The sequence below is a fragment of the Camelus ferus genome, chromosome 8 (genome assembly GCF_009834535.1).
Source record: "Camelus ferus isolate YT-003-E chromosome 8, BCGSAC_Cfer_1.0, whole genome shotgun sequence".
In the NCBI taxonomy this organism is placed as follows: domain Eukaryota; kingdom Metazoa; phylum Chordata; class Mammalia; order Artiodactyla; family Camelidae; genus Camelus; species Camelus ferus.
The window spans coordinates 21,441,764-21,573,548 of NC_045703.1; the positions used below are offsets into that span (position 1 = coordinate 21,441,764).

General features: G+C 39.4%; 2 protein-coding genes and 1 non-coding gene across 3 annotated transcripts; all 3 read left to right on the top strand.

Annotated features, from left to right (window-relative positions):
* The first annotated feature begins 10,399 nt into the window (after positions 1-10,399).
* Positions 10,400-14,608, top strand: RIPPLY2 (ripply transcriptional repressor 2). Its single transcript, XM_032484538.1, has 4 exons — positions 10,400-10,588; positions 10,769-10,847; positions 11,178-11,242; positions 14,361-14,608. Exons 1-4 carry the CDS (start codon positions 10,479-10,481, stop codon positions 14,506-14,508), a joined length of 402 nt encoding a protein of 133 aa, XP_032340429.1. The 5' UTR covers positions 10,400-10,478; the 3' UTR covers positions 14,509-14,608.
* A 2,207-nt stretch (positions 14,609-16,815) lies between these two features.
* On the top strand, positions 16,816-83,940 carry LOC102510801 (cytochrome b5 reductase 4). The gene is given in 17 exon segments (XM_006175494.2): positions 16,816-17,049; positions 21,167-21,320; positions 37,924-38,024; positions 42,437-42,518; positions 47,237-47,266; positions 48,444-48,504; positions 49,916-49,973; positions 51,505-51,598; positions 53,435-53,467; positions 55,993-56,115; positions 66,084-66,224; positions 67,754-67,906; positions 70,636-70,786; positions 71,078-71,164; positions 79,448-79,487; positions 79,489-79,613; positions 83,354-83,940. Coding segments are annotated over 17 exon segments (1,563 nt in total). The 5' UTR covers positions 16,816-16,974; the 3' UTR covers positions 83,409-83,940.
* Positions 33,059-33,186, top strand: LOC116665588. Its single transcript, XR_004322244.1, has one exon. It is a non-coding gene; the product is annotated as a small nucleolar RNA SNORA11 (small nucleolar RNA).
* Positions 83,941-131,785: the final 47,845 nt, after the last annotated feature.

Below are 131,785 nucleotides of genomic sequence, written 5' to 3' on the forward strand. Positions count from 1 at the left end.
ACTAGTGGTGAACATTTGGTGAGAAACAGGATATGTATATAGTCTCAAAGCATAGTCCCATAACTACTTATTAATTACAAAGAGGAAACAACTTCACAATGGAGGAACCTTAAGCAAGTGATTAAATTTAAAATCACAATAATGCGACAAAGCCACATCATGTACCCCCTGTTAGGATGCCTTGCTAGAGATAAAACATCATTGCTGAGTTATTCCTCCCAAATTTATATAATCTGAATAAATAATGAGGGAATATCAAACACACTTAATTCGCGGAGCATTCTGCAAAATAATTGGCCAGTGCTCTTGAAAAAATGCTAAGATTATGACAGACAAAGAAAGGCTGAGGGACTGTCACCAATGAAAGGGGACTAAGGAGACGTGCAAACTGAATTCAGTGCATGATCCTGGATTGGATCCGGGGCCAGGAAAATACGAACAGGAATAAAAGGTCTTATAGGGATAATTGGTGACATCTGAATACTGGCTGGAAGTCGATAACTGTCATTGTGTCAATGTAGAATTTCCTGATTTGGTTAACTGTACAATGGTTTTTAAAGAATTGTCCTTGATTTGAGCATTTGCACACTAAAGCATTTAGTGATAAAGGGGCAAGATGTCTGCAACTTACTAACAAATTATTGGGAAAAATATACACATACAACCATAAAACAAGTGAGGCAAAATGTTTAACAATTAGTGAACTTGGGTAAAGGGAATATAGGAATCCTTGTAATCTTTTTGTAAGTTTGAAATAATACAATACTAAAAGTTATAAAAAATAAATACACTATGACCAAAAGATTGCCTCCTGGACATAATCTTGTCTAGGTATCATTCAATGATTAAGGGTAATCCCAGTAGACCAATTTATCCTGACATTCACCTTTCCAAACCTAGAGAAAACTCGCTTTCAAACCATATCCAATGCTATGATCAAATGCATGACAGCTCCAGACTTCCAGAGCCCAGTGAATCTGTAAGCAGGAAGGAGGGAATCAGCAAATATATGAATTAGTCTTCTGATAAATTTCTTGCAGGCAGTTTTATGTAGCAATTGCTATAGAACAGTGTTGCAGAATCTGGTAGTTGCCACCTCAATGTTCATTCTTCCCTGGCAATAATCCCCCTGATTTTTAGGTAGGGATAGGGTTGCTCACCATAAAGGCTTTATTTTCCAGTTTTCCTTACAGCAAAGTGTGGTTATGTGGCTAAATTCTGACCAATGAGAATAAAAAGAAAAGTTATATGGCAACTTCCAAGACACTTCTTTAAAAGAATCAGTCATAGGCTCTTTTACCTTTCTTCTTTCTCTATTCTATCATAATATTACCTGGAGTATAGATGTGATGCCTGGATCTCTAGCAGCTATCTTGGGCAATGAAGGCAAAGCCTATACCCTGGGGATAGTGGAACAAAGAGACAAAAGGAAACTGTGTGGGTCTCTGATTAAAAAGAATTGTCATACTAACTTTGAATGTCTACCTGGTAAACTATTTTACATGAGAGAAAAATAAACTTCAACTTTAAGTCACTGATAATTTGATATTCTACTATTCGTCATAAAACAGTATTTTTTTAAAATAAAATAAGCAGCTAAGGTCTGACTTAGACTCATAGTTTCTATGAAGTTTTCAGATGGTCCGCTCCATGAGGGTGGATCCCATCAATGTATGTCTAGAGCCTAGCAGAGTCTTCACATTGTTTCAGTAGATGAATATTTTTAGAATGAATGAAGATCCTTAAAAAAAAAACAAAACTCCAAAATGTTGCCTTTGGCATTAGAAATTCATCCCAATTTTATATTGTTTTGATAATTATAATTTTCTTCAAAGATCACATTAAATGTATTTCTCTCCCTATAAACCTTTAGTCAAAAGCAATACAATCCTTATCTAGTCTTCCAACTTGTTAGAATTGTAGAAAGGATTTTATGATTATACTGTATGCTTCCATGGTGTTCTTTTTTTTTTTAATTTTAAAATTTTATTGATTTATTTGGGGGGGTAATTAGGTTTACTTATTTATATATTTATTTTTAGAGGAGATACTGGGGATTGAACCCAGGACCTTGTGCATGCTAAGCATGTGCTCTACCACTGAACTATACTCTCTCCCTTCATGATGTTCTTCATTAATGGGTCAAAAAGTAAAGTGAATTAGGTACCACAGTGCTATGCCACAGGAACAAACAACTCCAAAATCTCACTAGTTTAAAATCACAAAGAGTTACTTCTGGTCAGTGGGAGGCCCTGCTCCATATCTTCCTTGTTCAGACTGATGGACTCTCCTCCATCCAGACATGGGGGAAAGAAACATGACAAATCACCCATTGGTTCTTAAGGCTTTCATTTAGAAACAAGGCATATTGCTTCCATTCATACATCACAAGGCCACACTTGACTTCAAGTGACAGGCAGGAAGTGCACTCTGCCATGTACCCACTCAGGGTGGGCATCCCAGAATCACCGGAGAACACTAGTGAGTACCAGATAAAGCGTTTCACAATTAATTCTGTGCTTATGGCTTCTCATCTCAGTCTTCCCCTGAATTTGCTTTCAATAATTTTAAAAGCTAAGATAGATTTGGTTGATTAATAGAATGAGCCATTTATCATGATTATGGAGAGTGAAATTTTCCTAAAGAGACAGAGGATTGACTCTGACGCTTCTAATCTGCCAGTGTTTGCTTGTGACTTCCTGATTATGGAAAATGAAAAAACGAGTCATAGTGTGACCATGTTAATCTCAGATCAGTGGCTCATGAAGCGTGCAGGACTTCTGGGGAATTCAGTTAGCTGGTTCATAAAATGCTTTCTTTACCAAACATATTTGTTTAAGACCAGATTTTTTCATGTACTTCAACCAAGACAACATACAGTAACAGATTGAATGTAGAGCAGATGTGAGAATCCAGTCATTTTCAACAAAGTCAGACATTAAAGAGATTTGCAGAAGAAATTAGTTCTGGAAAATATAGTTATTTTTATATAAAAACATATTTTATATTAATATGCAATGGATAATTGTTATCCATTAATCTATTAAGGAATTATCCATTCCTTAATAATCCATTATCCATTAAGGAACTAATAATTGTATATGTATAGTTTAAAATGTTCTCAGTTTTAATTTTTTACACAGTAAATGTTGTTAGATATAATCTACATAAAGTAAAGGTCTTTGGGGCATTCAGTAATTTTTGTTTTAACTTCTCATTTTGAAATAATTATCCTCAATAATTTTTAAGAGTTTAAAGGAGTCCTGAGACTAAAAGGCTTAAGAACCACTGCCTTAGACAATATGCTGCTTGGTAATGTCAATTTGATCTTTCAGAAGAGAGAACTAGTAAACATTTTCTCTACAATGAAGATTTTAAGGATCAGTGAGATAAGGGAAACAGTTTGCGTTTACCTACACAAGGAGCACTGTGTTGTGAATACTCATCCTGCTGCTGGGAAGAGTGGTTTGACTATTTACATTGAAATACCAAGTCAACTGTATATTTGGATTACAATAGAGTATGTTCAGTTAATCTACTGAATGTTTCCTGAGACTAGAACTAGTCACTGAATGAAGATAAACACAGATGCAAATAACTAAAACTCACTTAAAAAGAGGCTAACATTATAAATAAGAAAATTCATATTCTCATATGAGAAGTCTAGTTGTTGGATATTTCCACAGATGATTATTTGACAACCTCAACAGTGTCAAAACTTTCCCAGGATCTTTACATCCTTCCAACCTGCTGGTTTTGGGATCTTGGCTCATATAAGCTCTTATGAGCCCCAAATCCTGATATCAAAAGTAAACAGAAGATCAAGAACATGGACGCATGGTGTATTTCCCCCCATCATTTTCTTTTAGGAAGCAAGAAAGACTTTTCCTGTAAGCACCGTGCCACTATAACATTGACTCCTTTTCAAGTATCTTTGGTCAGAATTGAATCATGTAACTGCTGAAACCAGTCACTGGCTAGTGGAGTTGAGGTTACCAATTGGCTTAGACCAATCATGATTCTCTGTGATTGAGGAAGGACCTAGCTCTTCCAAAGCATTTAATTTCTTCATATCTACACAACATTGGGGTTCTTTTTAGCAAGAATGAGGGTGGGGTTAGGGAATAGCTATGGGATAGGCAAGCAGTAGATTCCTGCACAATCTGTGTCTCATTGTGAAATGTCCCATTGTGGTAACTTAGACTATTATGGTAATTGATGAAATTCAGAGAAGTTTTATAAAGATCCTATTTGCCTATTTTCCCTCTTTTAATTAATCAATAGTCATTGAGAACCTAATTGAATGCCTAGCAGCATTAAAGAAAAAGTCTCAGTTTCATACATTTTTATCGATTGTTCAGTTCTTAGCTTGTAGTCTTCTACAATTCATTCAAAATAAAAAAAAGTCAATTCTACTCAGTTTAATACTGCCACATTTTTGTTTCGTTACTTAAATTATCACACACGTCGCTGCTGGCAAGTATTATCACGCCTTTTAAACTCAACACTTTCAGTTAAAATTTGACTCTCCATTACAATTGGGAGCATGTATATTTTAAAAGAATTAAATTTCATTCTATAGTCCAAGTAATTCTCTAAGTAATTAATAAAAGTCAGAAATACATACAGAAAAATACTATTTAATGTGTCTTTCTTTTTCTGTGATAACCCACACACCAGCTGTCTGGTCTCTCACTAACAGTAGAGCCAACCGGAGCAGATATGCATTTTCTGCTATGACTTTGTATGGTCTGGCTATAGCAGGAATGACTTATAGATCATTTAGGAATTAGTCCACTGTCATTTTTCTTTCAAGGTTCAACTTAAATGTCATCTTTCCGAGGTGTTCCCTGGCCACCTTGGTTAAAAGAAGCCTCCTCCAATAACGTTTTATAAATCACACTTCTAGTCCTGTCTGTTGCACTCTGGCAAACCTATAATTATCTTGTTCATGCATTTGTTTATTTTCTGTTTCCCAACTAGAATATAAGCACCACGAGAGCTGCAAAACCTGTTGGTTTTATTTTACACTTTATGCTCAAAACTTAATACAATGCCTGGCACATAGTGGTCAATAGATATTTATTGAATCATTTTTTGAATCATCTCTTTATTTTGTGTTATATTCTGAAAGCAAAATTTAAAACTAAACTTGGTGTTTGTCATATTTTGGACCACTGATACTTACTAATATATGATATTAAAATTGCATACTTAATGGGCATTTAATATAAGGTGTCAGATGTGGTAAAATATAGTTTTATAATAGGACAGATAAATCTATTTGTATGTCAAATGGATACCTTTTTATATACTGTATTTTTATTTTGTATAATTTATTAGGTATGAGAAATTAACCTATTTGAGGCTAACACAGAAGTTTGGAAATGTCAAGAAGTGAAGACATCCAAGAACTCATAAGACTTAATTTATTGAAATCTAGACTTTGGCAAATATTTTGTATCCTCAAAATATTTTGAATACTCCTTTTGTATACTTTGAATGGGAACCATCTCTCACGAACTTGCATTGTGGTTTTAATAATAGACGTCCAACTGTAACTATAATATAAAACATGGAATATTTTAGGCCATTAAATATTATACTTCTTTGTTACTGAAGGAGGATGATGAAATCTGGCTGTTTTCAACGGAGATATTCCCATGTATGAGTGTGATTAGCACAGACTTGCTAAATCTCTCTCTGAGCCATCTGTGAGCACCTTCTTGGTTTAAAACAACACACGCTAGCTCTGCTCAGTTCTTAGTTTTTACCACAACTGCTATCTTTATCTTAAACCTGGGAAGATTCTCAAATGCCTGATGTTTGGAAACACCACCTTTCACTGAGAATCTGATCCTCAAATTGAAACAAGTTGATTTCTATTAAGTCAACTATCTCAAATGAGATTTTACTGGCAGAAAATGTTGACCATAGAAGTGCCAATCTGACTGTAAGGGTCAAAAAAAGGAGTATTGCAGCTTACATTTCAATTTAGAACACATTCACGTGTTTAATTTTCTAATAATGCAAAATAAAATTCCTAGTCAGTTGAGGACACTTGCTTGATCTTTGGTTCAGTCTCAAGTTAGAGTGATGCAAATGCTCCTTTTATAATGGCCTCAGTGTGAGGTCCTGGGTTCTGGCAAATCAGCAGCAGTGGAGTCTTTGCTGACAAAGGCCTGACAGACAGTTTGTCACTGCACTCAATGCTTTGGAAGCCGAGGTCCTTACTGCAGACCCAAGACGATTTTTTCTGAAGAACTTGCTCTGATTGCCGTGGACCAGGGCATCCACATGGAGCCTCAGGGAGACTGTCCAGAGACCAGCGTAAATACAATGTCTGCTTTAAATGAATTCTCAAGTTATCACAGACATTACAGCAATCACTTTTTCTACCAAAGATGCATATTTTTAAAAACCAGCAAATCAGAAACATCTAAACTAGGCTTGATTCTGACTGTGGTGTTTAGTTCTTAAAGCCTGGGCTGAGTCTGGTTAGGAATCTGTCCTTTCATGTCATACTTAAAGTTTTTGAATTGAGCTATACTTTTTGTACACCATAACATTCACCCATTTTAACTGCAATTTAATGATATTTAGTAAATTGCAGGAGTTGTGCAACTATCACTACAATCCAGTTTTAGAACGTTAACATCCCTTCAAATAGATCCCTCATGCATAATACATTTAGGGTTTTGTCTTGCATTTTTCACTTTTCTGTGTGAGAACACAATTACATCATCGAAATAAACCACCGAAAATGTTAATAAGTTTGATTCTGGTGGCATTCAGACAAATAAATAATTTTCCCAGAAAGGAGCACATTTTGTATAGATAATCTTTTTAAAAGGAGTCTAGCTAAGTAGGCAGATATTACAGTTTAAAAAAAATAATATTCATAAAATCATGGCTAAAAGGAGCCATGTAGGAACCGAGACTGGCCCTGCTTTGGTACAAGTGAAAGCAGCCTCATTCAGGAGGCCCATGGTGACCACAGCAGCTGTGAGTCACTGACTCCCCCTCACTCCTTCACACTGCTGTTTCTCACCTCAGTCTCCAAGTGGAGAAGATGTCATACCCGAGTTGAGGTCATCCCATCCATGGAAAAGAGCAGGGAAACATCGGGTCACATTCAAAATGGGAACCTAGTTCAAGCTCTAATATTTCTTTTCATTGCTTATCATTTTCTGGATAAGACAGAAGCATCTTTCCATTGTTTTTCTGTGGTCTTGATTTTTTCCCTTTTTTCTTCTCAGGAACCCTCACCTAGCACTCTTTCTCCAAGACATCTTTCATCTTATAGTCATTCAAAAATCCAAAGATTGAAAAAAAAAAAGCATGTTGGGTACACATGCACCACGTGTAAGGTGAATTTGTAATATTTTCTTTTAGTAAAATGTAAAAGCTGGTGGCTCAAATGTCTGTTGGAATGGAAGCTCCAGGAAGGTAGGGAGTTTTGTCCGTTTTGTTCACTGACACATCCCATGCACCCCGAACAGTGCCTGGTACATAGCAGGTGTTCAATAAATACTTGCTGTATGAATTAAGGTTTTTTATTTTTCTAATCGTACTTTTAATCCTCATTGATGAGTTACGGAAAGCATGTTGATATATTATATAAAGCCCACATGTTAGAAATGGATCATTTCTTAGAAACATGCAACCTACCAAAGTTGAATTATGAAAAAATAGAAAATCTGAGCGGACCAATCACCAGTAATGTGGGTGACTCAGTAATCAAAAACCTCCCAAGTGAACAGCCATAGAAATGAAGCAGATTCTGACCTTTGTAACAATGTGAATGGGCGTTGAGGGCGTTAGGCTAAGTGAAATAAGTCAGACAAAGATTAAGTACCATATAATCTCACTTACATGTGGTACCTGAAAAAAAATCAACCCCCCAAAAAACAAACTCATAGGTATAGAAAACAGACTGGCTGTTGTCAGAGGTGGAGGGGTCCGTGGGTGGATGGGATGAAGGTGGTTGAAAGGTACAGCCTTCAAGTTAGAAAATAAGGAATTCCTAGGAATGTAATGCACAGCCTGATAATACAGTTAATACTATTCCAGAGGAAAGAGTCTTCACAGGCTTCTGTCCTTCAGTGAAGATGATGTGCAGTGATCTCCCACCAAGCAAAAAGAAACATATAACTTGAGTGAGAAACAAAGCTCTATTATTTTACACTTGTGAGAGTTTGGAGTTATTTGTTATTGCCATCTAGCCTAGCCCAACCTGACTGATTCAAGATCCCAAACCAAATTGATTGTTTTTTTCCCTTGAGCACTATTAACAGAATAAAAGAACATAAAAGCATCTCACCTGCTCTTCCTCCCACGTCCCATTTTCTGCGTCTTTCTTTGAGCCATCACCATCTATCCACTTCAGCAGGCTACAAACTTGGAAGCACATCTAGACTTCACTTTCATGTCTACCCACATTTTAGGATTCAGGTTGTCCTGGAGGTTCTATTTCTAAGTATCCTTCAAATACATTCTTTCACTTCCATCCTTAGTACATAGCTTCTCATTATCTGTTCCCTGAACTACTGCAAGGAGTTTGTAAATGACTTCCTTGTTTCCAGGATCGGACTTCCCTAAATCTGTCTTCCCTGTATGTGGCTGCCAGAGTGACTGTTATAAAATGAAAACTTTGATCACTCCACTTTCCTGCTTAAAATCTCTCACCAGTGCTTCCAGAACAAAGCTGAAATGTTTTAACATGGTATATTTGACTCTCAATAGTCCTAGCCCTTTCTGTCTCTTCAGCCACATCTCTGCTTCAGCAGTACCCCAGCCCCGGAAGCACTATTCCTTCTACTCCCGCTCCTGCACCACACACACACACAGACTACACTATTTCTCAACTGATCCTTCTGGAAATCCCAATTTAGGTTTCTTTTACTTTAAGAAGGCTTTCTGGGTTGTCCCAAAAAGATTTATCAATTCTCTCTCTTGTACTACTTCTCTGCTTAAAATGTGCTTTTGTTATTGAATGTGGCAATTAAAAAAAAAAAAAAACCTTCTTTATGTGGCTATTGTGATGGCCATAGATCACAATGACAGTAATCCTCTTGAGAATAGGGAGATATCTTATTCACAATTATATCTGGAAAGCACCCCAGTTAGCACAATACAGACATCTTAACGATGTTTACAAAACTGAAATGATAAGCCATTTCATCAGATAGCTTAGTATTTGTTAAGGGCTTCTATTTTTTATATAGCTTAAAATTTGGTGAGAGCTTACTATGCGTCAGGCACTGTAGCAAGCATTCCTTAAGTTTTGTTTTATTTAGCCTAACCATAATTCTAGGGCCCTGAGACGTGCATTAGATACCTATCCTTACTGACTTCATTAACTGAAACAAACCATATCTCACTTCCTGATCATTATAGGCCCTGGGGTATTAATTAGAAGGATTACTTTCTTACACAGTAACTGAAAGAATAACAGAGACACTATTGCTTACTTTCGGGGTTTTTATCCATAACTTTCAAGAGGAAGTTAAGCTCTATTATTCAAAACATTTTGAGTAAAAATTATGACCTCTATATATCATCTTTCCTTTGAAGCATAACATTTTTTTTAAACCAAGTTTAATGGACCTTCTTGGTAAGTAAGGGGTAACTTAAATAAGAGAAAAAGGCACAGAGAGGCTGACTAACTTGTCCCACATCATAACTTTCCAAGATTTCATTATTATTCTACACACACCCAACACCCACGAAAGACGTTTCTAATTATCATTGAGTGACAGAATGCCAACAGTCACAGAATTGTACAAATGAAACTCAAGACTTATCTTCGGAGGACACTGATAAGGAGCTGGGGAAAATCACAAAGATTCAGGAAGAGAGAGCAGAGATATATGCCCAAATCTTACGACTCCAGTCTCTGGCCCTCTAGGTTGGAATACTCAGTCTTTCACAATCCAGCTCTTGGGAATCTTTTATCTTCAAAAGTAGCAGCAGATTAGGAACCTAATCTGTCAATATATTAAAGAAACAAAAACCCCAAGACCTGATCTTCCTTTTGTAAGGAGTCCAGAATCAGTTGCATTTGCCGAAGGCCAGAAGTGATGAGACTGGGCCAGTCAAGCAATTAGCTGCCACTTGGTCTTTTTTTGCAGAAATACACAAAACGTGTAGAACCGCTTAATTTTAACCCCTCCCAGCCTCTTCACTTAGAATTTGTCTGCTCGGGCGAACGCTGTCCCCCACTCCCCATTCCCCGCAGCCAAGTGTCGAAGAGCGATTAACACTCTCTCGGCAAACCGCTTCCCGGGCCATTTGGGCATTGCACGCGTTCGCCCCGGGGTTCAGGCCGCGGCGCCTTCACGCGCTCCCTTTTTGTTTACGCGGCCGGCAGGGGAGAGATGGGCGGAGAGGGCGCGAGTGTGTAAAGATGCAGCGGGCCGCGGGGGCTATATAAGGCTCGGGCTCGGGCCTGGTGGGTGCCAGGGGCCAGCCTGCCCATGGAGATCCCGGAGAGCACGGAGAGCCGAGCCGGCCAGTGCGCACGACGCCGCCGCCAACCGCCCGCAGCCCCGGACCGCCCGACGCGGCGCGGGGGCGCGGACTCCGGGTACCGCGCCTCGGCCCCGCCCTGCGCCTCCCCCACCCCATCCCTCCTGTCCGCGCCTCCCCAGCTCCTCCCCTCGGCTCTCCGCCCCCTACACCCTCCCGGCCCTCGCTCGGCTGCGGTCGGTTCTTACGGGTCTGGGCTCACGTCTCTTCTGCGCGCTTTGTGCTCCCCACCTCGCAGATCCGCAGGCTTCTGGAGACCGTGGGTGGACGACCGGGGCGAGAAGGCGGAGGAGGCGCCGCAGCAGGCCGCGCAGGCGGTGAGTGAGCCACGCGAGGCGGGCCGCGCCTGCCAGCCGCGCAGTTGATCCACCAGGGCTGTGTACTCCTGGCCCCAGGGAGCACTCGCGCCTGGCCTGCCCCTCGCTTAAGATCGCGCCTGCTGGTGGCAGTACCGGTGGCCCTGTCGGTGCTGATGCGGCGAGTGCGTCCTCCGGAGCAACTGGGATGCACAGATTGGGCCCGGAGCAAGGCTCCTGAGAGCCCCGGGGTCACATTCCCTGCAGGCGCGAGAAACGCTTGGTCGTCTGGGTTTCCAGCTTTTAGAAGAAGGTGAGTAATAACTGCGATTCATCTCCTTACACCCCCAGATTCCCGATGGCCCCGGAATAACGGACGCCTTAGGAAAGCTTTCCCGATACAAACACCCCGTCAGGTGAGTGAAGGCCTCACTAGGGGTCTCCTGCGCCTGCAGCCCCAGGGAAGAGCCTGGGGCATCACATAGCCCAGCTCAAACTCTGGCCCTGAAGTTTTTCTCTCTGGGAAAATCTATCTACAATGTTTATCTTCCTAGTCCCAGAGGTCCTTTACTCATCGAACTGATAAAATGTAGGAGCCCATGTTCTCACCTAAAAGAATTGTTAATCAGTGCACACTCAGTAAACACTTAAAGAAATATTATAAAGTGGGAAAGTGGGTGGTATTGACAAAAGTAGGACGGTGACATCTTGTGCGTGCAAAGCAATTTTTCTTACTGCCAAAGAGTTCATGTGAAACTGACTTCACACCAGGCGGAGTATGTATATTCTTATTCTCTTGCAAACCAGAAGAAAAAATGGTGTTCACAATTGCGGATTACAGCAAATCGAACAAATCGAGCTTGAGATGTAAGAGAAAATGGAAATGTGATGAAAATCCTAAAGATTATTAAGGATCATAAAAGGGATCAAAAGTTATCTGACCTAACAAGGAGGAGCTGGTTTACTGTTCCTTGCTACAGAAAGTCAGCCTTTCTGCAAGATTCTTTGTAGCTTTTAATCAAGTGAAAGGTTAATTCTGCAGTTGCCTGCTTCAGCCAGCTGTTAAATGAAGAGCTATATAACGTTTGTAGAACATGTATTTGTTTATAAGAGCACATAGTAGTCAATACATGTTGATTAATTTCCTGCCCTGTGCTAGCACTGGTGAAGGACTCAAGTTAAAAATAACCACAGCCCCTTGGAAGCGTTGCAATTGTTTAGTTTGGTCAGTTTTATGCCTAACTGCCAGAGGGAGTAGGGAAGAGGCAGGGAAGTATGTATCATAGGTGTGGTTACCTGACTGAGTCTTGAAGTTAGCCAGATGGATGGTAGGTGGGGGAAGTGGTGGGGCAAAAAAAAAAAAAAAAAAAAAAAAAAGAAAAGCACAGAAAAGAGAATAGCATGGTTCCTTCTGGGACCATCAAGGAATTAGAATTTGGGTGTGTGAAGCTGTGGTCATTCCAGCAGGGGAGCCAGATGCCAGATCTTCTATACCTTGTACAGATGTTGTACAAGAATTTTGTTCTGATCATGTATGTGGCATTGGGAATGCATGAACTTTACTCTGTAAGTGGTACTGGGGGTTACTCAAGGGATTTTAACCAGAAGAATAGCTTGATCAGAACTATGTTTCAGAACAATCACTAAAGAAATGGTATGAAGGCTTAGAACACCAAAAGTGAAACTGGAAGTTATTGCAATTCAGACAAGAAATGATAAAGAGCCATTCTAAGGCACTGGAAATGGGGATGGGACTGGGTGAATTTGGGAAATACTTAGGTGATAGAATAGATTAGGCTTATAATGTATTGGATACAGTAGTTAAAGAGGAGGTAGAAAGACAGAATGTCTCCCAAGTTGGTGGCTGATGACCAGGTGAACGCTGTACCAACAGAATGGAAATTAGTGCTTAAAACAGATCTGGGGAACAAGATAATGAATCCGATTTCCCTTTATCATGTTTATTGTGCCTGTGGAGCCTTCAAATAGGTATATCCAATAGAGAGCTGCATATATAGGCCAGTTAAGTTCTTTGGCAAATAAACAATTGGAGAAATCATGGCAGTGGGTCAGGTCATCTGGAGGAGTGACAGATGAGAGCTGCTCAGTCTTGATAAAACACTGGGGGAAGGCCAACATCTAACCTGCATACAAAGAGAGATTCACAAGGATGGCTGGGAAGAATTACTCAGAATAGGGGGAAATTCAGGGAAGTATGAAGCCCCTGGAAGAAAAATGGTCAGTGAGAGATTCCAGAGAGAGAGAGTGTGCTATTTAGAGAGTGTGACAATTAAACTACATTTTTTGGGTTTGGTAGTTTCAGTTACACATTAGAAAATCAGTTGTTTCCTATATAAGCAATTCCTTTCTTTTCTGAACTACTGTAGCAATATCTTTATATTTCTCTCAAGTTTATTTTTATTAGGTTCTGTCTTGAGTAATATTGTGTGTTTCTGATTCTTTTTACTCCATTGTTAACTTCTTGAGGGTTGGGACCATGATTTGTTCATCTTTGAATTATGAATTATGTTTGGGACAAGAGGTCCCTAAAATGTTTATTAAATGACGAATTACTGATGGTTGTTTATTTAGGCACCAAATTTGTAAATTAAAAACAGACTATTTGGCTAGCAACATTTATAAACTACACTGCCTTTTAAAATGAAGTATACTGAACATAATGTAACCTTTTCTTTGTTAGAATCAATCTATTATATGGGTGCATGGGACTGTTTATTGTACACTAAAATGACTGCACTGTAATTGGTGATTCAGCCTTGTCCTTCTTTTATTTTCCTTGGATGAAAAATAATAGAAGACCAGATGGCAAGATTAATAGTTGTCAGAAATTTGAAATTTTGAGGTAATCACATTTACATGCAACTTAATTTGTATAAAACCAGTATCATTCACAATATCTCAATATGTTGTTCCCAAATTTAGTTGGGTAGGGAAAGGGGAGAGAGATGGGATCAAAGTTGGGGTCAGAGGTAAGCTTTTTAAAATGTTGCTTTTTTAAATTTTCTAAACTTGCTTTGGCTACATCTGTAACTAAGAGCTAAGTCTGATTTTCAAGCAAGATACTAGGTAATTTCTGCCTTGGTGTAAGGTGCAGAATATCTTGTCATCTTTATAAAGTTGGCTATTATCACAGTTTTTAATGTCCTGATAGGATTTATTTTTTTCCCCAAAGGAATTTGGAAATTGGAAGACAAACCTTCTTCTATATTTTGTGAGAATAAATGTACCCATAATGCCTGACATAAGCTAAATGTTGATCTTATGCACTTCAAGGATTCGGTGTGAATTTGACCCAATTTACAGCTTGGATAAAGGTTTAAAATAATCAACCAGTTATTGATATTTTGTCAAGTAGACTCCACGAAAGCTCTGTTAGTAGCATTTAAAACTCTCTATCTAAATGCATAAACCAGTTGTTAAATATATGGAGCTCTTGAAATTTGAACATTTCATGAGCATAAGGATTCTGAATGCGAAAAAAATAAAGCATATTATGTTGTCTGCTTCTTTCAGACTGTTTTGGCCAAAATCAAAGTGTTGTGATTACTTATATCAAGAAGCAGAAGCTCTTCTGAAAAATTTTCCAATTCAAGCCACAATTTCAATTTATGAAGATTCTGATAGTGAAGAAGAAATTGAGGAGCTGATCTGTGAAAATTAGTCTATTTTGATGACATTCAAAGCTTGTAGGTACAAATTAGATTAGTGTACAAATGTATCATAATTCTTATAAACTAATTTATTTGTATATAAATTATTAATAAAATGAAATATTTACTATGGGAGTTTGGCCTTTTTTATCCCTACACTATAATTCAGTGTTGGAATTTAAAGATAGGTTCCACTTACAAATGTCTTGACTGTACTGTAAACATTTGGGGCTTACAAAAGATAATTTGGATCTCTTCATCAAATTACAAATTTATCTTTAGTTATAATTTTGAAAATGTTTATATATGACTTGTCAAAGAATGACATTATTTAATTTTCAAGACTGAATCTTGTAACAGCTGGTATTCCCTACTGATCCCCATTGGATGTTGTAGTTACAAATAACTAATAATATATAATATCTATATAATATATATAATATCTAATATTATCTTATTAGCTAATGAGGAAAAGCACCTTATGTTACCAATCACACATTATTATTATGTATTAGCTAGCAGATGGTGAAAAATGTAAATCATTTTCTATAATTGAGATTGGGAATCAATGTTAGGGCTATTAAGTTTTACAGATTTTAATGAATGGTGAGTCAAGTAATTCTGACATTAACACTCTTCTGCTGTCCTTAAATCCAGAAGTAAAATAGCAGAGGTTTTCAGTCCTTATAGCACTACATTGAGGGATTCCCCATAATTAAAACAAAACATCTAAGTGGATGTGGCTTACATGGAGTCTAAAAAGGGGGATCCCAAAGGCCAGAATTTGATAGTATTTTTACATTTCTGTCCATGGGGGAGCTAAGAAATTTGCAGATAGGAAACATTCTCCAGCAGCATTACCTTCTGTTGCTCTTGTTTCTTGCTCCTGATACTCTCATGTAAAAATTTTCTCATGGGAAGTGAAATAAGACATTCTTTGTGATTACATTTTTTCAAAACATAGAGAAGAATACATCATTTAATGAAAGAGAAAGCAGGAGCACTTTGCATGGTAAAGGTAATATTGTAAGCTATGATCATGAAATTCTTTTAGCTCAGATATAATCTTTTCAATCTCAAGCAATTGAAATACACATTTCCACTGCAAATGATATGAGCAGAGGTGAATGTCAGAGATGGTTGTCTAGCTAAGAAATGCCCCTTACTTGAATGACTACATACATTTGCACACTTTTCCTTCTAATTGTGAAGATACTACAAACATTGATTTACCGCCACGTTAAGGACAAGACAATTGAAATAGCGCAAGTTCAAACCATGTTTCAGAGTCAGGATAAGTTAGTCATGGCAGGAGGATGGAGAAAGTTACTTAGAACTATATTTCTTCTGAAGACTTTCTCCTTTCACTGGATTCTTCTCAAGGCTGTGCGTGTTCCCCAAGAGATACGCAGAAAACCCACCAGGTCACCAATCTGGACTCTGAGCATTAGGGACTTGTGTTACCTGCACAGTATTTGTGCTGCTGTCATTAGTATGTTGGAGTAGTATGAAGAACCACAGCCACATTTATTGAGTGCCTACTATTAGCCAGGCACTCTACTAGGTAAATTACATATGACATCTCATTTAATCCTTACTAAAACCTAAACCCATTATGCGGATGGAAAATGAGGCTTTGGGATACTAAAGTAACTTGCATAAGGCTGCTCATTTATTAAGTGCGGGGATAGCATCCAAATTAAACCTATATGATTTGTAAACCTGGCTAGCTGTTCAACACTACATTTAGGGGTTGGCTGTATCAGTACACAATTCCCTCTATCTTTCAGGAAAAAGAGGAAGTTAGATGAGGAGGAAGAACTTGTGAGTGAGTGAATGGAGCAGAAGGAGACTTTACTAACCTTTTTGATTCATTCGTTAGTCATTAGCGAGAGCTCTTAAAGGTGAAGTTTTCTCCTTACCTCGCAGGAGTGGCTGTTTGCATTCGGCATCTTAATTCTTAAAGATTCTCTTTCCTATAAAGCCTGGTGCTTTAGAGGAGAGAGTTTCAGAGAAATCAAAATGCCTTAATAGTGTTAGTTTATTCCATATTTCAAGTAGTGTGATGGTAGTGCTTTAACAACGGACAGACACTTGTGTTCTGGGTTAACAGGCGTCTGTAAGAATTTATTCTCCGATTCAGTCAGCACCAAGGCTAAGGAACAGCTTCATTCTTTAATCTTTCCACGGAATAGCTGTCACCTCCCTGCGGTGCTGAAATTCAGGGTGCAGGACTAACGGAGCATGCGTACTTCGCCCCGGTTCCACTCCTGCCGGCTCTACGTTGGCTCCGCCCCCAGCGGCTCGACGTGCTGCGTCATGACGCGCCTCACCCTGGGCGACCCCGGAAGTGGGTCGGGGGCTTGGCCTCTGCCCGCCCTCGGAGCCGGAGCGGGAGGTGTTACAGGAGGAGGAGCCGAGCAGAACTAACCGGTCCCGCGGCGGACCCCGGGCAGGGCCCGGGTCAGGGGTTCAGGATGCTGAACGTCCCTTCCCAGTCTTTCCCGGGCCTCAGCTCGCAGCAGCGCGTCGCCTCCGGGGGGCGTAGCAAGGTAAGCGGGTGACACTATTGGTCTCACGCAGCAGCTCTCTCCTGCTGCCGGCTTTTCGTGCTCCGGCACAGTCCGTTGTTCTCTTCTTCCGTCCCCTCTCCCACCTGCTGTCCCCTTCTCTAGCCTTCGTTCCCTCCTGCCCTTGCTGGCGATCCCTTTCAGATCCCAGGCAGTGTCCAGTCCTCGAACTCTTCTAACCTCCCTCCCTCTTACCTACTGGCCCCTTCTCTTTCCCATCCCTTGATCCTGTTCTGTCAGTTCCCTTCTTCCAAGTCTTTCCTTGCTAATTAAATTAAGATGTATGTTAGGGCCGGGCACTGTGCTTCCCAAATTGTAGGCACTCATTGTTGGCTTCCTTCCCTCAACGTAATCTCTGTTCTTTCGTTCACTTGACGAAGGAGTTCTGAGCGATGTGGGTTCCCTAGAAAAAGGGAAAGGTTGGGCTGTAGCGACAGTGAGCAGTAATCATCCCGCCAAGGGTGGGGACTCCGGGAGCTAGGGAAGTTTGGAGAAGCGAGAACAAATGTCTGCAAACCTGCGGTTAGGTTTACGGACACTTCTCCAAATCACACTCCCTTTCTCTCTTCCTCTGGTACCTCGTTGTTTTATCACTGCCTTTTCTACTGGTATCACTTGCTGACTTTGAAGCTGTTATAAATACTCTTCAAGTTTTTGTTGAACATAGTTACTGTTACCAACAGGTGAAGCACAAATGTGTTTTATATTTACAGAATTTAATAAAATTGGCTCCTGTGTTTATTGCAGCATGAATGTTGCTTGCGCCTGTTTGTTAGTTCCTCATTCAATAACCACATCTTTATGTTTTGTTTTCAAGACTTCCACCTACTTGGGCCACCCTTTTTCATTTCTGGACTCTTGAGTCTTAGCATTATTAGCATCATTTGGGACTTTCACCAACTTTCTTTATTTTCTCCACATGGACCTGGAGTTTGACCCTAGATCAGAATTATAGATTCAGGGATCTGTAGCTTTTGTTAACTTTTCAGAAGTCTATAACCCCAACTGTGATGATAATATAGCTGAGATTTATTCATTGCTTACTGACAGCCTGAGTGCTTTACATGTATTAATTTGTTTAATCTTTCCCATGATCCTATGAAGTGGGTGCTTTTGTTACCTCCATTTCACAGAAAAGGAAACTGGTTGAGAAATGCTGCACTGGATGCTATAGACTTCATGTGATATGACTCTATGACATTTCATTTGTTGCTCTGTATATTATTCGGCCATCTAATTGTGTGTCCTCTCCTCTTTGGCATTTGACCTGTTTCTCTCGTTAAATTAAGTGCTGGCTGAAATAGTATAGCCTTTCCACAGAAAGAATTTCTGAATAAGAATATGAGAGTTGCTGCCTTTCTCCATTAAAACTACCAACCATGTCCTCAGTATCATTTAAAGGAGTAAACTTAGAGGCAAAGACAAAAGGTCCACAGGTAGTGATGGCAAAGGTGAGTCTTTGAGTCCAAAAAGAGAACAAAATAAGATCATTTTGCAAATCAAGAGAAAATTTAGACTTTTTCCCGCTTGTTACCAAACCAAACTCAGATTCATTTGCCTGACTCACAGTAAAGCCAACCTACTGACAGTGGGTAGTGGGGAAGGAAGGTACCGTGTTTATTGCTGGGCACCAGGCAAGGTGAACAGGCAGTTAATGCTCAAAAGACCTGAACTCCTGATGTTTTTCAGGCAACTCCTGATGTTTTTAAAGGCAACATTAGGGGTGAGGGTCACAGGATGAGTGATCAGCTTATGGACATTCTTCTGATTGGTGGTGAGGTAACATGAGGATATTTTAGAAATCTCAATTATCAGCCTTCTGGTTCCAACCAGTCTGGGGTCTATATGTGCTTGTGGTTTTAGCGGTTTCTATCCCATGAGAGCTCTCATTTCTGTAGAACCCAAGGATATGTATCAAGTTGTTATCTATATCCCTTCAGGAGGGACTAGGAGTCCCACTGCCTTTTCCCACTTCTTTAATCATTAACTGTTTGAATCTGCTCTTTGAAACTTGGGGAAGGCCTAGGAGACTAAAACTTTTTCTACAAACAAGGAACAGGGAGGGTCCTGTGGGGTCCTGCTTATTGCAGAATAAGCTAATCTTAAGCATGTTAGAACTTGTCTTAGGATTGTATGAAATGGTAGAGGGTGAGAAAATAGAACTTAGTTGGGGGAGGTTGTATATCATAATTGTTGGAAGAGTAGACTTTTGAGTTGGCAAAGACCCATTCTTTTTCCACTTCCACCATTTAACCTCTTTGAGTCTCTGTTACTTCGGGAGTAAATGGGAATTATAGTACCCATTTTATAGGATTGAATGAGGTATTTCTCTCAGCACAATCTTGGCATATCGTAAGCACTTACTCAGTGTTATTAGCCCTTACGCTTTTATTCAGACCTCATAGATTGTTGTGTAAAAGAGCCCTTAGCACAGTGCCTGGTGCAGAGTGTGCATTCAAGACTTCATAGCTATTATTATTTCTATGAATGCTAGTAAATATTTATTGAGAATCTACCATATGCTAGAGATGTGGTCTCTGTTGGGGAGGGGGAAGTTTCCACTTTTATTCATCCCTCTTGAATTCTTGTGGCTAGTATAATAATAAAATTGACAAGACTGATTAGCAGGAGAAAAAGAAAATTAATTCGCGTACACAGAGGTCTCATGGAAATGGGACCTAAGAAGTGGCCGAAGCAGGCAGCTTTTATACTTTTTAGACAAACAATAAATTTGAGAGGAATTGATGGGACAAAGAAATGTAGGCTTGGGTCTTTAATTAGTAAGGAAATCAAGCAAAGTTTGGGTTTGGGTAGTAAATGAGGAAAGAAAGTAACAAGGTTTGTTTATACAGGCTTCTTGGCCCTGAATTTCCTATCTCTGGTGAAAAGGATGTCTTTCTGCTTCCTAGTACAGGGAGGAGACCGTCCAATGGAAGATTATTTCCTGCTTTCAGGGAGACAGGATGGTCAGAGTGTTGCTCTTGCATGGCCTGCCCTGGACCCCAACATCTGTTTTCAAGGAGTTTAGTCCAGTAGGCTTGATAGACTAGTAAAGAGGCAGTTGTAAATGCTGTGAGTACTGTAACAGCCTGTTAAGACCACAAGGAGGCTTCTGGAGGAAGTAATGTCTGTGGAGGTGGGGGACGGGGGAATCTTTGCAGACAGAGGGACAGGATTTTCATAGCAATCAAGGAATCCGTTTCCATTTACCTAAGGCATATGATGGGAAGGGGCAAAAGTTAAAACATGGAGCTAGTGAAGTAAACTCTGACCAGATTATGAAGGGCCTGGTAAACCACTCTAGGGAATTTAGAGACATTATTATAAGGAATATGGGGAACCACTGAAGGAGGGAGGACCCTTGGTTAGATTTGCATTTCCAAAAGATTACTTTTAACTACGCTGCAGTTACGGAATGGTGAAAGTAAAGTGATTTTGGTTTGGGATGGGAGAGATCATGTATGTTCTCACACTTTATTTCATTTATGAAGACCAAGAGACCTAGAGACTTTTATTGATGGTAAGAATGGGATATGTGGATTGGTAAGAAGGAATGTGAAATTGGAAGGGCACTCAGACCTATTAACTTGGTTATTTTGGAGGCAATTGAATGTCCTTCCTTCCTTCCTTCCTTCTCTCTCTTTCTCCCCTTCTCTCTGTTCTCTCTGTCTGTCTTCTTTTTCTTCTTCGTCCCTTTCTTTCTTTGTTTCTTTCTCTTTTCTGCTTTTTCTTCTTTCTTTCTTTCATTTTCTTTCTTTTTGTCTTTCTTTCTTTCTTTCTTTCTTTCTTTCTTTCTTCTTCTTCCCTCTTCTCTCTCTCTCTTTCTTACTTTATTGAGGTATTGTTGATTTACAGCATTGTGTGTGACAGAATTTCTAAGTCCTGCCTCATAGCCCAGGTATTTTATATAGTGTTCCATTTATAATTCTAATGCAACCTCCTAAAGCTGTAAGATTTTATAATTATTGGATTTGAGTTTTCTTATCTTTTTGAGTGGGAATCAGAGTAATGAAGTGGCCTGAAGACCATCAGCAGGAGGGGGAGGGAAAGCAGCTTGTTCGAAGAAGCCACATTGAGTTCTTCCCTTTTCCTTTTTGAGGTCCCTCTGAAGCAGGGCAGAAGTCTCATGGATTGGATTCGACTGACCAAAAGTGGAAAAGACCTAACGGGATTAAAAGGCAGATTAATTGAAGTAACTGAAGAAGAACTTAAAAAACACAATAAAAAAGATGATTGTTGGATATGCATAAGAGGTGGGTAGCATTTATTATGTACTGTAGAACATTTTGTCTGGGCTTTCCAGCTGTAATGCTGTATAACCCCTTGGCCCTGTTACTTGGTGATATGATTTGCAATTAGATAACAAAAATATGCCTTCCAATGAGTAATAAATTCTCTTAATTCTGAATTTGGACAGTATTTCTTCCCTAAGTCACTGTTCACATAGTATCCCCCTAGTGTTTCCCCTTTTGAAAGAAAACAAGTGTTTGCCAGGCTTATTAATACCAAAGTAATAAAATTATTCGATAACACATAGTTTATATGGAATAATGTTCCACCTTTGTGCTGTGTAACAGGATTCAGTAGGGAAAAGTATCTCTGAGAATCTAAAGTCAGAAAGGCCACATTAAAGCCAAATCTTTAGTTCTCGCTTGCAGCAATTTTTATTTCTTAACTCATGTTTCTTAGCAATATTAGTTACCTGATTTTTCTAGTCCACAGCAAATTAGAAGCCCCAAACTAGAAATGGATAGACTGGAAAAAGTGAGCAGAGAAATAGGGAGAAATAGGATGGTGGTTGGGGAAAGTAGATCTCCTGGTGTCCTACAACCTGGCATCTGGGAGGGGAGCAAAAACTATAAGGCACTTGCAGCTGTACCCTGGGCCTCCATAGCGATGTCCTTGAGTCACCCAGACAGGGTTCAGTACCTCCACTGTCCTCTGTTTAAAAAAGAAAGGAAGTGTGTCATCTATGGCTATTATCACAATTGTAACTTTATTATTATATCATTTTGGTTTGTTGTCAGATATCCTGATGACACTGTGACCTGTATGAGGGCAGGGAGGGACCATGTCAGTCACCTCAGTGCCCGACACGTAGAGGTCATCGATAAGTGTTTGTTGAATGAATGCAGCACCTACCATTTTGATGAAACTTGGTTCCTCGAGGAGGTGTGTGGTTGGCACAGCAGACCCAGCGATATGGTGAATGGAAAGAGACCAGTATCACTGTTAGTTTGCCAGGGATGCCCAGACAAAGTACCACAAACAGGGCGGCTTAAACAACTGAAATTTATTCTCTCACAGTTCTGGAGGCCAAAGTTTGAGATTAGGGCGCCTTCTGTGGGCTTGAAGAAGAATCTGTTCCATGCCTCGCGCCTCTCTTCTGGTGGTTTGCTGGCAACCTTTGAAGTTGCTTGGCTTGTAGAAGCATCAGCTTGATCTCTGACTTCACCTTCATATGGCATTTTTCCTGTGTGCTTGTCTGTGTCCAAATTGGCTGTTTTTATAAGGGACACCATTCGTATTGGATTAAGGGCCTGCCCTACTTGAACGACCTCATCTAATTACATCCGCATTGACCCTGTATCCACATAAGGTCATGTTCTGAAGTATTGGTGGTTACAACTTCAAAGTATGAAGTTTGGGGGGACACAATTCAATCTATAACAGATACAATCAGAGTGTGAATTTCTTTTTTCAGTGGCAGAGGGTATGGAATCTTCCAGCAGGTGATGATATAGCTTGTTCCAAGACAGAAGAATAGCTGTTCAACTTTTCGAAATTTCTCAGGGAAATACAGCTGTGGATAGTATCAGTAACTTGGAATAAGGATTCTGCCAGGTGCAAAAAGCTCCTTTTGCCATTTTACAGGGTTTTTAATAGCCCCCTTGCCTTCTCTTCATGCTGCATACCTGTCTACCAGGTGCAAGTAACTGGTACAAAATGACCTTCCCACTCTGCCCAGGGGTTTCCTGCTGGACTGGGTGAAGTGGAGGACAGTTTCCCCAGGATGTCTCTCAGCTGGTCCATGTGACAGGCGTGTCTGCGCTGTTTCTGCAGTAGGAAGCCACTTTTCCAGAAAACTCTTTCATGTGAACCCTTCACATCCTAGTGCTATTAGATAAATGAGACATTGCTGTAATACAGTCATACTTTATTTTTCATTTGATGTATTGATGGAGATAAGGGGCTGATTTGCTCTGTTTGAAAAGTAATACACATTGTTCCCAGTTCCATACCTCCCATAAAGATTTGTATCGATGGCCCTCTTCCGGTAAGATTGCTGATTTAAGGATAAATTGTTTTAAAGTTTCTGTTGGAGAATATGTTCTACCCTATTAATAATAAGGCTTTTCCCCTCATTGCAAAGTAAGATGTGTCCCTTTTTTCTCCTTTTGAAAGAGTTTGGTTTTTAATTTTAATAAAGAAACACTTGATTTAGGTTCTGCCCTTAGACCCTCCACTCTGGCAGGAGAGGGTGAATGACTCTTAGACAAGCCTGGCTGTCTACAGGGGACGTAAAGAAAGTGATGTCGTATTTCAGGGTGGGAGACGTGGGTTAGGAAAATCAGAGACACTTCTGTGATAGAGATAAGCTTTGAAGTGGTGGGCAGGACTTCAACAGGCCGTGAGGAGGAAGTGCATGCAAGGGAAGGGACATGCCTCACCAAGGGTCAAGACAGAAAAGTTGGAGATGTTCTGGAGTTTAGGTTACTTGCTGCAGGATTATAAGAAAGAAGGCATGTTCAGGCAGATGGCAGAGGACTTTGAAAGCCAAGCCAAGAAATGTGTTCTTAGTTTTGATGGCAGTGTGAACAATTGGAGGTGTTCGAATGTGGGGACAGGTGATCGGAGAAGGCTTTGGAAAGGTCAGTCTGCGGTGGGTGTACTGGATTGAGATGGGTCTAGAAAAGCTTTTAGCTCTTACGGAAGTGCAGGAGTTAATAGGTGAACCAGGATGTTGACAAAGGCAACAAAGTAGGATGAACGTGAGACAGATTACTGGTAATTTCTAACACAATCCTATGTAAAAGTAGAAGAAAGCACAGGCTACGTGTAATTGTCTTTTTCTTAGCTGTTCTAATTTAAAATACTAATGATATCTTCTTAAAGGGACTGTATGCCAAATTTAGCTTCAAAGGTCGGCGCTAATTAATGTTTGGACCCAAGTTTTAATCAAAGCTGTACCACAAGGAAGTATGGTATCATAGTATAATTTTTTTCTCTTTCTTTAAAATATTGAATTCTTCACTTTCTAACAAATGCCCTGTTTTTAAATTAGTTCAGATTTTGGCTTGATTGAGCCAAGAGTGACACAGTCTCTTTATAAAATACTCATTTTGGTATGGGTTTTTATAGCTAATATTTTGAGGTTTGTTTTTGTTTTTGTTTTTGGTTTTGTTTTTGTTTTTGTTTTTTTTGAGTACAAAGCAGCAGTTCTGTCTGTCTCATGTTAAGCTATGCTGAGTCTGGTCACGTTCCTAAAAATGGTGGTGTAGAAGGAGCACTACCGGCTGGCAGCCGCCTGTAAAACATGGGCACTGGCCTGGAATGATCTCTAAGGCAGGTATATAGAGTTTCTAATTTGTGCACTTAATTCTCACCTTTCTCCGTAAAGTATGTAATTACTGTAACGCAATAGGAGTTGGTTGGAATGTTAAGGGAATTGATGGGAGAGAGATTGCTTTTTCAAAAATTTAGTTGAATGTATCATTAATTCATGCAGTTGTAGTCTTCTCCTTTATTGCTGTTTCTCTACCCTCACCCCCTGCAATAATGAAAGGTGATTTACAAATATGTGAAGCTTTGAACATGACATTTAGGTGTTTGAGTAAACATCTAAATCACTCATCTGTGAGAGCTCTGTTGAGCCTAGATCAGACTTTGTTTTTTCTGTAGTGTGTTTTACAGTAGTGTATAATCAACGTGGGTAGTGATGTATTAAGTCATGAAATCATCTTTTGGCAGCATTTTAATCTTAGGGTGCAGGGAAGTGTGGCCTGATACTCAATAACAGTCCATTTGAGTAAATGGTATTTCTAAAAAGTTGATTACAGTCAATATACTGGCCGTTCTGCTGTTAAAAATTTAGTGAATTAAGTTCCCCAAATGGGATTTAACGGATTTCATTTATAGCTTAGAAATGAGCATACTTTGATTTCTCCTAAAGCTGATTGTCATATGCTAGTAAATTGAAGAGGCCTGCTTAAGACCATTGTAAAAGTGACTTTTCATGGGTTTGTATTTTTAATGTTTCATAACTAAAAAATCTTGGCAAATTGATTCCAAGAAATGGTATTTTTCCCATTACAGTTTTCTAGATTTCTAGGTTCATTTAGAGTACACCTTTAAAAAAATTATTCATAGTGTAATTTTTTGTAAGTATACCGATCCTCATTATTCTGTTCTAAATCTGCAAATTTGCCTACTCACTAAAATTAACTTGTAACCCCCAAGTCAGTGCTCATAGTGCTTTCACAGTTGTTAGTGCTGTTCGCTGTGAATTCACTGTTCATGAATCTGCAATGTGTATTGAATAAGACGTCTTTAAACAGAAACACACATTAAACAGGTCATGTTTTGGTTGGTTGACAGAAATGCCACCAGAGGCTGGCTGGAACCTCGCCTTGTGTTTCTCCTTAGAAGCAGTGGATCAATGTTGGCTAATTCAGTGTTCGAAGTCAATTTATGGGACTCAACTGCCCAGAGTAACAAGAATTGACTGTACTTCTCCAGGCTTTTATTTATACTGCAGTAATAATAAAGTAAAGTAAGTTTTACGCTTTTTAGGTTAGAGTCAGACCCACTAAGAATAGAGCTGACTTTTCCAACAGTAAGTTCCTTTCTCCAGGCTTCCTTAGCTCCCTGCTTCAATTGTGTTTTGAGAAACCGCAACTGAGAAACTTTCTATCTGAAAATTTTCTTCTAGGAGCAGGTCTTCAGGTTTGGAACTAATGTTTTAATATGTAACACAAGATGTCATCCAGTAATATAAAGTGCCATCTAAACATTAATGTGTCATTACAGTTAGCTCAGCTGTTCTGTGGATTGTCTGCTTTGTAGACTGTTCTCCGTCTTGACAGTTTGCAGATTTATGAACAACTCTTTTCTCCTATCTCTTGCTTGTTTAGAAAATACAAACCAACATTTTTTACAGATCTTTTCCCCTTTGTTCATCCATTTCTAATCCACCCCATAGGTTCTCAGGTTGCCCAGTGTACATCATTAATGCATGTAATCTAGTCTTTGTTGATTTTATTAGTTCTGTCCTACTGACATCCCAGACGTTTTGCTTTCTTTTACTTTTATCTGTCATTATCTCCTTAATTGTCATTCAGTCTCTTTCTTTTTGACTCTTCCTCTCTCTGTACCTCCCATCCATTCACTAAAAATCCAATAGAGGGAAAAAAAAACTGGTGTTCCTGGGACCTCATCTAACCCTCAAGTGTTTTGTTTGATTGACACAGTGGTTTACAGACTTCAACCAACATTTAGAAAATTTCTTTGTAAGGAAGTTTTTGATTACAAATTCAGTTTTAAAAAAATTTATAGGGCTATTCATGTTTTCTCTCTTTCTTGTGTCAGAAATGACACATTCACTGAAAAACAAAACATAACCTAAGTTAATTTCATCTCTGTTATTGACCATAAAGTTGTTCACCATATTCCCTTATTGTCTCTTTAATGTCTTCATTAAAGTGATATACTTCATAAAGTGATATACCTTCTTTTATTCTTGATATTGATAATTTTTGGTTTCTTTTTTTTTTTGCTTGATCAATCTTACTAGAGGTTTATCAATTTTATTAACTTTTGGTTTTGATTTTCTCTGTTTGCTTGTCTCTTTTCTATTTCATTGATTTCTACTCTTGTTGTTACTGGTGGGGGCTTGACTGAATTTCTTTCCTTTCAGCATTGGCATCAGTATCTTTATGGACATAATTTGCAATAACTCTCATTGTAGGCTTAGTTAATGTCTGAATTACCTGGTGACAGCAAACTCAGTGTTGGGATTTTTATCCCAAGTTATGTTTTAGCTATTGCCATTTTCTTTTTGCCAGAGGTTTTTGCTCACTTGAACTTATAATCCAGTCACATAAGTCTCAGTTTTTTAATTAAAATCATGTGTATAGCTCAATATTCTTTATAAGAAGTGTCTTTCTATTTTTAAATCTCTTAGCAGGTTGGTGATCTGTCAGATCTGTGCTATGTGCTAAGTGTTTAATTTTCACAACAAACCTGAGGTCGGTATTCTGCTTCATGAATGAGGGCACTGAAGCTTAGAGAATCCTCACTTTCCAAATTAGGAAACTGAAATTGAGAAAGTATAATTACTAGGGACTCATGGATGTAAGTGACAGAAATTTCAGCCTAGCCTGATTTAAGCAGAAAGCAAAGATCAACTGAAAAGTAACAGATAGAGCTGACTTGAGGTGAGGAGTGGTACAGGGGCTCAGGTAGTGTCCCCAGGATCTGCCTTCACACTGTCTTTTAGTTTCCCTTCTGGGATTGCTCCATTGTAGGACTCACTCTTCATAGCAGCAAGATGACCTTGTCAACTCTAACCCCAGTTATTTTCAGGTTCTATTCCTTTTACTTGGTCGCTAAAATAAAAGTCTTGGAATTGGCTCTGATTGGCACAGTTTTAATCATATTCTCATTGCTGGAACAGTAGTTCTATTTAGGGGAAAATGTATACTTAATCACTTAAACCTATGCCGCAGTTTCATCCCGTAGCCTAGAGAGGGACCAGACTGAAAAATCGGGAAAGATGTGCCTCCTTGATGAAAAAGTGATGCTGTTGCTGGAAGAGGAGTGGATCCTGGGTAGGGAAAATGCCTACTGCAGAGAGGAGACCATCTTGCTAAAGCCATAGCTGATGAGAATGGAGCCACTGTTCTAACCTAGGCAACTTGATTCTAAGCTATTATGCTGGGGTTTTTTTTAAGTGAAAGTAGATTTATTCAGGGAGATACATACTCCATAGACAGAGTGCTGCTGTCTCAGGAGGCAAGGGGGTGGCCCCGATATGTGTGGGGGGTTAGTTTTTATCGGCTGGGTAACTGCATATGCTAACAAGAGGGAGGCTTATTCCAGCTATTTGGGGAAGGAGTGGGGATTTCCAGGAATTTGGCCCAGCTTACTTTTTTGCCTTTTATGGTCAGCCTGGGAACTGTCATGGCACCTGTGGGTGTGTCATTTAGCAAGCTGATGTATTCCAGTGAGTGTATAATGAGGCTCAAGGTCTACTGGAAGTCAAATCTTTAGCCATCTTGGGCCAAGTTGGTTCTAACCAGTTTATATCATATCCTCAAGAGCTGTGGCATTCTTGTAATGCTTGTACCCTGCCCCCTTCCCTCCTGTCTCACTCCCTTCAGAGATTTTATTCCCACAATCTTATGGGAGACAGAAGTGCAACAGTCCATCTTCTGCAGCTGCTTCAGGGCTGAGTAGGGGTATTGACCCTGCCTGTCAGGGAGTAAAAACCTCTGGATACCTGATCTAGGGTAAGCTGTTATGCTTAAACTGCACTATAATGCCTCCTGTTTTACCATATCCAACTCCTGGCTTGGCATTTGTGTGTAACTCACTTTGAATACCATATGCAACTTCATTAAGAAATTACGATGAAGTGCCTGTTAACTTGTAGCTCTTCTCTTGTGATAATTAACATGGCTAATTAACAATCATATAGGATATCCTTCTGAGACAGTTTTTATTTTTAGTAACTTAATGAGACATAGCTTTTGCTTTTTTTGTGACTTTGTGTGTAATTGTCATTCATAGAAAACAGAGACTCTATGTTTTTTCTTTTTCTCTGTATTGGTTCACTCATGTAATCAATATTTCTCGGAGTCTACTATGTGTCATTCACTGTACCAGGTTCTGGAGAGTAATATGGAAGTTTAAAACAGAGCTGGCCCCTGCTTTTATGGAATTTACAATCTGGTGGGGAACACAAAGTGTTAATCAAATCTGACAAGCATTGTGAAGGAGAGGTCTGCTGTGCTAAGAGTGAAGATTCCAGAAGATTGAGCAGAGATGGAATCTAAATGGCCCTTAACCAGGCACAGAGGAAGGGGAACTGTTTTACAGGTTCTGGAAAAAGCATGTGTGGAGGCTGGATGGGGTGATTTTATGAGAGAGAGACAGACCAAGTGCACATACGTTATGTGTTCACTGTGAATATAAGGAACTTAAAGTTAGTGATATCTGTATAACTTCTTCTCTCTCTCTTATATTGGAAAGACATAGTCCTTTCATAGGCATCATTCTTTGTAAGGCACACTTTTTTCTAAGACTTGACCCTTCGTGTGCTCTTATCAATCCTCCCCAGCCGCCTCTGTGATCTCGGGTAGTCGCTTATCTTACATAACATCCTCAGTTCTTTCCTTCCTTTCTTCCAACAGTTTCTTCCTTTCACTCTCTTCATCTTATCCTGACCTCTTGGACTTTGCTTCTTCCTCTGGGCTTTCTTCCTCAGCATTTGATGTTAGACCATCTATAACATTTTGGAGATACTTTTTATATTTCTGTCTTTCTCCATATGCTATAAATCTTGCAATGGGTTCTACTTCTTAAGTTCATCATTACATCTTAATCGATCTTTGCACTGGCTTGTTTTGGAAAATAGGAAATAACCCAAAGCGTAAGGACATGTTTAGCCTCCCTCCCCTACCCCCAGGTTACTAATTGCAAGGCAGTGAGTGCTGGTAGCTGTCATTGGTAGACCTAAGGCACAGGCGGACGGAGGGAAATGATCCCATAGAATAAGAAAGAGGTGGGGAAAGGTAGGAAGACTGATCTTTTAGAGATAGAATGCCTTGTTTAATATTGATATAAGTTGTAAATCTAGTTTAAGAATAGTAAATGTGGCTGTTGCTAATGATGTTTGATCATTATTCTTTCCAGGGGAAGTTTGTGGATTTTTTTTTCAGAATACTCAGAGTATAACTGACTACTCAGACTGTTGGTTAATTTTTAATGCTTTTACCGGTCAATTTCCTTTTAGTTAAATGTCACGGCTGTTTTTCCTGATACTAATAATGTCACATAAGTTGACCTTGATAATTATGGCCAGTTGACCTTCTGAAATGCTTAGAAGCCCTTTATCACATTCCGTTTAAATCTTCCTGGGCAAACTGAGGCATTCAGACCAGATGCTTTTAGTTCTTTTGTAAATTGTAGTGACCACTATTGAAGTTGTTTGGAGCAATCTGAAGCTCTGAGTTGTCTTCAGAACAGTTTTTTTCCTGGTTCTAATTTCACTGAAGTAGTGTTGGTTTCATTTCTACTCCCTTTTTTTTTTTTAAGCTCTTAAAAACTGTGCATCAGACCTTGACAATTTAATAAATGCTTAAGACATTAATTTAATTTTTAGTGGCTTTCTCCAAATGTTTGTCCCTTCATGGTGAGAGTGATGGACCAGAAAGCTAAATGGAAGTTTCATGTGTAGAGGCAGAACTTTTTTTAATGAACTGACTGGGGGCAGTGCCAGGGCACCCTAACCTACTAATGTAAGTCTTTTCTTTTGGGCTAGAATCCTCCAGTCACCTGCAAATAGGTGTTCTGCTGTGGTAGGTGGTAGGAGGTAGATCTTAATATTTTGACATGTAGACTTTTACTTCTCATTTTTAATTCAAGCTCCTCCTCCACTGTGTGCTGTTTCCCTGAGTGTAGTGTCTCTCTGGTTCACTATCTCTACAAAGAAAACCTACACTTCCTGTGGGTTGGGAAGGGGCTTGTTACGTGGTTGTGGGGGGTGGGGAGAGGATTTAAGGGCCATACAGCTTATATTGAATTTGACCCTCCTGCACCCTAACTTTCAGAACTACCTGGAATCTCTGACTACTGTACCTTTTGGGGGATCTGATGCACATATTAGCTTTTTTTTTTTCAAATAGGTTCCCCTCCAGTTTACACCTAGGCCTTATTTCACATTTCTTCATTCTGCTAAGTATATTACTGCTTATTATTTGGCTTTCAATCTTCCAAAACTTTATTGCTGTCATCTCCTCTTCTGACTTCTGTGTCTCTGTGGTTTTAGCTTACAGTCGTTAGAAAGTTTTCATAAATGTGGGAGACAAATGAATGCTTTTAATCCCAAAGTCCTAAGATACTCTATTATCAGACACCTTGCAAGCCTGCATTCTAATTACTATTCTTAAGTGCCATGGCCACATTTACTTTAAATCATTATAAAATCCATTTATCTTTTATTGACTTACTTTCTGTTTGTCTCCATTGACATTAGCAAGGTAATTGCCTAGTTTTCTAAAATAATATGCAGAGTTCTGCTTTGGTTATAGCTGATCTGGTTATAGCTCTTATTAAACTAACGCTCTGGCAGATATCAACTGTAAACTCAGGACAACGTATTTGAGAAAAAAAAAAACTATCTAAAAACTTAGTGAGCAACCAAAAGCAGACAGAAACTAGAGAGTAAAGGTTATCTATTTTTAGAAGGAATTGTCACTTCATGAATTGCCATTTCTTTACGGCATTTAACTTGAGGTCATGCCCAAGTTGGTACTGTGAAGGGTGGCTAAAATTCAGGTTGAGACTCCCAGTCTTACTGGCTAGGAGAACTAGATGACAAATTTTAGGGCATTTGTACTAACTGGAAAATGAGGAAGAAAATCTAGAAAAAGAGATATCCAGAGAGGGATATAAACTGTTTAAATCTTGTATACGGACAGACTCTAGGCAGCCTGTTGAACAGATGTTTTAGTTTTCACTCCTCTGAAAGGAAAACAGAGTTTGGAGTGTGAGTCCCGTCATGTTAATTGCCTATTAAAATAGTCAGTACTCTTTAGAGGAATGTAATAGAATCCAGAGTTTCTAAAACATTATTTACAATGGCCAGGATATAATCCAGAGTTTCTAGACATGCTCAAGAGAAAAGGCAGTTATTAAAGACTGACCCTGAGATGATCCAGATGTTGAATTTAGTTCATAAGGATTTTAAAGCATCTATTATAGCAATATTCAAGGAAGTAAAGGAATATAGGTATGTAATGAATGAACAAATACAAAATCTCAGGAAATCACATTGTGTTCGTAATGAACAGGAGACTATAAAACACGGGAATGTGGAACTGAGAAATACAATATTTGGGGAGTTCGAGATTGCAGATACTGACTGGTATATGTAAAATAGATAAACAAGTTTATACTGTATAGCACAGGGAAGTATATTCAATATCTTGTAGTAGCTTATGGTGAAAAAGAAGATGAAAATGAATATATGTATAACCATGTATGACAAGCATTGTGCTGTACACCAAAAATTGACACAACATTGTAAACTGACTATAGTTCAATGAAAAAATACAAATAAATAAATAAATAAAAAGAAAGAAAGAAAGAAAGAAAACATTTTACCAAATGGGCTTAATAGCAGATTGGACCTAACAAAAGGAAGCTTAGGGAACTTACAGATAGATTAATAGAAATTATCCAATCTGAAGAACAAAGAGGAAAATTACTGGAATTAAAATGAATGGAGATTCAGGGACCTATAAGGTAAAATTAAAATGTCTAGTGTATGTTTATTTGGAATTTGAGAAGGAGAGAAATGGGAAAATGGAACAGAAAAATACCTGAAGAAATACTGGCCAAAAAATTTTCCAAATTTGGTGAAAGACATAAAATTGTCAATTAAAAAAAATAGCCAGAAGAAAAACACCTGGACACAATAAAAATGTTGAAGAGAAGAAAATCATACCACCAACACTGAATTCTGTATCCTTAAAGACACCTTAAAGATGCAGATGAAATAAAGGCCTTTTTGGATTAACAAAAACTTAAGAATTTTGTATCAGCACGAGTTCACTATAAGGAGTTCTAAAGGAAATTCATCAGGTTAAAGGGTAGTGATACCAGATGCAAGCTCAGGTCTTCAGGAAATAGTAAATATGTAAGGAAAGACATAGGATTACTTTTCTTCCTCCTTTAAAAAATATGTGACTTTTAAAAGCTAAAACTGGGGGTGTGCTCAGCAGGGGGCCTAAAGAGAGAGCTCCTCTGTTCACAACACACCCGACAGGAATCTGGGCTCACTGTGACAAGGGGCCCCAAAGTGGGGGCCTTCCTATGAACACATATGCTACACGTGTCCCCTTGCACCTCCACATGGCTGCTGGGCAGGACCAGTGGGACAGGGATCACTATTGGAAGAAAAGCCACAGTATTTAGTGGGGGAATTTGCCACCTAGAGCCTGTCTGGTCCATGCATGGGCGGGCCAAGAGTGGTCTTACAGACATGAAGGCTTTGAACCTCTTTTCAAGGGAAAAGAGAGATTCCATATGCCATTCTGAGGACAGAAGGTTTTTAGAGCAGTGAATATACTTTGTATGACATTAGAACAATGGCTATCCATGTCATTTTACTTTTGTCCAAACTAAGGTGGACTGTGGATTTTGACTATGATGTGTCAATGTATGTTCATCCTTAGTTAAAAAAAAGAAAAAGTACCACTCTAGTAAATAAAAATAATGACTACACATATGTGTGGAAAGGGGTATATGGGAAATTTCTGTACCTTCCTGTCAATTTTGTTGTAAACCTAAAACTGCTTTAAAAAAAAAAAGTCTTAAAAACAAGGAAACTCAGGGTAGGCATTTTGGGCAAAACTGGTTTCAGTTATATACATATATGTGTGTGTGTGCTGGCTTGTGATGTAAAATGTATTTTTTAGATCAAAAAAGTTTGTAAGCCACTGTAGTTAAGTTACACTGGCAAATAAAAGCAAAAATTAACCTCAAAAAAATTAAAAAATAAAAGCTAAAACGTAACATTGTATTGTGGGGTTACATAAAGTATCAGGAATGGAGAGCAGTAAATAGTTCTTACGTGTGTGAGGTACAACATTAACACAAGTAATGTTGGTTAAACCTAAGGATATATATTATACACCTTAGAATAATCACTTAAAATATAATGCAAAGAGCTACATTAAAAATACAATAGATAAAGTAAAATGAAATTAAAAAAAAATTTGGTTAACCCAAAAGAAGTCAGGGAAAGAGGAACAGAGACACAAATAGAAAACTTGGAGGGCATAACAAAAAAAGAAAACTTGGGGCTGGGAAGGGAGCCTAATAAGATGGTTGCTCAAAATTCAGTCACATCAATAATTAATTCAAGTATAAATGAACCAGTTATTCTAATTGAAAGGAATTTTCTTTGTGTGTTTCTGTGTCAAGGCGCAACTACATGATATCTATGAAAGATACACTTTTAACTATAAAGACACAGGTTGAAAGTAAATGTGTAGAAAAAAGTATACTATCTAAACAGTAAATATAGTAAAGTTAGACTATATTAATATTAGGTAAGATCTATTACCAGACAAAGAATCTTTAGACTAGAGATTTTGTAATGTTGAGGACAGTTCTTTAGGAAGACTGTTTATGCCTGATAACAAAGCTTCAAAATACATGAAGCAAACATTAATAGAATTGAAAGCTAGAATTCAAATCAATAACCATTGTTGCATACTTTATCATCCCCTCTTAGCAGTTAGAAGAACTAAACATTAGAGATAATAAAAATAATATGCAGTTCCTTTACTGAACACAAGATGGCAAAGTAGTCACAGTACTTGCAAAAATGGATCCATGCATTTGAATACAGTGAACTATGCCATGATTTTACTAGGTGAACACACCTTTTTCCTTCACTTATTTTAGAACCAACAAAATGAACAGTGATGATTAGTGAAACAAATAGGAATACCGCAGTGTAGTAGCATAATACATTGCACATACATGGTACATATTAAATAAATTTTTGTTGAATGAATATAATGTTGGGCTTTGGAGTTACATTTGTGTTTGAATTTTAAAACAAATTATTTTAAAATCTAATTAAAAAAAGCACTTTTAGTTATAGCAGTAGTTCTCAAACTTTTTGGTTTTAAGATCCCTTACTCTTAAAAATTATTGAAGACCCCAAAGAACCTTTGTTTATGGTGGTTATGGCTAATAATGTTTACCCTTTAGAAATTAAAATTGAGAAATGGAAATAATTTTTAAAATTAATTTAAAAGTAAAAGTAAATTCACTCTGTGTTATCATAAACAATGATATTTTCATGGAAAATGAAATTTTAACAAAATATGAGAAAGTGACGTTGTTTTACATTTTGGCAAATATCTTTAATATGTGGCTTAATAGATGACAACTATATTCTCATATCACCTTCTGCATTTAATCTTATACACTTGTGGAAAAAAATGAGATTTTTAAAAAGGCAGACAGCATCTTAGTTTTATTATGAAAAGTTTTGGCCTTGGACAACCAAAAGAGTCTTGAGCTCTGCAGGAGCCCCTGGACCACACTGTGAAACTCTCTGACTTTCAAAATAGAACAAAGGGAAAGTGAAAACTTAATAGTGAATGTGTGGCCTGAACCATGAGGATGCAGTTCACTCCTTATTGGTGGGCTCTTAGGTTTCACATACATGGTTACCTAACCTGAAAAATTGTGGCAGCCTCATCTGGGAGATAGATTAATAGATATGAAATAGGTATTTGAATCTTACATTGTCTGTCTCATATAGGACTGGGAGTTGAGCATAGTTTAGTGCATGCCGCAGTCCAGTTCTGAGTTCAGTTATCTGAGACACAAGGTGTGATTCAGTTTCTATAGGTGGGAAAAGGTGTTTCCTCTCTGAAGGGGGTTGGAGTAGTGAGTTAAGAAAGAGTTCTCTGGAATTGGAGCCTTCACACATTGCTGCAGAGAATAGAAAACAGTCTGACAGTTCCTTAGAAGGTTAAACATAAAGGTACCATATGACTCTGCAAATTCACTCCAAGGCATATACTTAAAAGAAATAAAAATATTTGTCCACACAAAAACATGTACACAGATGTTCATAGCAGCATTATTTGTAATAGCCAAAAAGTGAAAACCACCTAAATGTCCCTGAACTGATGAATGGATAAACAAAATGCAGCCTCTCCATACATAGAATATTATTCAGTCATAAAGAGGAATGATACATGCAACAACATGGATGAAACTGAAAATACTATACTAAGTGAGAGAAGGCAAATACAAAAGACCATGTATTGTATGAGTCCATTTATGTGAAATGCCCAAAATATGTAAGTCTAAAGAGACGGAAAGTACCTTGCTGGTTGCCTAGGGCTGGGGAGGGTGGGAGGAATGGTACTTGGAGAATGTTTCTGCATGTGGTTAAATTGTAGTATCTGTTATGTGGCCAGTGGCCCCTATATTGGAACTCATAATTCTTCACGATATCAATTATCAAAGCCTCAAAGGGAGTCTCTCCCCTTTAAAGAACTAATGAATGAGTCTCTCTTGTTTGTTTGTTTGTTTCATTTGAATACTTTTTAAGACCAGATAATGAGACCATGGTGACTAGTGTCTCTTTTGGCCTTGGCTGCTAGGAAGATCAGGACTGTACTTAGTTGCTCAATCACAGTAACTAGCTAGGTTAGGTAACTGGTATATTTTCTTTTCTTTTACATGTTTTATTGTGGGTTTTTAAAATTTTTACGTGTAAACTTACACAAACTTAAATATTTTATTTTAAGATGCCTGTAGTCCTTATCAGTAAGCAGCTGGGGTTTAAATTACAGCAGATATAAAAAGTATATGTGAAAAACTAGAGGCAGCATTTGCCAAGAAGGAAAAGAGCTCTTTGTGTGTAAAACGGCAACATCAGTTTCCAGGTTATACCTGAAATGATGTTGACTGTTGAGCTGAGCTTTAAACAAGCAGTGAGCTCCTAGAGGCTGCTACTGTTCGGGCAGATGCTGGATGATGGTCTGTCTGCAGATCCTGTAGACGTGAATCCTGTACTGGATGAGAGAGCAGACTGAAAATTGCCTTTAGTGTCCTCCCAGTCTGAAGACTCTTCATTCTGTGATTAAATTGGCAGTATGAGCTTCTGACAATACAAAGCACTAAGTGGTCATTTTAAAGCGCATAACTTTTGTTCTAAGAACTTATTTGAGAGCTCAGAGTTCCAGACATACAACACAAAAGAGATAATTTAGGGTAAACTTACTAGAACAGGTACCACCGTACATTGCCTAAAGAACTCAGCGTAGCTGTTGATTTGACTTGTGTACTTTCAGTTGCACTGCAGTTCTCTTGGTATGAATTAGCTATAAAATGTACCCCTGAATGTTGCTAGGGCATTTAAAAAATGATGTACATCAACATTAGAGTGTGTGTGTGTGTGTGTGTGTGTGTGTATTGCAGTTCTCTGTAAGTCTTTTGCATATCTGCACATCTTGCAAGCAGAGTCACTGACTGTCTTTGCTCCAGGCAGTCTTTTCAGGGATGTTTGCATAGTGAACAACCTTAGATGGTAGAGCTAGTGTCTCCCTCTAGAGCAAAGGACAGGCTTCCTTACTGTTCGATACAATAAAGATAATGTCTCCTGCCAGAACAAAGGGCAGGTATATTTACTGCCTATTATAAAGGATCCGAGTTTCCTAAGTTCAAGATGCCTTTTCCATCACACAGCACATTGAGCGTGCGGGTATTATCAGGACCTCTTCACATGGCTCTGTGGGAACTGGGATTCAGGGAACTCGTGCAGAGGCTGCTGTTTTAGTTACTGCTGTTGATGTAAGAAGCTATCCTTTGGGTCTAATCTAGGAGTCCCATGTTTTCTGTCAGGACCCATGAAACTGGCAGGCTAACTTGTTAGCTTGTAAGTATGGTAAAATCTCAGACCTTTTATATTCTTAAAACTTTAAATAATTGTTTGTTAAATGGAATGTTTTTGGATAGATTTATTGAAACATATTTCTAATTTGTACAGTTTTTAAGAAGTTCATTTAGGGTATTATTTCTCCTTATTTGATGTAGGGTTTGTTTATAATGTCAGCCCGTATATGGAGTATCATCCTGGTGGCGAAGATGAACTTATGAGAGCAGCAGGATCCGATGGCACTGACCTTTTTGATCAGGTAAGTTGCTGAAAGTAATCATTCTGTCACAGTGGGAGAGTACCCTTAGGTTTAGTAGTGTGATGGTGGTAGAAGGAAAAAAAAATAGTTAACATAAATTTCAGGTATGTTGGCTTGAATCTTGAAGTGTGGGTAGATGCTCATAAGTAACAACTGTTTATTTAATTTTCCTTTGAATTACTTTACTAACATTTTAGAGATGGTTTAAAATCTGTATCTGGGAGTCTATTCTTAGTGCTTGCTGCCTCTGCTGGACCGTTTACTCAGTTTTGATCAGTTTTGATAATGGTGATGACTGCCTTAAGGGAGGTAGTGACGGTTAGAGGGAACAACAGGTCACTTAGCTTCTTGGCTCTTAGTCTTTTCTCTTTTGGGGATTGTTGCATAATCAGCCTGTCTTGCTTATACTGAATCCGCGTGTTATGTAGAAAGATCATGAACAAACAGAAAACGAATTTTTTCCTAGAGTGATAGCAGAGGTTCTGTATGTATGTGTCAAAAGATACCTAAATTAGTTACTTTCCCCCTTATATTTATTAAAAACAATTATTAGCTCTTATACTATTTTAAAGTTATGTAGAATACGTTAATTACTATCAATTGGCTGAACTATTATTTTGAAACAACTATCTTGAGATGAATAGAAATTTGCCTCTGTCTCACATATGCTTTATCTTCTATCTTTGTTTTAGTGATGGTTAACCATGTTCTAGTACTGGATTTTTACCATTTAAGATACCTGAATCAGGTTAGGTTACTTTTGAGTTGTCTTCTGAATAATGAAGTTTGATTTCTGTTCCTTTTATCTTCTCATCCATTTTATGATTTATTTTTTGACCAGCTACCAGAAATATAATTTGTTTTTTATTTAAATGTACTTACATGCATCTGCTTAAATAGCAGAATCCCATTTGCTATTAATGTTCTTCCTGAGTTGGAGAAAAGTCATTTTTGCCCATTGGTGATGATTGGGTTCTCCTTGGGGGTTCTTATTGCTGATTTGAAGTAAACTCCAATTATCATTTGGGGTTTGTTATTGGCTAGCAATGTGAGCCAAATAGAAAAGTTTGGGAACATTTGCCAGAAAACTTGTCTGCTATACTTTTTTGTCTGTGCTGTAACCTTGTGATGCTGCATGTACTCTTCAAGTACATTCTACGAGAAGAGTTTCCAGTAACATCTAGTCCTATTTATATATCTCAGTGTTGTGTGGTTATATGGACCTTATTTAGGAAAGCTTGTTTTGGGGAAGTCACAAGAACTGCTATTTTTGTTATGATCTTTAGCAGTCTCAGCAGTACTTTTGTCTGCTAAAAAAAAACCACACAACCGAAAAGATGAGAATTATGTTTTATTTGGGACATTCCTGAGGCCTATAGCTAGAAACAACCTCTCAGATATCTTTGAGGAACCGTTCCAAAGAGAAAAGGGAGAAGCCAGGATATACAGGAATTTTTTGCTGGAAAACAAAACAAAACAAAATGTGAATATCAAAAAAAGGTAACTACTGATCACAAAAAACACATCTCATGTTAATGATTTTAGTGCTTTCCTGTGTATGGGAAGATGCAAGAGTCTGGGCCTATTGAAATGACTTCTTTGATATGCACGTAGCCTATCTAGGACCAGTATTCTGTTTTTCCTTAGGGCACCCCAGAGGGAATGGCCCCAATGGCTTTATGGCTGCGACATCCTTTGTTTACTGAAATGGCAGGCTGCATTCTTTGTCCACGCTTTAGTTACCAGATTGCTACATTCCCCTTGGCTTTAATAAGACCAGTGATGTTTATTAATGACTTTTACTCACTGCAGAAGTGAACAACTTTATAGTCTAGAAACTGTGGTAAAGCTTCTTTTATTTTTAAATATTTGAGAATCAATTCGTGTCTAGTGTTTGATGTACAAAGAATATTAAGTAATCTCTTGATTGTCAGATTTCTGTCTCTAGTTTTGATCTCACTTTGACTTCTTATTTTGCATTTCCAAATGCCTAGTGGGCAATTTGATAACTTGTTGGCACTTGACCTCAGTGTGCCCTCAAATATCAACTCATCCTCTTCTTCCCTTCTTGTCCCCTAGTCTGTTTCCTGTTTTGGGGGACTTGAAAGCACTTGAATAATCTTTGCCTTCTCTCATTCTGTTACCAAATTGGTCGTCCAAACGCACACCAGGATCCTAGCCTGGGCCCAGACCCCTTTCTTGGCTGGGGAGGTTCTTTTTCTGCTCAGATTTGCTCAGCCAGCAGAAACCCATGCTGAGAGCATAGCACAAACTTTATTCAATGGCCAGAGAATGGGGAAGTGGGAACTTAGTTTGCAAATTAAATTCTCAACTTAACTTCGACTAAGACACCATATATATATAGGAAGGTCAAGAAAAAAAGGAGGGAATTGAGTAAAGAGAGGAAGGAATATTCATGACTTATCCAAGAACAGGGGTGTGATTTGGACCCGGAACTGAGGCAACACTCCTTTTCAGTCCTTTTCTGGTTGTCATGGCAGTTGTCAACTGTTGTGTCGCTGGTGGGTGTGTCATTTAGCATGCTAATATATTAGAATGAGCTTATAATGAAGCTCAAGGTCCACTGGAGGTAAGGTCTTACACTAGTCCAACTAACTAGGACTAGTTAGTTGTAACCAGCTCTTGTTTTTCTCTTTGTTGCTTCCTCCTTTTGTAATTGGGCCTGAAACTCAGATAAGGGCAATTAGTTTCCACATGAGGGAGGGGCAGTGGTATGATTCTGGGGCAGCAGCCTTGGTAACAGATGTGCTTCAATATCCAATGACTGGTGAAATTCCATGGTGCTATCTTTAAACATTGCTCCCTTTTCTCTCCTCCCACTACCTTAAGTCATCATCACCCTCTCTAACCCTAATATTTTAATACCATCCTGATATCTTTACCTTCAGTACCAATTTAGATAACATGGCAGCTAGAGTAGTATTCTTAAAGACCATTGTCTTAGTACCTTGCTCTACCATTGAGTGTAATAAATTTAAAGTCATTACCCAGCATTTGAGGGCCTCAAAATACTGTATCATGGTAACTATTCTCAATATGCAACCTGCTTTGAGTGAATTTTTATTCTGTTATTATATAGATTTGAGTAAATCACTAGTTCCATGATTGACAAACTCCATACCTTTGCCTCCTTGAATATCTTTCTCCTTCATCCGTCTGTTAGAATGCTCCCCAACCCCATAGCCCCAGAGATGTGCTTGACACATTACTGGATACTCCATAAATATTTGATAAATAAAATTTCAATTTATATTAATTAGTGAGTGCCCATTTATAATTACATATATATATTTTACACATTTGCTATTTTGGTATATATTTATTTACTCAGGAATATACATAAAGATGCTGGTATCAGTATTTTTTTGACTTGATTATTTTAGTGATTATATAGTATTTTATTGAGTAATATATTATGATTTTCCTCCACTGGTCTTTCATAATTGGACATTTAGTTGCTCCCAATATTTTGCTAATATAAATATTGCTATGATGAATATTCTGGTGCCTGCATCTTTGTGTCTATATAAATACTTTCTCAAGTAAGTGAACTGCTAGGTGAAAGAGCTGCATGTTGTGAGGCTTTAATGTATATTGAGAAGGTGCCCTCCAGCAAGGCTGTTTAAATTTAATTCCCACCGCTAAGTCTGGCAACAAATCCTGTCAGTTGTTTTCCTTGAAGTGACAGTCTCACTTTGTTCATTTTGAAGAAAATTTCTATCGCATACTCGAGTCTGAATAACTAGTTTATTGGTCATTCTTTTTCTTTTGCATATAAATAGCCTTTCAAGAAAAAAAGCACAATGTAATATGCAAATCAAACAGTAGCCTAAGTGTTTTTCCTTCGGGCAACCATCTTTGAATCAGAAGTATTTTTGAGAACTTCCCATTTTGTCACACAGCATATAAAAAAGACCTGTAACCAAGGGTTGAGATTTAAGGAAATTAATTGGTTTTTCTACTTCAAGAAGGATATTCTTAAATGAAATCAACTTCCCCCACCCCTGTGGGTCTGTGGTAGTGAAGAATATAATGACTGAAACCTCTGCTTTGGCACTACTTTGTACTAAAATGCAAGCAATTTTACCCAACGTTGCGTTTTCAACATCAGTGCAAATGTCAACACAGTGAAAAAGGCAAGTGATGTCACAGTATTATTATGAAACTAAGGGTGTCAGGAACCTCAGAGGTGTGTAGACAGCACTTTGAGGACATTGTTTTGAACAATCCCTATGTATGCTGCTGTTTGTCACTCCCTTGTTGGCAAATTGAATCTGTTTCTTAGTTTTTCAGAGCAGTGTCATAATGTCTAGTTTTGATCAGAAGAAAATTAGAGCATCTCATGGAGTGAAGAGTCATGTTGCTTTTCTGTCTTTTTTATTCCACACCAGGTTCATCGTTGGGTCAACTATGAATCCATGCTGAAAGGATGCCTGGTTGGCAGGATGGCAGTTAAACCCGCTCTTCCTAAAGGTAAGTGGTGCCAGGGCGAAACTGGCACTGATGTGTGACATGCATGTACTGTCTCTTTTTTTTTTTGAGGTATAGTTGATTTACAATGTTGTGTTAGTTTCTGGTGTACAGCATAGTGATTCAGTTATACGTGTACATATCTATATTCTTTTTCCTTATCCTTTAACACGTGTACTGTCTTTTACGTGGATTTTGGCAAAAAAAGCTTAAATAAATCCCTAAACTGTTCTCATTTTTACTGGCCTCCTGGTCTAGCCACTGTAAAGGTTTTACTTTGGTTCTTCAGAATGGAACAATGACTTTTCTCTTGAAACATGTCAAAATTTTAAGATACGTTCATAGTGGGAAGAATAAGCATGATGGAAGTGAAGGAATTTTATTTACTCTATTTACTTTTCACTAGTCTTTTATTCTATTGTTATACAGATTAGCTGGATCACTTGGTTCCAGTTAACTTTTAGACTAGTTTTTTAGAATTTAATTTTTTGAACATCTAGTACACTCATGAGACTCAAAAAATCAAAATATTTGCAGATACTAACTGATATATATATAGAATAAACAACAACTTCATGCTGTACAGCACAGGGAGCTGTATTTGATATCTTGTAGTAACTTACAGTGTAAAAGAATATGAAAACGAATATGTGTGTCTTCATGTATGACTGAAGCATTATGCTGTACCCCAGAAATTGACACAACATTGTAAACTGACTGTACTTCAATAAAAATACATATATATACCAAAAAAATGAGAAAATATAAAAAAATTATACAGTGAAATTTTCTCTCCCAGCTTTGTCTCCCTTTTGCCTTGAACCTTTCCGCTCCTTTCCCTTTTACCATAGAAAACCAAGTTCTGGTTTTTAAACTATATTTTAAAAAAACCATTTCTTCTTACCTTCCAAACTGCCGCTCTACACCTAGCATGGTGTTGGAGATCATCTCTTTCCTCCTGAGCTTTTTTCAGAAGACCACCTTTTGAAAAATTTATGGGCTTGCAGTAGGAGTAGCAGGGGTACTTTGCTTAATCCTTTACTATGGATGGGATGAAGTTGTTTCTTTTGAGCAACTCCTGATTTTGACATCCAAATTAGAAATAAGTTGGCCTGTGTGACCTGAGTCTTCTACTGTTTATTTTTAGTGAGATTTGTAATTCAAGGTCTTATTGCCAGACACATTTTTATTGTGTCCAGGTGTTTTACTTCTGGCTATTTTCAATATTTTCTCTTTATCTTCGGCTTTTAGCTATTTGAATATGATGTGCCCCATGTGATTTTCTGTGTATTGATCATACTCCAATTTGCTAAGCTTTTTGATTGACAACTTTATGTCTTTCACCAAATTTGGAAAAATTTTTGACCAGTATTTCTTCAGATATTTTTCTGTTCCATTCTCCCGTTTCTTTCCTTCTGAAATTCCAAATAAACATACTCTAGACATTTTAATTTTATCTCATAGGTCCATGTTCCAGACCAAAAACACACTAAAATTTTTTTAATAAGTCACATTTTTAAAATAGTCATATTTTCTAATGGCATGGCACAGTGTTAGAAATATTCCTTCTTAATTTCACATTGCTTTATCATGGTTTCTAATACTTCATTTTTTGTTTTCTTGCCCACTGTCTTGAGCAATTACTACCTATAAGGTGCTTAGAACCATAGATCAGCAGAATAAAGGTAGAAGGGGGTTAATTCTGCTGGTAAGCTACTTCAAGTACAAGGAGTAATTCTGGGCCTTAAAGTTTAAGAGCTATATAAAATTTGAAGATGATTCAGAAGACAATTAGAAAGATGAATGAAGAAAAGTAAAAGATAAAGTTAGTTTAGAAATACAGAAATTATTAAATTTTACAGGGTTTAGGAAATGAGTATATGGCTTTTGATACAAAAACAGGAATTAGGCCTCAATTGTGTTATAAGGAGTTCTCTTTAGAGATGTGGAAGAATTTCTACAGAAAAAATGATTATTAAACATATTGTAGAGAACCAGGGAGTCTTCTGGCAAGACTAAGCAGTGGTGGGAACATAGAATGGTACACACTGGAGTTTGTGACTGAGACCCCTGGTCACAAGACTGAGCTCCTGACTGATGATTATGTGACATCCGCCTTTTGGAGTCAAAAAGGAAGACAGGGTATGTAGCTGTGGATAAACATAAGACATTTAAATATAAATGTGCAGTGTTTGTCTTCCTAGAATGCTTTTTTCCAGGGCCTTCTGACAAATGCATACATATTTTCAAAATGTAGCTAAAACATTACTTCCTCAATGGAGTCCTTTCAATGCCTTCCAAGTAGTGATGCCCCCCTTCCCACCCCCATGCTTCCTTTACCACCATTCATATATCTCTTTTAAAGCATTTAGTATATCATATTAAAAAGGACATATTGACATTTTCAGTTTAGTTTATTTCATTTTTTTGAGTAAGTAATACATTCACATGATTCAAGAATGACAAGTGCCATGGTCATACCTTTGTCTCCCATCTGCTCTTTTTCCCTCCTGTGTACACCCAAAGGTAACCATGTGATTGTGTATCCTTCCATATTATCTTTGTGTGTGTATAGACAAACTGAATATAAAGTCAGATTTCCTGTTTATCCAAATGGTTTCATATTATGTCAATATCCCTATTAAGATGGTAACAGAAATTTATTAAAAGAATGAGTATATTAGTAAAGCAGGTTTTTTGGTTTGTTTTGTTTTTTAACTTTCCTTATCCCAGGGGATCCTTCTGTGGTTCCATTCACCAGAGGTAAGCTAGAATGGAGTCAATTAAAAATTCTAACCCAGCCCTCTTACCTCAGAAGAATAGAGTGCTGATAGTTCACAGCTCCAGCCTTCTAAATGACTCTGACCTCTTCAGAAAGCACAGGCTCTTATCAGAGTAATGCTGTCTGACCAATGTTATGAGAAGATGTGAATTTTCTTGGCCGTGGAGCCAACCAAATGATGGAGTTAGTTATCAAGACATTTCTTGTTAGAGCAGGAAGGGTCTCATGTGACTCAGATGTAAATATGCTTAAAAGTAAAAAAAAAAAAAAAAAGGCTTTTTTCTTTCTATGGCTCAGTTTTTGAAGAGTTGCACAAGTAGACTAGTAGCATTTTAATGATATTTTAGATCTAAGTAGGTGTTCTCTTCCTATTGGTACTTCTTATATTAAAAAAGACTCAGGAAAAAAATGAATAATTTAGCAAGATCCAGAAAGTTCTGACAGGATTCAAACAGACAGGAGGTAATCGTATGAGATGACATACTTTCTCCCTAGGAATAAATTACCTGGGGTAAGTTTTCAAAATCTGTGCTGCTCTTAGATAAAAACAAATTGTTTTCCATGATAAAGAGATTCATCAAACTGCCAACTGTGCTTGTACAGTGAAAATAGATTTAATTTACTTATGTTACTGTGAATTCGCTGTTTGTTCTAAGATAAAACAAATAATCACAACTACAGTAGCAAAGACAGATGAAACCGGATGAAAGTAAGTGAACAAGTGGGGACATCGGTGATCCCTTGCAAACTGTAATGATGAGATTTTTATCTGGCAGTGAGAAACAAAGCTGATTTTGAGGTCTAATTTAAATGATTTTTAGGGCTTGTGTTTTTTCAGAAAGTATTAACCCTCACAATGACATACCAAGAAAAATAGTGCTAAATTTCACGGAAGAAGTTTGATCTTGGCTTTGCTGCTGAAGAGGTGTGGATTTCATTCAAGTCCTGACCTCTGATTTTCAGTCTTAAATGAGGGGATTGGATGATAATTTGGTGTCTGTTGTTAAGATTCCTTTCAGCTATGAAATTATTTTGGTCAAATGGGGAAAATAAACAAAAAGGATGGTCATCTGTTCTCCTTAATCATGGTTATTTTATGACATGTGAGTGAAGTGGAAGTAATTATAGGATATCTGGTTAATTGAAAATCAGAACATGAAAAATTTGGAAGCTTTAAGTACTTTGGTTTCTTTTTCTATTAAAACAAGGTGTTACCTTAACAAGTGATGTCTATAAATTTGCTACTTGGATATTTTGTGTTAGTTTGGCTTTTTTTTTTTTAAGCTCTGACAACTTGTTGAGGGTTTTATTTTGACATACAGTACAGCACTTTTGTGATCGAGACATAATATAGGTTTTTGAGCTGGCTGCCATCCTGAAAGAAAATACCTGTTAAATTTTTTCTGGCTTTTAACACTGATAAATGAATTGATATACAAGTGGAAGTCTTTACATATTTTCAGCATTTTGGCCATTTAAATTTAAAGTAACAATAATCATGTTAAGTGCTGACCTAGATGAAAGAGAAAGATAATCAGGCAACTTTCTTTGGGTTAACATATATGATTCATTTATAAAGTGTAATATAATAAATTTTGGATAGTTTTGACTCATTTAGAATATGATGACCTGGACAAAGCTTGGGTTTTTATGTGTTTACTAAAGAAATTAACCAAGATATTAGAAAAATAAGTTCAAAGAAGGAGGAAAAAGCCCAGTGAAGTGGGAGCCTGCAGAAATGGCCTGGCAGTCTTCAGAGATGAAATTAATTATTTGAGAAATAGGCCATCTGTTTATTAGCCTTATTTATCTTGTCAGGCCTTGGAAGAAAGCCCTTCAAGAGGAGGGCAGTTACCTTTAAATCAATAATGTTAACCACTGTTCTCTCTGATGTTACAGTTTTCTTATCTGACTTCTTTTTTTCTAAATCACTGTACAGACTATCGTGAGGAAAAGAAAATCTTGAATGGTAAGTCATACATTTATAATACAAAATGAATCTCGTTCACATGATTATATATGTTGCCTCATGGAATTATCTGGGGTATTTAGATAGTTTTTATATGAAGGATGTCTTTACTTGCCTAAATTTAGAGCATTGGACAGAACTTTATAGATCCCCTACCCTGTGCTGTTGGAGAAACAGAAACATAATTGATGCAGTTATTTTCCAAAGTCTTTGAGCAGAAGTACTCTTTTTTTTTTTTCCTTCCCCAAACTAAATCTTACAGATCCAAAGAATACACTCTTATGGTGGAAGGAAAATACTTAATGCTTACAGAATCTCTGGAGATCTTCTACGTCTCAGAGTTTTCTAAAACAATTCACAAACCAGAGCATTAGTGGCCTTTGAAAATGCGACGTTGAAGGACACACACAAAAATGTCTAAAATGAAAAAAGACAGAATACCCCGTGTCAGTGAAGTAGTGGAGCAACAGGCCCCCCATACACTCCTGGTAAAAAGTGTAAATTGGTACAACCACTTTGGAAAACTGGTTAGCAGTATTTACCAAAGCAAAACATACACGTCCCATGCAGACGTGTGTTCTTTAAGAATGCGTGTGTACATGCACAAGAATATTTATTACGGCGCTATGCATAATAGCCAAAAACTGCCCAAAGTCCGTCACCAGGAGAATGAATAGATTCCAGTATGCGACATGTTCATACAGTGTAATAATAACTCAGTAATAAAAAGGGACCACTGCTAATGCATGCAACAGCATGGATAAAATCTCAGAAAGCTCCAGCCTTGATTTGTTGTTTACTAGAATCATGCTTATTTGACATTAACTGTTATGTCTATAAAGCCGGACCAAAAACGCCAGACCAAAAGAGTACATATTTTATGATTCTATTTTTATAAAGGTCAAATACAGACCTCATTATAATGTTAAAAACCTAATCATAATGTTAAAAGTCAGAATAGTGGTTACCTTTGGGGTAGGGGTGGTGATTGGAAGGGGTACTGGGAGGGTGCTGGCCCCAAGGGTATGTTTTACTTATGGAAAATCATTGAGCAATACATTTATAATTTGTGACCTCTTATCATATATCTATAAAAAGTTTACTGAAAAGATGGAAAAAGAGAGAAAAATGCTGCTTAGATAAACTGTAGCTGTTTTGGTTGTTTTTCTTTGCGAAGGCATGCTTCCCAAGAGCCAAGTGACAGATACACTTGCCAAAGAAGGTCCTAGTTCTCCGAGGTATGCATTCTTGTTTTACTTTTTTAAAGTTTAATCAGTTCTACACCAAAATATACACATTAAAAAAAATAAAAGATGGCTCCAAGTTTGATGTATTGCTTTTTATATTAATCATGCTTCTTTAACACAAGAACTGTAGTGCCTCATTTATCAAGCATTGCTGGAGAATGAACTGTTCTGTAAAGGTGAATTTTTAACAGGACTAAAGTTTAATCCATTTTAAACACCACAACTTTGAAAATAAATTATTCAAAAATATTTTTCTGATTGTAAAATACACATTCATGGTAGAAAACTTGGAAAGTAGAGAGAAATACAAAAGAAAGTGATAAAAATCAGTTGTAATCCCATCAACCCTAGACACATACTCTTAATACCTGATTCATGTAATACCTATTTCCATATTATTCTATTTTGATAGTATTGGTGTTGCAATATATCCTATGATCAATTTCCTGTGTTATGAAATATCCTGCAAAAGCATTTTGTCTGCATTCCATCATGTGATCATACCATAGTGTATTCAGCTATTCTGTTTTTTGTATATTCAGCTATTCTGTTTTTTGTATATCTAGTTTGTTTGATCAGTTTTTAATGGAAATCCTTCAGAATGTCTTGCGCACTTGTCTTAGTAAGTTAAACAATCAATCCGTGTATATTTCTGTTAGTGGTATCCCAGATGCCCATAGGCTACGTGTGTTAATGTGTAGTTCTTTCTCTTGTCACCTTTCCCCTAATCACGACTCTGTAACAAGCAGCACCCTGCTGCACTTTTTATATCTGTTACATTATTTCATATCCAATTTTAAGTTAAAGGCCTCAGGATACCTCCTCCTAGGATTCACACTGGGTACTTGTATGCAGGTAATAAATTGAAAAACAGTTACCAGTTTGATCACTAGCTATTACAAACCAGAAGACCTAGTTATTCCCTAAGTTTTTACCGTTGCCCATTAAACATCCTTGGTGAATTAATTTCTTGAGTAATATATTTGTGATGGGGAAGAGTGAAGGTGATGAGCATGTAGATTTTGTCATACTCCTTCAGAAAACATGTTGTGTTGTGTTATTGCTCTGGAAAAAGAAATTTTAGATATGTAACCTTTATAAGGTGTCTTGTCAAGAATATCGTTTGTTTCTCTACAAGTTGGAATACATGAAAGTATACGTATTTTAAACTTAGAAATAATTGCCAGTTTTAATGGTAACACCACTGATTATTTAGGAAAAATGTTAACCTAGAGAAGTAAATTTCTTGCTGTAGATTTTAAGCTATATATTTTAAATCATATATTTATTTTGTCATATTTTGTATTTTTAATTGTATACATTTAAAAATTTTATTTAATGATTTAATATGTGTTAATGCACAAATTATTCATTCTTTTTTTTTTTTTTTACTTTTTTACAGCTATGACTGGTTCCAGACAGACTCTTTAGTCACCATTGTCATATATACTAAACAGAAGGTAAACATGTCTTTAAAATCAGAAGGAAAACAGAAGTAAATAATAAATTTAGCTACATGCAGGTACTTTTCTAAGCACTCTCCTTGTATTAACTTACTTACAGCAACTCTTTGAGGTCCATCCTTTCATTATCCCTGTTTTACAGATGAGGAAACAGAGATTAATTTACTCAGAGTTACACAGTAAGGAATAGGTCTAGTAATTTGAACCCAGGCAGGCTGGCTCCATAGGATATGCTCTTAACAACCATGCTATAGCATCTTAGGAAGAAAATAGACTAGGAAGTATTTTATATGCTTTTCTGTAATTTTTTTTTAAAGCATGGATAACAGAAGTGAGAGTCCCAGTTTAACTTCACCATAAGAACTAATTTCCTGCACATAAATAGGGATTTGTGACAAGAAAGACTGTACTACTGTGGCTTAGTGTGCTTAAACCACTAATGGGATTCAGATGCCCTCTGGAAACTACAATTAAGGAGTTAATTCATTCGCTAAGTATTTATTAAACACCTGCTTCATTTTCAACACTTCCATAGAATTCAAAGATCTAATTATGGGCCACATTCATAGAAACTTAGCTCTCACCAGGCTTACAGTCCAGCTGCAAAGTCAGATAAATATGCAGGCAACTTACACCTCCAGACAACATCCTCCAGCAAACTGGCAAGGTTCCCACACCTGAGGACCCATGTAGATTTAGAGGCAAGTTCTGGCCGCTAGGAATTTCTGAGCATTCATGCTACTTCTGTGGGAGCAGAACCATACCTGAGCCAGCGAGTTCCCCCTATTCTTGCAGCAGGATTTGATTGTTCTCCCGGGGCAACCAGCCTCTGCCTGAAAGAGCCAAGGGGGCCAGAGGCACTGCTGGTCCCGCCTTCTGCTCCTCCTTGTTATTGTCTCCTCAGTAGGAGAGGGTGGGGTCTACTCCCATTGGTGGTATCAGGAGGCACAGAGGATGGATGACTAAAGAGAGGGGGAGGATTTCTACATGGAATAATGTGTTCAGTGTATGGTCTAAATGATAGGTACCAAATAGCTGGCCCCAAAGCTATGTAGAAATTCTGTGAAAATTTGTTAGTGAATTTATTTTTTTTGACAAGCTGAGCTTAAGAGGCTGTGTTATTTGCCCTGTGCCATATAAAAGTGGAAAGATTAAAATGAACACAAACAGCTTGGCTTCTTGTCTGATTCTAATTGTTTTTCCACATTATTAATGTGAGAAATACTTATTGAGCACCTACTAGGTGCCAAGCAATTCTGAAGACAGTTCTTTATGCTTAGAGCTTAGAGACACGTGGGTAAGGTAGACATGAAGCACAGACAAGTGTGTAGTTAAAATTGTGATGTATGTTTTAAAGGAGGAGAACTGGGTTGTATGAGAAAGGGAAAAACAGGAGTGCTGTGTGTGCACATTGTCAGGTCTGTAAAGCAGTGCCGTGTGAGTTTGCACTGATCATCTTAGAAATACAGTGATAGAAGTTTGAAAAAGGTTTACTTTTTGATCTTTCTCTTCTCGATTTCTGTTTAAGGATATCAGTTTAGACTCAGTAATAGTTGACCTTCGGGATGATTCCTTGAGAGCAGAAACATTTATCAAGGACTATTCCTATCTGATACATACTGGTAAGTACCTTATTCTGTATTAATGGGAGCACCTTTTGTTTCCCTTGAAGTATAGTAGTAACTGGTGTAGTCTTGGTAACTATGATATTTTATCTGGTATTGTCACTTTAATTTGTTATTCTTGTTCAGTTTTTTCTGTTATTTCTTTATACTAATGAAAGTGCTTGCAAATGGCAATACATCCTCCCCTTTTGCAAGTTTAAGCAACTGGATGCGATCAAAATCAGTATTGATATGAAATAATTTGTTGGCTCAGCTTTCTAAGACTCTGTTACCTAACACCTAACAAACCAGCCTCCGGAGGCCTGCCTGTCACACGCTCCCACGGAGCAGCCGTCACCAGACACCGCTACGTTGGCCTGTTTCTCACAGCTCTGCCATAGGATGTCAGAGGCTACGCCAAAGCCCCCTGGGCTGTGAGGCTGCACTGTGCCCCTCCGCTGCTGGCCCTTCCTGGCCACAGATCACCCATGCAGTTCACTTCTGCTGTTTAGAGAGATTACAGATCCTTCAAGAGAAAGAAACACTAAAATCTGGAATCAAAGGTAGCAGATTCTTAATCCAGTTCTCACCCGTAATGACTAAGATTTCATCCTTTCTTCTTTTTAAGAAGGTAATGTTATTCTACTAGAAGGCAGAAATGTAATAAAATAAAAACAAGAAGAAAATGGTGATTTAAGCATTCATTCTCATGTAAAGAACATTTCATTTACTTTTGAAAAACAGCGACTGAAGCTCTCCGGACCTCAGCTGACTCGCGATTCTGCTCACGGCTTTACTACATTAATGAAGAGCCTTTAGTCCTGAATTTGATTGGAGTTGATAAATGTTTTTCCTTCACTTTTTTCCCCCATTCATTAGATTAAGTCAACCTCAAATCTTAAACCTTTCTTCCAGAAATATGTCCTTTCCTGTTTTTTGCTAGCGTAAGATCTTATATTGCCTCTTAGGGAGAGTTTTAACCGAAAACTCAGATGTCTAGAAAAGTATACATTATTCATTAGCTCTGTCATGACTTTTCTTTAATGAAGACCTCTGTGCCAGCATTTATTATGTCTCAGATACTTCATGGCTAGTTTTATTCACACCATAGCTAACTGTATCTAGCACACGTATAAAAGCCCAAAATTCCACAGTCAAAAATGTGAAACTCTTCTTACTAACAGTAGATCAGTAGGGCTAAAATAATGCAAAACTGTAAGTTCCAGATAACCATATTAACACCGTGAAACTTAGAGCAGATGTATGTAAAAATACTTCTTGCATCTCCGTCTTCTGGAATGTAAGTTCCATGAGGGCAGGAATGTTTCTCTTTTACTAACTGCAGTACCTGTAGCACCCGAGAAAGTGCACGACACACGTAGACTCTCAGCGATTTTTTTCAATAGCTGAATGAACATTCAACTTAGCAGACAGTAAGAAAGGAAAAACTGGGCTGGACTCAGGCCTGGCCTGTGTTCACACGCACACCTGCACACATGTGCTTCATGTGCTGCCTCTCTCCCTGCCCTGCTCCTGTCTTGGTTTGTAGGCTTGTCAGTCTGGGGCCATGCTTAGACCAGTATGGGCCCCCACTTGTGAGCAACTGAGTAGTTACTCTTTGAGTAATAGAGAAATGGAAAAATTGAAGAAATATATAATAATTAGTTATGAAATAATTTGTCTCAAAATATTGTATGCGACATTTTGGCTGTGTTCAGTTTCTGTCTTTTGGTCTCTCAGGGTATGTTAGATTTGAAATAGGGTGTAAAAGAACCATTTAAATGATCTTATATGGTGTTGGTAGACCATATGAATTGAATGAAGTTGGATTTTAACTGAATTTTTTTTCTCCAGGCCTAAGCCATGAGATTCAGGAAGATTTTTCTGGTAAGCTACCAAGAAATAATGTATGTACCTACATACATACACACACACACATACATACATACACACATGGGAAGAGAGAGAAAGGGTTTGAAAAAAACAGCATTTTATCTTATTTTTCTTCTATGTATTTTCCTGTTGCAGAACAAAGATATAATGTTTTCTATATAAACAAATACATTAATTTTTTTAATTGAAATACCGTCAGTTACAATGTATCAATTTCTGATGTACAGCACAATGTCCCAGTCATGCATATACATACATATCAAATACATTCATTTTTAAATACACTCTTCTCCCTCTGGTTTCAGTTCCCCACACCCCTTTTTTCTTTCCCCTGTTCATGTCTTGTGCTTTCCTTTTCCTCTCCTTAGAAAAACGTCCTGTCTCCATTCTTCTTTCCTGCCCTCCTCCTGACGTGCAGCTTGTAGAAATATACTGACCATAGTTTTCTTAGATGTCTGTATTTAAATGTTTAATATTGACAGTGCACATTAACTTATGGATATTGCTGTGTGTGAGTGCACAGTGCAGATTTTACACAGCTGTTTAACAACAGAAGCCTCATTAGAAAATGGTGGCTTCTTGTGTTTTTGTTTTTTGTTTTTCTTTAGCTTTATTGAAGTATAATTGACAAAATTATAATTAAAGATTTAAAATGTACAATGTGATGATTTGATAAAGGTATATACATTGTGAAGATTCCCACAATCAAATTAATTAACACATCCATCACTTCACAGATTTACCTTTGTGTTTGTATGTGTGTGTGTGAAAACACAAGTTCTGTTGTCTTAACAAATTTCAGTTATACAAGACAGTGTAATCAGCTGTAGTCACCATGTTATACTTTAGATCCTTAGACATTTTTCACCTTGTAGCTGAAAGTTTGTACCCTTTTGTCAACTTCTCCCTATTTCCCCCACCCCCCCAACTCCTGTCACTATTTTGCTACTCTCTGTTTCTTTTTTTTCTTTTTCAGTTTTATTAGGTAAAATTATTACAGTTCGACTGCACATACACATTATATTGCATGTAAATACATATATACAGTATACTGCACTTTTTTTAGTTTACATATATGTACTGATTATTGTTTCCAAGAACAGATTAGAACTTTATCTTTTCAAACTTACATACTTATCAAAGGAATAAAACCAACTACAAAATAAGAATCAACATTATGCAGTAATCCAGTCATAACGGGCAGTCAAATGTGCTTTCACATATTCAAGAAGTCAGTCGTCTTAGTTATAAGTAGTAAGTAGTTCACTTGTGTCCTTATTATTGTTATTTTTTAGATTCCTCATATAAATGATGTCATATGGCATTTTGCTTTCTCCTTCCTACCCACTTCACTCAGAATGACAATCTTCAGGTCTATCCATATCGCTGCATGCTACTCTCTGTTTCTATGAGTTTGACTTTTTAAAAAAATTCCACATACAAGTGATACCATGCAGTATATGTATTCTCTGTCTTACTTACTTTTACTTAGTATAATGCCTTCTAGATGCATCATATGTTGCAAATGGCAGGATTTCCTACTTTTTAAAGGCTAAATAATATTCCATTTAAAACAAGTTTCTTGTTTTAAAGTACTGTCATAGTACCTTACACTGGTTCTGTGCCTTCACTTTTCTGTATAACACAGTAAGTTCTATAAATTGTATAAATTAAACTCGTTAAGGTCAAGAACTTTTTAATGTTTGTTAAGTTTCAAATCAGTGTTCATTGAATTGAATTCATTTGACTAATCTGTCTTTCAGAGTTGTTTAATTGCCACTAAATTATATGTTTATAGTGAAGAACAGATTGTTTCTAAAGACAAAAAGAAATATACTTTAGATCTTTAAAAGCACATTCAATTCATAAAATTTAATCAGAATATTAAAGTTTATTTTATAGAATATTCAAGTTTATTTTATTATGAATTATTATTATTTTGTTATTATAATAAACTATTTTATATTCTAAACTATTTTGATCATTCAAAATAAAAAGATAATCCAAGAGATTTTTAATTATCAAAAATTGACATGAGCTTTATAGGGACTTATTCTCCTTGAGCTGTTTCTGTTTATGAGGCTCAGTGTTGGTTTAGTGAATTCACTGATAAGAACCCCCCAGATCCCAAAAAATGTTAAAAGGGTATAAATTAAATTTGCTTTTGTTGGATCCATTCATGGCTAATTTGTATATTTAAGTTTTTTTAAGCTATGTGTTAATTAGTTGCCATGACTATTTGAGCTTGTATGAAAATGCATTATGTATCAGTTTGGCTCTTGATAAATTAATTTGAAAGAAGTTAGTCTGAATCTAAAATAAATTAAACTGGATTTAACATCATATAAGGCATAAACAATTTTCATGAACATGTACACAAAATTTTATTTATCTCACTAATAATCAGTGTCATTAGTATCAGATTGGGACATTTGGGTTGTTTGAGAAAGGTTGGTTTAAAAATAAAATCTTATATTTAAAGTATCAGTGACTGCAAATTGAATTTATCTTCTTTTCAGTGCGGGTTGTTGAGAATGTGGGAAAAATAGAGATTGTCGTAAAGAAAAAAGAAAATGCTTCTTGGAAATGCCTTGGTCATCCCCTGGAGGATCATAACTCATTTATTCCAAAGAAAGATACAGGTATGCTGTGCTGTTATTTTAAGTCCTGGTTCATGAAAATGTCATGTTAGTGGCTCAGTTATACCAGAGTTTGGAAGGCCACTTCGAATGAGCCAAAGGTCCTTGTATCTCCTTCTAAGGAGTTGAAAAGGGACACTGTATCTGTTACCCTCTTTTTGTTTTTTTTAATAGAGGTTAAATTTCTGACTCTACTATCTAATGATTGGCATAAGAAAGTCATTAGGTAATGATCCCTACGTGGAACAACCCACTGTGCTTAGACTGGTCAGCCATTCACCCCTTCACATTCTTTTTTATAAAAGCTGCAAAAACAAGTTAAGTATATTCCTTGTTTGCATGTCTAATTTTTTTCTGTTAAAGAAGGCACATTTATTGTCTCTCTGCTTATCTAAGCCAGTTTCTGAGTTTACTCCTGAAGGATGATACCATTCATTTCCTTTTTCCCTTTATTTTTTAAAGCTTTCTATGTAAGCATAGCATATTTATAGGAAAATATGTATATTACAAGTGTTCTACTTGATGAATTTTCAAAGAGTGAACATACGCTATATTTGCTCTTTGGGAGTTGGTAGGATTTGCTTCTTGTTCCAAATATTTTGAAATTTGACAGTTCGATATGCCTTAATGGGGGTCTGTTTTCATTTTTTGTGCTGGATGTTCATCCTTTTTGCTAATCTTCCCATTATGGAAACTTAAGATCCTTGGGTCTGAGCAATATTAATTTTTCTTCCCTTCATGGTCTGTTTTTACCTTCTAGAAATATTCTTATTTTAAGCCTTCTTGACAACTTCTCTTTTTTTCTCTCTTTATTTTCAATTTTGTCCTTTTGGTCTACTTTTTGGGAGATTTCTAGATTTCTTTAGCTGTGTCTTCCAGCTCTGCTGTTGAGTTTCTCATTTCTACTCTCATATTTTTAACTTTAAAAAACTCTTTTGATTTTTATCCCTTTGTTTTAGCATCCTGTTATTACTAGCTTCCTTTATCTTTTTAAGTATAACTGATAGTATTTTAGAGTTTTTATCTCCCTGTATAACCTGTATTTCTGCAGTTTGTTTCTTTGTTTTGGTCTGCCTTTCGTATTAGATGCTTTCTTTGTTTTTTGTTTGTTTGTTTTTTATTGAAGTATAGTTGATTTACAATGTTGTGTTAATTTCTGGTGTACAGCATAGTGATTCATTTATACATAAATATATGTGTATTCCTTTTCATATTTTTTCATTATAGGCCATTACGAAGTATTGAATATAGTTCCCTGTTCTATACAGTAGAACCTTGTTGTTTATCTATTTTATGTATAGTATCTATGAATCCCAAGCTCCCAATTTAACCCTTCTCACCCCCTGCCCCCTCCCTGGTAACCATAAGTTTGTTTTCTGTGTCTGTCAGCCTGTCTCTGTTTTGTAAATAAGTTCATCTATGTCTTTTTTTTTTTTTTTGAGATTCAACATATAAGTGATATAATAATATGATATTTTCCTTTTTCTTTGTGGATTATTTCATGTAGTATGATGATCTCCAGGTCCATCCACATTGCTGCAAATGGCATTATTTTTTATGGCTAAGTAGTATTTTATTGTGTGTGTGTGTGTGTGTGTGTGTGTGTATACCACTACATATCTTGGCCATTGTAAATAGTGCTGATATGAACATTGGGACAAACCCACTGCCAACATTATACTCAACAGTGAAAAGTTGAAAGCCTTCTCACTAAAATCTGGAACAAGACAAGGAGGCCCACTCTCACCACTTCAGTTCAACAGAGTATTGAAAGTCCCAGCCATAGCGATCAGACAAAAGAAATAAAAGGGATCCAAATTAGAGGAGAAGAGGTAAAATTGTCACTATATGCAGATGACATGATACTATATATAAAAAACCCTAAGGGCTCCACACAAAAACTACTTGCATGGATAAACAAATTTGGCAATGTAGCAGGATACAAGATTAACATACAAAAATCTGTTGCATTTCTTTACACTAACAATGAAATATCAGAAAAAGAAAATTTTAAAAATCCCTTTTAATATTGCATCCAAAAAAAACTACTTAGGAATAAACCTGACTAAAGGAGATAAAAGACTTATATGCAGAGAGCTATAAAACATTGATTAAGGAAATTAAAGATGATGTAAAGAAATAAAAAGATATGCTATGCTCTTGGATTGGAAGAATTAATATTGTAAAAATAGCCATACCACCCAAAGCAATCTGCAGATTTAACGTGATACCTATCAAATTACCCAGGACATTTTTCACAGAATTAGACCAAATAACCTTAAAATTTATATGGAATCACAAAAGACCCAGAACTGCCAAAGCAATACTGAAGAAAAAGAATGAAGCTAGAGGAATAACCCTCCCAGACTTCAGACAATACTACAGAGCTGTAGTAATCAAAACAGCATGGTATTGGCACAAAAACAGACATGGATCAACAGAAGAGAATAGAGAGCCCAGAAATAAACCCACAGACTTACAGTCAATTAATCTTTGACAAGGAAGGCAAGAATATACAATGGAGTAAAGACAGTCTCTTCAGCAAGTGGTGTTGGGAAAACTGAACAGGTGCATGTAAATCAATGAAATTAGAACACTCCTCACCATACACAAAAATAAACTCAAAGTGACTTAAAGACTTAAACATAAGACAAGACATCATGAACCTCCTAGAAGAGAACATAGGCAAAACACTTCTGATACAAATCGTAGCAGTGTTCTCCTAGGACAATCTACTGAGGCAACAGAAGTGGTTTTATCTTTCCCTGCATCCTGATTCCAGAGATACTTGGTCCTGCCAATTTCTGAGCCTTAAAGGGATCTTGTGTTACATGGGTTGATTCTTGGCTTTTTGTACGACAGCTAGCTGAGGATTCAACTTTACTGAGTCAGTTACCAGTCATTTCTTTGCCTTGTCAGCTCCCGAAGTTTTGTTGCTTTTTTATTATTTCTGTTTTTTTTTTTTTTTCCTATCCTTAAAGGCTGTCCCTTAAGAAACAGCCAAACACACACACAAAAAAACTTTGCTGTTATTTTAGGGAGACATGAGAAAGAACTAACTGCATCTTTTCAGTTTGCCATCTTTAAATATTTAAAATTGTAAAAAATATATTTGGGGATAATATTTTAATTTTCAGAAAAGTATCAGGCAGCCTTGTTTTGAGTACACATTATATGCAGAATGTTATTTTAGGTACTGTGGTACGAAACATAAAAGGCATCAGATATTATTTTCCCAGGTGGAAGAAGGAACATGCACAAACATGAGGTTGAGGGATACTTTTATCAAGAAACAGGCCAATGAGAGCAAGTTACAATAGTGCAAACTTGAAAGTATTTTAAGGTAACTCTGAACAGGTGCAGATGACCTTGAATGACTTTCATGTGTACGGAGAGGTGAATTTCAAGCAAGATTTTGAAAGTGGCTTTCAAAAAACAAACAAACAAACAAACAAAAACTATAAAGGGCTTTCCAGGTAGCAGTTCAAATCATTACTGGGTACTTACTGTGCCAGACCTTTTGCAGGTGGTAGAGAAGGAAAAATATAAGCCATGTGTGGGAATGTTGAAATAGATGCATTTTCCCAGAGCAGGAAGTCTCAGTTGTGTGGTATAAGGTAGGGAGGGAGAACCCAGAGGAATAATAGTGTGACTTAGCAGATCAGAAGAGAATTAGTGAAAGACAATGAAAATGAAAACAGATATCATTAAAGTGAAATCTGTTGCCCTGAAATTATCTGACTGTCTTATGATTGAAAAATCTTAGCAAACCAGATAAAATCCAAGGCCAAGATATAAAGGATACTGAGAACCAAGCTGACCTCCATTTGGAAATAGTTAGAATGAACATCGCCCAAGTATCCTTCCCTATAATTTCCCCGAGGATTTCCATGAACTCTTTTACCCCTGCCATAGATTTTGGTGTGAGTTATGAACCACCATAGTTCGCTTTAGCTTTCTTGTCTGAAATTGGGGCCATGCTTGTATTTTTCAGTGAATTAGATTTTCCACTTTGGAAAATGACTCAGAGTTTGGGGGATTTTTTAAATTTATTTGACGTAAGCATAGATAATTTCTTTGTTCTTTCTCTTCCTTAAATGATGACAAAAGTATAGATTGTTTTATGCACTAGCAAAGCTGGATACTTACATCATTGGAGTGTTACGATTAACCTGCTGTCAGTAACTTCAAGTGTTCAGTCTGTCATGTGGTTCCTAGGTTTTCAATATGTATTACTAAAATTATCAGTTTTTACTGTATTAACATACTGGCTTTCTCTTACTGAAATTTGTTTGCTAAAAAATTTAAGTTTGAAAATAAGCATATAAGTTGAAGACTTTTAATGCAATGCCTTCTCATGCCAAATCTAGAATTTTCTTACATGAAAGAGTCACATACAGCAAAGAACATAATCAGAGAAGAGAAACTACTTCATTTTTACCTTTAATCCAAATGGTAAATTAAATTGTATGGATTTGAACTGTATGAATGAGAGTACCATTTGTAAGCTGGGTGCTTCCAATTATTTTCTTCTTCCCAAAGATGAAGATTATGAGTGATTAGTTGTGTGTGTGTGTGTGTGTGTGTGTGTTTGTGTGTGTCAGAGAGATGGCTGAGGAACTTATTTGTCTATTAAGGATCAGAAACTAATAGATAACTGGGTAGCTATTTCTGTACCCAACCTAAAATTTTATTTTAATTGTGATTGCCCTTATTATGGGGACTTAGATCGTCAGACAAAGGTACTTTTAAAGACTTGTCAACAACAGTTCAGTAATATTGGGATACAAAATTATAAATAAGATTTTTTTAATGTCATAATTTTGATACGTCAGCAGCCATTTATAAACCTTCAGGTTAAATATATATTGAATCTATAACTATCTTTTTAATTCCAGTTGAACTGTATGAAATCACTGATACTTATTTTTAACCTAGGAAAATGACACTTTCGCATGATTTGACCTGTACTTTCATCAGTGCTTCTTAACTGCTGACACCACACACACACACACAGAAGTACTGTCTGTACTTGTAAAAGTGCTTGTCAACACTATGTGAACAGTCATTTAATTGAGGTTTTCTGCGGGGCCTGTGATTCTGCAGGCACGCTGTCTGCTGTCACAGTGAACAATGGCTCATCTTGCAGGCATAGAAAGAACCACCCTCACCTCTCCCCAGCCCTTAGTTGCTTGTGCATCCCTGTTTCTTTGCTGCCAAAAGCAAGCATTCAGAATTACTGGAAAAGAAAAAAATATTGTGGATAGCAAATAGAAACTTCACTGTGCTTTGTTCTCTTAAATTGCCTCCTCAGCCCAGCAGGTGTAAAGTTGTCACTTGCACAGTCACTGTAAGATGCTTTGGCATTTTGCTGTCTTAGTCTCATTTCTAGCAGAATGGCCTGAATAGGAAGAAACACAGAATAAATGGGGCAGGCTGTAATTGAGTCAGAAATTATTTACTGTATTAAAAAATAGAACAGAAGAAGTTCAGAAACTTAGAATTCAGATGATTCAGGCACTTTAGTGTATAATGTTGGCTGAATTATTAGTTATGGAACTGAGGAAAAGTGATAAGCACAGAAATATTCTAATTCAGTGACAGTCCTGCTAACTAGTGTGGGCCCTGTTGTCTAAAGGCCCCATTGAATCTAGTCTTGGAGAAAGAGCTGTCTTTCGCCTAGTTTAACACTAGTGTCTACAAAAATCCTCATTTTGAAAGGATGATTCAACTCATTCAGTCTCGGTGAGGTAATAAAGTATCTTAACACACTTTAGGTACATTTCTGACAGTAAATAGTTGAAACTGAAAGGAAACTATGCTTTATTGTCAATTTAATGATCCTGCTTCATGATGTTTTACCCAGTATATGGAAAGCTGTGTGCCCATATACCTTTACCATCCTAGTGTTTGAAGACATACTATGAACGTATTCTTACTTGTACATGCAAGAGTGGTTTGGGTGAGGATGACAGAACTCTACTGCAGGAGGTTAAGTGGAAGCCTTATCAAAGTTAGTGAAAAGGCTGAATAATTTTTTAAAAATAACAGAATAAATGCGGATTAAATAATACTTTTGAAAGTATATAATAACTAGAACTCTGCTGTTTCTTCTGCATAGGAAGATATTCTACTGAATTTGAGTCATTTTATTGGTAGTCAAAATGTTAGACAGTTGTATGGTACTTGAAAATAGTTTGTTCTCAAGTGCTCTGAACATCATCCCTGCAGTCAAGTTCATTGCTCATTAAGGTCACTGTCTTGGCAGAAACAGCAAAGCTAATCAGGCTGACCCCTGCTGTATGAACTGTGACAGATTCTGTAAGGAAAATCCCAAATTTTTCTTCCCTATATCAGGAAAAACTTGATTCTTTCCTATCATCCTGTCCCGTGTGTCTCTTACTATTCACACAGGATGCTTCACTTCTGACACTTCTGGTCCCAAATATGAGGTTTTTCTCCACTGCAGGCAAGTCTCTGCAACACCAGCTGGGCGTCTTACAGTTTAACTCAATTTTGATGCTATCTGCCTGGAGATACCATCAGATCCCACAGGTTAAGGGCTCAGTCCCACACAGTCCCTCCCCTCGCCCCCCCCAGCGCGCGCACGCGCGCGCACACACACACACACACACACACACACACACACACACACACACACACACACACAGACACACACACACACACACACACACACACACACACACACACATATTTTAGATGCCAGTGGCAAGCCCAGGTTACCACCTGTCCTTCTGACCAACCAGCTGTAGATTGGAGGTTTCAAAGACCCCTTCCCTGTGTTCAATTAATTTGTTAGAGTAGCTCATAGAACTCAGGGAAACACATGATTTGTGTTTACCAGTGTATTAAAGGATCTGATAAAGGATACAGGTGATTATCCAGATGGAAGATATAGAGGGCGAGGTCAGGTCTGGGAAGGTCCCAAACATAGGAACTTCTGTCCCTGGGGTATGTCACCCTCTTGGTGTTGATGTGTTTGCCCACCTGGAAAGTCTTCAAACTCCCTGCTATGGGGATTTTATGGAGGCTTCCTCATGTGGGCATGATCAGTTACTAACTTCACTGCCAGCCCTTCTCTCCTCTCTGGAGGATGGGGTGTGAGGCCAAAAATTCCAAGCTTCTAATCATAGCTTGGTCTTTCTGGTGACAGGCTGTCATCCAGGAGCCCACTCAGAGCCACCTCATGAAAACAAAAGATGCTCCTAGTGCTCTTATTAGGAATTTTCAAGGGTTTTAGGAGTCCTGTGTTAGAAATGAGGGTCAAAGGCAGATAGAGTAGTCTCCCTTATCTGAGGTTTCACTTACCCTAGGTCAATCATGGTCCAAAAATATTAAATGGAAAACTCCAGAAATAAACAATTCATAAGTTTTAACTACGCACTCTTCTGAGGAATGCGATGCAGTCTTGACGGTGTCCCACTGGGGACAAGAGTCATCCCTTTGTCCAGCATATCCCACTCATTAGTCACTTAGTAGCCATCTGAACTATCAGGTCAACCGTAAATGTTACCACTTGAGCTTGTGTTCAGGTAACACTTATTTTACTTAATAACGGCTCTGAAGCACAAGGATAGTGATGGTGGCAATACTGTTATGCCAAAGAAGAGCCATAAAGTGCTTCCCTAGAGTGAAAAGGTGAAAGTTCTTGACCTAATAAGGAAAGAAAAAAAAATCTAATGATGTGGTTGCTAAGATCTACCATAAGCTTGAACCTTCTCTATCTGTGAAATTGTGAAGAAGGAAAAAGGAATTGATGCTAGTTTTGCTGTTGAACCTCAACCTGCAAAAGTTACGGTCACAGTTCACAATAAATACTTGGTTAAGATGAAAATTATTAAATTAAATTTGTGCAGTGAGACATTTTGAGAGAGACCACATCCACATAACTTTTATTACATTATATTGTTATAATTGTTCTATTTCATTGTTAGTTATTGTTAAACTCTTACTGTGCCAAATTTATAAATTAAATCTTCATCATATGTATGTATGTATAGGAAAAAACAGTTTCAGGCATCCACAGGGGTCTTGGAATGTATTCCCCACAGATAAGGGGGAACTGCTGTATAAGAACAGGAGATGCTTCTGGAGTTCTTATCACTTGGGAAATTATAAGAGTTTTAGGAGCTCTGTAGCAGGAATGGTGGGCAGAGACCGGTATATATTTTTTCTGTTATTTCAGGCCCACCCCTTGGTCTCTGGCCATGGACGATTTACACCAAAATGATACACAGCTCAGAAGAAACTGACATGTTCCTAGAATCTCATTCAGTCATTAATGACTCTCCGGTCCATCATCGCATCATATGAAAAATGTCTCCCCGGGCAAAGCCCATCAGGTGTGCAGGCTTCCTTTTTGATCTTGACAGGTTCCAGAAGCAGGAGTGGTCCCAGCTATGTATGTCTTCACCCTTTCAGGCATCTGATGAACTTGAGCTAAGAGACAATATCATTCCTTGCTCTGACCCTCTTTCAAGGTGTTCATGTAATCTTGAATTTCCCTCATTACATAGCCCAGATTCTAAATGGAATGTCTATTGAATTGAATGGCTGTAGGTTGTGGTGTTTATTGAATGGCTGTAAGTTGTGGGTTTTTCTGATTGGACATATCTAGGTATGAATAGCAATACATTTTTAAGTCCTGTAGATGTTAGTATGTTTTTGGTTATTTGTTTTCCATTTGAGCGTTTTAAGTGTGTAGTCCCACTAGTTGGTTGCCCTCCCACTAATTGGTTCAGGAAGATCTTAGAGGAAGAAGTGAGTAAAGGTAGATTGCAAATTGAGAGGTAAGTAAATGCTACAGGTTTCCCCGCTATCCAAAAGTGGAGTGTTCCTATGAAACCTTTCATAAGCAGAAATGACAAAAAGTGAGGAAGCATTTACCCCAGGACGTATCTAGCTAACGGGTGCACAAAGTAAATCAAGATAAAGCACAGGTGCTCACAGACATAGTTCAGAGCTATGGCGGCTTGATGCTGAGATGCTGGGTGTAGTTCCCAGGGAGGGAGCTTGGCGGTGCCCCTCTCTCTGCTCAGGGTACCACTGCCTCTGTAACAGCTCTCTGCAAAACCAATGCTGAACGCTGTTTGTGCTTTTCATCTTTTTTCATAAAAGCCAAAATTCTCTTTCCTGAGCTTGGGATATTAATTTCAGATATTTCCAGTGTTTATAGAAATACTTGATTCCTTTTGCTTATTTGTATTTCAGTGCCACAAACCTGACATCTTCAGTTTTTCACTTAAATTAATTCCAGATAATTGGAACTTACATCCTCAAACATAAGCTTATGTTTTGTTTTAATCATTTTTTGACAGTTAAAATGTTCTATAATTCATATACATGTGAATTTTGTTTGTGTATATATAGTACACATATACAGAGACACAAGAATGCTTATTTTTCCTGCTTTTATCAAAGAAATATTTCTAAAGTTATTTAATAGTGCTGGCATTGTTAAACCTTAAATACTTGAGTTTCAAGACTTTTCCAGTCTGTAAGGAAAGAATTTAGAATTGGATTTGTTGGTTATCAAATATTTTTCACATCTACAGTTTAATTATATAGCTGTTAGTATAGGCTTAAAAAATGGGCTTATTTTAAAAAGTAAATTTAAGAAGTAAATTAGGCTTTAATTTCTTAGACTGTGATGGTTTTAATGTGTTATAATAACAGATGTGAGGAAATAACACTCATTTTGTAGAGCTTGTTTTTCAAATTACAGAAGTATTTACAGGTTTTAGAAAATAGTTATCTCAGAAAATGAAATGGAAAAAAATTAACACTATAAGATTTTCAAAATTCTGATGAATTTTTAAAATGTTGTAGGCCTTTTAGTGAAATCCAGGCTCACTGAAGAGCAGAGCTGAGCCTGTGTTTTCACCTAGTGTGTCTGGTAGGACTTCTTATTCAATGTATTCATCAGTAAGAAAAAATGAATGACTTTCTAGGTTTGTACTACAGAAAGTGCCAGTTAATTTCCAAGGAAGATGTGACTCATGATACGAAGCTTTTCTGCTTGATGCTGCCACCAAGCACTCATCTGCAGGTGCCGATTGGGCAACATGTTTACCTCAAGCTAACTATTGCAGGTAAGGCCCACAGAGGCTCTGGGGGACATCTTTCATCAGCCGTTCAGAGCCAGTACTGATCCCTTGAGGAAGCACCCATTTAGGTTATTAACAAATGTTTCCGGGCAGCTGGATTTAGTGATAAGAGTCTAAGTTTGTGGATGATGCAGTGTGGTGGCTGTGCTGTATCACTGTGTGGGACAGAGAAGTCGTCACCAGGCACAGAGATGGTGCCACTAGCATTGGAATTTATTACTGACAAAGCCTTAAAGGAAAGAGGTGAGGGAATGTACAAATGGTCTTCCATGGAGACAAGTACCAGGAACACACACTAGCATCTCTCATCAGCCACTTACGGTTGTGTCAGTTATGAAATTGAATTTATGAAATTCCGAACAGGTGGATGATTATGAGTGATTTCCTAGCATGTGCCACCAGTATGAGAAGCTCTGTAAGTGTATTCCTCGCTGTGTGGGTTTGTCTCCCCTCATTTTCATCCTAAAATTACCTTATTTACTTGTTTTCAATACCCTTTTTACTGATGTCTCAGGTCATCTTGGTTTTCTGAAGCTGCAAAAGGTAACATTCCCATGTCAGTCCTAGTGTTCCCAGCAGTCAGTCTCACAGGCTCCCAGCCAGGATTTGGGGAACATGGGGTATTATGATGACACTGTGCATCCATCCTCTTCATCATCACTAATGCCAAGTGGCACTCAGTAGCTGACATCTCCCCCGTGCAGTTATTATCAGTGTATTAGAATTTACAGGTTGATTAATTTTCATATTCAGGGAGCCAGGTATAAAATTTTGGTCTTTCAAATGTGTGGTGACCCTTCTTACTTCAGAATTTGGTTAGCTAAAATATAACATGAATTCTTACTGATTTTATCCTGTTTCTTCTTATTTTTTTATAAGAAGAACCTTCATGCATGCTAAGCATGCTCTCTACTACTTGAGCTATACCCTCCCCCTGTTTCTTATTATTATATTCTTAGTAGTAGTTAGATTAACATTCTTTTCAATTACCAAAGTAATATATGACATATTCAAATGTTAAAACAATTCAAAATATGTAAAGATGGAAATTCTTCCCTTACTCAAACCCAAATGATCCCATTGGCCATCAGTATCCATTGTTAAAAATTTGGTATATAGTGAAAATTATTATGTGTACGTACCTTCTTGCATCTTTATGCAGACTTTTGATGCCATATTTTAATTTTGTAATGTGGCCCATTACAAAGTGTATATGCTAATGACATAGATGGTTGTCTAAGTTTAGTAACATAAATCCCTATCATCTTATGCCACATTTAATAAAAACAGATTATTTGTATTATGGGTGAATTATTGATTTGTTAAGTTATTTCAGCAAACATAAGCTTGGGGTATATATACATGTACTATATACCTATAGGACATAGGTAAAATTATATTCACATTAAGTATACAGGTTTAAATATGTATCAATAGCATTGTAAAATTTGTGTATTTCATCTTCATTCATTTCAGTTTTTAGAATTGATTTTCTTTGTCATGACCTTTTCTAGGTACTAAAATTGTGAAGCCATATACACCTGTATCTGATTCCTTACTCTTAGAGTTCAAGGAACCAGTTCTTCCCAACAATAAATACATCTACTTTTTGATCAAAATTTATCCTGCTGGACTCTTCACACCAGAGCTTGATCATCTTCAGATCGGTTAGTATATATTTTTTTAACCTAGCTCATGTTCTGGATTGGATCACCCGTTTGCTGTCCTCTAGTTACTTCCCTGTGGGAGTCTGTCAGATACCTTAAACTCACCATCTCTACGAAGTAGTGCTCTCTTAGTCCCACCCAACCCATCCTTACCTCCATATTCCTCATCTGTTAATTGCAACATCCACTGCTCCTCCTCGACCCAATCTGGAGACTTGAGTCATGCCCGAGTCTTCCCACGTTCTCCCTCCCAATCTGGTCGGCCACTAAGCTCTATTGAGTCTACCTCTCAGACTTTTAAATCTTTCTTTTCTATCCCTTCTGCCAGCCCCTTAGATCAACTCTGCATCACTTCTCTCTTGATCAGTAACTGGTCTCTCTCAGTTGCCTCTACCTAGTATCTTGCTGTTTATCTGCGTTTTCCAGTTCTTTTTCCATACCGCCCTGAGGATGGATTTAATCATGTTGCTCCACAGCTTTGAAACCTCTGGTGGATGTCCATTACCTAACTGATCAAGTCCTCTTCATGGCCTACCGTGAAGAGAGCTTCACCTCTCCCTATACAAAATAGTCTACTCAGAGCTGCACACATTTGTCCTCCTCTTTCATAGGTACCTGAGTTTTGTAGGATGCTCATCAACCCTCTCTCTACCTGTCAAGTACCAAGACTCAAACACAGTATCATTCCTTTATGAAGCTTCCCTTTTCTTCCAAACACCTCAATAACTAACAAGCTGTTTGTAGTGCTGGGATAAAAATGAGTAATATTCCTTCCTTACAGGACTTTGAGTTTAAGACTAGAGTTGTCTTGTCTTTGTATTTCCCTTTACCTAGCATGACAGTTGGCACAGAATAGGCTCTCAGTACAAGTACTTTGAAAGAATTAATAAAGGGACTGTAGTGAAATCTGTAAAGATTTGGAGACTTCTGTCTTCCTGTTTCTACTCCTTTTTCTGTGTCTTCAATTTTTCATCACCTTTTGACTAACACTAAAAGTACTCTTCCCCTTATTAATAGCAGTAATATTGAGGTAACAGTGGAGAAGATCACTAAAATGTGGAAATAAAGAAAATTTGTTGCTTTCTGAAAGTTAAGCTCAGCCTTCTATACATAACACATGTGATAAGTCAGCTTTGGTTACAGAAACCAAAATACTGAACATAAATGTGAACCTAAAGAATTCTGGAATTCCTGAAAATCTAGTGAAGGTGATACCACCTTGTGAAGGACTGACCACAGGATTGTATATAGTAGGTGGAAACTTAACCAATGGTGTTATAACCTATTTACAAAGATGGTGTGAACAGAGAGCAGGGTGGAGAGTTAGCCTAGAGCATGGAAAAGGAGAGCTAAACTATCCAGATGAGTGTTTTTCAGCTTCATCTAGACATGGCACAGATACTGTGTTACCGAGAGGGCTGTGCACTGGCGTGGCAGTGACAACTCGTGAAGCCTCGTTGTTGCCTAAATGAGCTACCCTATAAAATTATCCACTTCTTTGTTTCAGTTCCATGTTCACCAGGCAACTCTTATGTGATTATTTTGGCCTTCCCAATGTTCTTATACTGGGAATGAGATGCCCTGAATGGGGCATGACATCTTCAGGTCACTAGATACAGATAGGCTGGCTGAAAATCCACTGCCACTCTGGCACGTGTGTGTTAATCGCTCGTCAATGTGCATCAGGTCCCTGCCTGAGTCTCATCATTTCATGACATTGGAAGGACAGGACTGCGGACAGAAGTTATCAAGTTAATATCATCCTCTGAGACTGTTTAGTAAATAGCCAGCTGACTTTCTCCTGAGGATATTCTGATCTTATGGTCCCTTTCAAACTGTAACAAAGGGTCTCTGTTATTCTCTAATATTTAATTCGTCAGTTACTGTGAGATTCTTGCTATCCTGCCATGGGTAAAATAGGGGGAAAATTATAAGCATCCAAGCATTTAAAAATAAACCAGGGCATTTGAAATTGTTTTTTAAAATATGGACAGCTTTATTTTTTATTTTTAAAATTACATTGAAAATTTCTGAAATATCCTAAAGACAATTCTCTTATATGAGTGGTGCATAGTGACTTATATCGATTGCATAGCAAAAAAAGGTTCCTTCAGTGATTTTGACTGTAGATTTGGAAGTAGCATTCTCCAAGTACAGTTTCTGGTCTTTGTCTTTATAGGAATGAAATTCAGAACAGCTCTTGTTTTAATCAGTGTCTTTTCAAAGATTTGATGGGAATGAAGTTAGTGCATTTACTAACATAAGATTGTAGAATACATTTCTTTTCCAGTTTTCTCTCCTGCTAGTCTTATTACTATTGTTAAGAATCAGTATGTAAGTAGCGAATATATATTCTCCACCCTGTACTGTGCAAGACAGGTATACACAGACTGTTTTTGAAGTGATTAGTTTCAATTTGTAATTTGTACCTAAATATTTGTCAGTAGTTTGTATATTAGAGAGTCCAGATGGTTTGGGAAAAGTAATATTGGGAAATGAATATAATAAAATGTCATTATAAATTTGATTATAATGATAATTTGAGGATAATGACATAACTCGGGGGCCTAAGGAGTATTCTTAAAGCTCCTTACATACCTTAGAAACTGAGGTGTAGTACGATAGTTATTCATTCAACCTGTTTCTCCTCGGTGTTCTAATTTCAACTAGGTTAACTGTCTTAGTTTCCCTGATTTTTTTTCTGATTCAGTGTATATTTCATTGTTTAGGAGATTATGTCTCCGTAAGCAATCCTGAGGGCAATTTTAAAATAACCCAGTTGGAAGAATTGGAAGATCTCTTTTTATTGGCAGCTGGAACAGGCTTCACACCAATGGTTAAAGTGCTGAATTATGCTTTGACTAATATACCCAGTCTCAGGTATGTAATTGTGTCCTTAATTACTATCGCTGTGAGGCTGTTACATTAGTAGAAGCTTTTCTAAATTGATTAACTACTTAGTGGAGTTCAACAGACGTGTCCTCATCCTCAGTCATCATTTCTAACACTTCCTCCTTCACTCCGAGTTGCTTTGTTTTTGGTACTTTCGGCCTCCTAATTGGCACTAAAAAAATCATTCATGCTAGTTCACTTCTAGACTTTCCATTCTTGCATATTGTAAATGTAATTGAAATAGTACTTTTTTTGAGTTGTTGTTGTTTTTCTTTTAAGGAAAGTGAAGCTGATGTTCTTCAATAAAACAGAGGATGATATAATTTGGAGAAGCCAGTTGGAGAAACTAGCATTTAAGGATGAAAGGTACTAAAGTGGTATTAGCTCTGTGTTTAAATATTCATACATGTTTACTCAGTCAAGGCCTTATACTGCCTTTGGCTGGAGTTTTAATTGACTAGGAAGCTTGTTCAAACAAAAATAAACTAATCAATAATTCTCTTTAAAAAAAAAAACCAACCTCTAAATATGAATAGTGTTAATACACCTCCCCCAAAGAAATACTATTTGATAAGATCAATGTGACATCAAATATGTATCAACAAAATATGTACTGGGCTTTATGTTTATGTTATTTATTATACTGAGTTGGGTTTCATTGAAAATGATCCAGTGTAGCCAATTTGGTAATTCAAGATTTTATTATAATGGGGACAAATCAAATAAATTTGGTGAGATGGATTAACAAAAATAAACATGTTTCTTTACTATGCTAATGTCCACTGTGACTTTCCAAGAAGAGGGTTCCTTACGCATCATTTAGCAAGATTCTCTTCATTTTTGTTTGTTTACATTAATACTCATTAATATCCCTAGTGGTCCTCAGTACACACTTTGGGAAATGCTGATATAGGTAATAGAAAAAAATTTGAGTCAGAGAGTTCAGTGGTAGAACGAGACAGCAAGGTAAAAATTTGTTTCATCGAGAAAGGAGCCCTAGCACAGTTAACTGAAGTAAGATAATTTGAACAGGCATGTGTGCCCCATCTCCCCTACAGAGATTTGAAAGCCGTAGGGAATTCAAAACAGTTTTTTTAGAAGAGTGAATTGGACAAGCTGTCATACTTTTAAAGCATTTCTGTAATCATTAAAAACTATTTCTAAGAATTGCAGGACTTCATAAATCACACAAAATATCTGAAGCAAATAGTTATGTTGATGACAGTATGGTAGAGATAACATTCTAGGCCATTTAACAGTGAAAGGCCTCAGAAACTCAGCTGTCCCCGGGGCTCCAGGTTCTGAACAGCTGCTGAATATCCTTCCTCAGGTGATGCTGTGCTTCCTTCTAGTTTTTTTTTTTTTCTCTCTGTTGCCTCCCATCCTCCCCCTCTTTCTCTTTTAATGAATAATTTGCACAAATTAAGGAGGATCTGAATTTAATTATCCTGGAAGTATTTTCTCTTCTTACATATGGAAAATATAAACCTAAGAATATTTACTATATTTATGTAGTTAAATGGCAATTTAGAGCATAATTTAAAGAAATATAAATTCCTAAGTTTTCAAGTGTATTTTTTACTAATTTTCTAGATGGAAAATTGGAAGCAGCATTTACCAAAAAGCCAAATGACCTAAATTCTAGTTTTCATTCTGCCCTGTACTAGCTTGAAACTTTGTTCAAAAATGACATAGCCCTCTGGGCTGGTGTCTTTATCTTTGAAATAGAATAGTGACATCTTTCCTCCTTGCTTCATAAGGTTATTGTGAAGATTGAGAAGGTAGTGTAAATGCTTTGAAGTTGTAACAGCCCACCTCGGATATTTGGGTTGTGGTTGTGGAGGGCCTATGTATACATGGATTTGTATGAACTGCTTGAGCTCCTGGTTCAAACATTTCAAAGAATTTAAACAGACATAGCTAGACTTTCTTAGTTCAGTTTTTTTTTTTAAGTATTTCTGGCAAATTTTTGACATGGTATTCTTCAAGATAGTTTCCTAGACAAGAAAAATCCACTTACTATTATTTCCATGAACAGACATTGTCTAGACTTAGTCTAGCCCTAGGAGTTAAACTTGATTTAAGAAGCAATTGATAAAAGGAATGTGTTGACAGCTTCTGAACACAAGTTGTCCTTTAACAGAGTCAGCTCTGTGTTTTGTTTTGTTCTGTTTCGGTCAACATAATTTGAGTTGTTGGAATTGTGCAGGCAGGAGGATGAGGAGAGCCCCCCCCCCCCGCTTTTTTCTCACTTTCGGGTGCCAGGCTCTAACCGCACTCACCAGGTGAGTGCCATGCTCCAGTCTGCTGGGAGGAGTGAGAGTGCTGGCCTGCCTTTACCCTCTCTCTTCCTGCTCCTGGGTGTGCTCTGCTCCCTACCTTTCCGTCCACTTTCTGTAGGCACAGCTCTTTAGCTGGAGGCCCTCTGCTGGCCCCAATTTCCAGCATCAGATAATCTGTGTCCCCTGGAGACTGACTGCCAGGCCCTCACTGGAAAACACAAAGGGCCTGCTGGTGTAATTGGCTTTGGAACGTGTATCAGATCCTTCGATGTTCAGAGGCTTGGTGCAGATAGAGAAGAAACCAAGCCTTAAAGGCTTGCTGATGGGCTTTGGTAGTAATTGTCAAGTCCTGTACATAGAAGGAAAGCAAAAGTTCAAACTTAATATAAAGCAGTTTTTAATTTGTCACATCTGGGTTTTAGTTAACATTGAAGGCTTTTTTTTTTAAATTTATTAAACCACTGTTTCCCATGTCTTGACTCTCCTGTCACTTCTCATTTTAGTAATAAAGTTTCTGATGACAAAATGTGATACTTGAAAACATCTCCATGGTTAAATTATTTTGGATTGTGACTATAACAATAATTAAATTATGTATTTAAAACAAACGAAACACCCTTGTCTCTGAAGGATTAGGACACAGCCTTCCACTCAGTCCTTTGTGGAACAAAGAATAGGAAAAATGGATACTGAGGCTGGTGTATGATCTAATATTTTCATTTTTAGCAAGCATGCTATGCTTGTCCTCAGAGTTTATCCACATGATATCAGTAGCAAGTGAAATTCTTAGAAACATCATTGTATCATGGAAACTTAGTAACTTTGTGACTTTGGGCAAGTTCTTTGATCTGACAGAGCTGCAGTTTTCCATCTGAAGAATGGGGACATCAAATTGTATGTCACAGAACTGTTTGGGTTTTTTTGGGTGTGGGGGCAATAAGATAGCATAGTTAGGTGCCAAGCCCCTAGAAGTAGCGTATTTGTAACATTCATTCACTCATTCATTCATTCATTCACGAAGTGCATGTGAGCCTCTACCATGTACCTGTGCACAGGGTGTAACAGGGAGAGCATATCATGTTGGCTTATTTTCTCATGCGGCCCAGGGAACGCAGCTCTTCGTTTCCCCACGTTGCCAAAACTCAACAGAATTGCAAACCGTAGGGAAGACCGTAAGTACTCTTCTAGGATGTTTCTACTTCATTTCTGTTTTCATGTCATAAGCATATAATTTGAATGGGAAAAAAAAGAAAAAACAGTAGCTTGCCTGAATTTAATCCACATATGTTAGTACACTTGACTGTTTAACTCTCATCATTGGAATTTGATTCACAACTTTCCAAGTCTAACAAAGTCTTACACATTTTCTTAAGAAAAATGAGAGGAAACAGAAGGTTAATATGTGCAACAGCAGATGTGGCCAATTACTGTGTAAACTGGAATCCAAATTAAATTTCACTTATCTCTGTCTTGACTACTGAGCAGTGTTATAAAGCCTGGTTGACCTAGCCTTACACATTGGTCCTCCCCTGCCTCAGGAGGAGGTGCTGCTCGCTGAGGTCTCTGTCTTTGCAGAGTTAGTTTTGAGGTGCAGGAAAGTTTGACAATGAGATTGACTCCCGGATGTCCTTATGTAATATAGAAATATAACAAGTATTTTCCTTTCCTTTCAAAGCAGTCATTTTGGGGACAGTAACCTTATTTTAGTAAAGTTAGTAGCATATTCTTTTCCATAAATAGGGAGAATTTTTGGTTTGTTCCCTCTGTTTATAAAATTAATACATATTTATGTAGAAAAAAATATAAGGAAAAAAAATCAGCCATAATCTTACCATCCGAGGAACAGTTATTAGCATTATGGTCTGTATTTTTCCATTCTCTTTCTCGTCCTCTCTCTCTCACACATACACACACACGCACACATACATAGACACACGTACTCACACATACACACATGTTGTTTGGTTTCATAAATAATGTAGTCACACTGACTATACTTTTTATGACTACATTTCTACTTAGTGTATTGTGTGTATTCTGGGTGTAGAATGCTTTAAACTAGTGGTTCTCGACCTGGAGGGATTCTGTTTCTCCCTCCAGCACCCTGGGGAACATTTACACCTGGAAGCATTTTTGTTCATCACAACTGATGGAGAGAGTGCCACTGGCAGCTAATTGGTAGAGGCCAGGATTGCTGTGAGGAGCCTGCAGTGCCCAGGACAGCCCCCACAGCAAAGGATTATCTAGCCCAAGGTTGCCAATAGTGCTAGTCGGGAAAACCTGCCCTGCACCATGACTTTTAATAGCTACATTGTATTCGGTCACTGAGTTCATACCATAACTTATTTAACTAACCCCCTACAATTTGGCATAGTGACTGTAAGTTTTCCTGTACTTCTCTAACTGTGCAGGATAAAAATTCACCAGAAGAATCACAAAGTCAAAGTGTACCAAAGCTACTGATACATTTTGACAAATAGCCTCTAGAAAGGTAGAGTGGTTTTTTTTTTAACATTTTTTTATTGATTTATAACCATTTTACGATGTGTCAAATTCCAGTGTAGAGCACAATTTTTCAGTTATACATGAACATATATATATTCATTGTCACATTTTTTTCTCTGTGAGCTTACCATAAGATCTTGTGTATATTTCCCTGTGCTATACAGTATCATCTTGTTTATCCATTCTACAGAGGTAGAGTGTTTCTGTATTCTGGTGTCAGTGTTGGGACTAGCAGTACGTTGGGCCCATTTAAGATGGCAAAAGCAAACGATTCTGGAAACATAAGTAAATTGAACAAGAGGCCTGAACCCGTTTCTTGTCCTCCAGCCTCTGATGCACGTCAGCTATGTGGGCCCCTAGTCTGGACCCTTCCCACTCTCTGTTCCTCCCAGATGTTCCTCCAGTGGGGTGTTTCTTGGAATGTGTTCCTTGACACGTTCATGTATGCCCCTCTACAGGGCTCTAGGATTAAATAAGTTTGAGAAATAACGCATGTTACCTTCTTAAAGATTTACTATGAACTTAACATATTCAAGGCTTTGAGAGATTCTAAAGAAGTCTGTTTAACTTCTTTTAACCCAGGAGCCCCAAACTTACTTGATAGGCCAGCCTTTTTTTCATGGAATACCACTAACATTTGGAGGAACACGAGTGTTTCATCAGATTCATTTTGAGAAATGTTTCTTTAAGATGTTCATTTTCTCTAATTTTAACCCCTCGCTGTTGATTTTGTGAGCTTTCTCCCATGAGCAAATAGCAAGTTTTCCTGTGTTTCTAGTCTTTTTCTTTAGCTAGGGAAACCAGGAAAAGCTGGGGCACCAAATACCCTGAAGTACTATTTGTTTGTGAGCAGTGACAAAATCACGAAAGCTTTTGAAGCAAAGAAGTTGTAGGATCGGACCTGGGTTTTAGGAGAGCTGGTATGACAGTGGTGTGCCAGGTAGAGGAGGGTCAGGCTGTTAAAGCAGTAGCTCAGGAGACAGGAAAGTCTGACCTGGAGCTGTGGTGGTAAAGATGGGAAGGCAGGGACGTGTGTGTGTGTGTAAGTGTAAGAAATAGGGAAGAGTGGGTTTGGGGAGCCAGTTGCCTGGAGGAGGAGGGAATAAGTTGTTGGATGACTTTGGGCTTTGCATATGATTTAGACTGAATACATTTATATTTCAAGATTTTTCATCTCAGAGCATTATCAGTCTACTTCAAGATAATTGTTTTTGACAAGCTTGTTTGTTTTCATAGATATTTGGACCTCAGGCATTCATTAGAAGCAGAAAGGAATTTCAGGACAGTTTACCAGTGGGTCCCCTCATGCCTCAAGGCTGTAATTATATCAGATAGTAAGTTGCCCTTAGAAAAATTCAGAAGAGAACATTCCACAGTAACCATCTCTACCCTCATCTGGTGGAAGAAATGCTTCACTGAAGTGTCCTTGAGCCTTAACTTGGGGTTGCTCCCGCTGCAGTGGAAGCTCTTTTCTGGGCTGTGAAGAAGAGAAGTAGGATGGCTGTGTCCTTACCAGACCCTGAAAATTGCATCTGTACCATCTGGTCATGTTTTCCATGGAGGGCCCCAGAGGTGTACCAGAGGGACTGACATGTGAATCAATATAAAATGCGAAAGAAATGTGTACCATCCACGGAAGGATCACCGTTGTTTCTCACGCTGTAGTAGATGCCTGCAGAAAGTGTGCCACTGATGAATTTATTTTTTAAAGCAAGTCAGTAAAGGAAAATTAAGTTTTTTTTCAGATGACAGGGACGCCAGTATTGATTTACGTGCCTTAGCAGTCTTATCCCGGTAACAGACTTACTGGAAACGGAGCCAGAGGAGACTGTCTTTTGTAATTTAATAAGGCAGTTGTTACCTTGTATTGCATTGTCTCTGTTTAATTGAAAATGCCTTCAGATAGTGGTTCTGCAGCTGCTTTTGGGTCCCCTTTGATGGACAGTTATGGACCTTCTTCCCAGAAAAACGCGAAGTTCATGTACATTTTTGTATGGAATCTCATAGGTGCCAGCATATGGCTTCTCAATAGTGTTTATTTTTAGCCCGTATGGCTTCTTGTTAAGTAAATTTCTCCATTCATTCATCAAGTAATTTTTGCACACTTGCCTCAGGCCAAGCCTGGATAGAGGATTAAACACAACAAGGACTCCATCCTTATGGAGCAGTAAACAAATAGCACATTCCAGAATTATCTAACACTTAATTTAAGTACTAGGAAGGAAAAAATGTTAGTGAAAGAAAGTATTCGGGGAGGCTGTCTTGCATAGGGTGGGTTTGTATTGCTGCTAAAACTAAATGGGAACCTTGAAAGTGAGAAATAAAATGTCATTTTAAGAGTTTTTAAAGTATAAAATCAGAATGTTAGAATTGTAAGAATATTAGAATTGAGATTATAGAGTTTTCCCACCTAGAGGCTGGGTCTGGGGAGCACTGGGACGGGCTCTGCACCCCGGCTGGCACTCCAAGTGGGGACGGGCTCCCTCACCTCCAGGAGTGGTCCCCCAGCTGCCGCACAGCAGTGGGCAGACAGCTGCGCCAGCCGCATGCAGTTTCTGTTATGTTTGGCTCCCTGAGCCACCTCACAAGAGAAAAGATGCACTTCAGCGTTTTCTCAAGTTGAGATGAATGTATAATTAATTCCTGCCACCCTTGAGAAAATATCTCCATTACTCAAGCAGAAAATGCAGAGTTGCATTCGATCTGACGCTATTGAAAACAATCAGAGTGAATTGTGTTAGAGAAAATGGAGCAAAGGGAGCAAGCACGACACAGAATTTTGAATTTACTTCAGTTCTTCACCAGGAGTTCACTCAACAGACTGCAAAGCTGTGGGGAGACGTGGTCTGTAGTTACCTTGTGAGACTTGGTTTGATGTGTTTCTTTCTCACTGTAATTCTCTACCCTTTCTGTTTCTTTCATCTGTTTCACTCTGTAGTGTTTGAGTGCCGTTGGTGTTGGCCATTAGGGGTGCAGTGGTAGCCAAAGCAAACATGGTCCCTGCCCTCATGGAGTTTATGGTCTCATGGGGTAGATAGTAATAAAACCATCAACCTGCTGGCCACATATTTACAGCCTGATATAAGGGCCATAAAGAAGAGGAAAAGGAAGACATTTCTACAACACATATAAATAAGAAGGACTCCAGACTGGTGGGGCCGCAGTGCTTCCCTGTGGAAGTGATGCTGGAGCCAAGAACTGAAGAGCAGGATGTGGTAGAAACATTACAGAAAGAAGAAAGAGAGTGGGCGGGGTTGTGGCAGTGAAGGCTGAGAGAAGTAGAGGACAGAGGAGCTCAGACTTGGTGAGAATTTGGGCATGGAGGGGGTGGCAGATAAGCGCCAGGTTTCTGGTTTGTACAGCCGAGTGGGTCGTGGTGCCGTTCACAGCAGTGATGTCAGGTGTGGGGCCGGGAGAGGGTAAGTTGAGATTGAGGGTGTGGAGACAGTAACAGTAAGAAGTCAGATAGGTCTTTGGTTATGAGGGTCTAGGACTCACTGGAGAGGTCTGAGTCAGAGATTAAAACTGTCACTGGTAGTTGCTCCTGACTGGAATTTATACGAGCAGCGTTACTAATAGAAATGTGTTCTCTGAGATCCCTTGGAGCTCCCTTTCTAGTGACTTCGACAAAAAATGTCACTCTTCTTATTTGTATCAAAAGTATGTCTTTAGTAAATACTGGATTTACCCGTGTGCTTTTGCGATATCTTTGCTTATAATCTGTTCCAGTGCTTTTGTAGCAAGTGTATCAATCTCCATAAATTCCGTTGTTCTCCAGGGGAGAAAAAGATGCTTTACTGAACTTGAAACATGTTAATAATGTTTCACATAATAGACTTTTTTAAATGTTTCTTTTCTCCAGGTTTGACGTTGAATTTGTCCTCTCAGCACCTACTTCTGAATTGGAATGGCAAACAGGGACACATTTCACCAGGTCTGCTTTCTGAATTTTTGAAAAGAAGTTTAGACAGATCCAGAGTCCTCGTCTGCATCTGTGGACCAGTGCCGTTTACAGAGCAAGGAGTAAAGTGAGTCACAGTGTGGTAGGAAAAAGAGTCCCAGTGCCGTGAAATGAAGAGCTCCTCTAGAGGGCAGCTGATCTCGCTCTCAGTCCTTCCTCTTCATAGGAACCTGCACTTTAATAGTCTGTTACAGCCTAAGAAAATAACAGAGTGCTAAAGCTGCACACGGGTGGAGGGTCAGAGTCCCCAGTTATGCCTAGAGATAGACGTGAACACGGAAGTGAGGCACAGCCAGCTCCTCATGCCTCTGCTCACGGCTGGCGGTCTGGGCACATTCACAGGATTGGTGTCAGGTCTTTTGGGGGACACTAGATTCAGCCTCCTCTTCCCCCACAGCTTTATCATATATAATAATTAATAAGCAGTGTTCCTCCTTGTAGCTTGTGATCTTTCTTCATTCTCTGCAACTGGGTGAGGGTTAGTAAACAAGACAGTGGAGAAAGCCAGGCAGCAAGACAAAAACCAGAGACCTAGGACGAAAAGCCAAGATAAGAGTTGGACTCTGCACAGTGAAAACTCGGTCGTAGTGACCGTCTTATTTAAAAGTCACCTTGATCTGATTTAACTCTAAAAAGACACTTTGAAATATTTGGTTAGTTGCAGCCACTGTTGGCAGCCGTTTCTAGATGACTTCACAGTATGACTGCCTTCGAAGGCCTGTGCTTCCTTTAGTCTGTGACCCAACCTAGCATTTTGCTGGATGATTTTCTCTCTTGCTATTTTATTTTTTATTTGAATTAATAAAAAGATTGATGTCAATAAATAAATGAAGACACTAAAAAGTGTTTCTCTCCACATTGTATTTAGAAGATATTTTAATTAAATTTCAATGTATTTCTGGATGTTAATACTTTCAGGAAAATGTGCATCTGTCTAAGCTCTCTCAGTAAAAATTTTTAATTGCTATTTAAACTTCCACTCTTTTAAAGCTCAAACAGAACTATTAAAATTATAGTGAAGACTAACAATAAGGTTGGAAGTAAAATAATTTTCAGAAAAAAGGCTGAGAGCTGTACTCCTCTCCTTCGTTGACACTGCCCACTAGGAGTGTCCAGATGTTTATAGATTGCAGTCTAACCCTGCGTTTAAATCATGAGAATCATGAACTCTGATCATTGAAAGAGACTGCGTGTAAGGCCACCTGGTCCATTTTCCACTGACTGAGGAGGGACCCCTGGTACAGCACCCCCGATGGAAGTGTGCTGTTTGCTCCCATGAGTTCTGGGCTTCCTGCAGGCTCTTCATTTGGGTTCCAGGCAAGGCCTAGCCAATTCCTTGCCTACTGGAGCCTCAGTCTACGTATAATTGAATCAAAGGAAGCCAAGATCCTAGTATTTTTTTTTTTCATTTTTTAAATTGACTGTAGTCTCTACAGCTTTATTTCCTCAGCTTTCCCTCCGAGCAAGTCTTCCTGTGCTGTGCTCGCTGGCCTGCCCATAACTGCTGGAGTCTGACCCTGTCATCATATGTGGGTCCCTGCTGCCACTCACCCCGAGCGTGTTGTGTAGAGCGGCCATGTGAGGTGTAGCTTGGTTCAGGTCAGGACTTCATAGCATCTGCCCTGTGACTTTCAATTTAGGATTCCTTATTTCCTTGTTTCTTTGACTTCCTGATCCTCACCATCTTACCAGGTGTGGTGTAGCTCTCACTAGGCAGTTACGTGGGTCTTTCATCATGTCGTAGTTCCTGCTGTCCTGAATGGCGGCTCTTTGGGCTGCCCGCTGCCAGGACCCTCCAAAGGCACCCTCATGTCTGCTATGTAAGTGTAACATACATTCCAAACGTGCTGTCCATATTAGGTAAAAATTTGTCAAATTCGTATGATGTAACAGAGAAGGACTCAGAAACTTTTTTTTTCAATATAGATAAAGAGCTTATAATTATTTGGCCGATAAAGGTCCTTTCATCCACTAACTAAGCCACTTTGTGTATTGCATCGATGAATAAACAGTTTCTGCTTTCGGGCCCACACAGCCGAGCGGTGGGCATGGGCGTACATGCCAGTGACCCCGAGTGCTATAGATTCTCTTACTAGAGAGGAAATGAGGTGCTGCAGACATTCAGAAAGAGACAGGTTGCTTTTACCTAGGGTTGTGGTGTTGGAGCGAAGGGAGCCACATGGTCAGGAAGACCGGTTCTTTGAAGATTGACTAAAACGTCCCCAGTCAGAGGAGGTAGAGGAGAATGGTGCAGGCAGGGAGAAGACAAGCAGGCACACAAGGGGCCTGGGTGATCAGGGACTTGACTCCTGGCCTCCTGTGGCTGGCGTGGCGCCCCTGGCCAGGGGCTGACAGAAGGTATGGTGGAAAGGTGGGATGCCTTCAGATTGTGCGAGGCTTGCCTGCCGCACCAGGTTGGCCCTCGTAACTCCTGTGCCATCCCATCCGTTTGTCTGAATATGTTTGTCTGCCCTGGAAGCTGCCAGTTGGGGTTTAAATCCCAGCCCTCCCACTTACAGTCATCCTCCAGTCACTAGCCAAGTGTGCTAGGGCCAGATCCTTCTCAGCTTTAGAGCACTCACCTGTCCCAGGGAGTAAATAATAATACTTAATGCGTGTGAAGTGCTGAACACAGTGACTACATATACTAAGTACTAAGTAAATGTTTATTATTTTCAGCAGCATTTTAAACAGAGCTACTTGTAAGATTTTAGTCTCCATTTCTAGTATTTTCCAAGCTGAATCATACTTAAGCAGTATTTCTGCTTTTCCTGTTCAGTGGGGAGAAATTTAGATAGAATGCTAAGATATCAACTCCTTACTTTGAAAACTGGTGAATAAAGGGGGAAAAAAGAGGAGGGGAGGGTACAGCTCAGTGGTAAAGTGTGTGCCTAGCACGCACAAGGTCCTGGGTTCAATCCCCAGTACCTCCATTAAATAAATAAATAAAAACCTAATTACCTCCTCCCTCCCCAAAATAATTAATAAATAAATAAAATTTTGAAAGATAAATAAATAAAGGGGAAAAAAATCAAGCATTTGTTCTGCCTTTTCTGTGTGAGCTCTACCACTGGGTAACCATGTAACAAATGAATAGACATTACTCTTTATAGAATTCCTCAGCTGATAAATGAATGAAAAATAGTAAGTTGAATATCACCAGCTTCAGTCCTTAATGAACTGATGGATCTGTATGGAGGTCGTCAGTGGTTGTTAGCATCCAGAGAGGCCACCACGTATCACGTGCCTCCTGATGAAAGAGTGCTGTCTATGAAGTAGTCTCGTCAAGAAGAATGGAGCCTGTACCTAATCAGGCCTCTAGGTCCAATTACTAAATTGTGGGAGGTAAGAGGAAAAGGGAACGTATTATTTAAAGTAAACCACAGGGATGTAGCAAAATGAGGACTGTGAGAGACTCAACACATAAAAATCTGATTTTGTCCACAAATAAACTGCAGGACAGGGGAGAGGGAGATGGAGGGGTTCTGAAATATCAAAAGATACCTAACAGAGATGTAAATCAGTCACTGTGGGTAGACTTTAATTGAATCTTGATTCAAACAAACTTTGAAAAATTATGGCATTTCTGAGACAATTGAAAATTTGCACCCTGAATAGGTATTTGATGGTGTCGAGGAATTATTGTTAATTTCTTTTGGAAGTGATAATTGTAGGCTTTCTTAGAAAGTACATACCAAATGGGGAAAATGAAAAAATACTGTGGTTATGATGGTAAACTTTGACCTTACTTCTTTATTTTTAAACATTTTCTCTAAGAAACATGTGCTTTTTTATTATGTTTTCCAGGTTGCTGCATGATCTGAACTTTTCCAAAGACGAGATCCATAGTTTTACAGCATAATAAAGAGCTGTCATTCAACTGTTTTATCTAAATTTGTGATTACTTAGGGTTTTTTAAGAAACATTTTTGTATATACTGAAAGGTTAACTAGAATCCAGGTTTCAGTTTCTTAAATGAAATCAAATGTTCCTTCACTATAGATAACCTGTTGACTTTATTTTGTACCATAACTTATTTTACTACTGATATTTGTCCTGGAAAATCAATCATGGCAACAAGTACATGAGGGATTTTGTTTTGAATCACAAAGTTCCTTACCATTTAAACTGTATCACTGTTTTACAATAAGCTCTTGTGTTTTATGACATGATAAAGTAATGATCATTTTGATCACGTTTCTATGCTGTAAAATGTCTTATTAGCAATACAGATTAAATTTTACATTGCACTGTTAACTCAGGAAGTGATCGTTTATGTCCTTGTTATTGCTATAGAAACATGGAATGTTATAACTTATTAAGTGATCCAAACATTTTGTGTGTATATGGCCTTGACACAGAGTAGAATAAAAAAATACTTAAGTACTTTTTAATCTTTGTAGTAGAAATGTGTTTGAAGGCAACAATATGGGGTACTGTCTGAGGGGAATTTTAAAAGGCGACAGTGAAAGGTTTTGGAGACACATGCAGCTGTGAATTGGATGTGTTAGAAAGTTTAAGAGACCCTGGACAGCTATTTTGATTCTTAGCCCAAACTAGAGGTGTCAGGAAAGATAAGGAAAGTGTAGCGTCTTGTGCCATGGCCTAACACAGTCATCTGGTGCTTTGGAATGGGTTCAATTTAAATTCTCTTTGAGCCCGTCTAGACCAGCTGGGTGAGTGAGGAACACTGTCCTAAATGGCACTTCCTGGCTGGCCGCTTTCCCCGCAGCTGGCAGTCCAGCAGGGGGCCCTCCTGCGCTCTGCTGTGTGGGCAGCTCTTCTCCCTCCCCGCGGCCGTGTGCAGCCTTCCAGAACTTCCACAGGTGGGGGGGATTCAGCAAAGCGTATCAAGAAAAGTCATGAGCTTCCCATGAGGCAACTTTTGGATGTATCTGTGGCTAAGCATAAGCTGATTTTGATTTTTCAGTCTTATTTGAGGTAGCAGCAGTGCTTCACAGAAATAAGTGGCGGGGGGTAGGGGGGTGGTCTCCAGTTACCCTGTGAATATTTTGTGAACAGCGAAGTCTTTACTGAATGAATGGTGTACTCAGGAGGAACGTGATATTACCAATCCTTGTCACCAACACCCAGCTGAGGAAGCTTCGCAGGTGCAAGGGGCTGGTCAAGAAGCTTCTACTGCCTCCATCCCCAGAACATTCATGTCAAAGTCTCTCTGTGAACGTATTTTTTCATTTCTCTAGGATGAATACTTAGAAGTGAAATTGCTGGGTTGTATGGTAACCGTATATTTAACTTATGTTTAAAATGCTATTTTATTCTGCATCTGTTTCTAGCTCTAATGCAGAGACATATACCAGCTAGATAATCGTGTTTTGGAATGTACGGTTTCAAGCTTTTAAGAAAGTGCCAGGTCTTTTTTTTTTTCCAGCTGGTTGTACCAGTTTACATTCCTGCCTGTGTTGTATCAGACTTTCAGTTCTTCCACATCCTCAGCAAACTTGAATCATTACTCTTACATTTTAGTGGGTAGTACTATCTCATTGTGGTTTTAATTTGCATTTGTCTGATGTCTGCTGGTGTGTAACATTATCATGTGCTTATCAGTCATTGGTGCATTGTCTTTTGTAGGGTGTCTGTTTTAATCTTCTGCCCATTTTTAATGGGATTGTTTTTCTTCTTGTTATTAAATTGTAAACATTCTTTATGTATCTGGATACAAGTCCCTCATCAGTCATGTTTTGTGAACATGTTTCTTCCATTGTGTGACAGCAAATCGTATGGAGTGCTTAGAGCAGGAATAAACTTAGAGATGTAAATCAATTTAAATTCAACCAAGATTAAGAATGTAAAATAAATACTAGTGCGGGAGGCAGGAGGGAACTGTGCAGTTGATATGTGAATGACTGAAATTCTAGGAAGGAAACTCTAGTGATGGAGTAGGGAGGACGTTCTGGAAGGGAGGCAAGCAGCTAATGGCAAGCAGGACCCTCATGTGACACTGTCAGTTCTGGTTCAACGGAAAACATGTTAAATGGTGAGAGTCAGAACTGCCGCCGTAGAGGCAAATACAAGCCACCCGTGCCGTGTGGAAGCTTGGCTCTATGGGGGGAACAACCATTTACATGTGGCAGCACATTTTGTCTGTTGCTCTGTAGCAGCTGGGTGCTTGAAGGTGAATCTGAAAATGATGCCGTCAACTTTCTTTCTCGAATTCAAGGATCTTACGTTCTGATTTAGGATTTTCTAATCAGCCATCTCAGCCCATGCTGATCAGAATCACGCGGGGAATGCGGTTGTATTGTAGTGTTTGCTGAGGTCGCCTGCGTAGGCCTCATTACTGTTTCCTCTCATTTAGACATGCTGAGAAACGCAGTTACTTGTGCTCTGTCCAGATAACCCTTGCTCTTGAAACACGTCTAAGGGAAAAGCTGCTGAAATTCTTAGTGAAACACATGCAGCTGTTGTGTTCATCCTGCTGAGGCTCTCCCACTTTCTGAGCAAGTTAATATCTTATTTATACAAGAATTGTCACAAGGCAGTTTTCAGGATAGCCACATTCTTAAGGTGCAGTTTAGAAAAAAAAATCACAGAAATCATGTTATGTCCAGATTTTCCTCGTTGCCTTTCATATATTGGGTGGTGTATTTTGATAACTATACTTTCATATTTTAAAATCTTGAATTTATTGTTCTAAACCTTTGGGAAGGTGGGAATTCTGAGCAATCAACCATCAGAAGAAGAGGCAGTCTCCCTCACCCAGTTAGGAAGTAGCAAAGGCAACCAGAGGGGGAGATTCAGGAATCACTGGGGTTTCAGGAAGAGCACAACACAGGTCAGACTCAGAAGTAACAGGTGAAGACACCACCTGTTCCCTCAGGAATGAAGCCATGGAGATGTGCCCCTTTGTGCTGGACCAACTCAGGGAAAGTGCTGGTTCCCTGGCCCCCCATCATCCTAGCTGGGGCAGAGGAAAGCCGTGTGTGTGTGTGTGTGTGTGTGTGTGTGTGTGTGTGTGTCCTGCCCAGGTGTCCCGTGAGGTGGAGAGCAACGTTCCAGTGGAAGGTGATTTCACCCCTAAACATTCTCCATATTGTCGTCTTAGTCATGAAATCATAAATAATAATAGCTAATATTTACATAGTGCTTTTTAATTGACAAAGTAAATTCCAACCACCCTGCAGGGGTTGCTGGTAAATGTTGAACAACCAGCTCTCAAAAAAAAAAAAGCTTCGATGTGTAGAATTTTTGTGGTTTACGTCCCTTTGCCAGGGCCAATGTCAGTGTGAGGTGACTGAACGTGGGGTGGGGAAGAGATGGGCACCTTGGCTCTGCCCATGGGTAGGAGTCCCAGGGCAGTCATAGAACCCGGCAGTGTGGAAGAGCCAAGCACGTGCTCTCACTTAATACCCTCAAACTCAACAAGGCAGGCATACAATGCTCGGTTTGGGGATGAGGCTTCAAGAAGCTAAGTGACGAGTCACCAAGTGGTAGAACCAGGACTGGAGAACAGTCAGTCTGATTAACTTGGCCAAGGTCACACACTGGTAGGAGTCAGGGTTCTGATGGGGAGGGCTCGCTTATCCCAGAGAGCCCTCTGAATTTTGTCTTCTATTCTGTGAGATTAGAACGCTCCCACGTGATGGTCAGGTCTAGAGACTGCCAGAAGCACTCTTATTTTATCTATCCTTGTTTAAAAACTACTTAAGTGAGACAGGAACACAAGGGCTGCCCTGGGCAGGGCAGAAGAGCGAATGTGGAGAAGGCCCTATCCCCGATTAGCTGGTGACTTTGGGTAATGGACTTCCTCTCTTGGTGCTGTGTTTTTCTCATCTGTACAATGGGAATGATTGGTGGCTGAGCAGAGTAGGCACTTAATGCATGCTGGCCACAAACACACTAACAAAATACTCTGGGTTCTTATATATTCAATGAAACAAAGAAGCTGAGCTTTTTGGAGGAAATACCACAAGTTTTTTGTAAGCTGAGAAACACAGGGTATAATTAATGGGCACTTTATGAACCATTGCTGTTTCTTACACAAGCTTTGTGTTGTGAATTCCTATGAACACATTTCAGAGTTTTGACAAACACTGGGATTGATATATTTAGTGAAGTAATAAAGTACTTTGATGCCAGTGCTTCCTTATCTTTTTAATAAAAATCAAATATTTCAGACATACAAAAACGTGGAGAGAAAATGTGATGAACAAGTAAGTATTGCCTACCTAGCTGGAGAAACAAAGCACTTAAAAATACTGTTGAAGAACTTATTTTTTGAATAGATTTTATTATTAACATTTAGGAGGATTTTATTATATTCACTCAACCCTAATCCATTGTCATATTCATGTATTGAGAAAATTTTCCTTTAACTTGTGGCTTTGTCTATCCATTTTTTAAACAATATATTTTATAATAAGAGTTTATTTTGAAAAAAAAAAAAACTGTTGAAGACCCCGAGGGCCACTTCCATAATCGCATTTTCTTCTGTCTCACTCCCAGGGTTACCATTATCCTACAATTGGTGTTTACCATTCCCATGCATGTCTTTAACTGTGTACACAGTCCCAAACACCATCCCCATGCAAAATGCAGAATTGTCTTTTATGGTTTTAAACTTTCCACGAACAACTTTGTATATGGTCTTCTGCTCCTTGCTTTTTTTTAATGGCCCTGGTTTGGGGGGTAAATCCATGTTAATATGTGTAGCCCTAGTTAATTCATTTTAACTGTGAAATAGTATTCCATTATTGTATGAATATATAACATTAAAAATCAATTCTCCTATTGAACCTTGAAATTGTTTCCAATTTTTTAACCATCCCCAAATGGTTAATATTCTTGGACATGTCTCCTTGTGCATATGTGTGAGAATTTTCTCTGGAATATTTATACCTAGGAGTAGGATTTCTAGGTCATAGATTTGCACTTTCAATTTTACTGGAGGAAAAAACCCTTTATTTTCAAAATTGGTTGTGTCAATTTACCTGCTCATTCACTATCTGTTAGAGTTCTCATCAGTTTGTATGCTTGAAATGCTTTTTATTGTTTGACTTTAGAAATATTCCAGGTCTAACGTGCGGAATGGTCTCAGTGCCTTCCCCTGACGTGCTGGGCATTTACCTGTTTGCTCTCAGATCTTTCCTCTCCTCCATCCTGGGAAGCCTGCCTCTAAAAAAAGACAGTTCCCAGGGTCCCTTGCCCACTAGCTTCCATTTTTGTTCAGTTGATGGGAAGCACTGGTAGGAGATGGAGGAGAGAAGCCAGGATCTTTCTCCCCATCCATTCTGCCTCCCACTCGGCTGGCTGGTCCCTTCTCCACTCAGTGCCTGCTGGGTGGCCCCAGACCTGGAGTCTGAAAACACAATCTCTTCTCTTTCCTTTCCAGCCTAGGGGTTCCTGCAGTTACAGCTCTTGGTTGCTTTCCCTTTTGGGTTTCCAAAGCCTCTGAATTAAATTTCTTACGTTGGACAACTGAGTGTGAATGTTGCTTTCCAGTCTGAGCCCAAGGGATACAACTAACCCAAGTGGGACTGAGTTCTTTTTCTTCCTCCCTCCATCCTTCTTTCCCTCCTTGCCTTTTTCTTCTGCCATTTAGAGCATCACTGCTGTAAATTAATGGCACATGTCTCTGTGTATTTTTTTTGTTGGGTTACCTTTTTCTTACTGACTTATAAGAGTGCCTTTAAAATTCTGAATTGTCCTGTGAGTTGCAAATGTTGTAACCTAGTCTGCGGCTTGTTTTTTTTGTTTGTTCGGGGTTTTTTCTGTTTTCTTGTTTTTTGACTTTTGACTTTTTAAGTGATGTATTTTAATGCTCAGGAATGTTTATTTTAAATGTAATCAGATGTATCAAGCTTTCCCTTAGTGGCTTGTGTTTTTCATATCATTTAAGAATCCTTTCCTCCCCGGGAGTCAAAAAGATGTAGTACTGTTTTTTGTTTTTCATTTTTCTAACTTGCTTTTCACATTTCACATTCACAAATGACTTTGCTTTCCACATGTCAGGTATGTTATTCATCTGAGATTAATGTGCATGTGTGGTGAGATGTAGTGGTCTGATTCTTTCTTTCAAATGGGTAACCAGTTATCCAAGAATTAGTAGTGTGTTAGAACTACCTCGTACCAGCCCATGAAAGTCCACTGTTAAATGCTCAGGAATTCCGGTAGCTGGTGTTAAACACATTGCTAGCTCGTATTGGCCATGGTAGGAATTTTTATACCACGGTCATGGGCAAATGCTGCAAGTCAACTCCTTCTCCGACCTCTGGTGACCTACACCAGCATGCCACTCTGCACGCAATTCTCTATCCAGAACTTCATTGTACAGTGCAGTGTTTCAAATTGAAGGTCACAACTCTGTCATGGTTATAGAATAAATTTTATGGGTTACAACAGTTTTATGGGGTTTATTTTTTTTTAAATGAAATGGGGCTAAATAGAAAATGCCGGAATGCCTTGCACATAGTCACTATAACAATTTTCCTTGAATCTTCTGATTTTGTTTTATGTATATATTTACCTACAGACATATGGCTGTGGTTTGGGTTGCAATATTAAATGCATTTCTCACTGTGGGTGACTCTGGTAGAACAAAATGTGAAAAGCACTGGACCAGTTTGTCCTTTCCTCCTTGATTTAAAAAGCCAAGTGTGTCATGTTCTCGGGTGTCAGGTTTTCATCCAGGAATGCATCAATACCTGAGTTCTCTAGTCTGTGGGTTTGTGGGTTTCTTTGGCCCTTCCCTGCACCACGTTGCTTCACTCTTCAAGCTTTAGGAGAGTCTGCATAGCTGTTAGGGTGAGGGTCCTCACCCTGAAGTTCTTCAGAATTGTCATGCCTGTCCTTGGTTCTTTGCTCTTCTGTATACATTTTAAGACAAAGTTGTCAAATTTCATGAACAGTACTGTTGGGATTATGACTGAAGCCTTATAGCTTATTTGGTGGGGGGTCAGGTGGCAATTAACATCCTTAAAATATTTACTCTTCTTAACCTTGAACATGATACATATCTCCACATATATAGAACTCCTTTAATGTCTGTCAATAAATTTTTATAATTCCCTTCATGAAGACATGCATTTTCACTAGATTTACTTCTAGTACCTTATATTTTGTTGCTGTTGTATATAGAATGTGCTTTAGAATTACATGTATATGTATTTTTTGATATTTAGGAATGCAACCTATTTTTATTTATTTGTCTCATGTCTAGTATACATTCTGGCTTCAACTAGTAATTCTAATAATTGGCCTATTTTCTCTTGAGTTTTCTATTTAGATAATGAATAGCATCTGTGACTAATGGTAATTTTATTTCTTCCTTTAAAATCTTTATTCCTATAATTTTCCTATTCTTTCTTCCTGTGTGGGAAATTGACCCCCATCTCCACCTCCCCAAAAAAGTGTAATCTTAGAAAGTCTTTATCTTATTAATTTTAAATTAAGAAAGGAATGCTTTCTAATGTTTTGCCATTAAATAGGATATTTGTTGTAGCTTTACAAGTTTTATCAGTTTAGGGAAGTTCCTTTTTACTCCTAGTTTGCACATCATTTGTTTTAAATTTTTTTTATTGAAATATAGTTGCTGTACAATATTATATCTTACAGGTGTACAATATAGTGATTCACAATTTTTAAAAGTTACACTCCATTTACAATTATGAAATACTGGCCGTATTCCCCATGTTGTACAATCTATCCCTCTAGCTTATTTTACACCTAATAGTTTGTAGCCCTCAATCCCCTGTCGTTATATTTCCCTTCCCCCTCTCCTGCCCTCCACTGGTAACCACTAGTTTATTCTCTATATCTGAATTTGTGTTTTTAATTTTTAAAAGTGTTAATTTTATCAAATGTTTTTCTTATTCCATTTTTTACATTATGTATGATTTTTCTATTGCTAACATTTTTAAGTTGAGAAAATTTCCTTCTAAGTTTGTAAACAAATGTGCTGTTTTTCTTAAATCATCAGATTTTTAGGAAATGTTTTTCTTTATCTACTGAGATGATCTTATTTTCTCTTTTATTCAGCTAATGTGATAATAGATAAAATGTAAATAAAAAATAGATTTTCTAAACTTAACTCATGTTCTTGGGATAAGCCCAGTTACCCAATTGGGTCATAATTCTTGTTTTGTTTTGTTTTTTAATCGCTGAATTTTCTTTGCTAATCTTTTATTAAAGAGATTTTGTCAATGTTTATAAGTGAGATTAGCATTGTTATTTTCATCTTTTAAATCATTCTAATCTGGTTCTAATAACAGAGTAATACTGGTCATGTAACATGTATTTTAGGGTAGGCAAATCTTCCTTTTTTCTATTTTATGATGAAATTCCTACGTGGCAGGAATCTGTTCCTTCAATGGTTGGTAGATCTTGTTTGTAAAACTGTTTCATCATTTTTCCCCTGATCTCATGGGCAGGTTTTTATATATATATATTTTTAATTGAAGTATAGTTGTTTACAATGTTGTATCAGTTTCTGGTGTACAGCACAATATTTCAGTCATATATGAACGTATATATATTCCTTTTCATATCCTTTTTCATTATAGGTTACTACAAGACATCGAATATAGTTCCCTGTGCCATACAGTATAAACTTGTTGCTTATCTCTTTTATATATAGTAGTGTGTATCTGCAAATCTTGAACTCCCAAATTTATCCCTTCCCACCCCCTTTCTCCCCTTGTAACCGTAAGTGAAGTAAGCGAGAAAGAGAAAGAAAAATACCTTTTGATACCACTTACATGTAGAATCTTTTTAAAGGACACAAATAAACTTATTTACAAAACAGAAACAGACCTACAGACATAGGGTTTTACATTCTTGGCTGATTGTCTTTAATATTTGCAGATGTCTCAGTCTGTTGGGGCTGTTACAACAAAGCCCCACAGACCGGGCAGCTCATAAACAGAAACGGATTTCGCACAGTCCTGGGGGCTGGGAAGCCCAAGAGCAAGGTGCCAGCAGCGGTCGTATTCTGGTCAAGGGTCTCCTCCTGGCTCAGAGCCGGCACCTTTCCACTGTGTGCTCACGTGGTAGAAGGGGCCAGAGAGCTCTCTTTTTCGTAAGGCACAGGTCCCGTTCATGGCTTAAGCGTCTCCCACAGGCCCTGCCTACTGAGATCATCAACTTTAGGGGTTAGGATTTCAGTGTACGAGTTCTTGGGGGACACAAACATTTAGACTATAGCAGGGATTCTGTGCTCCCCCCCCCCACCGCCCCAAGTCAGCTTTGCTAACATATTTATCTAGAAAATGTTTTCTTTTATCTAACATTTCTAATTCACTGGGGAAAAATTGTTCAAAGTATTTTCTTATTTTGGGTATTGCGTCTGTCTATATCTGTAGCTAAGGGCATTTTTTTCATTCCTATTATTTGCAAATTCATTCTCTCTCTCTCTCTCATATCAATCTTTTCAAAGATTTAGCTATTTTATTAGTGTTTTTAAATAATGATTTTCTGGTTTTGTCCATCTTTCCAATGTATTTTTATTCTTCAGTCTCATTATTTTTGCTTTTCCTTTTTTCATCTACTAACTGTGGCTGCTTTACTGTGACTCCACTTTTTCCTGGGACTAGGGAGTGGAGCTCAAGAGGAGGAAGAAGAAAATGTACTATTCCTGGAGTGAAATTAAGCCAAGAAAAACTGAGGCTGGTGTGTCTTCTGAGAAGTGCTAGGCCCAAGTTGTTCTTTAAAGGAAAAGTTTTGAAACCCTTCTTTTGAGCTGTTTGGAAAGCCCGAAAAGGTATGTTCTAGGGAAATATTTTTGGAGAAGGTTCATGCTGTTTTTCCTGCATGACAAATTTCTATGCAATCTCAGAGGCAAAAGGAGAAAGCTGTCCGTTTTCTTTACTGCTGTGATTCATTGCAGAGCTCATAAATGCCTCATTACAGGAGGAGAAAATAAGAAAGCAATGACTATATAATTTATTTCTAAGCCACAGTTCATGGGTTGAGCTCTGGCATTTTGCCTCGCTGATACACCCCTACCCTCATGAAACCGGGGCCCACGTGAATGACAAGGTTTTCCCAACCTCCAGCATCTGCGAGAACCCAAGTGATATGCAATTGTTAGGAAGAGTTTGTTCACAGAGGGTCTTTATTGTCCCGCACCAACTTGGTCCCTTTGTTAACTCAGAATTTCTGACGTCCTCCTGAGCCGACTTGGGGCAGATACGTCAATCTCTCAATATAATAGAATATTTTTTTAAATCAAGAAGCTTCTAATTTAATGTGTACAATTAAGTAAACAAACAATTGTGGGTGCCTTCCACTAAATGCTGCATTAGAAACAGGCAAAGTGTGCTGTGAGAGGTAGAGACAGAATCTCTCCCTGGTCTTCAGGAACCATAACAGGTTTCCTGGAAGAAGAACTGAAGCTTAGATTATCAAGTTGGTGGAATCTCTTTCAGAATGAGCATGATGGGCAAGGAGTTAAGGCCAGAGGGATGAGCTGATTGATGGGCTATATAAAGGCACTGAGGCCAGGCCCACGGAGAAGCCAGTGTTCCCATCTGCTCAAACACTCCAGTAATGAGAAAGGAGGCAGGAGAGGAGGGGTGGGTGGTGAAGCATCTCTTTCTTAATTGGATCAGTAGTGGTGACTTCCAGTGCAGAAGATGCACACCGACTCTCAGATTTCACCTAGAGTGAGGGTAGTGTCACTCAACTGGTGCCACACAGAGGAGGAGCCATCTGCTCCCATGCCACCTGGCCAGGCTGCCTGCTGCGTGTGCTCTCAAGTGACTGATCTGGGGACAAGATCTTTCTCCTTGTCTAGACCCTGCTCCTCACTGACCTTGTATCCTGCCTTGTCGTTTCTAGAAGACAGTAGCAGCTGAGCCAGATCAGGGATTGGGGCCAAGGCTGATCTGGTCAGTAGACGCCAAGCCTTAGGACATGGAAGCTGGATGAAGGCTGTGCTGACTGCTCCCACCATGTGCATCAGGGAAGCAAATAGAGGACATAAACATTCTCAGAGAATGTTCTATTTGAAAAATAACTTCAAAAATTATTGTCATATGAAATGTAAGAAGACTGTGTTAGAATTCCATACACTTATATCAGTTGATATAAAGTCTTAATCTTTATATCTGGCCCTAGGGTCCATGCAGAAGAATGTCAGATAAGGTCGTACAGGCATCGAGACGTCAGAGTGGAGTGTGTGGCTTTGAGTATTTCTGGTGCCAAATGAGCTCTTACAGTTCCTCCTGTCCTCTTGCTACAGACTCACCCAGGATGTACTGGGCAGTAAATCACTTCTCTGTCATCACAGGCTTTGTACTTAACAAGCACTATTAAATAATCATTAGGACCAGGTAGCCTCTCTGCTCAGTCAGTCCCTAAACAATGATGGAAAACTTTGCTCACACATTCCCAGCATCCAGGAGACTAGTTACCCTTTCATGAATCTTGACTTAAGAATGGACTTCCTAACATAGCAGGATGATTCCAACTCCAGGCAAAAAACAAGATGATATAACTTTTTTAGTTGGTCTTTGTGGCCTCATTTAAAGCAAAATTACGTTTTTTAAAACACTGTTTTCCTATGGTTGTACCTGTACATATTTGTTATAGCAAAAAAACGCAAACTAATAAGATGACTGTATCTTATTACTAGTGATCACTACATTCTGCCATATTAAAAATAAACTCTTATTGGCAGTTAAATATCTCTGATTTAAAAATTGAAAAACAAATTACTTAATATATCTTGTTAAGTATTTGATAGAGTGAAAAAAATGTTTACAGTATGAGTTCCATAGTGGAAAACAATACAAATTTAAAGTTGAAAAAAAAAAAAAAGAATGGACTTCCTATTTCCAAGTACATACCCAGGTACCACAGGTTAATTACAGGATTGTCCCGGTGGCCCCTGAGCCGTGCAGAGTGGAGCTATGAATTCTTCCAGATCACTGTCTCCTCCCTCCCCGATCCTGATGCCACCCTGCACGTAAGTTACCCTATAATAAGCTGATTCAGTGATTACATGGAGCTGCCTGCCTGTTTTTCAGTCTCAAGATGCCTTCTCAATTTGGTGGACACTTTTCACTCGCTCTGTCCTCCAACATGGCCCAAGATGAAAGGTTGGTCAGTTGGAACCAAGTCCCTGATTCAAAGTGTTTCTGGCGCAGAGGGGCTGCAGTAAGCCCCAGTCACAGGAATAACTGAGATGTGTAGCAACTGCTGCCGAGCATTTCCACGAGCTGCATCTCATCTGTTCCTCACCAAACCCTACACATTGCACTGTATTAATAATTCTTACTTTGCAGATGGGGAAGAGACGCTAGGGGAAGTTACATAACTCACCAGAAAAGGGGAACATTCAGAATTGATAGCCAGCTCATCAGACTCCTCTGCCCACCTCCTCTCCCTAAACACAGCTGTGGCTTCGGGTAACTCTCAGAAACCTCTCTTCACCTTGGCTGTGAGAGGATGGAGATGGGGCAGGAGTCTGGTCCTTTAAGGCCTGGCAGACTGAGCAGAGTCTCAGTCAGGGTGAAGCACAGTAGGAGTCTGAAGCGAAAGCAGGGTCAGCGCTTAGAGGACTTGACCTTGTACCCATCACATTCCTTCCCCCAGGGTCAGGGTCGGGGCAGCTGGCATGCACAGGTGGGGATGAAGTGGCCCCAGAGGGCAGAGGGCAGGTAGTTACAGCAGGACTTTGCTTTTTTCACCTCTAAGTAGAGATTATTCTCATGCTGCTCAGTAACCTTGAGAATACTGTTCCACTTCCTTATTTCGCTGGCTCTGAAGTGACCTGCATCTATGAGTGCCTGTTCTCTGGGGACGCAGAGATGCTTCGTGTCCTCAAGGTGCTTACATCCAGAAGGGTGATAATGAATGCAAAAGGTCTCTACAAGGCAGAACATTAAAAATAAAGGATTTAAGGAAACTAATTTTTTTTGAAATTATAGGAGAGGGAGATATTTTAAATTATGAACAATGAAGAAGATGTTTTGAATGGTCTTTGAGCTGACATTGGGGGGTAAGCTGGGGAGCAAATACCAGAGCCTGGCAGGGTCAGGTGTGCAGTTCGGCTGCCTGCGTGAGGGTGAGTGGTGGCAGGTGGGGTGTGTTTCCAGGTCAAAGAGGGGGTCTTATGTGTCAGACTGAGGAGTGTGTCTATAACTCTAAGGATAGCAGGGACCCTCTGAACATTTTCTAGCAGGAAAATGGCTTGAGAATTAAGTATCAGTGATACTCTTCCAGAGAACCAGTGATCTAGAGCATAAGGAAGGTAATAAGTGCATTTTAAAAAAAATCAAGTTTGCTAGAGTGTGCTGCTCAGTTGTTCGGTCAAACATTAATCTAGATGTTACTATGAAGATATTTGTAAGAAGTGATTAATCTACAGATTAATCTACTGACTTTACATAATGTGTATGACCCTCCATCATGTGGGTGAGCCTCATCCAATCAGCTCAAGGTCCTAAGAGCAAAGGACCGAGGTTTCCTGAAGAGGGAATTCTGCCTCAAGACACAGAAGCCCTGCCTGGTGTCCAGCCCACCTGCCTGCCCCGCCCTGCAGGTTTTGGACTCAAGACCACAGCATCAACTCTTCCCTGACTTTCTACCCTGCCAGTCTGCCCCACAGATTTTAGATTTGCCAGCCCCCAATCATCTTGTGAGTCAGTTCCTTACACTAAATGTTGGCAAAGACAACGTGCATGATCTTTCCACCCCAGTCTGGTTGAAGAAGAATGGGCCTCGGGCCTTAGAGATTAAGAGCCCACCCAGCCTGGGCTTCTTATCTCCTTGTGTGGGCATATCTTTCCCGCTTTCACATGCAATGAGTGTCCCTTTGTTCCGTTTAAGTGGGTGTCAGTGGCCCTCAGGCACCAGCTCAGCTTTCAGTATTTCACTCCTGGTCAGGGTCCTTCTACTGCCCCTTGAGAGGGGAGCTCGGGGGCTTGGGGGTTCATAGGCCAATTGCCCTGGGTTGGCTGTGGTGGAGGTGGACCCACCAGCCGCGAGGACCAGTGCATGCTCTTGGAGCTAATCTTGCTCTGTCTCTTCTCTAGGTGAGTAAAGACTTGTTCCATATAGTACTTGACCGTGCAGTGTCTTCCTCGGTCACTCCAGTACCAAGATGCAATGGGCATAAATGTTTGGAGTCCTTACCAGGGATTGGTAACCAATATACTGTGCTCTGCATGACATAAGTCTCTCTCTGTCGTTATGTCAATCAGTCAATTAATCCATCTCTATCTATATATTTCTGTATATAGATCTATCTACCTGCTTATCTGTCTGTCTATCGTCTATCTATATCTGTCTATCTCCTATTGGTTCTGTTTCTCTGGAGAACCCTAATACATACCCCAACTGCTTCCAGAAGTACTTTGAGATGGCCAAGCAACCACATTCAGCATAATCTGGCTTTACATTTTGTAGGGGTATGCAATTTTTAGGCAATGAATGTACCTTCAGTAGATTTTTGAGTGTCTCTTATTTCCTTCCAATCCATTGCTTCCTGTCCCAGGTCACTGTCCCCCTGGCTGATGATCCTTACAGCACATACATGAAAAGAATAGAAATGATGGGTTCAGCAGAGACTGAGCTCTGGAATCTGGAAATAGGGTTCAGTCAGTAATTGACGCTAACAAGCATTAGCAGCCTATTTGTCAATGAGTGAAGGCTCTTCATTCTGCCATAAGACTTAGATACCATATGTTTGTAAGAATGAGGTGGCATCTCTGAAGGAAGCAGGAAGATTAGAGCAAATGAAGTCAAACCGCGAGAAAGAAGACATCTTCGAAGCTGTGACAAGAAGCTTAGGGGAAGCTTTGGTGATGTTGATAAAGGAGAGATGGGGCGTAAGAGCTGGGACACTGTTTCTCCAGTGCTGACAAATCAGGGCTCTCCTGAAGACTTCATCCCAGCCTCCCAGATGGCACTGGTCCTCACGACACACTCACTCTGAGATTTCTCCTTGACCTGGAAGACACAATTCCTCCTCTGGCAGCCCAGTGTTCTAGTCTGCAACATGACACAGTTGGGCCAGATGGTCTCTAAGTTCCTTTCCTGTTCTGGCCTACTAGGACTGTATAATTTGTTTTTTCAAATCGGTGCTGTGATTTGGAAGAGAATGAGATGATATTCTGGTAGAATTTGACAGCTATAGTTCTCTTTGTAAATTAAATGAAAATATTCATGTTTTGGTATTCAAATCCACCTTTGCAAGCTCTGATTAGCATGGACAAATTTTCTCTCCCAAATTACTTCCAGGCAGATTTATCAAATCTGACTGGTCCCACTCATCCTTTCCACAGCACATCACACTGCAGCATCCAAGGTGTTTGCACAGTGACTACTGGGAACGGGTTCTGTCCCTGCAACAAATAAGGAAAATAGCTTTTAAGTGCTCTTTAAAAAAAACACATGGTAAAAATTTAGCCAAAGCAAAAATGGCTGAAATCCTGCCACTCAGAGATGGTTATCATTTACATGTCAGTGACCATCCTTACATGTATTTTCTGTGTATAGATATACATACAAATATAATTTTGTTTAAATGAGATCATACTATCTATACAATTTTACAATACTTTAAAAATTTTATTGAAAACCTATATTTGAAAATTTTATTTAAAACATTCAGGTTCAATAATTTTATTGTAAAATTTTAAAGTTATATTTTTCTTATATTTAAAGAAGAGATATTGTCATAAAATGGAAAATGTGGCAGATTTGCTTTCACAACCCACAGTTGTACCATCCACGTCTAGAGGTGCTGAAGAACATGGAATCTGACACAACAGAATTCTCTGACTCTCCAAAGAGCCTGTGCAAAGCACTAAAGGAAACAAATGACAAAAGCTATGTTTCTCTCACTTTATAGATATTAATAATTTGCCAACTGGGTCTCGTGCAACAGAAAATTTTCAGATAATATAGAGTATCATTAAGTTGTCATTCTTTATTGCTAGTTTAGAGTTGCCAATTTTTTTATCTGAAGTATGATTTATTTACAATGTTGTGTTAGTTTCTGGTGTACAGCAAAGTGATTTTATACACACACACACACACACACTTTTTTTTCAGATTCTTTTCCATTATAGGTTATTACAAGAGATTGAATATAGTTCCCTGTGCTATACAGTAGGTCATTATTGTTTATATTATATACAGTACTGTGTATCTGTTAATCTCAAACTCCTAATTTGTCCTTCCCCTCTTTCCCCTTTGGTAACCATAAATTCGTTTTCCATGTCTGTGAGTCTGTTTCTATTTTATAAATAAATTCATGTGTATCTTTTTTAAGATTCTACATATAAGTGATATCATATGATACTTGTCTTTCTCTGTCTGACTTCACTTAGTACGATAATCTCTAGGTCCATCTGTGTTACTGCAAATGGCATTATTTAATTCTTTTTAATTACTGAGTAGTATTCCATTAGGTATATATCACAATTTCTTTATCCAGTCATCTGCTGATGGACATTTAGGTTGTTTCCATGTCTTGGCTATTGTAAATAGTGCTGCTGTGAACATTGGGGTGCATGTATCTTTTTGAATGAGAGTTCCCTCTGGATAGATGCCTAGGAGTGGGATTGTTGGATCATATGGTAAATCTACTTTTAGTTTTTAAAGAAATCTCCATACTGGTCTCCATAGTGGCTGCACCAATTTACATTCCCACCAACAGTGTAGGAGAATTCCTTTTTCTCCATACCCTCTCCAGCATTTATTGGAGAATTTTTGATGATTGCCATTCTGACTGGTATGAGGTGATACCTCAACGTATTTTTGATTTGCATTTCTCTAATAATTAGTTATATTGAGCATCTTTTCATGTGTCTGTTGGCCATCTGGATGTCTTCTTTGGAGAAATGTCTGTTTAGGTCTTCTGCCCATTTTTTGATTGAATTGTTTGGTGTTTTTTCATATTAAGCTGTATGAGCTGTTTGTATATTTTGGAGATTAATCCCTTGTCAATCACATCATTTGCAAATACTTTCTCCCATTCCATAGGTTGTTTTTTGGTTTTGTTTATGGTTTCCGTTGCTGCGCAAAAGCTTTTAAGTTTAATTATGTCCCATTTACTTATTTTTGCTTTTGTTTCCTTTACTCTAGGAGATGGATCCAAAAAAATACTTATGCAATTTCTGTCAGAGTGCTCTGCCTGTATTTTCCTCTTGGAGTTTTATAGTATTCAGTCTTACATTTAGGCCTTTAACCCATTTTGAGTTGATTTTTGTATGTGGTGTTAGAGAATGTTCTAATTTCATTCTTTTACAGGTAGTTGTCCGGTTTTCCCAGGACCACTTATTGAAGAGGCCATCTTTTTTCTATCATATAGTCTTGTCTCTTTTGTCAAAGATTAATTAACCATAGATGTGTGGGTTTATTTCTGGGCTGTCTATTCTGTTCCGTTGATCCATATATCTGTTTTTGTGCCAATACTGCACTGTTTTGATTAGCAAGGTTCCTGGGAATATGACACATTTAGAAGATGTTTGTTGAATGACTGACTGACTGAATAAATGAGGAATACATGAGTGAATGAATGTGCAAATGGATGAATGAAGAGATTCCTTAATTAAAAGATCCACTTTAGTTATAAGACAAGTTAGAAGCAAAGATGAGGTTTGAATATATGCCATTAGGTGCTTCGGGTTCAGAGCTTCCTTTGTCACCCAAAGGTGGGCTGGCCTGAGAGCCCGAGTTCTGTCCCTGTTGTCCCACAGACTTCCTGCATACCCTCCCTTAGCCTGGACTTCTGAGTGCCACCTGCTTCCATCTGACTGTCATGACTGCTACCATGGCCCCTTTTCCCAGGCTGGGCTTTTCTTGGAAGCAGCACAAGTAGGGACTAAGGAAGTGGACTCAGGCCCCTAACTGCCTGGCTCTCCCACCTCCTCCCTGGGTGACTCTGAGGGCAAGTTTCTTAACCTGCCAGTGCCTTCGTTCCGTCCTCTGTACAGTGGGGATCGTAGCAGTATTATCTTCACAGGGCAATTATGAGAATTTCATGACTATTTGTCAAGTGATCAGGATGGTGCCTGGCCACAATAAGCTCTTTATGTTTATTAAATACATTTGAAATAAACACAGTACGGCTTGTTTGACCTTTAGAAGCCCGTCAGACTCACAGTGGAGGTGGAGGTGTCCAACTTCCAGAGCCTCTTCCCCCAGCCCCTGCCTGCCCCAGTGGGCAGCTCTCTGGACCCAAGTCCTAGCTGGTGACAGACCCTTACCCCCCCCAATGGGGTCACGTCTGGCTGTATTTTGAGATGGGCCATTCCGCCTACATCTAGGATGAGTGAAACTGCTACCTTCCAAACACAACAGTTTCACATTCCATCAGAAGGAGGCTGAGAAGAGTGTTCTCTCAGAGCAGAAATTACTGAGGAACAAAACAGAAGAAGGGAAGGAAAATAAGTGTCAACCGGGAATAAACATGTCTGGGTTGTGTTACAAATCGTGTGTAGTTGGGAAGAGCCTTGCTGCCTGCAAGGATCAATAAATCTTCTTTTCTGTCTAGTACGTGCTCTTTCAGACACTGGAAAGGCAACTTGAGAAGGCTTGTCTCCTGAAAGCACACAATCTTTGTCTGCAGTTTGTGCCCTAGAAGCAGGTCATTATTATCCGTTTGAATTAGCTGCACCTTGTTGGCTGACCCTTCAAATCAGTTCCTGTCGGATCAGTTGCAAGCCTTGCTTTTTCCTGTTTAAACCATAATACCTGGCATTTAGATGTGTTTCATTTCCTAGGAGCTGTCAATGGCTGATAATGTTCTTCAGAACTGGAATAAAGGAAAAATTAAATAAGCACCTGGAGGCCTGAGAAATCTCCCAGAACTACCATGCGAACCAGGCATTGCAGAAAGACACATCTTTCACGTGCATTTGCCACCATATCGTTCATACATAGGAAAATGCCAGTCACGATATTCGCCCTTAGAAAATGGGTGGTCTTCAGCAAGCATCTGGGGACACCCTAGCATGACTGCATTTGCCAGTGGATAACACAAGTACCAGTCCGTGGACCTGTAAAAACGAACTCACTCACTGGTGTATGGTGTCAAAGGAGGCACACCAGCAATCCAGCGTGCAGTGGGGTGTCCTGCTTGAAGGTAGACAGGCAGCGCTTATAAAACAGCCTCAAGGGTGCCTGTGAACTTGTATACATGAATGCCAAAACAAAACAAAACTCTTTTAAAATTCCAAAAAAAAATGCTATTACAACATGGGCAAATAATTTGAACAAACGTATCACCAGAGAAGATACATAGAAACAAGCAAGTGAAAAGATGCTCAACATTGTAAGTCATTAAGGAAATACGATGAGATATAACTACACACCTATTGGAATGGCTCAGATTAAAAACACTGACCAGACCAGGTGGGGTGAGGGTGTGGGGGAACTGGAACTCTCATGCACTGCTGGTGGGAATGCAAAATGGTGCAACCACTTTGGAAAACAGTTTGGCAGTTTCTTAAAAATCAAAGCCTGCATCTACTAAATGACCCCACCATTTCTCCCTGGGTATTTACCTAAGAGAAATAAAAAGCATACATCACACAAAGATTTGTAAGCAAATGTTCATAGCAACTTTATTCATAGTAGTGCCAATCTGGAAACCACCCAAATGTCCAACAACAGACTCACAGGATAAATGATTTTGGTATATGCATATGATGGAACACTACATAGCAAAAAAAAAAAAGGAATTAAATATTAACACACAACATGGATTTAATTTCAATAATTGTGTTGAATGGGAGAAGCCAGACAAAAAAAGAATTAAAAACTATATGATTTAATGTTTAGAAAATGCTAGAAAACTAATCCGTAGTGACAGACAGCAGATCAGTGTTTTTGCCAAGGGGTGGAGGGGGCGGGTTGGGATTACAGATGCTACTTTGTACAGCTGTAAAAGGAAACTGCGTTCACTACGCTGATTGCGATGATGGTTTCACGACTGGGTACATATGCCAAAATGCATCAGACTGTACACTCTAAGTATGTGCAGTGTGTTCTACACCAACTATACTTCAATAAAGCGGTTATAAAAATTTTTTTTATGAAAAAAAACAAAGACAAAAAGAGGACTCTGAGGTAATCAGTTCTGAGCAGTGCCTTAGGCATTCCCAATAATTAAACGGGCTACTGTTTCATCTGGTTACCTAAATGCAATTACTTTTTAGGAACAATTCCTGATTTGTTTTTCCTGTCCATTTGAACTAGTCATGAGCCATTGCTCGGCTGCTCAGAGACGGCCCAGAACCAAATTACCCTTCAGGGTGGTGGCCACACTCCAAGCTTGGAGTGCCTGCCATCAAGTTCCTCTTTCCATCTTTGAATTTGAAGGAGAAAAGACACCTATGCCCATTTATCCAAGATAAGGCCAACTTCATCTCCTTCTTCCACCCCCTCACCCTGCCCAGACCTCCCCATGTCCTTCTCTAACCCTGATACAGCCCTTTATTTGATGTACTGCAGCCCCAGACAGGTAGTAGTTTCCTGAAGATGTTTTTTTGCAAACTTTCTTCAGCAAATTTCAAAAGCAGTTTATGAGGTCAAGAGATCAGCCTGACTCAGAATTTCAATGTGAACAATAGATACAGTTTAAAAAAAAATCAAGAACACCTACAACCAAAGCAGCTTTGTTGCAACTACTCAGAGGGAGATTCTATGATGTTCATGCTAGCCTCCAGGTGGTAATAAATAATTCTGCATTCTGGGCTGTGACATAGAGGCCAAGTCCACAAGATCACTGTAGAGAAGCTGATGGTGTGAAACGTCAAGGTGTTCCAATGCAGAAGTGAATTTGGTTTAAAATGGGGACATCAGACAAATAATTTTTAAAATATAAACCTAAAAATTAAGCTTTGGTCAGAAAAACACTTTGCAAAATGAATGTATTTTATGACCTTGAGTACTAAGTCCTGGTTCAAAACATTGCAAAGCCATGTAGAGGAGACTCTCTCAGATGCAGTCCGGGAGAGGATGCACTCTGTTCTGGTGCTCGTCTGGTGTGTAAGGCTAGTTCGGTGGGAAAGAGCAGGGACCATTGACCCCTCGGGCTTGAGTTCAGCACTCACGTGCTGTATGACTTCAGGTTCCTTTTGCTAAATCTCATTTCCCTCCTCCATAAAATATCAATCAAAATACCATTTATCTCATAAGATTGTTTTGAGGTGAGCTGACAGAGGAAAACATTCAGCAGAGTTTTAGCGGTAAGGACGCAGTCGCTGTCAGCTTTCCTGTTATGGTTTAACCGGGATGTGCTTTAAGCAGTCACCTCCTATCGGAGTCCCTCCAGCTGCCCCATGAGCGCAGTCACTTGGAACACTTATTAAACTTACAGATTCCAGGGCCCTGCCCCAGACCTACTGAACCTGCTTCTTCCAGGGAAGGGGTCTGGGAGTCTGCTAATCAAGACCCTCAGGGCTCCAGGCACACCGGGGAAACAGAGATGGTGAGTAAAACTCTGAATTCCCTGTATTTGTAGGTCCCAAATTTGGGGATCTGATTAAAATACACACTCCCAGGCTCCTTACCCCCCAGAGATTCTGATGCAGCTCTGAAATGGAGTCCACAAAACTGTATATACAATAATCCTCCCTCTGGTGATTCTGGGGAAAGCGACCCTCTGCCCACACTTGGGGAAACACTCCAATGTTGTCCTGCCCACATTTAGACTAAAAAGAGAACTCTAAGAAGAGTGTGTTATCTGGGAGGAAGTGTCCTACAGCTCTGCTTCTGCTACTAATTCATGGAATATATGAGTTAGAGGGACTCACTCAGTTTCTCTGCCGACTATTAATCTTCCTCAGGGATTAAAATGGGTCCCTTCTGTGCCAAGTGCTTTGGCTTGAGGTTAAAAAGTAACTCACAGTCTTTTATGCATCCGATGCATCTGTTCAGGGTTTGTACGGTTGTGCTTGTGTGGGCCCTCTTATCTGCTCCGATCACCTGACCTAATCACCTTGGAGGCAGATGAGGATGTGCTGGCTTGACTTGTGCGCCATGCCGGGCTCGGCTGAGGCACTGCTGACGAGCAGAGGGCCCAAGTGGAGCAGGAACAGAAGAGGGGAGAGCCGGCCCACGCTCAGGTCAGAGTAAGGCTCTGCGGTGCTGCACTCACCAGCTGCCCCAGTGCCCCTCCTCGGGGTTTTGGATTCACCTAATGTGCTAGGAGAAGCAGGAGACAGAGCCTTATAGTAGAGCCAGGCTACCTGGACATTATATGTGTGGACTTGATCAGCATGACACTTGATGGGTCAAAGATAACACACAACCCCGTAAGCAACTGAAAGACAGGTCTGGAAATATGTGTCAGGATGTCCGGGCTGGGGAGTGTGGAGAGCGGGAAGGGAGATGTTCTGCTGATCCTGTGGGCCCCCAGCACGCACGGAGAAATCACTTCACTGGGACGAGCGTGCAGTCACCCACCCGCAGTTAGGAGCCAAAACAAAACAGAATTTAGGACGTGCGTATAATCAAAAGTATCTCACTAACTTGGAGGAGCACCTTACGAGCGAACCGACATTTCCAAGTGTGTGTGAGTGTGTGGGCCCAGTGGGCCTGGGGCTTAGATCACGTTATTCACCCACTTTGGAAATGGATTCACTCCATTCTTAAGAGCCAACCTAGGGAAGTCAGTCTTATTTTTCATCATGTTCCAATTCAAAACTCTCCAGTCCCAGAAACTCATCTCAAATAATAATTCTGGGAGCTTTTATGTCTGTAGCTGTCTCTTTTTATCTACAACAATATAAAAGCTAGAAATTTGCCTCTGACAAGCAGCATCATTTAGAGAGTTAGGATGAAGAATAAAAATTTGGGAAGCGCTGAAGTCTGTTCCTAGCTCGTCCTCAGTTGCTGGGAGGATGCTGGCGAATGGTTGAAACTCCTCATTCCTGAATTTTCTTTCCCCATGGCCCCTCGCCTGTCACTAGGGGAGTCACGCTCACATAGCGCTAAGGATGGAGATTGACGTGTCTTTCCACAACTCCACAGGGCTCATCCTTGCTGAATAATAAAGACGATAAATAGCTTAAAAGTATAGATAATATTGGAAATTGTCAGAATGCAGGTCTTCTTACCAAAGCTCTAGGAATCTCAGTGTCCTGAGGGAAGGGTTTTGTTTTGTTTTTTAATGGCCACACCAGTACACATCAGTAACAGAAAATCTCATTAGTATCCTTTCTTTCCCTACACACCTGCTCCATACAGCCTAGAGGCAAAGGAGAGATTAGTTTGCTTTGTGTCAGGAGCAGGGAGCTATTCAGACAATTAAACCATGGATCAATTTGAAACAGACATGGTCAGAAGTGATCTCATCATTAAGTTCTATTTGTAACATTCCCATATTCACACAACTCTCCCAACTTACAGAACTCAAGCCATCTTGTAAACTTCTTATTTTTCTTTCCTCCCAATCTTCCATCTATGTTTCCTTCCCTAAATATTAGTTAGAAGTGTTTGTAGCTGCAAATAACAAAGCCGAGCTGAGAGGATATTTGTTCTGTACTTAGTGAGAAGGTCAGAAGGGTGGTTTGGCATCTCAGGAACCCCATTGAAGACCCAGACTGTGTATTCTTCTGCTTCAGCATCCTTAGAGGTATGGCTCAGATCCCTCCTCAAGGAAGGAACTGCTGATTCAGCTGCGAGGAGTATTGTCAGCAGGCGGCCTTTTGAGGGGGTGGTGCCCAGCAGGATGAGCACTGCCTCTCTCCAGGTCACCCCTCCCTGAGGGGCCCCCATCCAGGGACCAAGTGCGGTGGGCGTTTGCAGGACAGGGATTCTGGCACCATCGGGGACAACTCTCAGGGCCCAGTTCTGCCAGACTTCTCCCTCAGCCCTCCCTGCCTCTGCTTCCTCCTTTCCCTAAGTATTGATCCTAAGGGCTCCCTAATAAACATCTTGAACCCACCTCTGTCCCAGAGTCTACTTCCCTGAAGAATCAAACCGGCACAATTTTTAGCATCCTTTCTACCTCTTGTCTAACTGTACAGGTTTCCCCGAAATCCAAAGTAGAGTGTTCCTGTGAAAGCTTTCATGGGTCAGAACCTTGTAAAGAGAAGAAACGATTATCCTAGGATACATCTAGCTAATGGATGCCCAAAATAAATCAAGACAAAGTGCAGGTGCTCACAGAAGCAGCTCAAATATCTGGCAAGCTTGATGCTGGAATGCTGAGCGTGCTTCCCAGGCAGGGAGCTTGGTGGTGCCACGCTCTCTGCTCGGGGTGCACACTGTCTCCATAACAGCTCTCTGCAAAACAAGTGCTCAACACCATTTTGCCTTCCACCTTTTTTCATAAAAGCAAAAATCCTCCTAGGATTTCTCGCCATTAGTGAAAACAGGTGCTAGTGCAGGCCTTTCATAAAAGTGAAGTGGTGTAGAGTGAACTTTCGGAGAGCGGAGGATACCTGTCTTATATTTTACATGATTGCAGACATACCAAAGTACTACTTTTATTCTATTTTTTAAACCCAACATTCTGTCATGAACAGTTCCTCACATTATTCCATAGCCTTCATAATTACCTACTTAAAATGTGAAACTAAAGAAATATAACTGTATTACAGAATGTTGGAAAAAGAGAAAAGAGAAAATTACCCTTAATTCTACTACCAAACAGTTGATATTTTAGGTTTTTTCTTTTTCATATGAATAGTTTTTATGAGGTTATAATCACCAAGTATACTTCAATTTTTTAAAAGAGGCAAAAAAAAGTGTCCTTATTCACATTCTTTAAATTTTATCTGTTGGTTTATTTATTTCTGAGCTCTCCTTTGGGCCAGATAGGGGTAATGGCAGGTTATACAATTACATCAATTTAGTAAAATGTATGCCAGGCATCAGCTAGGGCCTCTTTCAGATATTTACGTAAAGAGACATCCGACACTCAGACAAGACAAAGGAGAGTCCAGAGCCCATCTATGGCTTTGAGAATTTCTGACTCCTCACTTATTAACGGTTTTTCCCTCAGCTCCCTGTCTGCGTAAGGGAGCAGCCTGGCTGCCTGAGTCCTGCCATGTCCATCTGGATGACGGAGCACAGCACTTTCTCCATTGCCACACACACACACAAACCCCACAAAATAAACAAACCAAAATCTACTTTCACCAGGCATTTTGATCACTTTGATCACTTCCCCAGCGTTTTGGGGACCCTGGGGGTGCAGAGCCTCTGCCATGTCGCTGGTTCCCACATCCTTCCCCTGCTGTGAAGTAACGGACAAACTCTTCCCCTCACCCCACGGACAACAGTTCCGCCCACTTTCAGGCCCTTGAGGAGGAGCTTCTATCCCAAAGCAGCTGATTCTGCTTCAGATCATTTCCTCAGCAAGGGCAGGTCTTGCTCTACAAGGATTTCTCCAGTTTTTCAAGGCTGAGAAAAGAAAAATGCTTTTAGAATTCTACATTAAAATACCAGAGTGAGGAACTAGCTCAGAGGGCAAGAATATGAAGCCAGGAGAGAGGTTAGCACAAGGAGTGGGGGTATGCCATGAAGGTTCTGCGTTTGGCAGGTTGCTAGGAAAGGGAGAGGAAGGGATGGACTCAAGCAATACAACAAAGTGTCTGGAGAACTCAGTAGCTGGTGGGGCCTGAAGAACAGAAGAGATGGAGATGTACAGAAGTGACACCAGAATTATGAATCTGGGACCAGGGGAAGTGGCCCCACCTTGAGATGATATGAGGAACTTGGGAAGGAAGGTCCATTTGGAGGGGAAGGCAATGCATTCACCTTCACAGGTAAAGATCTAGCAGGATTTGTTTGTAAATGGACTTAGAGTGTGGATAAATTGGGCCTTGGGGGTGTTACTGGGTCTGTCCTGGCTCCTGGCTGCCTGTGAACATTTGTGAAGAACTGTGGAATGACACAATTACTCTCAAATCAGTCCAAAGACAAGGGAGATTTGTAGCAAGGGGAGGGATGAATCAAAAAAAATATTTATGGTAGGGATCAGGGGATGGGGTGGTGTAGGGAGATGAGTTCATAGGGCAAGGAAGAGGTGGTAACTATGAATTCTAGAGTATCTACAATTAAGGCTTTTCTTTTTTGTTACTTCACCTATCTGAGTTGTTGGTGTTATTTTGTGAAAGGGGAAGGCATCACGCTGAGGATGGAAAATGATTTTCCGCCACTTGCTGCCTTCACTGGTTACCATGGCAACCGCTTTCATCAGCTGGGAGGGAGGATTTTTACTACAGAGACACCCTATATTGGACTGTTGTGATTTCAAAGGGAAATATTTACAGCCCTGTCAGTATAACTGCTCCAGTTGAGACGTGACAGCGTGGCCCATTAAACTCAATTCCGATGACTTCTTAAGAGTTCATCCACCATTATCTCCAACTAACATCACTGTTTTCGATCAGTTCCCAGAAGCAAACTTCTGCAAGATGTACAACCTCTATGTCGGTTGGAGTTAGTTTATCTTTTTCTTTCAGCTCTGTCAACGGTGAAATTAGTTGGTCCCCTTTGGGGTTTAAATCGAACCAAAAGACTAAAATAATTGTGTGAGACAGGTGTGGCTGGGCCCTGGGTCCAGCTTTTGTCCTCACCCCATGACTTTCTTGGAGCAGAACTCAGAGGTTCTCATTTCCCAGATAAAAAGCCCTTCCCTCAAGCATTGGTGAGAAACAGACATTTCAGTGAAGGCTTGGTGGGGAAGCTGGTTTATTTTTATCTTTATTTTTATTTTTTAATATTTGAAATGTTTTGTGGGTCAGTTTTTTTTCCCCCAAAATAAAAGTTTACCACTGTTGTCAGAGAAAAATGCAAAGCAGACGTCAAATTCTAATTAAATGAACCTGCGCTACCTCCCATCTTCTCCTGTGCTGGCCTTTGCCACAGACGTTCCTTTCTTATTCAGAGATTTTTTTTTTTCCTTTACAAATATTTTCTTAGTTATAAAATGTAGTGGGGATAAGATAGACACATGAGTATCAACATAACTTACAAATAGCAGAATATAACATTTTGGTGGTTTAATTTTATTTAGCAATAATTTGCTGATGTGATATCTTTTTTACTTTAATTTTTTAAATGAAATTTTAATTTTGTTTATTTACATATATATATTTATTGACGTATAGTCAGTTTACAATGTTGTGTTAATCTCTGGTATACAGCATAGAGATTCAGCTATACATGTATGTTCCTTTTCATATTCTTTCTCATTATAGGTTACTGCAAGATGTTGAATATAGTTCCTTGTGGTATCCAGTAGGACCTTGTTGTTTATCTACTTTATATGTAGTAGTTAGTATTGAAGCTGGTTTATATGACAGAGCTCAGACCCTTTCACCTCCTTCCTCCCCGTGGCAGATGATTTTTCCTCGTGCTTTTTGTTGTGGCCTTTTCTCCTTCCCACCTCCTTCCTTCCAGCCCTTCCTCCCTCCACATCTCCATCCTTAGGCAGATCAACAGGATCCCAAGTACAAGGTCCTCCAGCTGGACCTCCTCACACCCACTTCCCAAACCCATCTTTTAAGGAAGCCAGATGTCATCACGTGGGTGGCTTTGTTTGTGCTTCACGATCAAAATCTTTCAGAATCCTTCCTCCTTCAATAATAAGGGGTATTTATAAATAAAAAAAAATTTTTTTTCTCTGTTTGTGTTAAAAACTCTTTGAGCTACTTCTGCACGTGTTTGGTTTGAAAACCAGGTTTCTTGACTTTTGAAGTAGAGTGCCTCTCCAGATAGCAACAAGAACAAAATCTGGATACATTGTCCTGCACTAAATTAAAGTACAAAGAATGAGAGTAAGAGCCTGAGCCTTTCAGACTCCTGATGCAAGACGGCCTCCGACATTAGTTAGCAAGTGGTTCTAATTCTAATTGAGTGCTTGAAGGTAGCATTCAAATGACTTCACTTCTCTTCCCATTCTGCAGTGCTATTTTCCATTTTGAAAAATAATCTTGTTAATTCACTTAATCTTAATTGAGGAAACATTTGTGTATGAAAAGGGATTTGAAGAAAATATTGAAGATTCTTACATACTTCCAGCCCCGTTCTGAAACCAGCATTACTCCGCCCTCAAACATCAGAGAATTAAATACGTACAATCAGCTGGCAAACACTCATCCTTGAAACTTCTTAACCTTCCTCCCAAACCTGAACTTCACCTAAAACAGAGGGTCACTTATGCATCCTTTATTCATCTATAGGTTTGTTGAGCCACTATTACAGACTTTGGACATTGTGGACATACATTGTGGACGTTGACTTTGTTGTGCTTGAATTTGCTTCTGGTAGAGTTGCCATTTTAATTATAGGTCAGTCAAAAAAAACCCTAGATTCAGAACTCAAGATTTTTTTAGATTAAAAAGAGGAACACTTTTATTTTTTGAAAAGAGTAGTGACTAACTCAGGACTTAGAAAACATTAAACATTTGGCATAGTAGGAAATTTCCCCTTGAGTTCTCAATCAAAATATTATTAACACCTATAGTTTCTTTAATTTTAGCTGTCTTAATAAGAGCATTTTAAGAGCCCTTATTTTTATTTCCCTTCCAAATGCAGACATGGCATTAGAAGTAAAGATGCTAAGATAACACAGATCAGGACACAATCTCTCACGGGGTGGGGAGGGGTGGAAAGGATATAGCTCAGTGGTAGAGTGTGTGCCTGGCATGCACGAGGTCCTGGGTTCAATCTCCAGTACCTCCATTAAAATAAACCTCCATTAAAATAAATAAACCAACCAACCAACCTAGGGTAAGGTAAGGGCTGGCAAAGGCCTCAGACCAAGGAAACCAAAATAAAGCAAAGAAAATACTGATTAGCAAATGGGACCATGATTTAGAAAAAGCCCACCACTTACTGAGAACCTATTACACACTAGGCACCACATGCAACCAATTTCTTTCCTCTTAATGCAAAGCTCTCTAAGGCATGTTGTTATTATTACCCCTCTTTTATAAGGGAGGAAACAGATTTAGCGACGATGAGTACTTGCCGAAGGTCCAACGGTTGTGACAGGATGGGAAGTCCAGCCCGGCTCTGCCTGACTTTGGGGGAGTGTGTTTCCATTTCTCTTGCGTAGACTCAATACGAAATTGGACCGAAAGAATGCATAGGTATTTCTGCCTGATTCAATTTCCTGACAAATGATATGATCATATATGATAATTCTGCATAACTTATTCAAATGTAATCAATGAAATGATTGCAGGAGGACTCAGATGTTTGAACAAGCCAAACATCCAAACATGTAAAATATGAACCTGAGATTGAATTTGCTGATTGGACCCTTTTGATAAATTAAAATGTATTTGTCTGACATGTAAGAAACCCATTTCTAAAACCAAGGCTTCATAAAGAGGTCCTCTTTCTGTTTACTTTGTGATGGGCACTGTGGAGGTGGGTGTTGGCAAGGTCAGAGCAGAAGCCTCTGTGGGCTTTTTCTTCTTTTTTCTCCTTGAGGAAAAGAACCAAAGTGCTGGAATGAGTGAGTGGGTACGTTAAGTTTGGGAGTGTTAAACATAAACATGTTATCAGACGATACACACCCAAATTATCTTCTTCTTCAAGTGTGATCTACCACAGATGGTGCTTCACTTTCAGAGCATGTTTGCACATTTATATTCCCTGCTGTACAGCTACACTGATAGCAAGCCCACTAGCATCTTTTGAAATGGAATATATGCCAAGGTACTCAGGATCCACAGATTGCCTTGGATTCTGTCCCTGAAGCTGTGAACATTCCTAGCAGACTAGTGATCACTCCATTTCCTCAAAGTATTTGAACTATCTAAGCACAGAGTGCCTAAATTTTCTTATTTCCAGTTACATTTTTTATACCTCACTCTCCACGCAGTAAGCATAGTTTGAGGCCAGGAACTGTGCTCACTGTGGGACACCATATTGATTTCTAAGGATAAAAAGATAATACCTGAGATCTGCCAATTTCATGAGACACCAGACCTCTACTCCACTAATCATCATGTAGCCTGGCGAACAATAAAGCAGAGATGTGGGCATTCCGCATGGAAAGACTCCGAGGGCACAACAAATTATGCCCTAATTAGGGAGGGCTCCAAAGTGGTTTCCCATAGGTGTCACTAGATGGGTCTCAGGTATGAGTGGGGGCTCTTCAGGAAGACAGGCAGAAGAAAGGCCCAGAAAGTGAGACCAGCATCAAAGGGATGACGACATGAAAATGCACAGTAGATTTGATAAACAGGAAGTTATAACCAGAGGTGAGAGTCTATTGTGTGGAGGGAGGAAAGCAGCAAGTGTCTGGCAATAGCCCTGGGGTAGACTGGTGCAGATTATGAAGGACAGATTTGTACTCTGTTCTAAAGTAACTGGGCCAAAAGCCAGTTTCTGGGTGTTTGGCAGCAAAAATAAGTTGAAAAATCTACAGTTCAGTAAAGGAGCATAGTATAAAACTGCTATTCAGAAATCTATATGTTCACACCTATATGTTTCTCTCTGTGTACATAAATGTAGTTACATAACAATTTAATGGGATGAAAGAGTCTATTAACAATAGTGACAAATAGGATGAAATATCAAGAAATAAATGTATCAGTAATTAGGCAAAAATCTATGTGAAGTAAATGAAAAAACACGCCTGAAGGAAAAACAGGATTTGGACAAATGGAAAGGCCTTCATTTTCTTGGAGGGCAGAACTCCTTTCGGTAAAGAATTTTTTGAGATTTTCTTTGCGGCCTCATCTGGTCAATTTTAGTTGACTATAAGATGGATGCTTGGGAAAAAAAGATGTATTCTCTATTTTCTGGGTATTGAATTTTTATTAATTTATCGCCCTTATTATTTTTGTTACTTAGGTCTTCTATATCCTTTCTTACTCATTTTTTACCAATTTATCTCTCACAGACTGAGATATAAATTAAACTACTAGACATGTTTTTGTCAACGTTTCTGGTATTTCCTCTACTTTCTAAATTATGAAAATTGATGATATGTTAATTCTGTGCTCAAGTAAATATTTATAGCTGTTGTGTGTTCACCATTAATTGCAAGTTTTAAGATTAAAAAATGCCCTTTTATCATCTCATTTAATGTTCTTTTTCTGGTACTCCATATGTTCTGATAGTATAATTGGGGACCCCCACTTTCTTTTGGTTTATATCTACCTTGTATAACTTTTCCCATGCTTTTATTCTCAGTCTTTCTGAATCACTTTGCTTTAGATGAGTATTTTACACACAGCTTGGAGTTGGGCTTTACTTTTGGATCTTGTCTACAATCCTTTTCCTTTTAATAGATGTGTTCAATCCATTTATATTTATTGACTTCAAAGACACATGTGGTCTTAGTTCTGTTTTTTTTTAATAGGTCAAGCCAAAGGGTAAAAATTTTAAGGGTGAAAGGGTCTACAAAATTTGTTCACCCAAAATGGTTTCTTGCCCTTTTAGTCGTTTTTGTTAAATTCAGGAAGTTTGTTTGTTTGTTTGTTTGTTTTTTCTTTTTTTTCTGACTGTTGTGAGTTGAATAACGTACCCACAAAAAGATATGTTGAGGTCCTCACCTCTGGTACCTGTGAGTGTGACCTTATTTGGAAATAGAGTTTTTGCACATGTAATTAAGATACAAGTTAATATGCCGTCATACTGGAGGAGGGCAGACCCCTTATTCAGTATGACTAGCATCCTTGGAAGAAGAGAAAGCAGACACAGACACACATGTGACAATGGAGGCAGAAATTAGAGTCATTCATCTACGAACCAAGGCATGCCACCATTGGCTAGGGGAGAGGTCTGGGACAGAACTTCCCTCAGAGACTCTAAAAAGAACCGACCTTGCTTGTACCTTGATTTCAGACTTCTGTCTTCCAGAGCTGTGAGAGAACAAATGTCTGTTGTTCTAAACCACCAAGTTTGTGGAGCTTTGCTATAGCAGCTCTAGGAAGCTAGCACACCCACCAATGTTACGGAGCCCTGTAGATATAACTTCAAAGGCCAGCACAGGGCGGGGAGGGTACAGCTCTGTGGTAGAGTGCCTGCTTAGCATGCATAGGTCCTGGGTTCAATCCCCAGCACCTCCACTAAGACATAAATAAAATAAATAAACCTGATTATCTCCCCTCCCAAAACAAAGCTCAACACGATGATGAGTAACGCCATCACTGGTGCTTTCAACTTCAGTTAGGAAAGATCATAAAATAAAAACACAGGTAAAGATTGACCAGTAGAAGCAGGAACTAATGTGTGGGTCACGTTCACATGGTGACTCCAGTAAGACCTTCTGGGTTGGATCTCGGTTTTGCTCAGAGAAGGCTGCTTACAACTCCCTTGGTAGAATTTGTACTCTCCCTGTTATCTGGCTTTCTTTTTCCAAACAAAAGAAGGAACAAGTGGGGAAACCATTTTCAAAAAGGCAAACACAATTTAAGCGAGCTTCTGTCTTATTTTAATTAACTTTTGTTCCTACTTTTGTCCTGAGTTTCCTCACTAAATTCATATTTTCCCAGCCTTGGGTTTAGAAAGGGAACACAAATACATACAAAGTTTTGATATCATTTTTCTCTTTAGAAACAAGTAATGAGATTTTTAAAAAAGTCATTTAGAACTGTGGGCAGAATTTCCTTCATTTGTGGTTTTCATGGTAAAGTCCTTAAAATCTGGCAAAAGGACGAAAGTAAAACAGTAAAACTTCTGCTGCAATTTTCCTTCTCCTCTGTTCCTTCAGAGAGACACACAGCTGGGAACCTGTGTTTCTGGCATCAGGAAATGAGGCAGCGGAATTTGAGCTTTCCCAGACTTTAGGGTCACTGCTGTTGATCAGGTTAATCATGGTTACTAATTGGTGAGAAGGAAATACTTTGTATTACCTGGGTATCGTGAGGTGTATGGCTTAGGACAAGCAAGGTCACCCTGAGAATGCTATGAGCCAGAAATTGCCTAATGAAGAGCTTTCAAATGTTTTCTCAAACTTTTGTAATGGCTATAAAGTGCCTTCTCTCTACTGCCAGCTGACAGATCCTGTGAACCGCTACTTCTCACTCTCTTTGTAGCTCGCTCAAAGGAGGTAGTCGCACTTTGAATCGCAGCATCAAAAATCATGATGGAATTTTTTCCCTTTCTTTGTGTTCTAGGGGTCTCGCTGTTGTAAAGAAACACATGGAACCCCAGGGTAATGTGCTGACTGCCTGGGAATGGACGGGCTGGTAAAAACAAGGGTGAGCTCAGAATGGTACTTCTCCGCTAGGATAGCAAAGTTCCAGTGTTACAGCTGAAGGGGGATTTGATGAAACCATTATATTGGAGGATATAGAAGAGCCGTGGACACTCTTTAGTTGGAGGTCTGTAAACCAAGTGGTTTTCTGAATCCAAAACCCTAAACTAGTCAAAAGCCATGGAATCAATTTCATGGTTTTAGGTTTTGCCTCCCAAATCTCTATCTCTAAATCGAGTGAGGTTGGAAAGGAAATACTGGCTTGGCATCTTTTCTTTGCCTATATTTCTTCCTTACACATACTGAACTGAAGCCCTCGTGTCTCCATTAGAATGATTTTTTTTGTTTGTTTTTAAATATCTTTTCTTTAGGTCTCACGTCTCAGATGGAAATGACATGAAAACAATTTCTGAGCCCATCATTGCTTTTTCTCTCTGTGGTCTCTTCACACATCCCATTCACCAACATGTTGCCCCCATTTAACTCTGAATCCCAGGCCAGTTATACAACACCAATAACTTGACTAGATATCGTTACCCACACCTGATTTTTGCTGGGGAAGGGGGAAAGCTGGTCTATTTAGAAAGTAAATCTGCCATCAGCACGAAGCCTGGGTATTCTGGTGCTTGTTGTTGTTTGGACATTTCACTGTCCCTCAGTGCTGGGTTTGATGGGCCTGGGGAGCATCTCAGAACTTTATTGTTGGCACATGACTCTGGCAGTTGCCCTGTGGTTACTGCAGGGCACAGCTCAGATCTCTCCTCCTACCTCCCTTTCCAAACTCCTGCTATTGTCCCAGAGAAGCAGTCACACTGCCCTGGAACTTGTTTAACCAAATGCTGAAGGCCTGCCAAGGGCCACTGAACACAGAGGCCCTGAAAGCTTTTCCTCCAACAGCCTTAGGCAGTCACCGGTCCATAGCTGTACCTTGGGCTTGGCTTCTTCCCATAATTGTTGAGGGCATTGAGATCTCTCACAGGGAGACACACTTCAGTTGGATGCGCCCTGTCACACTGGTTGGCACATCTATCATGTGCTGTACACACTTAGACACATTTCAGTAAATCTCTTTTAGAAGAATAAGGTTGTCCAAAAGGTACTGGGGCTTTGCCCAGAGAGTGTGAACAGGAATGTTAATGATACGCAAGGCTTAAGGCTACAGCCTTGACTGTTTCACTTGGAGCCAAGATGCTCATCTGAGAGGAAATAACAAAGCTTAAAAGAGAAAGATGCTTGTTTGATGAGATGGCCCCTCTCCAAACACTTGCAACTTGCAGCAGAACGAGGCCGAGAACAGAGAACACAGCTCTGCTGAAGAGGACTAAATATCTCCTCGGTGCTCTGCTTACCTTGTTCCGTTCCAGTTAGGAAGGGCTCACCTTCTCCAGGAACATAGATGAAAAGTGATGAAGATTAACAGGAAGAAATCACAGTCCATTCTCTCTAAGCAGAATCTGTAAGTTCATTGCACTTAAGTAACACACTCTACAAAGACTGCCAGGGGGGTCCTGGTGCCAGGCACCACTTCTCATTCTTCCAAGTTGGTTGGTTGCAGAACAGTCTGGGGATCCATGTGTGTGCCCGTGTGGCTCTCGTCCTCACCAGCTGTACTGAATTAATTTCTTCCTTTTGCTCAGGGCCCTTATTACCAAGTCACTATCTTAAGAATTTTTTAAAATTTGCTCCAATTATGGAGTTTATATACTGAATCTTTAATCAGTTGACTTCCTTTTTTTTTGCTATTGATATAATAATTAGTAATTTTTTTATCCTTTTTTATATTGAAGTGCAGTTTATTTACAATGTTAGTTTCAGGCATACAGCAAAGCAATTCAGTTATACATGTACATACATAGATTCTTTTCTTTTCGTATTCTTTACCATTATATGTTATTACAACAAATTGAATATAGTTCCCTGTGGTATACAATAGGTCCTTGGTCTTTATTTTATATATAAGGGGAAAGGGCAGGGGAGGGATAAATTAGAAGTTTGGGATTAACAGATATACAGTACTATATATAAAACAGATAAACAACAACGACTCACTGTCAGTTGACTTCTAAGGGAGGGTTTGCTCCCCGCCAAGTCTGTGCTGGCTTTTGCTGACTTTCTGCCTCTAGCATCTTTGATGAAAGGAATCCTTCCCCACTGAGAACCCCCCAGGGCACCCCACCATGACACTGCCTGTGGAGCTTTCGGATCTTTCTCCTTCCCCAGCAATGTCAACTCCACAAGTTAAAATTAAATTACTGCCCATTATCGTTTGTGTTCCAAAAGTTTTAAAATGAGGACTTGAATCACCAGACTGGAGAAAGAGCTCCTGAGAATATAAGCGCCAGATCAGGGAGTCTCTGAATTTGACAAAGTCAAACCTAGAAAAATAATTCAGAATGTTTGTGATTTATACTTCACCTATAATTACTTTTTTATTGGCAGTCTTCTGCAAAGACTGTGCATTCTTTGAAGCAGCAGCTGAGTTTCTTTTGTTCATTAATATATCCCCAGAACAGAGCAGTACAGAGGCAGGAACGTAAAGGTGGTTAATAACATTAGTTTTGATGTGTCCCATTATAGTGTCTAGCATCGGTGCTCAATAAAAGAGGGAGGAATTGCTGTCTTTTGGTCTGTCTGATCCAGGCTGGATTAACTTGCATTAAGTTCAGGGCTTTCTAGCCCCGTTTTTAATTATATTTTTCATTTTATTATATTATAGTTCCAGTAGCATCCTCATATTTTAACTCTCCCAGAAGATGCTTTCAATTATTCTTCATGCATGCCAAGTACAGGCTTGGTACTTTGAAGAAGTTTATGGAATAAATGAATATGTGACCATGGGAGGGTTTTTTGGCAACTCACAGGCAACAATAATTTGAAAACCTGGGCATGGAGCAGAGGGCAGGAAGGCAGGGACCTCCCTCCACTGAGACCTGGGACAGGAGGGAACTTTCCAGGCCTCAGTGAGACGGCTGAATCAAGGCAGCAGGTGCCCACTTGGTCCAACATCTTGTGAGTGATCTCCGCCCACTTCCTGCTGGCGGCTCCCCAGTGCACATGCTGAGGTTTCCCTGTGTGTGGAGGAAATATTTCAAGATAGAGAGTGAATTAAATGCTTTTAAATTGTGTCATTAAAATATTGAATCAGGCAGCACAGCTGAGTGGATAAGAGCATAGATTCTGGAGCAGACTGGATGTGAATCAGGCAGGCTGTGGGACCTCGGGCAAGTTCTTTAAGCTCTCTGTGCCTCCATTTCCTCAGCTGTAAAATGGTAATGAAGGTAAAATAATAACCATACTACTTCACACAGTTGAAATGGGGGCAAAGTGAGTTCATCTTTATAAAGTACTAAAAACAGTAAATGATGGCTAAGTGTTTTATTAAATATAAACAAACAATTGGGGGTGTGCATAGCTCAGTGGTAGAGCCATGCTTAGCAAGCACAAGGTCCAGGGTTCGATCCCCAGTACCTCTACTAAAAAAAAAGTTAAAAAAATTTACATAAACAAGCAGTCATTTTGGGGAGAAAGAAGATAAGGATGTTCCCATGTATATTAGCATCCAAGATGTCTCATTCTGTTGCAAATATTCTGTCTCCATGGGATTTAAGGAAGCGTGAGTTATTGATTGAAACCCTGCATCTGATGTAGAGCTGAATCTCTCCCACCCAAAGAGGCATCTGAAATGGAGCCCATAGCTGATTGCACTTTGATGATTCAGTTTCCATCCTGCTTCCGAAATCTGGGGGAACATCCGTCAGAGTTTGGCAAAAATCTCTGCTCTCTAGTCAGCATGACAAGCCCTGAGTTTTCCCCAGAAGCTGGAGGAAAGAACTGACAATGTAATGGCCACCCAAAGACACGCCTTGCTCAGTTTGTCTGATTTGGAGTGAGATAATTTCACCTGGTCTTGGGAGGGAATTGACAGCTCAGTTTCTCACCCGCACTCTATGGATAACTATTTCTGGTGACTCAAGGAACTACAGACATATTCCTATTCTGAATTGAATCAGCTCACATGACTGTTACAGGGAGCCCTGCCCCAGAAGTTCACAAAGCCCTGGGGTGTTTACCAGAAGCCATCCTGCACAAGCTGGTGCATGCGGCTAAACCTCTCCTTAGAGAAGGACGCTCCCGACAGCAATTCAATTACTGTGCTCGGCAGGAGAACTGTCATTAGCATCTGGACAAGGAGATTAGACCAAGCTACCTTCCTTGTTTCCTGGGGGCACCTCTGTCCCCTTAATGAGGAGAGTGAGCTGCGGACTTGCTGTTTGATCTTATCCTCCAGGAGATACAGTGGCTTCTCACTTGGGAAGCCTGAGGAGCCCTACAACAAACAGCCCACATTGAAAGAAAGTGTCCTTGAGTCCATTCTTCCCATCAAAGGAAAAAGCCTTGTGATAAGAGCTCCCAAATGGCAGACGGTGAAAAACTGCTTTGAGATGAGAATATTTCTGCTGCAGGAATTTCCCCCTCATTATGTTCTGCTTGTGTGTAAGAGTTTGAGTTCTCCAAGCCATCATCACGTCTTCTGAGAAGGAAGCAACCCAGCTCTAGAAAGTGCTCTTGGGCACCGAGAAAAACCACAGCACAGACATGAACCACAGGGAACGGCTGTGTCATCTCTGGGGGAGATGGTCTACTTCCATGGAAAGCCTGTTGGAGGCAAAACCCACTCAGATCTTGGGGTGAGGCTGGTTTTTTATTTTTATTTTTTTGAAGTATAGTTGATTTACAATATTGTGTTAGTTTCTGGTATATAGCATAATGATTCAGTTGTACATATACATGTATATGTATTCTTTTTCAGATTCTTTTCTATTATAGGTTATAACAAGATATTGAATATAGCTCCCTGTGCTATACAGTAGGTCCTTGTGGTTTATCTATTTTTATACATAGTAGTGTGTATCTGTTAATCCCAAGCTCCTAATTTCTCCCTCCCCTCTCTTCCTCTTTGGTAACCATAAGTTTGTTTTCTATGTCTACAAGTCTATTTCTGTTTTATAAATAAGTTTATTTGTATCATTTTTTTAAGATTCCACTTACGAGTGATATCAAATGATATTTATCTTTGTCTGACTTACTTCACTTAATATGATAATCTCTAGATCCATCCATGTTGCTGCAAACGTCATTATTTCATTCTCTTTTATCATTGCATAGTATTCCATTGTGTATATACACCACATTTTTATCCATCCATCTGTCAATGGACACTTAGTTTCCTTCCCTGTCTTGGCTATTGTAACTAGTGCTACTATGAACACTGGGGTACACATGTCTTTTCGAATTGGAGTTTTATCTGGATATATGCCCAGGAGTGGGATTGCTGGATCATACAGTAGCTCAGTTTTTAGTTTTTTTAAGGAACCTCCCTACTATTCTCCATAGTGCCTGCACCAACTTACATCCCCACCGGCAGTGTAGGGCGGTTCCCTTTTCTGGAATGAGGCTGGTTTGAAGTAGGCCATGTTGATTCCACTTTTCATGTGACCCTGGAATTGGAACAAAATTGATTGTAACTTCTAAGGATTGGATGGCTGATGCTTTGTCACCAAGAGGAGCATGAATAGATTCACTGATTTGCCCAGAGCACAACATTATTTACTTTTGGACTCAAACTCAAAAGTCCAGATTCAAAATATCTTTTCTCCACAAGGCCAGACTGTGCCCATGTGGCTACTGCTAATGTCATGCATAACCAGGGACAACGGCTGCTGCAGTGTGATGAGTATCTGCCCTGGGACAGAGGCCGTCCTAAGCTCCTCATGTGAGTGATCTCATTCTAGTTGCAACAATCCTGGGACACCGTGCTTACCCCTACTTTGCAGTTAGAAAACTGAGGCACAGAACAAGTGAGTGGCAGAGCAAGGATTCGAACCCAGGTCTCTCTAACTCCAACCCTGCCTTCTCACCACCTGCTACATCACGTCTCCTTCACTGCTTGGATCCCACCAAACGTTAACTGATTTTTAACATTTTTTTTCTCAAATGAACAAGGGTGAGCAACTATCCTGCCAGGGTACAGACACCGTGAGTTTAGAGCTCTCTTCAGGACTGAGTTTTTACAAGTTTTCCCGTCTACCTAGATAAGCGAGTTTTACCTTGTTTTCACCTGACATCTCTTCTGTTCCACTGAATATTCCCTCTCTCATAAATCACATATAGTATGTAAATGTAGTATATCTATTTATAAACATGTATTTATGTTATGCATGTGTGCATACACATGCATCTGTATATGTGTAGGTCCATATGAACATATACATGCATATATCTCCTCTTCTACGTCTGCTACGGCTTTGTCCTTGGGTAATGAGGACTTGAAGAGGGAGCAAGCTGCCATCTTTGCATTAACTTCTCCCTCTAGACAGAGACTGGCTAGAAATAATTTTCAGGCACAGAGAATGTGATGTCACAAGATGACTCTACTTCCGGGTAAATACAATCCAATGATAATAACAAAAGACTTAGTTAAATAAACAATTGGAAAATGAAAGGCCAGAATTTAATTCAACAGAACAGAGTGAAATCACTGAAAAATAATCACGCAACTCTCAGAATAACCAACGCTGAGAACCAAGATGAAGTCAGACCCCTGTCCCACCCAGGCGTCAGTCCTGCGTGAGTTTTACCAAGCATTTCTTTTTTTTTCCATATCTTCTCCTTCTAGTTTCCTCAAAGTCGTGTGAAATGGCATAACTTCCCATTTCCGAGGTACTGTGTATTCATGAGAAGAGTACACCTTAAAAACAGTATGAGAAGAGTGTTCGGTAAGTAGGAGTTGTGGTTCTCTGTCAGCAAACGCTGGCGAAGCACGTGCTGTGTGCCAGGCATGGAGATGTTTTTGTATTTGTTTTTTTAATGGATTAAAGGCAGTGTCAGCCTTTGAGAATCTCAGCTTAGAAATGAAAATATTAGGCTTGCTCTACTTCTGAGATTTGATCTCTTTGCCTGTGTTAAAGATGCAGTCATTTTGAGGGAATTCAGGATGCGTAGCCCACTCCAGAAGTCGGAGGTGGGACAGTAGAGACACAGGTCCCTCGGGGCACGCAGGGCCCACAGGTCAGGACAGCCTGGCACACGGAGCGCTGGGGCCGGGGCTCGTGGGGCTGGGTTTTCCTCCTTCCCCATCACTCCGGGTGTGCTCCTGGGCCAGTCACTGGACCCTCTAAGCTCTCCTCGTGCATGGGGGGAGAATCCCTGCTCTGCTCACCTCGCACAATCATCGTGAGGTCAAATAAGAAAATACACGCAAAAACATTTTGAAAACTGTGCTAGGTATTGGTGTAAGCTCTGCGAAGGCTGCTTTTTTTTTTTTTTTTTTTTTTTTTGGTCTCTCTTTTGCTCACTCTTGCATCCCCAGTGTCTAATACAATGCCTGAGTCATGATAGATGCACCATGAGTGTTTACTGCATGAATGCACTCCACAATCAAATAACTTGCCTTCTCACTTTAACTGTGCAACATTACGGTAATTGATGCTTTTCTATTTTCAAAAGGTAACACTTGTTTTGTATAACTTCTAGAGTCACTGCCTCTTAGGCATGGTCTTACAGAAGTCCCAGTCCAGCCTTGCAGGGTGACTTGAATTCCCTTTCAGTCCTTGCTAGGGGTCTGTTCAGCCTGTTCCAGATCACAGCCACGGAGGGGTTGCTCTCCAGATCACTCGGCAGAAATTCCCTCACTCGGCTGAAACCTGCCTCCACCTGGGGCCACAGAATAATCCTCCCCCAGTTCCTCCACCTTCACATATTTAAAGACAATTATCATCTCTCTCTGCCCTCAGATTTCTCACGTCCAGGCTAAATTAAATAATTTCTCATCAGTAAACTTAGGGTACTTAATAACTGTATTTCTTGTTAATAAGATAAGCGCAGACAGAATTTTTGAGCAAAACAAAACCTTTTACTAGTACATGCCTGCTGTCCCCAGGGCAGGCTCTTGCAAAGGTGGGCATTGCTGGCACCACCTACTGGCAGACGTGTGGAAAATGTCTGCAAATGTAAAATGAATATTCAAGCACAGAGAGAAAATTACTGTGAATTTTGTCATATCTGCCATTATATAAGATAAATGCAAATAGCATTGCAGGAAAACTCGTAGAAGAACAAATCTGAAATCCACCTGTTAATAACAAGATAGTTAAGTTGTGGCACCTACTCAGTGAAATATTACAGCTATTAAAAGTTGACACTCTTTGTGGTTTTTTTTTCAATTTTTTATTGAAGTATAGTCAGTTTACAATGTTGTGTCCATTTCTGGCGTACAGCACAATGTTTCAGTCGTACATGTACATATATATATTCCTTTTCATATTCTTTTCCATTATGGGTGACTGCAAGGTATTGAATATAGTTCCCTGGGCTCTACAGTAGGACCTTGTTGTTTATCTATTTTATATACAGTAGTTAGCGTCTGCAAACCTCGATCTCCCAATTTATCTCTTCCCACCCTCATCCCCCACTGCCCCAGTAACCATCAGTTTGTTTTCTATGTCTGTGAGTCTGTTTCTGTCTTGTAAACAAGTTCATTGTGTCTTTTTTTTTTAGATTCCACATATGAGTGACATCATATGGTATTTTTTCTTTCTCTTTTTTTGTCTTACTTCACTTAATCTCCAGGTCCATCCATATTGCAGCAAATGACATTATTTTATTCTTTGTGTTTTTATTAAGTTAGAAAATGGTGAAAACCGACCTCTTAGTGTCCCAAATGAGAAACATTGTAATTGTATACCAGTGCTACCATTCATCTGGGTTATAAAAGAATGAGTAAGGCTGTATTGCACCCCACCTTTGGAAGATGTTACCCCACAGACCTTAACTATAGATGAATCTTATTTTATCTTCCTCTCTTAAGAAGGGAGGAGTGGGGATAGGAAGAGCAATTGCAGCTATCCAGGCTTCTGAAATAAAGAAAGAAATCTTACCAGCTGAGGCCTGAGGAACTGTGTGGGTAAAATCTCATTATTCAGTATTAAGTTGTATAAAAACAATAAAGGGCCTTTTGGTGAAAAAAAAATAAAATAAAAAGAAGCTTATACTCTTAAAGATTATATAATAAAATAGAAAATGCCTACCATACAATAGGATTAAGTGAAAAAACATATACAAATTTGTAAGAACTATATGATTACTATGTAAACACAGTTGTAAACAGCAATGCTTTACAACAGTCTCAAGGAAAGTGCAAAATGCTGTCATTGGTATTTTTATGGTAGTGAAGTTATTTATCATGTTCTTTTTATCTTTCTATAAAGTACTAATGGTACTTTTAAAATAGTAAAAATATAAATGCTTTTACATTTATTTAAATATTTCTTTCTGAGATTCTCTACACGAACACACATACCCCCCCCCCACACACAATCATCTCTTCCTCATTATTCATCTTTTTCACACTGAGTCAGTTTCTATGAAATCGAGACATACATTCTGGTGGAGTCAGAAATATCAAGAATGGTTTTGGTGGTAATTTGAGGAGAGGGAGAAGTAAGCTGAATGCTTTCAGTGTGTGGGGAGGGGGTTCCATGGCTTCCCCTCGTTAGGTGTTAGTTTCCCCATCTGTAAAATGGGGATACAACAACAGCAGCAGCTGTATCATAGGGTTGTTGTGAGGATCAAATGTGCTGTCCACCAAGCACCTGGCATGGCGCGGAGTAAGTGCTCAGAGTATTACTGGGCCATTCTCTGAGATCACTGCAAAATTGCAGTGGATTGAAATTGTGTGTGTGTGTGTGTGTGTGTGTGTGTGTGTGTGTGAGCTATCAAGGACGGCCAGAGAGGAGGGGGCCCAGGGTGACAGGACTGTGGCTGAGAGGTGGAGGCAGCCTCTCCCAGGCAAGTTCACCCGAGGGCCAGGCTGCCTGATGTTCCTGGGAGGTGCGAGAGAAACACGGAGGGTGTGGAGCACACTGGACAGGTTCTGGGCCAGCAGTGCTAAGGAGCCTGCAGGAATTCCATGAAGGCAGGTGGTGGTGGGCTCGCATTTAAGCAAGGGAATTTTGGGGGCTGCATCAGGGTCAGTCTGTGTTCTATGATGGCAGGGATACACTGGCTCGGACATGAACAGAAACCAGAGAATGAAACCCTTCCTTACCAAGATACTGAGTGCAAAAATTCCCCTGAGGCAAAGGGACCAGGAAGAGAAAGGTGGAGAGAAGGTGGCTCCGTGGGAAGATGAAGCCACGCAGGTTCAAGACCCCATCTTGCGCTCAGTGGTGGGGTTGCCACGCAGGTCAGGAGGCGTGAAGACAGAGAGGCGTGCAAACGCCAGGGACACCCACATGGCACTAGCCTCCGATATCAGAGCTGGGGTCAATACGTTTTTCCACTTTGGCATTCTTGCAGGCCTTATATTGGCTGCGATACAATTTAAGGAAAAATAAGGAGCAAGTAGCCAGGACAAACCAATCTTTCTTTTCCATTTGCTGTCAGAGTCAACGAGCCCAGAGCCAACAGACTGAAACGTCCTCGTTATTGTGTGATAGAAAACAAATAAGCAGCCACCAGAAATTCACTCCAAAAAGCACAATTTGATTTTGAGGAAAAGAAACATGCAAGCATTAGGGCCTCCAGCTACAAGTTATCACCGTGAGGCTACAGTTTCTCCCAGGCGTGCTGTCTCTCTCTCCCTGATAGTGTAAAATATATTCCAGTTGGCATTTCAGAGTAGCTGGCAGCTCCGTCTTCCAGACTGAATGCCAAACATGAACTAAAATACATGAGATGTTTTGTCTGCCTGCTGCCACGTCTGTGGGTGGAAGTCTGTGCAGTTCTGCCGAAGGAAAAATCAGATGAACAGCAAAAGGAAGCTCCAAACAGATGCTCAAGTCTCGGAAGGGAAGGAATGGGGCGGAAATCCGAGGAGGGGGTCCGGGTGTGCACCTGTGTGGGTACGGCGTTCCCAGGCGCACATTTGCTCCATGGAAAAGAGAGCAGTTTACATATACTCAGGAACAAGTGTGCTAATTTGAAAAGAATGACAGGATAACCAAGACAAGGCAATGAAATCCAAATTATGCAAAGAGGAAGGAAAAAGGTGACAACTGTTAAATCGCCTAAGAAAATTGGTGGAGAGGTCCTACCATCAGCGACCTGGGAGAGCTTCGCCACTAGAACGTGGCCAGCTGCAGCCTGCATCCTCACCTGGCAGACTTCTGAATGCTCACCCTTCTGTTTATTTTCAGAAACTTAATTGAGCAACTAGACAGAGGCGAGTTGTGTTTGCTGCTGCCTTGGATAACTGTGCACAGTAGAGACCTGCGTGTGTGTGTGTGTCTGTGTGTGTATGACTTTGCCTTCCGTTTGGATTGATGATAGAGTATAGGGTATCCTATTGTTTGAAGAAAACAACTGAGTTACATTGACATGGTTAACTGTGTTGCATTATATACTTTAACATCTGAAAACAATGTCCATTTTTTGTTCCCATCCTTTTCTCCAGTGTGTCCTTGCCTCATTGTGGGGCTTACTGAAACACTGCCAAGTTTCCCTCACCCAGACACACTAGCTGTTAGCGATGTGTCCTTCTCTGAGACACGTCTGGATTTTTACTGCTTCCTGCTGGCTCGCTGGCATGGGTCCTGGCCAACTGGAAAATAAATGGAGCTGTCCCAGGTCTTGAGCCAACACTGAGCCCTGCCTTCAGGTCCTGGAAGCTGCCATCAGCCATCGCCAGCGGGCCACACCAGAGCCCGCACGCCCTCCTGGACTCTCTCCTTCTGTTTCCCGTCTCCTCTCCATCTCTGCAGTGATTTTCCTAATGCCTCCAGGTTGTTTCCCGGTTCATTCTTCTTCCAAATCTTTCCTTGTTACTCAGACACTTGGGAACACCCCTGCTGTCTTTCATTGTTGTTTATCTTTTTCCAGGAGAAATTTCTCAAGTAGATGTCGTCACCTTGAACAGCTGGAAGGGAATCTCTCTCATGTTTTCTTGAGTCTCCACCCTCCCCTTCCCAAAAGTTCCCCATCCTTGGAAGGGTTCAGGATAAAGCAAGGTACTCACCAGTGAATGAACAAATGACTGAATTTCTCCAAGGCAATTCAGATAACTTTTTTTTCTGCCTCCAGTAGTTATCTTGATTCTTACTCTAGTATTCCCTTTCCCTAGTATCTTATTTCATCAATTATTTCCTCTCTCAACTCTGCCTTCACCTTTTCTCTTCCTTCTGAGTCCTTGCTCTCAATCTATAAACAGGCTTAAGGCTCCTTCATTGCAAACAAGTAAATGAATATACACAAAACCTTTCCTTTAACTCTGCATCCCATTCCTTTATTCAACATATACTACTGTTCCTACTATGTGCTGGTACTGCTGGTGGTGCCAGATGGAGACAGAACAGTTGCCGCTCTCAGGGAGCTGGTGAGGGGGTTTGCAGATAACACATAAGCAAACACGAAGAGCTCTGGCTGCAGCTCTATCATTCAAGGCGAGGCCACTCGGTGCTGTTAGAAGATCTTCCATTGACGCTTCCTGCAGGCTGGTGCAGCCTTGGTGACAGAGTGAGCTGGAGTTCAGTCTCCTGGTCCCCTGCACCAAGGCCCTGGCAGTCCCACTGCCCTTTCCCCTCACACCCAGCCTCCTTAAAGGAGGTGCCTGGAACGGCAGCCCTTATTCCTTAGCTAGCAGCAAGCTGGCCTCAGTTCCCACTGTCCAACCTCCACGCAAAGGCCAGCGGGCTTTGGGTAATCACATGACCTTGGGCCCTAGACATTACTGTCCTTTCTCCATTGGGTTCCACCTTCCGCCTCTTGTCCGCCCCCGATTTCTCTAGTTACTCTTTGTCGTCCTTCCAGGTCTGTGTTCCAAGCTTCTGATCCCAACCCTCTTGGGTTTTCTCTTCGTGTTCCCAGGGAGCAAGCTCTCCCCTTCTCAGGGGTTCAACCACAGTCTCTCCAAGCTGTCTTCAGATCACCGCTCCCATATTCCCAAGACCTGGCATCATGGGCACATGACCAATGCCAGGGCATAGGACTCCATGCTTTGGAGGGCCCCCATTTGAGCTTTAATGCTCTGTGGCCACCATATTGAAATTCTCACAAACGTTATCTTTGAATTTTGAATTTGCGTTTTGTAAACATATTGGTTTGCTAGGGCCGCCATAACAACCACAGATTGCATGGCTGAAAGAACAGAAATTTTTTTTCTCACAGTTCTGGAGACTCAAGTCCAAGGTCAAGATGTCAGCTGGGTTGGTTTCCTCTGAGGGAAGGAAAGGGAGGGATCTGTCCCAGGTCTCTCCTCTCGGCTGGCAGATGTCCAGCTTCTTGCTGCCTCTCCACATGGGTGTCTCTCTGTGTCCTAATCTCTCCTTCTTATGAAGACACCATCAGATTAGATTAGTGCTCCCCATAAGAGCCTCGTTTTAACTTAGTTATCTCTTTAAAGACCTTGTCTCCAAATACAGTCACATTCTGAGGTACCAGTGGTTAAGACTTCAGCTCAGGAATTTGGGGGACACGGTGCAGCCCGTAACAGTAAGTGAAGTCTGGCCAGGCAGTAGAGCATGTGCTGGGAGCTTAGGATCTTGGCTCCAGGTAGTTCTGCTTTCTGCTGCCTCCCTGGGATGTGTTCTCTGTCATCAGCTTCCTGCTTCCTGGCCTGCCAGCTGCCCAGCTACCCTGTCCTTAAGAGCAGACCCAGGAGCAGATGCTAGGAGGGTCAGGGTCCAGCCATCCTTGCCCAGGATGGGAAGCACCACTGCCTGCTTGGAGGTGATTTGGCATGGGTGAGCCTTGCACCCACGTCGGGTATCCAGAGCATCCCAGCTGACGTTGTGATCCTTGGGGGATCCCCGTGCTCCGTGGATCAGGCAGCAGGCTGTGGCAAGGAAAACTGACTTCCTAACCTTGCAGCCCCCGGTCAGTCAGCCCCTCTGAAAATTTGACTAAAGCTAACCAACCTCTCCATCGACATCCATGATTCTATACATGTTCAGGGAGTAACGGACTCCATGAAACTAATGGATGGACCCCCTGTGGTCTGGCTCTGCTTACCTTTCCAGCCTCATCTCAGTAGCAGTCTCACCATGCAGCAGCTCTCCCAAATTATTGTAGCCATTCTCTGAATGCAATTTTCCTCCTGTGCTTCCGTAGTTTTGCAGATGCTCTTTACTCTGCCTACCATATGTTTTTCTCCATTATCATTATAACAGACTACTATATAGCCTTCAAAATTAAAATTATAGTCTATCTCAGGGAATCCTTACTGTCATTACTTAAAGGTAAAATAAAGTGCTCCTGTAGGACCTCTCTGGCATTTCTTTTATGAGATTTACAACACTGAAGTCTGATTATTTCCTAACTTGTCTGTCTGTTCTACTAGATTGCAGCCAGTTTTGAGGGCAAGACTATGTTTTAATCATTGCCATTTTCACGGTGCCTGATGAAGAGCTGAACACAGGAAACAGAAATATTTGCTGAGCACTCAGGTGGATGCACTTGTGAATGGCTGACTGATTCAGGAGATGCATGAGGTTGTGGTGAAGGACCTGCACCTTGGTGTCAAACAGTCCTGGGTATAAATCTTGGCTCTATCAGCAACTGGTACTGTGACCTTGGGGACATTACCCTTAAACCTCAGTTTTCCAGTTTCAAAATGGGGCAAATAGACTTCACCTCCAAGTAAACTGTTCAGTTTATATCGACGAGTAACAGCTACAGCTACATATAACTAAGTCCTATCGCTAAATTACTGTGAGTGTGAAAGGCAGTTTTAGAATGAAAAGACAAAATTAAGGGACAATGGCCAGAGAAAGACAAATATAGTGTAATATCTCTTATATGTGGAATCTAAAAAATACAACAAATGAATGAATTAAAAAAAGCAGACTCACAGATAAAGAGGACAAACTAGTGGTTACCAGTGGGGAGAGGGAAGGGGAAGGGGCAAGATAGGGGGTAGGGGAGTAAGAGGTGTGACCTATTATGTATAAAATAAGCTGCAAGGGTGTATTGTATAACACAGGAAATGTAGCCAATATTTTATAATAACTGTAAAGGAGTATAACCTTTAAATGTTGTGAATCACTATAATATATACCTGTAACATATAGCATTGCACATCAACTGTACTTCAATAAAAAAAAAAAGGAAAATAAAGCTGTGCTCCCATAGATTAACTTACTAAATTTGTTTTT

Bases quoted from the DNA above. Each gene is read 5' to 3' on its own strand.
- RIPPLY2 (XM_032484538.1), top strand. From the start codon at position 10,479: ATGGAGATCCCGGAGAGCACGGAGAGCCGAGCCGGCCAGTGCGCACGA. The intron at 10,589-10,768 runs GTACCGCGCCTC...CCCACCTCGCAG, and splicing joins CGCGGGGGCGCGGACTCCGG to ATCCGCAGGCTTCTGGAGAC. The intron at 11,243-14,360 runs GTGAGTGAAGGC...TGCTTCTTTCAG, and splicing joins CGATACAAACACCCCGTCAG to ACTGTTTTGGCCAAAATCAA.